Raw genomic sequence first — 144,179 nt, 5'->3', positions numbered from 1 at the left:
ACGTTAGTCGAGGAGCTCGCTGTTAACATGCACGCCAGGGTAAACTCCCGCTCTCTCCTCAGGATTCGAGGTAGACACGACTCTTAAACAGAGCCTATGTTGACCGGTGACTGCTTCCGCACTCCATCTCCTCCTGCCGCCAGACCCAGGCGCCGGAATGTCAACAGCGTGGGTCCTCGCAGTACACCAAGCGCCGACTGACTACTTGCGATGCTCCGTGCGCTGTCTTCCCCGTGTTACTGCCACCGACCGAGTCTCCGTCACTGCCCCCGGCCGAGGTTTACCTCGGTAGCCGTGGGCGTCTTAAATAGAGGGTGCTAGCCAACCAGGACTCCACGAAGCACGTAACTTCGACAGAGAAATTATCCTGACAAGAGCATCGCAGGAAGTCACAGCTCAGGCGTAAGTGTGACTTCAGTGCCGGATGATGCCGGTGCAACAGCTGTGTGTTGTGTAGCACGTATTACCGCCATATATATATTTGATATGTTTTACCGGTGTCACCTGGTGTGTCCAAGTAAATAATTTCGCCAGGTCCGATTGTTTGTTGATAAATATTTATCTTATTGACGATATAATTACTGATTGAAAATCACGTGGTTAAATTCGATAGTCAGTTCATAATGAGCTTGTCGGACGTGGTACAGCATCTAATCACACATATTCCCTTTGAAGGAGTCCCATAGCTGTTTTGAATTCGATGTTGTTGTCCATCCGGCCCAAAATAACGTCATATCTTTCCTTTTGATTGATTGTCACAGAGGAGTGGTTTTTTCTGAGCAATGTACTTAAGTAGTTTGCTGATGTTGTAGCTTTTCTCCTTTACAATTTCTAAATTCAGCTCACTGATAGCATCCTTTCGTGGTGGAGGAGGGGAGGATATTAGTGTTTAACGTCCCGTCGACAACGAGGTCATTAGAGACGGAGCGCAAGCTCGGGTGGGGGAAGGATGGGGAAGGAAATCGGCCGTGCCCTTTCAAAGGAACCATCCCGGCATTTGCCTGAAGCGATTTAGGGAAATCACGGAAAACCTAAATCAGGATGGCCGGAGACGGGATTGAACAGTCGTCCTCCCGAATGCGAGTCCAGTGTGCTAACCACTCCTTTCGTGGTGCTGGTAACCCAAGTTGTACAAAGGTCCGGTTGTTTATTGCTAAATATTTATCATATAGACGATTGAATGACTGATTGAAGATCAAGTTGTTGAAGTCGATAGTCAGTTCAGGATGAGCTTGTCGGACGTGGTAGTATCTCATCACTCATACTCTCTTTGTAGGAGTCCCATAGCTGTTTTGAATTCGATGGATTAAATGTTGTTAGAATTGTAGCAAATAAGTTACTTGTTCATCTGAGGATGTGAGTGAGGCTTCTTGGAGTGTTAATTCCCAGTGGTTTTCATTTTCCAGTAGTCCTAAGCTTTGGCATTTTCCTCTGTACGTCTAGTATAGGTAACCTCAAGAGTCCTGAGATCAGTGACCCTTCTTGGTCCCCGTAAAACATGTAGCAACATCCGAAGATAGAATAATTCGGCGTTGTTCGGATGAACATTGTATACTCGGCCTAGTACGCCAGTTTTCATGATTCCAGGTTTATATTCTAGTGCACTTCCTTGTTTCCGCGAATGGCTAAGTTTCGCACAGCTGGTAAAAATCTGTTAATGTTGTGTTCTGAGGAGGTTTGCTTGTAATTTTCTTGGCGGTGTCTTTTGTGAAGTAGACCTTGTGTCCAGTCTCCAAATGTACTGCTAGATCTTGCTCAGTTGGTTCGTGTGCGTGTATAGGAAAACCGAAAGTCCGTCACGCTGCTTCGTAACTGCTGATGTATCTTTCCGTTATATACTTGAGGATCTTATCGTTTCTGTTTGGCCATTCCTTGTCTTTGGCTATTTTAAATACTGCCGTGTCACTGCCTTACCGGCTCCCGTCAAGCCACCGAAGTTAATTGATGTCGAGCTGGGCTAGCACCTGGATGGGTGACCATCTGGTCAGTCGAGGGCTGTTGGGAAATGGGGTGCACTCAGACTTTGTGATGCAATCTGAGGAGCATCTTTATTGAACAGCAGCGGCTCCGTTCTCGTAAACTGACATACGGCCGGGAAAGCTGTGTGCTGACCACATACCCCTCCATATCCGCATTCAGCGACTCCTGTGGGCTGAGGGTGACACAGCGGCCGGTCGGTACCGTTGGCCTTTCATGTCCTGTTCGTGGGGACTTGAGTATGTCACCGCCTTTGTTCACATTCAGACGTATTTGATGGACTGCACTGGTTTGCAGTGTTCTACGTCTATGTGTGCTTGGAAAATTTTGGAAAGTAGTGTGCTATATGGTACTACCCGATATTTCCAGTTCGTCGCTGGCCCTTATTCGTATTCTGCTGTGAAGCCACCGTTTTTGGGTGATAGTCTTCTGTATTTGGGATATCCATAAACTTCGACGTGTATGTCGTGCAAGTACGGTTTCCGTTAATTCTTTATACATTTTCCATCACTCATATGTAGCGAATTAAGGTTTAATGGCTCGCATGGCCCGTGAATCATGTTTATCACTTCTATGCCGTACAGTTCCGGATGTTCTTGTAGACTGGGAAATTCAGCTTGGATGAAACTTCCTGGCAGATTAAAACTGTGTGCCGGACCGAGACTCGAACTCGGGACCTTTGCCTTTCGCGGGCAAGTGCTCTACCAACTGAGCTACCCAAGCACGACTCCTGCGCAGGAGAGCTTCTATAAAGTTTGGAAGGTAGGAGACGAGATACTGGCAGAAGTAAAGCTGTGGGGACGGGGCGTGAGTCGTGCTCAGTTGGTAGAGCACTTGCCCGCAAAAGGCAAAGGTCCCGAGTTCGAGTCTCGGTCCGATACACAGTTTTAATCTGCCAGGAAGTTTCATATCAGCGCACACTCCGCTGCCGAGTGAAAATCTCATTCTGGAATCAGCTTGGATGATTTTGTCGATATCCGTGGAATGAATTCTGTCCTGTAGCCATATGAGATTGTGTCATTGAAGCAGTCCTTGATTTTGCCAATCGATTGTGTACGTACAGCATTTAACTGTTACAAAGATGTGCTATTTTGCGATGACTTAAGTGAATTTCATTTGTTTTTGTCTGAAAACTCGGGTTATTGTGTAATGTCGATGGGGTCGATGTGGGGTCTTATCCGTATCTTAGTTGCTGTTTCATTTCTGGCCACGGCGAGTTGCCTGTGAATGTTATAAAGATATCAGATCATCCATATTTTCTTACGTAGGTCATGGCATCTTGAGCGTATTCGTCCACGTGTCTCAGACTTCCTATGTATGATGACGGTCGTTAATGTTCCCTTCACTTACGACTGCTTTTCGAAGGTGGATGTATTCTTCCGAACGTCGTTTCTTCTGATTTAGTCTGAAGTAAATTATCCATTCCGCTTCTATTTTTGGACGCCTATCTACCAGGAATTGTTAGAACAAAAGATGAGTGTAGTGTTGAGAACGTGATTGTAGGTTCCACTGTCTCTGACCATTAAGCGATAGACATATAACTCCTTCGGAGTGATTTTTTTTCGTTTCTACGCCTGTTTCAGGTTGGATCTGTTTCACATTAAAATGGTGTTTACATTGTCCACAATTACGATGGTGACTTTGTCTATCTGGGGTGGACTGAACTGACGTTAGTGTTCTCCACGTGGTCTTTTGTCGGCTATAGTTATAACTTTATAGTCATCAGAAATTATTCGGTCTAGTGCTGTTGTGAATATATGAATCAGGTGATTGTATTTGGGTAACATCTTCTGTACATCTAGGTCTACTATTCGTCTCAACCCACTGATAATTGTGCATCGTTCATCAATTTCTGTTTCTTCGTTTCCGATTAAATACACTTGTAGAAATTTATGGTCTTCGTTTGGTAGTGGTAGTAATGATCCCATGTTGTGACAAATTTGTCTTTGGATGGAAGAAACATAATTGATTTCATCTATGTTAGTGCTGATCGAAGTGACACCGAAAGAAGTCATTTGGAAACAAGCGGTGTACTTTTTATTTTTTGAAGGAACTGTTTTGATTCTGGAGTTTTCTCAGACATGTAATGTAAAAAATTCCTGCGGAGTGGTGGCAGTGGTGATAATCGAATTTTCTCATTCATGTAACAGCATCTTTGTGTTCCTCTACTTAATTTTTTTGCGTGTCAGAATTGGCTCATATTATCCATTTTTCCGATCACGATGCGTTTGTGTTTATTATATTCTTTGTCGGTTCGTTGTGGAATTCTTCATTTGTTAGGATATATTGTTTACTCGTCCACGTTCGCGCATCTCGTAAGGTGGTATTTTCACGGCTGGCATCCGTTCGCAGTCTTTTATCATAAGACTGTTCGCCATTCTTCGTTCTACAGTCCGTTTACTTTGCTTTCTTCGGTTTTTCTTCTTTTCATGAGCTCATCGTCGTTCGTTCGCTCTTCTCTTTGTTTCTGTCGTTTTGCCTCAGGACTGTCAAGACCTCCTCCTCTTTTATGTCTGGGCATTGTCTGAAACAATACACTTAGTTGACTTTTCACATTTTATTTGCGATTTATATTCAGTAACTGTATCACTTTCACAACTCAAACTGCACTATTCGTTTTTATTCACTCACAGCACTACTTTTTCGTTTCCTCCGTTCACCAGTGACAAGAAACTGACGTTCGAACCCACGACGGGTCTCGCTTTATATAGCCCTACCAATACGTAGCGCCACCAGTGGCAAATTGCAGAAAACACCGAAGAGGCTTAGAATTGTCCACAAAGTTACAGAACATTTCACAACATTCGACACTGGTCTGCAATGCTTCACACTGATCGCGGATGTTCCAAGATGCTCCCGAATATTCTAGATTCTTGCCGAATGTTCCAAACAATTCCCGAACATTCCAGAGCATCCAGGATCATAGTGGAACATCCCGGAACGTTCTAGAATTTTGTTGAGAGCTCTCGAAAACTCTTGAATGTTCTAGGAATTTATAGAGGACGAAATTTCCCGGCCTTTATACCTTCAAAAGCACGCCCTTTTGGTAAAAAAGGGAACATTCTTAATGGACAGATTACAGAGGACTAATACAGCGTATTACTCCCTTGACTGTACCGGGATTCGTTTCTGAATTTTAGCTGCACGCACATTGTACTCTTACTTATATAATCCATATTGATTTCACAGGAGTCTATATCTGCGTAATTACGTAATTTAACAGGGGTATCGCTTCTTGTCGTATTAAATGTGGATCAGATGAAATATTTCCGTTATCTGAACACCTAACCTAACCCATGTTAGAAAACTAAGAAGAAGCACATTTGTGTGGACTATGTATAAACATTTTCTGTATAATATACTGCCTATGAAGATATTGCAGATTGGTCAAACTATTTACTTATCAAATAAATTACTGCGGTTTTCATTCCCACTTTAATAAATTTCGTTTAATTATCTGCATTAGCGGCGCTGAACGTGGGAATTAATCCCTCAAAAAATGTTATTCCTGCAAGCAACAAATTTTTCAGCACTCAGGCCGTCACATCATAAACGTCGCTTAACGAAAGGCAAACAAAAGAAGGAAATATGTTTGCACTCAAATCGGCAACAACGACATGTAACTAAACACCGAGCCTGTTAGCGTTACTAAAAGAAATATTTTTATTCCATCACAGTACGAAATAAATCAGAAATAAATTTCCACAGGCTGCATGGCGTGTACTAAATGCCTGATGGAAAGGGCTGCAAAATATTTATTCGTCGCTCCTTGTTTTTGTTTCCTTGCTTGTGTATAAATATACACACAACTTGTAACGTATATGTAAAAAAATTCTACTTTATGTTTAATTTATCGCCGTTGTTAATACAAGGGAATTGAGGCTGACTCATCATATGTATGGTAGAATGTACTATGTTGATAGATTTTTCAACTTACTCCTTTAGGGTGTCTTTTAATCCAACTATAAGATATTTCCTTATTTCATACTTTTCAGTGGTGACATTCACTTTCTATGTGCTGCAGTCTTTATCTGAAAGTAAAAAAAAATTCTCCGAAAAATCAAAGTTTAAGCAAATGTGAAAACACTTTTCCATTTACTATATGTTACCTAGGAACAAACGTATTAATGAAACTTAAAGGTGTTGAAATCGAGATAATTTTGTAAATACTGTATTTCGTAGTCTTCCTGACATATTATTACTCCACTAGACACTAACAATAAGTGAAAGCAAATTAATCAGAAGTATTATGAAAAACAAGTAACAAGTTAAGCATATTTTCTAAGCTGTTGGTAACTAGCTATTGGTAACTACCACCAGTTTTTATTTTCGAGACAGATAAATTAGGGTTGTAGTAAAGTATGGCTACATATGTTAGTATAAACGTTTTAAAAAATGTATTGCATTTTACTTACCATAAAATTTCTACCCCAGGTTTAACACTATGCATCACTTTAATGTTAGAATCCCAAATAAGTACATATTTGGCGCAAAAAACCTCAAGTACGAGATCAACAAAATGACGGAAACGGCTTATGGGGGTCCCTAGTCCAGATTTCTTCATGTGATTCTAAACTCATTCACTAGACTGATTACCAACTAAAAAACATGGTGTTTTGCCAACTACAATATCCTCTAGGTACAACATTTTCCCCCTCATGCTTCTTGTAGAAGCTGAGAACACATACTTTTACTAGTATTTAAAATACGTTATTGTAAATACATGTAGTGAAAGTATCTATTTTACTGTCGGCTTAAGACATATTCAGAATTAGTTAGATGGTGCTGAATTAAGCAATGTCGGTAAGTAATCTTCAGGCAATGGTCAATGATTACTATCTGTGCCAAGGCGGAATAAAACCACCTAATAGTTAATCTCTGTTGGTCCATCATGGCCAGGGAACATCGGCTGTTTAAGTACTTGTCAATGTCAATAAAATTCACCATCAGCCGTGCACTTTAAAGTATCATTTAGTTTTTTTGTGAAGACAACCAATTTCGGAATTTAATTATGGTGTTTTAGGCCCCATACGCATCTATCCAAATAAACTAACTTGTCGTATAGCGCCATGAATCACTGGATATCTTGAATACAGTTGCTTCAGTCGAAGACGTGATAGCATGACTGGTGTAACGTACTTTTGTGGTGGCCACGAGCAAAATTTAGGGACCAACGTTTAGTAATTGAGTACCCTAACTTTAGTATAACTTATACGATGTGAGCAGCGTACGGCAGGAAACTTCTCTGGTGGCATGTATGTTACGTGTTCCATATAGGCTTCATGGTGACGACGTAGATTAACTTAAGGAATTCAGCTATCTAGGCAGTAAAATAACGGATTGAGGAAGGAGGACATCAAAATCAGACTACTGATGGCTAAAAGGAGATTTCTGGCCAAGCGAAGTCTGGTAGTATCAAACATAGACCCTAATTTCTGAGAATGTACGTTTTGAGTACAGCATTGTGTGGTAGTGATTCAAGGACTGTGGGAAAACCGGAACAGAAGAGAATCGCAGCATTTGAGATGTGGTGCTACAGACGAATGTTGAAAATTAGTTGGACTGATGAAGTAAGGAATGAGGAGGTTCTGCGCAAAATCGGAGTGGAAACATATATGTGGAAAACATTGATAAGGAGAGGCTTTTGTATGTCCATCCTTTTAGCAAGAGATATCTGGGACGATGGCCGTTTACTATTGTGACAAGTAAATAAAAAGACCTACAGCCGTCCTTACAATTTTCTTTTCTTTTGTCGTTACCAGTTTCAACGCTTAAGTGCGTCACCTTCAGGCTGTTTTTGATGCGATACAGGTTGATATGATCCCCATGCATACCACATCTGTTTTCAGTATTACTGGATACACAGACAATGTGTCAGCACTCCAACCATCAACTAGCAGTCACGAAGAAGCTTCGGGAGCTCAAACGGGAATACCTCGAGAGAAGGCGACATTCTATTCTGAGAACCCACATCTGAAGCTGCCTGCAGAACGATTTTCCTGCCACCAACATACGTTGGCGGAAGAACCACAGAGGTAAGATACGGGATATTAGGGTTCATACGGAGGCATATAGGTCGTCGTTTTTCCCTCGATCTATTTACGAGTAGAACAGGAGAGGAAACGACTAGTACTGGTGCAAGGTACCCTGCGCCATGTGCCATTGGTGGCTTGTGTAGTATCTACGTAAATTTAGATGTAATAACTAGAAACTTACATTATTGCCACCTGTTTCTTTATGTTCTTCACATTTGAGTACCATAGAGGGAGAAGCAGATCTCTCAAGGAGAAACTCGAAGCAATCAGTTCTTGGGTGGGGCGTCTCAAGGAACAGTGCCTCGAGTTTTGAAGATTCGTTCAGCAAGCGCTGTAAGTACAGAGTAAAAACAGTACATGACAGGATCGTGCCTACACTGTACACAGTCTCTTTAACGAAACAAGAGACTTTCCGCAAGGCGTCAAATAAAGCATAGGAGTATACATAAAGACATGGTTAATGAAACTCGTTTCACCGTCAAAAGGGCAATGGCTGAGGCTTTCAACGGCTGTAGTACCAAAATCTTATCTAAATACTAAACAAAACCCAAGAAAATTTGCGTCACGTATAAAGATGACCGTAGGCACCAAAGCTAGTGTCTAAACACTCATAGGTAAAGCGTGGTCTGAAATTGAGGGTATCAAGGCAGAAGTTCAAAGGAAATTTCAATGGTATTGCCCACAACTATATTTCTCAGGAATATAATATAGATTTATCAACATCATGACAACAGCTTAAACTGGTAAAACTGAACAACTTCTGTCACCCGATCGTCTCACTAATAGAACTGTGGGGTGACAGATACGCCACCGTTCCAGAGGCGCCGGTGTGGATTAAAAGTAACACCTCTCTGCTATAATGAGGTCGTGGTTGTACCCGCACTTCCGAAGCCGGAAAGACACGTACTGTGGCAGCTAAACCTTGGCCCCAAACTATATGGTGGTCATAACTGTGTACTGTCTTCCATGTGGCAAAAACTATTCGTCGTGTGTGTGGTACACTACATTATGTGTATATTTTCAAATCTAAGAAGTGTTTTTATATTTTTATCGTTTTGGAACACAAGCCCTTAACAGCGCAACATCTACGATACGGGAATTTCGGCAGCATCATCCCTCCCCCTCTCCGCTTAGGAAGTTTCGCCACAAGAAGAAAAAAGTAGCCTACAGTTTCTTTTAAACGCCAAGAATGCAATATATCCCTGAACAGATTCCTAAAGTAAAACCTGTCGTTTCGAAACCGGTAACGGCTCTACTCGTGTAGATAAATAGCGTTATTAACAGTGGATGGTTGCTGTTCCCTTATATTCTTTGTACACAGATATGGTCTCAAAATGGCACTCTCCAACAAAATGGCAGTAACTTTCGTTTTTTTAAATTTGTTATGCTCTTAAAGAGCTTTTCTGCTTATTATCTTCGAAGTGAGTATTACTCAAGAGTTAAGAGGCTGCAAGATTGATTTTACACTGTGTTGTAGTTTTTAATAAATATTGTAAATATTGCATCTCTATTATTCCTCTACCGCTATGTAAGATAACAGTAGCAGAATGCTTTGTGTACACTAATTTTTAATATATGCTTATAATAATATGCAGTACCTTCCAGCTCTCGCTCAAGATGATGATGATGATGATGTTTGGTTTGTGGGGCGCTCAACTGCATGGTTATCAGCGCCCGTACAATTACCCAATCTTTGCTCAGTCCAATTTCGCCACTTTCCTGGATGATGATGAAATGATGAGGACAACACAAACACCCAGTCATCTCGAGGCAGGTGAAAATCCCTGACCCCACCGGGAATCGAACCCGGGACCCCGTGCTCGGGAAGCGAGAACGCTACCGCGAGACCACGAGCGGCGGACTCTCACTCATGTTTCAATCAATGGACCCAATGATTTGCTGCAACCGTTTTCCAAGTGAACAGAAGTGACAGTTGGGGTTCCACAACGAAAGCGAGCACTTATACTGTCCTAAAACGGGGGATCTCTTATGGAGATGGCTGCTCCCACTTTTCATCGACTGTATCCACCGTTTTACTACCGGATAATTGTACGACACACTGACACGTATAAGTACAATTTTAGACTATCTGTTGTAAAATATAATTTTTTGCATGTCAGTATGCCAAGCTTATACGTGCTGTATCTTTGTTCCGTTTCTTTGTTGACTGCGTCTGAAAATAGATTTTAAGGACGAAATTGCTCAGTCGTGGAAGATGTAATAAAGTGAACACTTGTCAAAATCAGCTAAAGTGGAAAATTTCGAAACATCTTTTAATATCGAACCACATTCGCGACTGAGGCATGATTTTGACAGAATCGAAAATTTACTGACATGCAGGTTGCAGCATGTTTTCTTGAATGGACAGTCAACTACATACATTAGACCAACCTTTGGTGTCAAGAGGGGTGTGGGTCATATCACACATTGATTTAGTAGCAGATAGTATGAATCTTTTTCCTTTCAAAGGTGATGCGGTTATCTATAGGGATAGTATGTTCAGTGAAAAAGGCTCTAAAGCAGTCTATCAAAATATCAGTCAAGTGCATAGAACGGGGACTTGTATTTACGGACATGGGTCTGTCGCTGTCAGACGGGCCGAACTGCAAGTAGTGTGTAGGCTCAAGCCCATATAAGCTTGGCCGGTGAACATCTGGTAACGAGACTGGGACAAAAGAGATGACGGTCATAGGCTGTACAGGGATTTATTACGAAAGAAACATGCCATCGTTCATTTCCTACCTTGGCACGTCTCTTATCCAGCACATTTGTAGCATATTTCGCATGCTGCTAGCAGTGACTGCCACTGTAGGAAGTATGGACCTCCTGAACATCGAGATCTGCACTGTGAAGGTACTGATATAATAAAATTTATAAACGCTGTATAGCACGTAATCCATTTAGTTAACACACATACAACACAAAACTGCTAACCTGTTGGAACAATTGTGCGAGAGATGGAGACCTGAACTACCTGGTGTAACAAACCAACAATGGGATGCGCTGCCGAATAACATCGGGCTCGATAACACATTCCAGGACCACCTCCCTGAGCTGTTCCAGCAACGGGAAATATCTCAGTGCTAGTCTTTCCAATATTTTTTGTAAGTCTTTTTCTAAATTAATACTTTTATAGTTTTCCATTTTAAAATTTCATGTATTATCATTTCAAGAAGTGATCACCGCTTTGTCTCACACTAAAAATGCCAAAATATTTACACGGGGCTGCAACCTCCACGTGGTGCCCACGGCCTCAACAGCTTAATCAAATCTGCTTGCTTGGTGGGCGTCATGGGTGCTGGCCAGTGCTGTGTTAACAGTGGCACAGGTAACGGACGTCACATTCAGTCGCCAGAGGTCGTCCGGTAACATCGGCCGTCCTCTCGGTCACAACGTGTCGTGTCCGATCTCCTTCGTCAGTTTTTGCTTGAGTCAAGGAGATTAGGTTAGGTTAAAATTTTTTGTGTGCACGAAGTATATTTGTTTCTAACCCTCAAGAGCGAGGGGTGGGGAGGGGGGATACCACACCGCATATGTGCCTGAAGATGAGTGCTAAAATGCGGCATTAATTATTAAAAAGGTTGCGAATGCATGTGAATGAACTATATCTGTCTGAAAAAGAACGTACAGAATACTGTACACTCTGTCCCCAGTTACTGGAATTACCAGACAAATTTTAAGAATGTATACGACGAAGGGAGGAACGTTCTGTTACATACACCGATGATACGTAACGACCTTGAAAAGCAAGATTACATATATACTCCTGGTGAATTTACTTGATGTTATGCATACATAAATTAATTAACCTTCAATAACTGAAGTTCAGGGTGCGTGTGAAAGACAAAGTTTAGAAGAAGATACTCTGGGCATTTAAAGCGCTGAAAAGCGGAAAAACATCGCGTTTGCAAGTAATTCATGCAACAGAATCAAAACCCTGCTGACATAAAAACATCAGTAAGCAGTAAAACTAATTTGTAGACAGGTTGGTTCAAATGGCTTTGAGCACTACGCGACTTAACTTCTGAGGTCATCAGTCCCCTAGAACTTAGAACTAATTAAACCTAACTAACCTAAGGACATCACACACATCCATGTCCGAGGCAGGATTCGAACCTGCGACCATATCGGTCGCTCAGTTCGAGACTGTAGCGCCTAGAACCGCACGGCCACTCCGGCCGGCTGTAGACAGAGAATGTCTATCTACGACAACCCGAAAGAAAAGCCTCTACAGTAGCCTTAAGCAGAAGAGATCCTTGCGTTCTAATTAGAACAGATTCTTTGAGGTTAAATTTACGCTTCAACTTCCCAATACAGATTTCACCTACTTGTGGTTTGCAAGAAATCTACAGTTGCATTCCATAGATTCCGAACTGTGTTCAGATTATATCCTCAGGATGCCAAAAACTCCGACTAAAATTATCAGTTTCTCACAGTACATATTTCCTGAAGTGTCGGCCAATATGACTGAAGAAAAAATATATTTGAATTTCATCGATTGTCATCCAAAGTCTTTACGTTCGGACGATGAGATCTGCAGTGTTGTGACTTCTTAGTTTGCAATAAATCTACAGTTGCATTCCATAGATTCCGAACTGGACTTCGACTAAAATTATCAGTTTCTCACAGTACATATTTCGTGAAGTGTCGGCCAATATGACTGAAGAAAAAAATATTTGAGTTTCATCGATTGTCATCCAAAATCTTTTCGTTCGGACGATGAGATCTGCAGCGTTGTGACTTCTTAGGTTCATATCAGAAGTCAGCGGAAGCCACCTAGATCGGTCCCACTGTTAGTGAAGTCGAAGAATTAGTGGAACACTACGGACCGCTGAAAGCTTATTCGATGGTTAGCCCTAGTTGTCTAAATGCAGCCTTGAAAAAACAAAGTCCAGTTCTGTGGCGCAGGTTCCCACCGTACTCGCCTTGACGCTACCTTCCAGACCCAACGAGTTATCGATGGCCCATGTATCGCTGCGCAGGCTGAACTCGCCGAGCGGTCCGCTAGCCTAAACAGCCAGTGCCACCCCGTCATCTCGGCAGGAAATGATCCCCAGTGTGCACGCTGACTCACAGTGTCACTTAAAAACTCAACTCCGCCCGGACAGGTCACGAAGGCGCAAGGGCGCCGATCGGCCGCTGTGTCATTCTCAGCCCACAGGCGTCACTGGATGCCGATGTGAGGGACATGTGGTCAGCACACCGCTCTCTCGGCTTTATGTCTGCTTACGAGAACGGAGCTGCTACTTCTCCTCCTCAGTTTGCCTCACAAGGTCTGAGTGCATCCCACTTGCCTACAGCGCTCGGCAGACGGGATGGTCACCCACCCAACTGCTAGCCCAGCACGACAGCGCTTAACTTCGGGGCCGGCCGAAGTGGCCGAGCGGTTTAAGGCGCTACAGTCTGGAACCGCACGGCCGCCACGGTCGCAGGTTCGAATCCTGCATCGGGCATGGATGTGTGTGATGTCCTTAGCTTAGTTGGGTTTAAGTAGTTCTAAGTTCTAGGGGACTTATGACCACAGAAGTTGCGTCCCATAGTGCTCAGAGCCATTTGAACCATTTTTGCTTAACTGCGGTCATCTGACGGGGACCGGTGTTCCCATTGCGGCAGTTGTGGTTGGACTCGCTACGGGGCGCAAAGACGTGCTTGGGTGGACGAAAGAGGAAAACACGCGTGCTCGGCCAGCAGCGGCACGCCTGGCCTACCTCGTAAGACGGTCGCGAGTTGGTGGTGGACCTGCCTGATGTCAACTCCGGGCGCTGTTAGTCGCATTGCCTTGGTGCCTGTTTTTCCGGAGAGACCCATCCCTGTAGACCATCTCGAACAACGCACTCCATCGAAAGTTTAAGTGATTTTGGTGCCTTAGTTTCGTTGAACCATCTGCGTTCCACCGAGTGTACTTGTTGCTTGGTTACCCTAATGTACGCGTTGCTGAAGTAAGAGCAGCCGGCAAAGTGTGTGACCGCATGGAGACCAGCAGTTAATAATTCCTTTTAAAAGTCTGCTGGTTGCATTACTATTAGGAAGCTGATTGGCACGAAGGTGCGCGTGTGTTTTATTTTTTTGGCTTTTTGTGACAGTATCCAGGAGTTGATGTATTGTCTGTATGAGATTTTCAGTGTATTTTGATTGCCATCAAGTAGACGTCCCTTTTATATTGCTGTAAAATGTGGGTCACTTATATATGTGCATTTATTTGAAAGCACTCTCTCAGTTAGTAGTAAAGACTCGTATTTTTAAAGCTAGTCATTCATACGTAGTTCCTTAATATACGTGCATTTAGTTCAATGCACTCACTCAGTATTAGAGCAGTTGATTCTTCATTTATATTGTTATTTATTGATCTCCTATATTAATTGATATTTGGTTGCTGTTTGCCGTGTCTTCTATGGCCTGTTTGTGTTCCATTTTTCTGCGAGTTGGGGTGTGTGGGAGCGGCGCCACGTTTCGCTTCGGTGCACAGAAGCTGTGACGTGACGCCTAATGGGAAGTGACTCCCGGTGGGGCCCCGGCGTTTGGGTGTTGTTTTGGACGGCTGGTCTGCTGCTTCAGGCATTTTAAGGCACCTTTTGCCCAGGACAGCCTGGCGTCACTGTCCGTTTGGTAAACTTTTAACGTGTTTCATGTATATTTTTTTTAAAAATAAGATTTTTTAATTTGCTTGGTAATGAATTGTATGAATTGGTAACTTTAAATCACCTGTAGTTCATCTCTGGAAATTGGTAATTATAATTTGCTGCCTTGCTTTTGGTATTGTCTTAAAGATGGCCACGTGTTGATGTCTCTTAACTCCTTTATAAATACTGTTTTGAATAAATTGTTAATTTATTGTTTTGGCAGTTGTTGTGTTTAATTAGTGACATTATAGGGGCCTTGACCTTCCATGCTAAGTGTGCCCCTCATCCCGACTTCCTGAGTCACAGTTCCTTATGAGAAAGATGTGCTGGCCCAACGACTATTTTATTTGTCGTCTCTAAGTGAAGCATCTGGACCTAGCACAAGATGTCATTGTCTGGAAAACACATGGTTTCTCAGCAAGAGAAGTGACATAAGTCAAAAAACTTAAATTTTTGTTCGTGTCACTGAAAGGTATGTGAGAAGTACACCAATGTGAACGAAAAATGCCACACACCCGTTTCGCAATTTGTCCACTTCGAAGCAGTTGTTCCAGTATTGCTGTAGGTTACTTTAACATTCGCAAGGCAAGAACAGTGTCGCTTCAGCGTTATTAGTGGTAAGTGTGCATGGGTCGTTCAAGAAGAGTCTTCACTGTGAGTTCTGCCACTTTCAGTAAATAAATGTCGTGTGACTACGGCCTCCCGTCGGGTAGACCGTTCGCCTGGTGCAAGTCTTTCGATTTGACGCCACTTCGGCGACTTGCTCGTCGATGGAGATGAAATGATGACGATAAGGATAACGCAACACCCAGTCCCTGAGCAGAGAAAATCTCCGACCCAGCAGGGAATCGAACCTGGGCCCTTAGGATTGACATTCTCTCGCGTTGACGATTCAGATACCGTGTGCGGACACCACATTCAGTGTATAAGGTGAATGTAATTTTTAATGTCATTGATTGTTACAGTGTGTTGATACAGCGTATCCTACATTACAGTGTCTTTCAGATGTGCAAGACATGCATGCATGTCACTATTTTGACAGCTGTTGTGAATATTACAAAATTTTACAAAAAAAAGAGATTTCTGCTATAAAGAAAGCTCGTGTTGTATCCGATTTCTCGGCGACTAATATTGCACCTTTATAAAAGCCCATTAACGGCTTTGTTTCTTTGTAAACTGTGTTCTTCAAGTTCTGTCTAAATGTTATCAATTTTCATAGTTTATAAATTAGCATTTTCATATTTTTCTAATAAAACACTTTCAACTTGGTTCTCATTCTTTACTCTAACTGCAGTATCAATTTTGCCACATGGAATTTCGAATGTCGTATTATTTTACAATAAATAAAAGACTATATATTGCTGGAAAGTAACATGGCGAAAGTATTACATGAGAGGTTATAACAAAAATAAATGTTTTTATAAAAGCAAGAAATGTGACACAGCTCAAAGAACTAATTAATAATTTTCTGACTACAACTCACATTCGACGAGAACAGAACTACATTCCGTATTACAGTTGTATGGAATGTGTTGTCAAAAATACTTAATTTAAATTTAAAGGAAGCTTATATTATTTTAATATAAGTTTCATATAATTCTTTAAAACGATTTTTCTCAAGTACTACGTTTTTCAGTTGTGTCGCTGTTCTTTTAACGATGTTCGATAACTAGTTCTTGAGAGTGTCCAAATTAACTATCTGAAGAAAACAACTAAGAACCATCATAAATGTGCTCTTCGAGGTGTTGTGCTTCGAACGCACGCACGCACGCACACACACACACACACACACACACACACACACACACACAAATGAAACAGTCACTTAAATGAACAAATACTCAAGAAGTTACTGATGAAAAACGTACGTTTCCCTTTACGTCTCCAGTGCCGTGACTGTGTGAGCACACTGTAATTAATTATGCTGCTAAAATAATTGCTCGACGATGTGATGACACAGCCTACCGGAGATGGAAGTAGAACGTCAACCGAATTCGAGACGAAAAGACAGATCTGTAGCCAAAACTCGTATAGAGAACAGAACTTGTCGCTCTTCTCCTACGCGGCGATGTTTGAAGAGCATGACGAGGCAGCGGCACCTGCATCTAATGGAGGCGTGGCTTACTGCTTCTTGCTGACTGGATCCGGTGACGCTGCCCGGTGAGAATCTTATTAGTTACCAGATTCCAGATCAGTGACATGGGACTTTTTCTAGATGCTATGGCACCAGTAGGACAGAAATTGTTCTCTTGCAAAATAATGTCGGTGGAATACAAATGAGTAAGTAGTGCTCCTTCATTGAAGGGCAGGTTACGTTGCCTCTACCTGTCTTCAATTATCTTCTATCCATTCTTACATGATAATTGGAAGTTTTCGTGTTATAGGAAGGATGTGCACACGAATGGTGGCTCAACATTCACAACAATGACACGTTGTATGGAACTGTACTTTAACTCTTCTCGCACTGTCACTTTCCAACAACTATTCACAGTGTAGTGTGTGTGTGTGAATCCACAGTTAATCTAAAATCGAAATAAACGACTCGCCTGTTTAATTCTAATGCTTAATTATTTTCGCAGTTTTTACAAGTACACTACTGGCCATTAAACTTGCTACACCACGGAGATGACGTCCTACAAACGCGAAATTTAACCGACAAGAAAAAGATGCTGTGATACGCAAATGATCAGCTTTTCAGAGCATTCACACAAGGTTGGCGCCGGTGGCGACACCTACAGAGTCCTGACATGAGGAAAGCTTCCAACCGATTTCACTTACACAAACATCAGTTGACCGGCATTGCCTGGTGAAACGTTGTTCTGATAACTCGTGTAAGGAGGAGAAACGCGTATCTTCACGTTTCCGACTTTGAAAAAGGTAGGATTGTAGCCTATCCCGATTATGGTTTATCGTATCGCGACATTGCTGCTCGCGTTCGTCGATATCCAATGACTGTTTGAAGAATATGGAATCGGTGGGTTCAGGAGGGTAATACGGAACGCCTTGCTGGATCCCAACGGCCCCGTATCACTAGCAGTCGAGATGACAGGCATCTTATCCGCATGGCTGTAACGGATGTGCAGCCACGTCTCGATCCCTGAGTGAAAAGATGGGGACGTTTGCAAGACAACAACCATCTGCACGAACAGTTCGGCGACGTTTGTAGCAGCATGGACTGTCAGCTCGGAGACCATGGCTGCGGTTACCCTTGACGCTGCATTACAAATATGAGCGCCTGCGATGGTGTACTCAACGACGAACCTGGGTGTACGAATGGGAAAACGTCATTTTTTTCGGATGAATCCAGGTTCTGTTTACAGCATCATGATGGTCACATCCGTGTTTGGCGACATCGCGGTGAACGCATATTGGAAGCGTATATTCGTCATCGCCATACTGGCGTATGACCCGGCTTGATGGTATGAGGTGCCATTGGTTACACGTGTCGGTCACCTCTTGTTCGCACTGACGGCACTTTGAACAGTAGACGTTACATTTCAGATGTGCTACGGCTCGTGGATCTGCCCTTCATTCGATCCCTGTGAAACACTACATTTCAGCAGGATAATGCACGACCGCATGTTGCAGGTCTTGTACGGGCCTTTCTGGATATAGAAAAAGTTCGACTGCTGCCCTAGCCAGCACATTCTTCAGATCTCTCACCAACTGAAAACGTCTGGTCAATGGTGGCCGAGCAACTGGCTCGTCACAATACGCCAGTCACTACTCTTGATGAACTGTGGTATCGTGTTGAATCTGAATGGGCAGCTGTACCTGTACACGCCATCCAAGCTCTGTTTGACTCAATGCCCAGACGTATTAATGCCGTTATTACGGCGAGAGGTGGTAGTTCTGCGTGAAAACGTAATCACATTTCAGTAGAATATATTTGTCCAATGTATACCCGTTATCATCTGCATTTCTTCTTGTTGTAGCAAGTTTAATGGCCAGTAGTGTATATTCTCCCATCGGCATATAATGACTCGTTCGATACGGTAATTTTTAAGAGTAAACTCCCATTAATGATACTGTTTGGCTCACGTTTGATATGCTAGCCTTTGGCAGTATCCGTATATATCTTGCAATGATTGGATTTCTCTTTTCCGTTCATAATTCCGTAGAAGGTGCTCCTGACTACACATTTATGTACATCAGAAATGAAATATTAATTGCGTGTATTTTACTTACTCTGCTTCAGGACAGATACGTGACTCCTGCTCTCCACAGAATCACGTCTCACGTTTTGTAATTTTCCCGTTAGTGACGGAATTAACATTCGCCCACCTATGTTTTCTTGCACCAACCGTCGGCTTCTCTGTCGGCCCCATCGCGTGTTTCTCGTTCTGACTGTCAGTGCCGTTAACAAAGTTAACACCAAGTTCTCATGAATTCGAACGAAAGTATTGTCCGCCTTCGCTTGTGATTATCCGCCTCCGCAGCTCCCCAGTCCGCTTGCCTGGCTTGTATGCAGCTGACCGGACTTCGATATCCGGTACTGCGAGGTCTTTATCTTTGGAAGGAGAATGTGAACGGGGTGCATTTAGTGAGGCTAACTGAGTCGCTGCTTGAAAGAGAAGCAGAGGCTCCAAGATCACGAACGTCGACAACGGTCGAGACTGTGGTGCAGTGAACCCGCGCACCTCCATAGCACGTCCAGCGACGCCGTTGACAGATGATGTCATCGCGGGCGGTAGGTCACCAATGGCCCTTAAGAGCCACCGTACGGTGCTTTGCTTTAAGACTTTTCGTGATCACTTTTCGTGGGCCCACTGCGAGGTAAGTTTGAATTCGAACGTGAGTGTACCCAGTAACATGACCAAATTAGTACGCTCTGCGGCCAGGTTAACAGTTCTCATTGCCGAGTCATATATGCACCGCGAAGTAAATTATGAGATCAGACGTTCTTCTCATTCTAGAGATTGCTATCCGAAATACTCACGTATCAGAAAATCTACAAACCACATTTCGTCGCAAAGTAAAACCTAAATAATCAGTGCAATTCGGCAGTGTTGTGAAATGCAGAAAAATGAAAGTCTCAAATACTATTCTGCGTCCGGTTGGTGTCAAATTATTTTGGAGAAGAGAGTTAATTTTAGTCAGGAGCTTTGAGTGAGGGGTAGATCGAATCCCACACTGCTCTATCTGATTACGACTGAAACGTTTCCTGAAAGTTTTCGTGAAAGCAGAGATAATGTTTTACGTCCTGGAGCAAAAGGAAAAATAAAAAAGAAAGAAAAGACACAATTTTACAAACCATAAGAATAGATTATATCGTATTTTCTTTTAAACCGGTTGATCGGCATTTTCAAATTTTTAAGTATTATGATATATAAATAACAATTATTAAAATCATGTGAATAAGAATTCCAAATGACAAAAGGACAGCAAAAAAGGACAAAATAATAATGTTGGGCATTTCAAATATTTCTTTTGTTTACCTACGCATATTAAAAGTTGATTTCATATGTATATGGCGTAGGACTTCCTTGCGTTCTCAAAGGGAAGAAATACTCTTGATGATTGACGCGCATAATCTAGAATGGTAGCCAACAGGTCTTTACGTCCTTTTATAGATATCGTTATTAGAGATTCTCCGAATGAGGTTCCCACTTCTCGCACTCAGTTCTAGGTACTCTAACTCTAAAAATGAATTCCGCGGTATCCGAGAAGATACAACCCTTTAAGCTGGAAAGAGTAACGGGATGACCGACTGCATGACTGCGATTTGTACATTTCCGCGTTTTAGTACTGGGGAACAGAGAAAGCTAGGCCCCCATGAGTGGGACTGAAGTTTAGGAAAGCATTTGTATAGTGATGTAGGTCACCGTCCCACGCAATTCATCTTGTCACCATTCACCCTCGTGGGCCCTCGTTTGCAAGTAATCGACGAAAAAAATTTCGTAATTGAGTGACTGTTCTGGAGGTTTAAAACTAATAACAATAGTTGCTTGGATGAAGTATAAATCGGAACGTTTGCTATGAACCATTGTTGACGAAATAAACAGCAAGAAACTAATATTATAGACGGAAAGATGTTTTCAGCATCCAACACAAAAGCACTCACTACTGCTTATAACCTGAAACAACACTTGAAAAACGAAGAACATTTTCACCAATAAATGTGAAAGAGAGCCCTTCAATTTTAAATGTACTATTTCAACTCAGTGTAAAAGTTTTGTGATATCTGTTGCCGAATAAAATCATTAAAAGATGTGTAGTGGCTAGGATAAAAGTCTGACGTGTACATTGTCGTGGGACAAAACCCGGTCAGCTGCTCTAAATTTATTTTTCAAATCTTTATCGAAATGACTTTTATTCTTATTTTTATAAAGCTATCTCGTTTGAATGTATTTTTTTAAATTTGTAATCCTTTGTCACGTCATTGCAGTCACCATAATAAATTTTACGTTTGCTCTCTTTATTTATTCCTATCTTCCTTTTTTCATTTGAATATTTATGGTGTGGTTTTAATTACTTTTTTCTGTTGAGTGGGATTTAATTTCTTCCTTTTGATCATCTTATATCGTCGTCTGTGTTACTGCATTCATTATTTCCATTTTGGATTTTGCTTTAATATCTTTTTTTTTATAATCCCTAAATCCTTTTGTATCTTCGTATACGTTATTTTGTCCTTAGTGATACACGAACTTATGTTTTAATTGTTCGTCTGGCAGATACCAAACAGCGAATTTTACATCTTGCCTGCAGCAAAAGGAAAAACAATAAAAGAAAGAACACACAATTTTATAAACCATTAGAACAGATTACACCGTATTTTGTTTAAAAACCGGTTGATCTGCATTTTCAAATTTTTAATCTTATGACAGATAAATAAAAATGAATAAAATCAGTGCATAAGAATTCCATATGACAAAAAGACAGCAAAAAAGACAAAATAATAAAGTTAAGCATTCCAAATATTTATTTTGTTAACCCAAGCGTAACAAAACTTGATTTCATATGTTTATGGTGTAAGATATTATATTTAAAATGAAGAAACCTTCTAGAAATCACGCTATATTCGTTTCACTATAAGAAATACTTTATATGAAGCAGCATGCAGTTCATTATTATTGCCAAAATCACCAGAACTGGGTACATGTGCCCTCTAATTAGATTGAGTGTAGTACTTTCCAGCGGCCCAACCTTTCCGCTAGGAGGAGGAAAAGAAAAGTTGGAGGATCCATTTCGATAACACGAGCAGTTAGGGAAATAAGGGACCACTTAAACAGGTCCCCAAGAGCCTGAATAGGGCCTTATGCAACTGAGATGTAGCAAGTTCCAAGTAGGTTTGCGACTAGCGACTGATCCACTCCAACAGCCATGCACCCCATTAGTGCACAGCGCACTTTGAGACTGAGGCTTTTTTGTAGAGGTTTATTCCATCGTCGTGGTCTGGGCTGTCAAGACGAGGTTTCTGTTGCCTGTGACACACAACATTCTACCGCCGTGGCGCACAGTGGTCGATGAAGTGTGTCCAGAGCTTATGGTGACAAGAACAGCGGTTCTTACCAGTTTCCAGCTCAGGAACCTGGGGACGCCAAGCCAGTACCCAGCAAACGAATGCTGAGCCCCTGAGGTAAGTGAACGTGGAAAATAACTAGTTTTGATTTAAGGGTACAGTTAACCAATTCTGTTGGGAAGCCTGCAGGTACAATGGAATGATCACGGATGTTACATTCTCTAAGCAAAACTTTCTTTATAAAAAAAAAAAAAAAAGAAATGAAACTGAGCACTGATTGAGGTTCTACGAGATCTAAAAACAGAAGAAGACGTTAGCCTGATTTCTAATAGCTGTTCCGGTGGTCATTCTTTAACTGGAACAAGATACACAAAAGGTAAATATATCATCAACAACAAATTATGTTACCACTTTTCGCACGAGGAAGGGGGACCAAACAACTCAAAAAACTTCCTCCAATGGCTTCTCTACATGGAATAATGGAGATGACCAAGACGAGTATTACGACTGGTCTTTATAACACAAAATCATTATAGATTTTCATGAGCTTTATCACTAGCCAACGAAATTGTCTATCTTGATCGCTATGCATCTTTTTCTTTTTAACTACACTTTAACGCATTGCCGGCCGCGGTGGTCTAGCGGTTCTGGCGCTGCAGTCCGGAACCGCGGGACTGCTACGGTCGCAGGTTCGAATCCTGCCTCGGGCATGGGTGTCTGTGATGTCCTTAGGTTAGTTAGGTTTAAGTAGTTCTAAGTTCTAGGGGACTTATGACCTAAGATGTTGAGTCCCATATTGCTCAGAGCCATTTGAACCATTTAACGCATTTCAGCCGTAGACATCGGCAAAATCCGGTACAGCAGAAGAAACACAAGTAATTTTTTCCACAATAACTATAATAATACGTCGTATGGAAACAAAAATGAAGACATGCTTTATTTAAAAAACTTGATATATTGTACCAAGCAGTTCACACTTACTATTGTACCATGCGAAATGCTGTTCAGTGAACTCTGTGGCCGTTAAGGGGCATTAAACGCATCGAGACTTGTCAACGTTAAATTAGAATTGACGTGTAAAAAAAACATACAGGCATTTCATAAAAGTGAAAAAATAACAGTTGTTTACCTTTACCCAGAACATAAGTTTTTAAAGTGATATTGGTGAATAAAAGGTGTTCTGAAACTGAAAATACTGAATACGACATTCACTGTGAAAAGTTACACTACTGCGACTATCGGTTAATTTTAACTGAAAAATTTACAACTCTTATGGATGCAGGTAGGGAGGTTCATTAAAAGGAATAAATATGGATTCGAAAATTTTGAAACATGAAGTACGTGAGTAGATTACAATATTTTGAAACGGTTGGCGCGGAGCAACCAAGCCGCCCTTGATACTGTGATGGTTGATAGACCACAGCACTCATATAGGTGAATTACATTAGACTAGTCCGAGTTGCCCTATGGATCTCGTGGACCCCGGAATTAAGGGAAAAATTCATCCAAACTAAGTACGCATCCCACTTGGTTCGATATCATGAAAAATAGAGGGGTTTTTAAGATTGACTGATTTGAACAGAAGAATGAAAGGAGCCCTTCAACAGTTCATTATTAGATATAATTTTTTCAGTAAATGATGACGTGAATGTTCTGCGTCTTTTGATCTCCAGCGGGTATGCGCTTCCATTCCCCTTATGACACAGCGTACATTTAGGGGCTTCATCCCCAATACTAATCTATGGAGGCGTTTCTTAGAATCCCCAAGGCCAATCATTAGTCCTAGCATCAGTTTAATCTATCTCCTATGTAAGCTCAGCATGACAGAACATCACTTCGGCCTCATTAGCCTCCGATGTTTTTGTTTTTTGATCTTTGTCCAATAAACTGCATGCTGCTTCCTGATCCACTTACTTAGTTTTGTAATACCGGCGTCTTGGAAGTAGAGCCCTTCCACGAGCGTGCTAGCATGGTGACCATCACGAAAATATCTGCTGTCACTTCTGCAGTATGGTTAGTAATAAAATCTGCGAGTCACATAATGCGGGGCTGTGATGTTGACGATACGTCGGGGTATGATTACCCACTAATATGGGCTTCGTATTTAGTGATGGTTAGGAATGGTACCAGCCCATGATGTGGAATCGTCCCCCATGTCCTGGTATATTGCTACTAATTCCCGAGTGATCAGAGATTTACAGAAGCTTTACCCTGCTGCTTTCCCACATACCCACACGGCTTCATGGCATTCCACATCGTTCTTTGATGTCGCTGCAGATGTGCATGGAAATTTCAGCGCTTTTGGTTGTCTAAATGAATGCGATGTTCCTTGTAGGGCCTAGTCAGATTCTCTACCACACACGCTATGCTAACAGATATTTCCGCCTGAAATACAGTGGCCAGTTTCCCTAGACTAGGTTGTACATTATTTACTCTGACCCCAGCAACTTCGTCCATTTCCAGCACGTCCATTAACTATACTACGACTCCTGAAGGGTATCGTGGTTTATTCTGCTACAGAATTCTACCTAAAGTTGTTAACTTGAATAGTTTATTGAAGCAGCTGGAATTTCCCGAGCATTGTTAAAGTTAAAATCTTCACTATATTGGTGTGGGATTCTGGATATCGTAGAGCGATCCAGGGATTTCCAGTTTTTAACCTTTATGCTCCTGCGGCCGGCCGGAGTGGCCGATCGGTTCTAGGCGCTACAGTCTGGAACTGCGCGACTGCTACGGTAGCAGGTTCGAATCCTGCCTCGGGCATGGATGTGTGTGATGTCCTTAGGTTAGTTAGGTTTAAGTAGTTCTAAGTTCTAGGGGACTGATGACCTTAGAAGTTAAGTCCCATAGTGCTCAGAGCCATTTGAACCATTTATGCTCCTGCCGCGGCATTCATTGTGTCCCACGGTTGTAATGGGGCATTTCCAGTATAGCCTTCATCCTAACAACCGTAATTCCGTCTGTTGTGGGTAAGCAGACCAGCCTCTGCGCCTTTCCAAGCTCCTTAGCAGCCTCCTCTACTTCTACTTGATTTCACCATACCATAGTCACATAAATAATTATCACAGGCCTTATTTCAGTAGTATACCCAAAACACACACCTGGGACTTAAACCCCAGGTTTTACAGTTGGCTCTTCTAGCGAACATTAGACCTTACATCGCTTTGGAACATACATTCATTGTACGGGAGTTCCACGATATATTCGCATTCTAGGTTACATCTAGGTACAATACTGCCTCCTGTATTGAGTGTTTCATCGAGGAGCTTCAGACTCTAGTATACTTGTTGGATTTTGGTCTTCATAAATGGAATAACAACATTTTTTTGGCACTAACCCTTAGGTACTGTTTTCTGCACCAGTTTTTCACAAAGCCTAGTGAGCATTGTGCCATTGTTCTAACAGTCCTAGCAAACTTAAAATGCGATACTGTGACTAAGGCGTCTTCATATCCTTGGCAAAAGTAATCTCTAGTATTTAACTCTTGAACGAGTTTTCAAAGTGGGAAATTATAATAGCAGACGTCATTTCCTCAGCTATTTCCTCGAGGCTTTCCGGATTTCTTATCGAAATTCTCATTTTAGGTAAGCGTGAGATTTCACAATTCCTGTTTGAGTCCCAGTCTGTTTTCGTAGGACTCCTGTAGGCAATGGTCTCTTTAACACCCATTTGAATCTAAAATTTAATAGCATGAGGTCAGATAAGAATGGTTCAAACTCCACATGTCATTGTTTCATAAAACTATGCATTAAGGTGGACCTAAACCTCTGTCAGTTACTTATTTCCTTCCTCTTTTCCTCAAGTTAGGTTCGCTACACCTATTCAAGTTCTCTAAGTTGCACTCGAGTAGCTTTATGAGTATTCACTCACATCTTCTGTTGCTGTCCCCGCTTACCCATATCAACTGTTTGGCACTAGCATCACAACCATCCTACAATTGTTCATTCTGTGAGCAGCTGTTTACCAGCCAACTCTCTTCTTGAGTTACTGGCGCACTGTCCTCGTAAGGAAGGTAAGCTAAGACCAATATAATTTGCCTCAAGCTTACTTCCTTCCGCTGTTTCATACCTTAGATCGCTACGTTCCTCGAAGAAAAGTCAATGAAATTTCAGTCTTGATATAAATGCATGATCTGGAATTTCTTAGGCATGTAGCATGGATCTTTTGACCTCCAGTTCCTTCCAGCCGTGAAACACTTATTTAAACCGAATAGTCTACTGTATTATAAATCCAATCATGGACTAAAAATGTTTATTAATCACGTTATTAATTTCGGTCAACGACGACTATCTTCTGACCTAAAAATAATCATATAGAGGTAGCCTGACGTACAATATTTACTAATTACACAAAATCAGAATTCACTATAAGGAAATATAATAACATATCCATATCTGAGTAAATCCTTATAGTCATTGCATAATGTAGTGGTCCAGCACATTAATCAGCCCTAAAAAAATTATCAAGAAATTTCTGCCACAGGTTTCATTACGTCATACACATTGACATGGAAACGCAATATATAGCCATGCAGCGAAAAGTGACGTCCTGCATTCTGGCACGTTAGATGTCGCTGCTGCACTTAACTTCAATTACAATTTTCACTTTAATAAACGTAAAAAAATCTTTTCCGAGGAACTTAGCTGAAACAAATAGCAAACCGCAAACGGCTGTGCTTCTATTATATAACCATACGTAACGAGGAAGAAGAGTTTATTGATAATAACACTATTATACAGCAGTACTGTACAATGTAATCGATCAGAAAAACAAAATCTGTAGCTCGTTAATAAAGCAAAAAAAAAAAAAAAATCTCTCAAGCACACACCCTGCACCCATGCGATCCATCCGCTAAAAGTGATCTGAAAAATCGGCTTACAACCATATGCACAGAGAACAAGAATTGTCGTTGGGAATAACAAGCGCTCTTTGTCTTACATGAACTGTCCTTGTGATATAGTAAAACCTGTAGCTAAGGAGGATATATTCAAAACGAAAACTGTATGCATACCCTAAAGTTTTTGGAAACATTACTGATGCGAATTCTAAGCCCCAGTGCAATAGTCAAAAGCAGCATACTTTTAAGTAGTAGAGATAGCGGTGAATATTAGTGGACCATTTACTGGCCAAAACAAGGCAAGTATTTTAGATTTTGAGATGTGGGTAATAAATTAATTCTGTAAGTCATTAGAAGAAAGAAAAGCTATTGTTATAAAGGTGGATAAGGGTAGCCCAGCCGTGATAATATGCAGTGCAAAGAAATTTTTCTATGAGGATGATATAAAACTTTGCACAGTAAGATCCTACTAAGAAATTTTAGGAGAACTTGCGTAAGGAAATAAAAGTTCCCATTTCCTTTTTAACAAATTTTATAAAGTAAGAGCAAAACTGATGAAATACAAGCTTCCTCAATTACATTCTCACGTCCATAAAGCTTAAAATTTGACACAGTCTATTACGAACAACCTAACGTCACCCACACATAAATTTAACGGGATTATGAATAGGAAATACAAAACTGGGTTCACTTTCAAAAATACTAATGCGGTATTAAAATGGTACAGACCTAACCAACGGATTAAAGACGCACACGTTACTGATGTGGCAACTTCAACATGCTTAGCTATAAAAAATGTATACAGCAATGTTCCCATTACAGAAAGTATCGACATTAATAGATGTAATTTACTGAAGAATGGAATGATTAGCCCGCAGAATCAAATGAGCTGATAGATTTTTCGAATTGGCACTGTGTTACAGTTTTTTCTCGGGTTTTGTAACACGATATACCGGTAAAGAGATTGTCTAATTCTGAGAAGTTGTATAACTGGAATGATGGCAGGTACTTTCGTAGACTTCTGAACCAGATTCGTTGAAAAAATTTCGCAAATGAAAGGCAAAGTCATCTATTACAAACGGTATTTGAATGAGTGCCTAGTTTTGATAAAAGATGACAATAGGAACAACCGATGGTTAGAAAAGATTTTCGGAATTGATAGGTTGCATGCATTCGAAAATAGATTTCACCATAATACTAGGGAGGCTGTACTAATTATTTGAATCCCAGGAGCGGGCATAAATTCTTAATATACAAGAAGGCACATGTACTGGTGTGATCATATTGCATGTTCTTGCCGTCAACTGAAATATAAGGAGTCCTTTTTCATCTTGATAATTTATGGAGAACTTAGGTTTCTTTAAACAGTCGAGGAAATACGTGGCGAGATGAATACTTTAAAGCAAACAGCTATAGCCACGGGGCATACTGAGAAAGGCGTGCTGCAACCTCACCATGAAATTAAGGAAGAAGAACTGAGGAGAATTTCGTTACGGTCAGCTTCCCTTATGACATTTAGTGGTGAGGTTTCCAATTAATTGAAAATATCTTAAGAAGGTCGAATATCAGATGTGGCTTCCTATTAAATAATACAATGATTGAGAAATAGATGAAACTTAGGAAAGAAAAGAAAGTTTTCAGAGTCGGTAGTGTGGTTGCGGTCAATGCGACCATTACTGTACAGGACAGACGTGCAGAACAGTTGATGCGAATTTTAGCTTGAACTTGCGAGCAAAGAATGGATCTACACTTGTTACACATTTGTCTGAGGGTGAACACCATATAGTATGCGCATCCTGCACAGTGCTCCAAGGGTAGCACCCTCCATCGCCTGGGGAACTTAGAGGTATATAGATGTGAGAAACAGCAGCCTGACAAAGTGCTTAATGAACAGATAGGTTTGGCACCTAGCGCACATTTTGGTCTGTTCGACAGTTTTCTGTAAATACCCGTTCATTTATCTTTGGAGTACTTTCGAACAAAAAATGAATCTTAGAATGTAGTAGCCGCTCTGGTGGGTTTGCTCTTTTCTCTGTCTAGATAGTTTCTATATTTTATGCGTTCCTGTAACATGCACTAGATGAATGTCGCAGACTATTAAGCGTAATTTAACAGTGCCCTTTCCCTCCATCTGGCTTCCATGATTCATATACAGTTGGTATTCGTAGTGAATCTTGTCAGCTGTAGTTTTCGTATTTCCTGTGTGTAGGGTATTCTATATTTTACGGGACGCAAACGTTTTCTATTTCAGTATTTCTGCTTTTAACTTCTCCTTGTGCCATTTGGTGGCTGTTGCGCCTTATGTGGGCCTTTTGTTGTCACAGTTGGCCAGTATGAATATCTCAATAGGTTCTTACCTTTGACTTTATGCTTTATTGGTGTGTCGGTTATTTCTACTTATACTTTGCTGTTTAGATCTACTGACTACATAAGTATTGAAGCTTTGGCTGATTGTTGGTTGGGCATGGCTAATATCGGATATTTCTAGAGCCTCAGTTTACAGTTATTGAGTTCCATCTGCTGCTCATACGATGCATAGGACAGTATCAGTGGCTCTGTCCATTGGCTGTAATTTTTCCATTTCGTTGTAATCGAATACTTCTGTAAGCTTGCGTTGTATGCTCCCGATTGATGAGGTGGTTTAGGAGGGCACAGTCACGCTGCTAAAAAGTCTTTGCTCTACTTCACTAGCAAACTGCAGACCTGTTGCTTTATTACCGGCTCCACCGGAGCACTGTGCTGTCAACTTTGTGAGGTAGTTAGTTTGCTATTTATAATAAAATCTCCTCCATTATTAGAGTTTACTGGTACGAATAGAATAAATGGCATGTGTAACAAGTACGCTGATGATGTCCTATGACAATACTGTTTTTTGTTTTGTTGCATGTAAATGAGAGTCGGCTTATGCTCTCCTGTTTTCGTGGTGTGGATTGTGCGGGCAAAAATCTTTGTTCCTGTTTGTTGGTAAACTGCAGACCTCTTGTTTCATGAATCGAATGTATTGTACAGAGATAATATATATTAAGGCAAAGGTCCCGAGTTCGAGTCTCGGTCGGGCACACAGTTTTAATCTGCAAGGAAGTTTCATATCAGCGGACACTCCGCTGCAGAGTGAAAATCTCATTCTGGATAATATATATTTTTTGTAACAGATTATTATACGAAGAGCGTTCAGTAGGTAATGCAACACTTTTCTACTCAGCCGATTTCACTTGAAAAGATGCAGATTTCGTCGTGGGATATGGAATATTCCCACTTCAGGCCATACAGTTTCATGAAGTTTCGATACGAGGCGACGCTATACGTAGGCTTCCAAAGGGTACCTGTAATGGACGTGCGTTCCTAGCAGAGTGCTACTAATGAGTTTCGTTTGGCGCAAAACAAGAGCGTCGCAGTTATTAATAGGGACTTGCATTAGAACCTCTCAAAACGTATCACAATACTGTTTGGTTTTGCTACCTGGAGAGTTGCGAAGGACCATGGGACTAGAAGTGGGAGAGTTTCTGAACATACCGGAAAATGAAACGGACAAGTTTCTTGTAGGACAGAGCTCTATTTCCCATTTTAACGTGTGGGAAAAAGGAAAAGACCACTGTGTTTGAATCACACCATGCATACAAAATGCCGGCATCTAGGCAAATATGGTGCCCCAAAGACCATAAAGACAGGGATGAACGACGGCTATTGAAATGTGTATGGGCGAATAGACGCCCAGACGAACCATGGAGCTACCCGCAGTAACTTATCAACAACTACTCATCCAACGTTGCTATGTATGCACCTTCGCAGCACATGCTTGGTTCTTGCACGAGTGCTGACTGCTCTTCACTGGCGTTAAAGGCTGGAATTTTCAAGCCAATTCATAACTAGACGTCCTATCAGTGGCCTTTTACAGATGAATCTAGTCTGATGCTAGATCGGACAGATGTTCGTTGCCGTGTGTGGCGTAAAAGTCTAAAAGCAAGCACCCAGCGACCAGGCGGCTGAGGTCTCGTCATTATGGAAAGCGCAATGGATAAATATAAGTGAGCATTTATCCATGGGAACCATATCCTCTAACATATGAAGTTTGTCAGAACAGTGCATCTGTGTCACACTTTTGGCAGTACACGTTCGTGTTTCGAAGAGCAACAGTAGGATTTTACGGTGTTCTCATAACCAACAAACTCCTTAGATTAAAACTGTCGACAGTGGGAGGGAGACATCGATCGTGCTGTTGGCGCAATGGGTTCTCACCCGAGAAACCAAGCGCAGCTGCGAAAAAGGAAAGAAAGTTTAGTTTTTAATGAAACGTCGATTTATAGGTTATTACAGATGGAGCACAAACTCAGAATATTCCAGGTATGGGGAAGGAAATTGGCAGTGCCCTTTCAAGGGCAATATAAACCTGAATGCCCGGATGCGGATTAGAACCGTTGTTAACCCGAGTGGAAAAACTGTGAATAAACGTCTATGCCACCTCGCTCGGTCGCAGCGAACAATGGCACTTGAGACTGCATGGCTCTATATCCCTATCGGTACCTAACTGACCCTGCGCACCTAGCACTGCAAAAGGCGGTCGTTCAATCTTTTGACAGGTGGTCACATCACTGTGATTTCACTGTGAATAACAATTCCAACGGAATACGCAGCCAGAGGCAGTCAGTGCTGCCATAACAGTGAAGGAGGAAATGAAGCTTGGAAGGGTAAATAAAAGTTAGCTGGAATTCATCTTCTAGCACCCATGCAAGTAAACACACAAGTCACTTCGCTATGATAGACAGAAGAGCTGCAAACTTTTGTTTTAAAAATTTTTCACCGGATTAAATTTAACTGGGATCCGCTCTCAGTGCAGTGAACGAAAAAGATCTGCCATCGGTCTGCCTGGTCCTTCAGGATATAGTATTTACAGGCAGGTGTACTTAAATGAAGTACACCAAGTATGTGTACTACAAGAAGGCAGAAGTTGGAGTCCGATTGCTAAGAGCTTTGTGGCTAATAGACCTTAAGTCACTAAGCAAGGAACACACACTGAGTCTGAGACTGCGTACACAAGCGATGCGTGCTGTGCAGCCTTAAGGAACGATCTAGCATTACTCCTTATAGGATATCAAATTAAACACCTTTCAGCCGTCCAGTTCCTAACTTGTTTTAATTGGATCCCAGTTTCAGCGCTTTACTACGCCATCTTCAGGCCCCTGACCGCCGTGTAGGAAGATTCTACCACGGTTCTGATCGAAATACGGGGCAGTAATATTGGTAATAGTAGAGTTTTGCTACAGCGATCACTTTAACCATCACCTGCCAACCTGTGATTCCCCGTTCGTGCTGCTGCCAGTCTTCGACGAATGGTTCGGGATGATCTAGAACGTAGCAGGGAGCCAATTATTTGTTATCGAATGGGAGGTGCATATGTGAAATGTGTACGTGCACAATATGGTGAGCCCCACTTGTGGTGGTCAGAAGTATTCGAACAGAACATTGGCTAAAAAATGGTTCAAATGGCTCTGATCACTATGGGACTTAACATCTGAGATTATCAGTGCCCTACAACTTAGAACTACTTAAACCTAACTAACCTAAGGACATCACACACATCCCTGCCCGAGGCAGGATTCGAACATGCAACTGTAGCGATCGAGCGGTTCCAGACTGAAGGGCCTAAAACCGCTCGGCCAGGCCACACCGGCCGACTAGAACATTGACAACAAATATATCTGCCTTCACGTCCCCGTGCTGCCGAACGTCATTCCAGTGATCCATCCGAATTCGCTACAGATCTGAATATGGCAAAAACTGACTAGCCGACCAAATGAAGAACTCTCAAATTCTTTCAGGGGCCGATAACATTGTCTCACGTAAGTACGTGGCTTCTGCGTTCCATTCACGCCCCTTATGTGCCCTACGAGGCCTGGCGACCACACTAAACCATAATCATACGAAATTATTCTGGTAACCATTCTACTTGCACAGAGCATTACAACACTATTCATTTACAAACGCGCCGATGGTGTATGCGTAAGAAGCTGCAGCCACATTCGGCCATGTCTTTTGGTGCTTCACTTTTTTTTTGCAAGCACTGTCTTTGGTCTTTTTTTCAGGGGGTGGCGGGGGGTGGGGGGGAGGAGGCTGGGTCCTCTGGCAAGTTTGATGCCGCCCGCCACGAATTCCTGTCTTGTGCTAACCTCTTCATCTCAGAGTAGCATTTGGAGTCTCCGCCCTCAGTTATTTGGTAGATGTACTCCATTCTCTATCCTCCCCTACAGATTTTGTCCTTTACAGGTCCCTGTGGTACCATGGAAGTCATTCCCTCATGTCTTAACAGATGTTCTGTCATCCTGTCCCTTCTCCTTGTCAATGTTTTCCACATACTCTTTCCTCTCCGATTCTGCTCAAACCTCATCTTTCCTTACCTTATCAGTCCACCTAATTTTTAACATTCGTCTGAAGCACCACATCTCAAATCCGTCGATTCTCTTCTGTTCCGATTTTCCCACAGTCCATGTTTCACTACGATGCAAATGCTGTGGTCCAGACGTACATTCTCAGAAATTTCTTTCTCAAATTAAGGCTTATGTTTGATACTAGTAGACTTCTTTTGTCCATAAATGCCCTTTTTGCCAGAGCTAGTCTGCTTGATGTCCTCCTTGCTCCGTTCGTTATTGGTAATTTTGCTGCCTAGGTTGCCGATTTCCTTAACTTCATTTGCTTCGTGACCATCAATCCTGATGTTAAGTTTCTCGCTGTTCTCTTTACCGCTGCTTCTCATTACACTCGTCTTTCTTCGATTTACTCTCAATTCACATTCTGTACTCAATAGATTGTTCATTCCATTCAGCTTATCATGCAACTCTTCTTCACTTTCCCTCAGAATAGCATCGGATTATATATAGAATACTGTTAACACTTATCAGAAAGAGGAACTCAATATCAGAAGATCCAAGATAGATTCTAGAAGTACTGTGTTCCTGAATGTTTCAAATTCAGTTCGTCTGTTAGTATATCTTAATGTGTTTCGAATTCAGTTTCCCTGTAACTATGTGTGAACATGTAATTGATAATCTCACCGTTGTATCCCTTGATTATGGACGTTCTGTGTAAGCTCGTCCATAGTTATTTAAATGCTCTATAAAAATAATCTGATAATAATTTATCATTTATTATGTCTCATTAAACACTGGGAATATCAAATACATAAATTATATTAGTCTTCAGTGAAATCAACTCCGTTGTTTATTATGAATGATGTCTGCACTAACCAGAAATAGTATTGAACACTAGCACTTTAAAGAGTTTAGAAAACACTTACAGAAAATAGATGAGCCAGTGGTTTCCAACTTTCTGCTTTCTGTGAAGCTGATGGGAAAACTGATATTTTATCCTTTCTGGAAGATATTCATTTACTTAGTAATGTAAATTGCACCACTTCAACTTCAGTATATTCATTTAGATAATCAAGTACGTAAGTACAACACATATATGTTGTAATTTTTGAATACATTCTGTTTAGTTTGCGTTAATTCTGAAACACTATTCAATTGAGAGGAAGATTTCTTGTTTGGATTGTATAAGAGTTTATTCACATCGTTACTAAATTTATGGCTACTCACAAATTTCGGTAACGTTCTGAACTCTAAACACAGTATCAGGGATCCACTGGGTATGAACTAATTGCATTTTTTGTTCTATTTAAATGTTGTATCAATTGTTATTTCTTCCTGCCCGTGCCATACTATCACACAAGAGACGTTCAGTTATGCCTAAAACTCGGCGAGTGAATTTTGGGAGTTACTGTATATTTCACTAGATTGATAAAGAATTTAAGTCTATAGCTGAATCCGTGATCACCCCACACAATTGCTCATGAAATTCTTGTTCACATATCGAATGTCCTCCACTTTCTTTTGTGTTGAATTTCAGTAATCAGTAGTTTATAATATTTTAAAACCTCTTTTACGATTACTTGCTTCCTAAACTGCTGAACCGGCCTCTGTTTTCTTTAACGTATAAAAACAGTTAATGATGATGTGTTGCAAATGATGTAGACAATGCATGTTTTACAGAAATTTACATTTATTTTGTGTGAAACCGTGTGCAAATATGAGTCCACTTCACAAGTTGAGTTTTTTCGATGTGACTGCCACCCGATAAAAGCGAGTGAAAACCTCCTGTCATTTTTTTTACCTGCGTCGTGACTGGCGAAAATAATTTAGCAGCAGAGACATTCTTTCTGGAGCGAGTACACAGCCGATAGCTACAGAGATATAAACCAAAAAATCATTAACAATAACTCTACGTCGTAACGAAGAAACCGAACGGACCCTGTTTTGCTATAGCTTGGAGATTTATATTTTCATCTACAGCCAGAGTTAGACTATCGGCTAAACTGAAATCAACATACAGTTCCGTTGGGAAAAAAAAACAGCTGCTACATACGCAACGGACTTACCGTTAGCGCTAAACTATGCTACTGATATTCCAGGTTCGTTAATTTTTTGATTGTGAGAACACCATTGCCACAAGAAATTCTATATGGAAATAAAAGCCATCTGGTGACAAACAGTTGTTTCTTTTCCAATCTTCATTGCCTTTTGCAGATTGTTTACCATATTTATCGTTGAATGTTACACATGAACTCGCCAACTCTCGTGATGTCTAGCTTCTTATATTGCTGATGTCCGTCGCTACAAGGAATCTCCTGCCACGAATCTGCATGGCATAGCAGAAAACTTCATACAGACAGATCCATATAGGGGAAAGCATCTCTCTAAGTCACCTTTCTAATGCTTATAGAACAAAAAACCGCTTGACTTGCAAGTAATTTCTTAATTCATTGCAGGGCAGTTTTAGAAACATTAAAGTTTTATTTTTAGGTGTCACCAAATAACAGTGGGAACATTAATGCGTGGCGATAGGGCCAGTTAGTCATGGGGAATCACATCCTGTTCAAAACAATGCATTGGAGCGTAGGACCAGCTACCACAGTACCCAACTGGACAGTACGACATGGGCATTTTGTACATTTCTGATGGTCAACGTAACCTCACCTAGTCCAGAAGATTGCTTCTATTTGATTATAATCTCGCCATGCCTGAGAGAAGGACTGCTTAGGGAACCAACTTCATTGATTTTATTTCGTTTTATTTCATGGCCATAGCCTGTGTTATCCTTCATCTATAAACTATTTGTTATGTCTGAGATGTATGGATATGTGGGTAACTGGGAGTACGGATGCGACTGTAGAATCATTATTGCTTCCTTGATTTCCGTTGAAGAAGTATGAGAACGTCAACTGAGTTTTCAGCTTTCAAAGCTGGCTTGTGACAGGACAGCACAGCAGATGACATTCTTGCAACTCTCTTTTAAAAAGTTTGCCGTGTATCAGAGTCAGACCAACGCATGATCTGTGGAATATTCATCCAGATTCCTGTTCAAGATTTTGTTCGGTAAACTGGTAGGAGACGGAGTAACGGGCGCTGGTAGTTTCAGCTTCCACACAACTGGGCGAACCATTTGACGAAGCGGCATCGTTTTTCTTGACAATTTGTCGCCGGCAGCCCCCAGCTCAGTGGGGTTGCACCAGAGCACAGCGTCTGGGAAGGTTTAAAAGGATATTGGCAACTGTTAGTCGCTGTCTAACGATGTTCCGAGTAAGACGGGCTGCATTAGAGCGCCCTTTCAATAAAAAGCTTTGGTTGGGAATGCTGTTAGTCGTTTCGGTTCGTAATGTAGGGCGCCCAATCGGTAATTAATTTCAGATATCAAGACAATTACGAATGCTATCCAGAAAGTAACAGATGTTTTGAAATAAATATGGAAAATTATCATAACTTTAGCATACACATTTTAAAGATACTCTCTTCAGCTGGAACTCTACATAACTGCCATTCGAATCGAGGCACTTATCATAATGTGGCACGAATTTTTCAGTACCGTCCCTGCAGACACCTGTCGCCTGCGATTATACCAGCATGCAGTTCGGCGTCAGTATCAAAGCATTGTGTAAGGAACCATGTCGTCTTTGCTGGGAAGACGTGGTAGTCGCTCAGCGGCATATCTGGGTGGTATGCTGGATGATCAAACACCTCCCGTCCAAAACCTGTAGCCGGCCGCTGTGACCGAGCGGTTCTAGGCGCTTCGGTACTGAACCACGCGGCTGCTACGTCGCAGGTTACAATCCTGCCTCGGGCGTGGATGTGTGTGATGTCCTTAGGTTATTTACGTTTATCTGGAGGCGGTTTGAGTGTGTGAACGCCGGCCGCTGTGGCCGAGCGGTTCTAGACACTTCAGTCTGGAACCGTGCTGCGGCATGGATGTCTGTGATGTCCTTAGGTTAGTTAGGTTCAAGTAGTTCTAAGTTCTAGGAGACTGATGAACTCCGATGTTAAGTCCTATAGTGCTCAGAGCCATTTGGAAAAAATCCCACTTCATCACTACCTCGGAGATGCTGTGTCCCATCGCCCGTGCGCCGACTGTAACAACACGTTCAGACTCACTTAAACCTTGATAAAATACCATTTGCAACAGCGGCAACTGATCTAACAACTGTGTCAGACACTTGTTGCCTGTTAGCACAGTGGACTCGCATTCGGGAGGACGACGGTTCAATCCCGCGTCCAGCCATCCTGGTTTAGATTTTCCGTGAATTCCCTAAATCGCTCCAGCCAAATTCAGGGATGGTTCCTTTGAAAAGGCACGGCCGAATTCCTTCCCCATCCTTCCCTAATCCGATGAGACCATTGACCTCGCTGTTTGGTGTCTTCTCCCAAACAACCCAGTTGTTGCCTAATACAAGCGCTGCCGACCACAGCGCCGTATTCCACACATATCTCTGTGTTTGAATACGACTGCCTTTGGCGCTTCGGTTTATCAGAAAATAGGTAATCTGTATGTAATCTGGAATCTTTAACTTGTTGTAGTTTTTATGGAAAAAATGAAAGATAGTTCTTACTGACGGGATTCCATTATTTTTATTGGTACAAATTGATGATGAAACATGAACATCTTTTATCAATAAATGAACAATGTGTTTGACTGTTGCATTCGCTATGTAACTGAACTGGGTTACATTAATTTGAAATAATGCTCACGTTGAGCCTAACGCAAATGGGTAAATAATTGTTTTACCGATGTACAGTGTTTAGGCAGTTCATGCTCTGAAGCAGGTAAAACAAAGCTGACCGTGAGCCAAAAATGGGTTTTTCTAAATTTTATTTGGCAACACACCTTGACCTAAGATGTACAGGAAACCCTAGTCGTCTGAATGTGAAGAACACGTCTGTTTGATCTCATAATATCTGATTCCTTAGTTGGCATTTCTAATAATTTCCAGTGATAAATGTCTGGTGACAGATCAGGCTTCTGAAGATACTTTAGTTGTTTGTAACACAAATCTCTTTCGCCTGTAAATAAAGGAAGAAATGCATGTCATTTTCCCATAAACAAAAGAAGAATAGTTTTCCATATCGATGTCCAGCAGTCAACAAAATGAAATGGTTGTTGTTTTTATCGTGGTCTCCAGGCTAGAGACTGGTTTGATGCACCTCTCCATGCTACTCTATCCTGTGCAAGCTTCTTCATCTCCCAGTACCAACTGCAACCTACATCTTTCTGAATCTGTTTAGTGTATACATCTCTTGGTCTCCCTCTACAATTTTTACCCTCTACGCTGCCCTCCAATACTAAATTGGTGATCCCTTAATGCCTCAGAATATACACTGCCAACCGATCCCTTCTTCTAGTCAATTTGTGCCACAAATTTCTCTTCTATCCAATTCTGTTCAATACCTCCTCATTAATTATGTGATACACCCATCTAATCATCATCATTCTTCTGTAGCACCACATTTCTAAAGCTTCTATTCTCGTCTTGTCTAAACTATTTATCGTCCACGTTTCACTTCCATACATGGCTACACTCCATACAAATACTTTCAGAAACGACTTCCTGACACTTAAATCTATACTCGATGTTAACAAATTTCTCTTCTTCAGAAACGCTTTCCTTGCCATTGCCAGTATACATTTTATATCCTCTCTACTTCGACCATCATCAGTTATTTTGCTCCCGGAATAGCAAAACTCGTCTACTACTTTAAGCGTCTCATTTCCTGATCTAATTTCCGCAGCATCACTCGATTTAATTTGACTTCATTCCATTATCCTCGTTTTAGTTTTGTTGATGTTCGTCTTATATCTTCCTTTCAAGACACTGTTCATTCTGTATGGTATTCTATTCAAAATTCAGTTCCCTATTACTAATCACAGTCATTATCACAATTTGTTGTTACTAAGGAATGAGGCGGCGACATTACTATTGTAGTCGATTTAAGAGTAGAGGGTTGGAATGCTGCAGAGGCATCTAGCGCACAGATATCTACGTGTACCAAGTTTTTTGTTGAATGGTATAGCTGTTAACGTGCTGCAACATCTAGTGGTGAGTTATAGCAAACTAGATAACATCAAAACTTTCTACATGAAAAAAATTCATGTATGTGCCATCTTTCGTGGTCGGAGTCCATTAACCTCAAACAGATACACTAACATCCATTTTTAATGTACGATCCATGCTTACTATATTTTTTAAAACAGGTGTGCAACTGCGGTTAGTTATTTTCACGTACGGCGCTTCTAACACTGTTTTATACCGTAGGGCAACAACACGCCAAAAATACTTCGCCACAGTGGAAAAATAAAAATCATGCGGACAGCCGTCTGATGATGAACTTGCCAGTTCGAAACCGGTAACGGCGCTATTTACCTAAATAAATAGCAGTATTAATAGTGGCTGGTTGCTGTTTTCTTCTTTGTAAGAATTAACCTACTTTAACTGTACACATCCACGGTCTCACCATATCAGTTTTAGACAAAATAGCGGAATGAATGTTGAAACTGAAGTACTTTGCTTGTTCTCTCCCGGAGGACGTTGGGATATTAGTGTCGATTTTCGTGTACGCCACTCTTTGCGGTTGTTTGCAACATACAGACGCAGACACGGGGACGTGTTGCGGCAGTACAGACCCAGGCATCTACAGGGTGTCGCACAAAGCCTACAGGAGACCCACCTCTGCGAGGGCCGTAGGCGCCGCCGCTTTGATACACAATGGAGCCGCGTGTACAATGGCGGCCAACGGCGCGGCACGTTCCCGCTTGTAATTTCGGTGCGGGGTCGCCCCTTGCTGCGCTGGTAGCGCACCCACCTACCTGTTGTCCGTCGTGGCGTTTGAGGTAGCAGAGCTTTAGATGAGAGTTCACTGCCCGCGTGGCCGCCAATTTCCGTTTAGCACTGAAAAAAGATGGCAGGACAAACCGCCATAGACAGTGACTCTCCTTGAAACGTTTCATTTATCCATCATCTCAAATTTCGACAGAGTAATATCTTTCACAGCTAAAGACTCTTACTGTTTCTATCGTCATTTCGTGAAATTTATGTTTGTGATGTACACTACTGGCCATTAAAATTGCTACACCAAGAAGAAGCGCAGGCGATAAACGGGTATTCATTGGACAAAGATATTACACTAGAGCTGACACGTGATTCAGTTTTCACGCAATTTGGGTGCATACATCCTGAGAAATCAGTACCCAGAACAACCAGCTCTGGCCGTAATAACGGCCTTGATACGTCTGGTCATTGAGTCAAACTGAGCTTGGATGGCGTGTACAGGTACAGCTGCCCATGCAGCTTCAACACGATACCACGGTTCATCAACAGTTGTGATTGGTGTATTGTGATGAACCAGTTGCTCGGCCACCATTGACCAGACGTTTTCAATTAGTGAGAGATCTGGAGAATGTGGTGGCCAGGGCAGCACTCGAAAATTTTCTGTATCCAGAAAGGCTCGTACAGGACCTGCAACAAGCGGTCGTGCATTATCCTGCTGAAATGTAAGGTTTCACAGGGATCGAATGAAGGATACAGCCACGGTTCGTAACATTTGAAATGTAACGTCCACTGTTCCAAGCGCCGTCAATGTGAACAAGAGGTGACCGAGACGTGTAACCAATGGCACCTCATATCATCACGCCGGGTGATACACCAGTACGACGATGACGAATAAACGCTTCCAATGTGCGTTCACCGCGATGTCACCAAACACGGATGCGACCATAACGATGCTGTAAACAGAACCTGGATTCATCCCAAAAAATGACACTTTGCCATTCCTGCACCCAGGTTCGTCGTTGACTACACCATCGCAATCGCTCCTGTCTGTGATGCAGCGACAAGGGGAACCGCAGCAATGGTGTCCGAGCTGATAGTCCATGCTGCTGTAAACGTCGTCGAACTGTTCGTTGAGAGGTTATTGCACGATGCGTTACAGCCATACGGATAAGATGCCTGTCATCTCGACTGCTAGTGGTATGAGGCCGTTGGGATCCAGCACGGCCTTCCGTATTACCCTCCTGAAACCACCGATTATATATGCTGCTAACAATCATTGTATCTCGACCAACGCGAGCAGCAATGTCAAAAATGGCTCTGAGCACTATGCGACTTAACTTCTGAGGTCATCAGTCGCCTAGAACTTAGAACTAATTCAACCTAACTAACCTAAGGACATCACACACATCCATTCCCGAGGCCACATTCGAACCTGCGACCGTAGCGGTCACGCTGTTCCAGACTGAAGTGCCTAGAACCGCACGGCCACTCCGGCCGGCAGCAGCAATTTCGCTAACGACAAACCGCAATCGCGATAGGCTACAATCCGACCCTTATCGGAAACGTGATGGTACGCATTTCTCCTCCTTACACGAGTCATCACAACAACGTTTCACCAGGAACGCCGGTCAACTGATGTTTGTGATGAGAAATCGGTTGGAAACTTTCCTCATGTCAGCACGTTGTAGGTGTCGCCACCGGTGCCAACCTTCTGTGAATGCTCTGAAAAGCTAATCATTTGCATATGACAGCATCTTCTTACTGTCGGTTAAATTTAGTGTCTGTATCACGCCATCTTCGTGGTGTAGCAATTTTAATGGCCTCTAGTGTCTTTATTGCGTTTGGGAGCACTTTGAGCCTCATTGTAATATGGGCATGCAGAATGGATTATGTGCGTAATGGTGAAACGGTGCCTACGTGGTACGTGCTTGATAATGTACCGGCACTCTTTCACGTGTTTGTTCGGAATATGTAGCACGGAACTTTGAAAAGAGTGTCAGTCGCGGCTCGCCAATACCATGGCCTCCCAGATCCCCTGGGATTATATCCTTTGCACTTTTCTGTGAGTGGATTTTTAAAAGCTTTGGTGCTTTCTATCTTTCCTGACAGTATCAGTGAACGGCATTGTGGATGGCTGTCAATTCATTCAGAACTTGCCTTGTATATTTAAATGAGTGTAAGGGCCCTAATAACCTCACAATTTAGTACCCTTAATATCTAACCACACACACATAAACACACACAAACACATACACACATACCCTTCTTTGAACGAGTTTGGCCATCGATGGTGCGCAGAGACGTGCGTTTATGGCCTGCCATTGTGGACAAACACAGTACAAGTTGTATGCTTTTAATCCTCACGTACTTATCTGTCATTTGGATCCTGCGGAATGCTGTTCTAAGCTATTCATATAATCAATAGTAATACAGTATGTCTTCCCTGGGAACCACTGGGCTGCAATGTTTTTTACAATTGCGTAAAATGGAAAAACCCACGCCAGTTGCTTAATCCTCTGTGTTTTTTAGTGTACGCGACCAGTTTGGAACACTTGAAAGTTCCATCTTCTGGTGTAAAAAAATATGACCACAGTCATCTGAGGTCATTTCAAAAATATGTTTCAAATGGCTCTGAGCACTGTGGGACTTAACTTCTGAGGTCTCTGTCCCCTAGAAGTTAGAACTACTTAAACCTAACTAACTTAAGGACATCACACACACCCATGCCCGAGGCAGGATTCGAACCTGCGACCGTACCGGTCGCGCGGTTCCAGACTGAAGCGCCTAGAACCGCTCGGCCACAGGTCATTTCACCCCAGTGTTATGACTGAATTAATGGTTCCATGTCAAAAGGATAAAAGGACATAACTGGCACAAAATACTGTTTCCGTGTGCTCCACAACTGGAAAAACACGCAGGAAAATACTGGACGATTCCCGGTGCCGCAGCACATGGCGAACAGTTTTTATGAATTTTATAGTACTTTAATACTTTATATGTAGAACCTATGTTCCCATTATGACAATGGCGGTAAGAATGACGTCAGACAAGATGGTAGATTTTTAAGTTCGAGAAGGAGAGGATAAGACAAGAAGTTGAAACCGTGATACCAGACCTCGTGCTTCCTGGGCAAATGCGGTAGCCAGTACATCACTGTTATCGTTGCGGCTACCACACCTTCCTAGTAATGAGGAGACCATTGGTCCAACCTGAGCTGTAGGACAAATTTTAATTCAGTACTCCAACTTCTAACCTTGTCAAAGACAGAGTTCAGACTGTCCAGTAAAATTTTATTACACCAGATCAATAGATCACTATGGCTGAACTACAGGCGGGATTTCCACATTACGTACAAGACTGAGGTACTATTTCAATGCCAGGAAGCCCCGCCAATAACGATGTGAGGAGGGGAAAATGGGCTGCAGGTTTGAATTGAAGTTCAGGGAGGGCACTGGGCTTTTGTGGTCCACATATGGGTGGCAGTTGAAGTGCTACTGTTACGTAATGGCTGCCACAACTGCCTAATAAGCAGAAGACGTGGGTTCTGGTCTTGGCTGTGGGAAGGACTTTAAAGTGTTTCGGAACCTTTCGTGGACATAATAAAACTCTGTGGATTAAGCAACTGTTGGCGGTTTCTTCATTTCATAAACTGGACTTATATAGCTCCTGCCGCCCCTTAAGAAGAAATCTTTGTGTTTATGAGGATCACTGGCTTTCTTCATTGGCTTCCAAGCGGCCCTTTAGTTTCTATGTATAAACACCCTGTAAATTTCTTTTCGCACCTTGATGGTGGAATACTGTGTGAACCAGTATATACGGTATTGCTGTTAATTATTAACTTGAAACGACTATTTTCATAGTCTACTCGTCACAGAATCAAACTTCGTTATAAACACTGAGTGTCATCAACACTGAGGTGTGTCGCACAACTGTTGTATACACACACGATGGATGATGGTGTATTTATGGTGACAGGGGCGATGGTGAACTGTGATTAATTCTGCGGTCAATAGTCACTGAAAATGAAAGCCCCCCCCCCCCCCAGCTTAATAACAAAAACAGCCCATATTGCCACAAACTGGTACACAGCATCTATCATGTGATTGTAATAAATACCTAACCTCACCATGCACCATCTGATTAAGAGGCTGTAAAGGATCTAAAGCTAATGTATAGAAATAAATCAATATTTCTAAAGCTACTAATGGCAATTATTTGCATTTTTATTCAGTTAAGTTATACTTCACCTTTATCCTAGTTTCACAGACCCTTAGTGCTTGTGTGCGCAGTTCCTCTGGAGTGTAAAAGATTCCAGTAAGACGATACATATATCGTGGAATCATGAAATTTGTAACACACATAGTTCTTGGTCGTAAAAAATTATTTCTTGAAGCACAGAACATTATTCCTAGGAAACGTAATTAGTAAGGCAAAGCTGCCACCACCCCACATCGCACTGTTGCAAAATTATTTCAAGATGGCGGATCCAAGATGGCGGCGTTAGATATGACAGTGTTGCATTGACATCATGGCAGGAAGCTCAAATTTTGGGGGGAAAACAGGTCGATTGGGCTACCTCCACTAACCTAGCTCCCTACAACCTCCCACCGCTCCTCCACCAGAAAACGGCGGGAAGTTAAAATTTTTGTAGAAAAAGGGTCACTTGGGCTACCTCCACTAACCTACGAAAATGGTGGAAAAGTAGGTCACTAACGTAAATCGTCCGACCACCATGTCCTCCTTGGAATTGGTGACAAAAGGACTGTGCTGGACTAGGCTGCCAAACAGGATGGACATAAGTCATTATTTTGCACATAGTCTTCATTTAAACAGTTTGAGGCACTAGCTCCATCCAGTGTATTCACCTTGAGATCTGGAGTCCAACTGACCTAGTACACAGTACTGCCCCCAGAGGGCACTGTCACCCATTCCGTGACATAATCCCAGATGGTGGACTGGGGGAAATGTGGCGAAAAAGACTCAGCCTTTTTTGGGCTGCTGTAGAGGGGAAGGAGTGTACTTTATTTATTTTACAACAATTTATTTAGGGATGGCTTTCAAGTAGTTCATTTCTTACACTTATGCAAAACACTAACTCTGACATGCTTGAGGTCACACTACATAGCCTACAGACCTGCAAACTACTCGAAAATCACTGAAATAAAGCAGTACATTGTTGTGAACACACGAAAACAACTCGTAAATAGTCAAAATAATGGATGTAAAAAGCTCTGCAGACAAGCTCACTAATTTTAAATTGCTAAAATAGTACAGCACACAGCGTACTGACCTGCAAATTACTCGTAAATCACCGAAATAATGAAGTACACTGATGTACAGACACGCAAACAGCTTGTAAATTGCCGAAATAATGCACTGCACACCCTACAGAACTACAGACTAGTCGTACATCACCGAAATAATGCAGGTAAAAGGCTCTGCAGACACGTTTGATAATTGTACACTGTTGAAATAATGCATTGCACAGCCTACAGACCTGCAAACTGCCTGTAAATCACCGAAATAATGCAGTTAACAGATGTGCAGACACGAAAACAACTAATAAATTGTCAATATAATGCATGTAAAACACTATGCAAATGCCCTCACTAACTATGAACTGTCGGAATAATGCATTGCACAGCCTGCACACTTGTTCACAAAATAATTCAACAGACACGAAAAGAATTCGTAAATTGTCAAAAATTAATATGCGTGCAACACTATGCAAACACACTTAAAACTTAAACTGCCGAAGATAATGCAATGCACAAATACTCGATGCACATAAAAACACATTCGAACTATCATCAACCATAACATACAGCAAACTCTTCCCTATAGTTCCCCGAGGTAAGCAGACCAGGCGGCATGCTCACGCAGGTTTCACACGTGAGATGCCTCAGTGCCATGTGCACATATTAACCAGACCACCATGGCTGGGGCCTACCTGCCAGTCCAGTGCCTAGAGAGGTGTTTGTATAGCAGCTCACACTCACAGATGCAGCGAGAACGTTCTAACCATTATACTGATGTCACAGAAATCTGTTCCAATGCTTCTCAGAATAGGATTGGGTGCATTGTTCCTAGTGATCCTAACTGGACATGCAAGGTGCGTCTAGCTGTGCATGCGTTTACCGGCCCAGCATTGCTGACACATCACTGCGAAATTTTCATGTAGTGACTCGTCATCGCAGTCACATCTAAAAGGTTCTTAATGTCACACTGAAGCCACATTGTTATGTAAAAGTGAGAGAATTCTATCCTTCGTAAATTTGAAAGTGTCGCAGAAATTGTTAATGGTGGCTTTTGTAGTAGCTTTCTCAGTTAGTCTGCATGGAAATTTGTGTCCTAACAGAACCTGTTTACGAAAATAACCCAGAATAATGCCGATTGCATTCCTCCTGATGGTCCTAACGTGGCAGCCTGTCCATCACATGTTTACCTACCTGCAGATCGTTAACCCCTGCTGTTAACAAACATCTCCTAAAGGCAAACGTTTCCACCACTATGTAGAGCCTCCTATGTCGCAGCATAAAGAATGTCTTTGAATGAATGGAGCATTATGATTGGCTCTTACCGACTTTACCTGCCAAATTACCGATGCTGCTGGTGTGGAAGCATTGTGCAACTTTTTCTTTCTGCAGGCAAGATTTTCAGTAGCAAGACTATTTTGTACAGGTCGCCATACTGCACTGACAGTTAAACCTAGCAAAAGTGGTCTACAGATCGTCAAATACAGAAAGACTTCCACTGCTCTTCCACTGAGGACGGAAGTTTGAATATTAGAGCGTGAAACTAATCTCTCTTAATGACAATGTATCACCATGTACCATGTAAATTAAGTAAACATACGATCCGTATCCCGTCCCGTACAAAATCGCTCCTTTTGCATCATGCATATAGCAATTGACCGCCAGACACTCATACATGTACCACTAAGACAGACAGCATAAGCACATGCACCATATATGCTCCTGTCAGCACTAGATACTTCCCGCAAGATTGGGCGCTCATCCACCTCAGTCGATGGTAACAAGTCATCCACTGCCAGTGCATGACCAGAGTGCCCTCAGTGGACCGAAGTCACTCTCTGCAGTGTTGTACAAAGTCGGGCTCATTTTCCCTTGCCACAATGGCATTACTGTTTCTCGCTGCAGCCTGCTTCTTTGCGTGGTTTCTATATCCATTTCCAGACTCTGGGATTACAAGAACACTATTTTCACATGGTTTGCCCGATACTTCTCAATATCAAGCAGTCAGCAATTACGCTTGCATAGCAGTATCTCTCGCACAGCGTAATTCAGAAGATATAGACTCGAAACTATTTCTCTACAAACTCGAAACTTTAGTGAGGTGTAGTCTGCTGTAAACCACTGAGTAACTAGAAAGTTATACCGTCTACGAAGAACTTTATGTCAAACCCGAAAAAATTAAAAGACACTGATATTTCCATTCGCAAATACCGATGTCGGTGATGTAACTGATTCCTAATTCTTCTTATAATTTACGAAGTCAACTAAGGTGTTTCTCATGGTTCAAATGGCTCTGAGCACTATGGGACTTAATATCTTAGATCATCAGCCCCCTGGAACTTAGAACTACTTAAACCTAACTAACCTAAGGACATCACACACATTCATGCCCGAGGCAGGATTCGAAACTGCGACCGTAGCAGTCCCGCGGTTCCGGACTGCAGCGCTAGAACCGCACGGCCACCGCGGCCGGCTGTTTCTCTTGTCTAGAGAACCAGCCAACATATCTTCCACCTGTCTTTCACCTTTTAGATGTACACACCACAGTCAATGTCCCCTCAATTAAATAAAGGCGCAAAATGTGTACAAGCAGACTTGACAATTTACGTGGGAGGGAATAATGGTCCAGCGCAAAAACATGTATGTCTTGAATCTTTTCAAATTTACATGCAGCCGCGACAGCTATCCAACACATACTAAGTATTAGTTAGCTATTCGGCCGTCTAGAGGACGACATGTTAAGTCAGCTACATTCCTGTATCCCAACAAGACTCTCTATTTGGGCAGCTCATACCGTTCGCCGGAAACGTGAATAATTTCAACCAACAGGCCACCAGTGCAGACAAAATCATAATAGGAAACCAGTCACGTATATCTTGTATCACTGTACTTGCAATTAAATATAACGATTGCGGTCTCAATTGGATGACATTCGACAATGAGCAAAGTATCGGAAAAACACCCTGCTGACGGCTGTGGCTCTGGAAACAGAATTATATGTACCATTGTTATGACTTGACATATTTTCCCCTTTGCCATCACAGTATTTCATGTCAAATCCATACCTTCCTTACAACTGTACATAGTCATTTCCTTTGCACATGTCGGAACACACACATACCTTATGAGCCTGACACTCAAGGCGAACATATCACACATCCCCTACTACTAGGTTTAAAACTCTACCTATAACTGATTGCTGACGATACGAAATAATACTGACCGAAAATCAACGATGTGTGAAAATGTCTCATAAGTTTTTCTTGCAAGTGGTACCACTGTGTCTTAGAAAGAGAAACGTAATCGTCTTACAAACTGCCAGATGTAAAAAACATGACCGTATTACTATCACAAGCGGTCTTGGTTCTACAAGTGCACTATCCATGTTAAAACTATACCAGCTTTATAAATCAGGATATGGCATTACCTCCAAATGAATTGGTTTTTCCAGACAAATGCTGTGAGACTGAAGATAGACAATGATCGCCGGAGTGTATATTATCAGACCATCAGTCGATTTACAAGTCACCAAAGGTGCAACCTCATAATAAAACTACCCAGTTTAGAAACTTGCTACATGAGCTCGTGTTTGTGCCATTTGTTGCTTGACAACTTATCTTTGCGGTACTGCCATCTTCTTTCCTATTCGATTTACTGGCGTCACCAAGTTGTTTGCTTGCCTGCCCATGAGTGGCAGCAGTAGCGCTTATCGATAAGAGCACCGCCGTTCTATCTTTGGAGAGACAGCTAATACTTCCAGGTCGTCGTGTGTCAGGGAGTTCAGTCATGGATGGAACAGAAGTGAGGTCCGGACAGCCATGACTTGCCCGACCATTTTCGACGCACATGACTTGAGTGGGGATGACCTCGGTTGGTCGTTCGGTAGGACGTCTCATCAGACGACGTGTATTTGGTCGCCGACCGCTTTTGGGTTCTTGGTGTGTGTGTCGATTTGCGATTGGTCTTTGTTGTTCCACAGTCACTGGTTTTAGTTCAAAAATGGTTCAAATGGCTCTGAGCACTATGGGACTTAACTTCTGCGGTCATCAGTGCCATAGACCTTATAACTACTTAAACCTAACTAACCTAAGGACATTAAACACATCCATGCCCAAGGCAGGATTCGAACCTGTGACCGTAGCGGTCACGTGGTTCCAGACTGAAGCACCTAGAACCGCTCGGCTACTTCGGCCGGCCACTGGTTTTAGTATTGTTCGAGTTGTTTGGGGAATTGCTTTCGTGGAACTGTGTGTAGCTTGTGTGGTTTTGACTGAGCAGCTATTTTAACGCTGTCTGCATGCTGCATGCAGTCGGTCAGTTGGGACACAGCAGCGAGGAACGCAATGTCAGGCCGGCACCGCTGGTGGCGTGCACACGTGGTCGGATTGTAAGGCGCTTGCTGTGAGAGCTACAAAGTTCGTTGCCCACCGAACCTGGACACTGAAGTTGAGCGATCATTTAACCTGTTATGAAACCTCAACTGCTGTGACATCTCTTCGTTCATTGCTAGTTGTTTCTTCCTTGGGCGTTCCAGCTAGCAGCAACGTATGATGTCTTGGAGTCGGCGAAATTTTTCAGACGTCTTTCTGTATGTTCTTTAACTATTAAATTAGTTGTTACTTATCAGTGAAGTGCACCAGCGGTATTTTCTGCCTTGTGACCTTTAACACCCCAGTTACCTGCCCTGGTCATTAGCGTAGTTTTCTGGCAGTGTGTTTTTCCTCGCAGTGTTGATGCTGTCGGGCACAACGTGTAGTTCAACAGCCTTTTAGTTGTTTGTTCATACTTTTTCTTAGAGTGGTTATTCTGCCTTGGCTGCTTTTAGACACCAATTTGAAGATGTTTTGCTGCGGGTATCTTCGTAGCCGGCTGATACTTTCTATTGTCATGCCATTGGTCAGGCAGAAGGGAATTGATTAAATTGTTGGTTGGTCCTTTAGCCATCCCTGGGTTGGTTTGCCATCCGAATATTTAACCTTACTCTTGGCTGCCTGTCTCACCCCACCTTACGTTAGAGCTACCTCCTCAGGCTGACCCTCGAAACACTTCTGAGCACCAATGTTCTGTTGATTTTAGTTTGTCGTTTTCATTTTAGTTTGATGTACTACGCAAGGCCTTCAGCCGTCTATTAATTTACTTTGTTTTCATTTTAAATAGGGCCTTCTGCTTACTTAAACTAAACATTTGAAGACTGATTTGTTTTACTACTAAATCTTGAAAGTTTGTTCTATCTGAAATTCTTGTTATCCAGGCCCTAAGTCCGAGTTGTTGAATGTCTAGAGTGTGGCCTTCAGCTGAGCTTTAACGTGAAATGTTCTCAAGATAAGGCCTTCACCAATATTAAATTATAATTTTTAAAATTGATTTGCTTAAAATTAATTTCTTTTTAAAATTGCTCCATTTGAAATTCTTGTTATCGAGGCCCTAAGCGCTTAGTTGTTCAATGTCTTGTGTGTGGCCTTCAGCTATTTACGTGATACATTTTTTTAAAAATAAGCCCTTCAGCTGCGTGTATTCTTTAAAGCAATTTTTTATAACATGTGTTCAGGCTTTCTGCCGTTCTTGTTTTTGGTGTGGTTTTGGGCATGTAGCCCAAGAGGCATAACAGTTTTTCTTAACTAGGCCTTCAGCCATAATGTTTTAATATGATCCCTTTCAGGCAATGTGTAATTAAGTGGTTCTTAGGAAAATAAAAGTTTGTGTATTTTGTGCGACTAACAGTAACTGATTACGGCCTCCTCCACAACCATAAACCTGTTCTGCTCTGTCCTACGAAATCAGATTTAGATTGGTAGCAGAGCGTGGTTACAATTGTGATTTTGCCATTCCAGTTGCTGTTAGTTTGAGTTTTAATCAAAATATCCACGGGTATGCTGCCGGTCTATAGTGTCCAACGGGCACAATATTTCGGCGATCAAACATGTCGCCATCATCAGGTGAACTGACGGACTGAGCTCCTGTGAACGTACCGGCACGGAGATCCGTACGCTATGGCTGCTCAGAGGGAACTGGGTTCGGTCGCGGCGGCGGCCGATTTAAATACCCTCCGCCCGCGGCGCGCTCCCTCCGCCGTCCGCGCCCAGCGCCACGGTCGCGCGGTGGAACAGATTGCGACGGCGTCTGAGATGTCGTCGGTGTGATGGCTCTGTCCGCCGTGGTCGTCACAACTATACGTCTGCTCGATTTACTCTTGATTAACCCGATCGCTGGTTCCCAAGCCTTGCTAAGATTATAGCCACAGTCCCGGTTTATGAGGTCGTCATTGGTGCGAATTTCGATGGCCTCTCTAACAACGCTGTCGCAGTATATCGACGTCTGTACCAGAATACTCGTGCGGTCATACTCCAGATGGTATGGATAAACTCCTTGACTTCCTTACACATCTAAACTCCATACACCCCAACATCAAATTCACTATGGAGACTGAAACGGAGGGTAAATTACCTTTCCTTGACGTCTTGGTCAAGAGAAGGGCTGACGGCACCCTAGGTCATGGGGTGTATCGGAAGGCTACGCACACTGATCTGTATTTGCATGCAGACAGCTGCCACCACCCTTCACAGAGGAATGGGGTACTTAAAACTCTAGCACATAGGGCGCGCACTATCTCTGACGCAGAGAGTCTACCCCAGGAATTGGAACATCTGAGAACTGTATTTCGAAAAAATGGGTACTCAGAGTGGCAGATTCAACGTGCTCTCCGCCCAACCACTGCAGCACAACCTGTTGAGATGGATGAAGTCACGAGGGAGGAGGTAGGCACTGCATTTATTCCATACACAGGCGCACTCTCGGGGAAAATCGCCCGCATTCTGAAGAAACACCGGGTCGGAACTGTGTTTTGTCCTCCAAATAAAACTCGTGCACTGGTGGGGAGCGCCAAAGATGACCTCGGTTTCAGGAAGGCCGGCGTGTACCAGATTCCGTGTCAATGTGGCAAGTCGTATATTGGTCAGACGATGCGTACCGTCGAGGATCGATGCCGTGAACACCAGAGGCACACTCGACTGATGTATCCGAGCAAGTCGGCGGTCGCTGAACATTGTTTGTCGGAAAATCACGCCATGGAGTATGACCGCACGAGGATTCTGGTACAGACGTCGAGATACTGGGACAGCGTTGTTAGAGAGGCCATCGAAATTCGCACCAATGACGACCTCATAAACCGGGACTGTGGCTATAATCTTAGCAAGGCTTGGGAACCAGCGATCGGGTTAATCAAGAGTAAATCGAGCAGACGTATAGTTGTGACGACCACGGCGGACAGAGCCATCACACCGACGACATCTCAGACGCCGTCGCAATCTGTTCCACCGCGCGACCGTGGCGCTGGGCGCGGACGGCGGAGGGAGCGCGCCGCGGGCGGAGGGTATTTAAATCGGCCGCCGCCGCGACCGAACCCAGTTCCCTCTGAGCAGCCATAGCGTACGGATCTCCGTGCCGGTACGTTCACAGGAGCTCAGTCCGTCAGTTCACCTGATGATGGCGACATGTTTGATCGCTGAAATATTGTGCCCGTTGGACACTATAGACCGGCATAAGGCGCCAGCTTATTGAGGGCAGTGTTCCAGACTTAGTGGGCCATTTGTGTGCTACCGTTCTTCATCCTGTTGACGTCATGCTGGATGTGATGGGTGAGACAGAAGCAGCCATTGAGTTTTGTTTAAGGCTATTAGGGGCCTCGAGGACACCATTTGTGTTTTTGAAGGCACGCAGGGTGCGGGCTCATTACTGCACTCGTTCCAAGACGTCATCTCGTTGCCTTAAATTCAAGTAGCTCTTTTCGTGATCAACTTCGAACAGTTCTTTAAGTTGGTCATCTTCTGAGGCTTAGCTCGGTACCTTCTTCAGTGCAGGGATGTCGGTTTGCCTATCGGCATGTGTTTCCTCTGCATGGTTGGCTTTCAGCAGGTATCTCGCTTCTTTCCGTTGTTGAGCTAGCCATGGTACTTGAAGTGGTTACCTTGCAGGGATATCGAATACCAGTGGGCAGGTGTTCCCTCTGCATGGATGGGTCCGTGTGAGTGTCTCACTTGTGGATTTCTCAAGGCCATTGTCTTTTGCTTTCGTTAAGGAGCTGCCAGTCACGTTAATTTTGGCATGTCACCCTGGGTTGATGTTTGAGGGGGGGGGGGGGGGGGTTGAGCCGTGCGCTGTTCGTGTTCATGCCATTTATGGCTTGACATCTTGTCTTGCGCTACTGCCGTCTCGTTTCCTATTCGATTTACTGGCGTGACTGTGAGCGGGACCAGCAGCGCTTATTGATAACAGCACTGTCGTACTATCTTTGGAGCGACCGCTAGTATTTCCGGGTCGTCATGTGTCGAGGAGTTCAGTTGGGGACAGAGCAGCTGTGAGGTCTGGACCGCCATGACTCGCTCGACCGTTTGCGACACATATGACTTGAATGTGGACGACGTTGGTTGGTCATTCGGTTGGTCGTGTCATCGGACGACATGTATTTGGTCACCTACCGGTTCTGGGTCGTTCGTGTGTGTGTCGACTTGTGATATGTCTTGTTGTTCGACAGGCACTGGTTTTAGTATTGTTCGAGTTGTTTGTGGAATCTTTTTCGTGGAACTGTGTGCAGCTTGTGTGGTTTAGACTGAGCAGCTATTTTAATGCTGTCTGCATGCTGCGTACAGTCGGTCGGTTTGGACACAGGAGCGAGGATATCTTCGTGGAGCCAGGTCAGGCCGGGACCGCAAGCAGCGTGCATGTACGGTCGGATTGTGAGGCGCTAGCTGCGACAGCTACCAAGTTCGTTGCCCACCGAACCGGGACATTGCAGTTGAGTGATCAGTTAACCTAATATGAAACCTCAACTAGTGTGACATCTCTTCGTTCATTGCTATTTGTTGTCTCCTGGGCCGTTAATGCCCCAGTAACCAACCCTGGTCCTTAGCGCAGTTTTGAGGCATTGTGTTTTTCCTCGCCGTGTTAATGCTGTCCAGTACGGTGTGTACTTCAACAGCCATTTAGTTGTGTGGTCATATTTTTTTCTTAGAGTGGTTATTGTGCCTTGGCTGTTTTTAGACGCCAATTTTGAAGACATAGTGCTGCTGGTATCTTCGTCCTCGGCTGATACTTTTTATCATCGTGCCGTTGGCAGGACAGAGGGGAATTGGTTAGGTTGTTGGTCAGTCGTTCAGCCGTCACTGGGGTGGGTTGCCATTGGATTATTAAACTTTACTCTTGGCTGTCTGTCTCACCCCACCTTACGTTAGAGCTACCCTCTCAGGCCGACCCTCGCAACACTTCTGAAGACCACTGTTCTGTTGATTTTAGAGTGTGATTTTCATTTTAGTCGGATGTACTGTGATGCCTTCAGCCGTCTATTAATTTAGTATGTTTTAATTTTAAATAGGGCCTTCAGCCGACTTAAACTTAAAATTTTAAGACTGATTTGTTTAATAACTAAAATTTTGAAAGTTTGTTCTATCTGAAATTTTTGTTATCCAGGCCCTAATTTCTGAGTTGTTCAATGTTTGTTTGTGGCCTTCAGCCAAGAATTTATTATTTTTTTTATGTTTAATAAGGCCTTCAGCCACATGTATTCTTTAAAGGAATTTTTTTATAACTTGTGTTCAGGCCTTCAGCCGTTCTTGTTTTTGGTGTGGTTTGGGGCCTATAGAACAGAGATATCGCAAGTTTTCTTAACTAGGCATTCAGTCGTATTGCCTTTTAAGGCAATGTGTAAATGAGTGGTTCTTAGGGAAATGAAATTTGTGTCTTTTGTGCAGCTAACAGTAACTGATTATTGCAGCTTCCACTACATTAGCCTGATTCGCTCTGTCCTGCAGAACCAGATTTCAGTATGAAACTAGTATTTGCAACTCCCTCATTGCACCACTGATTATTTCTCAAATATTTGTAACACATTCTGTCTCGCTGCCACGTCAGAGGTTCGGTGATATAACTGGGTTATATGCGATGGTTTATTGACTAGGATCACAAATAGTAGATTGTGTGCTAATTGAGGTTCTAAGAAATGTGCATTAGCTTTTCAGATCTCTAGTGCTACACTTTAGAGTATAAATGATGTCTATTATTTGGAATCAAGTCTTGCCATTCAACCACATACCTGAGCTAGTGCGACAGGACCATGTTTGGACCATTTGGTGGAAATGGCAATAATTTGTCGTAGCTCCGCCAACAAGTAACAATATGTAAGGTCAGCACCAAACGAAGCCTGCTTCTGCAACACAAGATAGTATAAAAGACTGTACGGGAACTGGGAGAAGGTTGAGGATTTTGCTACTGTATTGTGATGTATCCCCAAATTACATTTGAGTATTGCAGTCTGAAGCAGATCCGCTTCACTCAGGGCCCATTCATGTCAATGACCCCAACATGCAATCATCATTATATTGTACCATCCAACAGGGAAAAATTACGAACTATAAAAGCTCAACTAACTTCATTGTCAGAGAACGCCACAAGATTATTGCTGCATCTCTCTCATCCCATATACAGAAAACAAATAACGTCTCCATGCATCGAGCACATTTTACGATTCTATTAAATATACAGGTATTGATCCATTGCACAGACTTAGTGTAAAGTTGCATCGCCTGTACTGTAGGAGGATGACTGTATCCCAGAAACTACACTCCTGGAAATTGAAATAAGAACACCGTGAATTCATTGTCCCAGGAAAGGGAAACTTTATTGACACATTCCTGGGGTCAGATACATCACATGATCACACTGACAGAACCACTGGCACATAGACACAGGCAACAGAGCATGCACAATGTCGGCACTAGTACAGTGTATATCCACCTTTCGCAGCAATGCAGGCTGCTATTCTCCCATGGAGACGATCGTAGAGATGCTGGATGTAGTCCTGTGGAACGGCTTGCCATGCCATTTCCACCTGGCGCCTCAGTTGGACCAGCGTTCGTGCTGGACGTGCAGACCGCGTGAGACAACGCTACATCCAGTCCCAAACATGCTCAATGGGGGACAGGTCCGGAGATCTTGCTGGCCAGGGTAGTTGACTTACACCTTCTAGAGCACGTTGGGTGGCACGGGATACATGCGGACGTGCATTGTCCTGTTGGAACAGCAAGTTCCCTTGCCGGTCTAGGAATGGTAGAACGATGGGTTCGATGACGGTTTGGATGTACCGTGCACTATTCAGTGTCCCCTCGACGATCACCAGTGGTGTACAGCCAGTGGAGAGGATCGCTCCCCAAACCATGATGCCGGGTGTTGGCCCTGTGTGCCTCGGTCGTATGCAATCCTGATTGTGGCGCTCACCTGCACGGCGCCAAACACGCATACGACCATCATTGGCACCAAGGCAGAAGCGACTCTCATCGCTGAAGACGACACGTCTCCATTCGTCCCTCCATTCACGCCTGTCGCGACACCACTGGAGGCGGGCTGCACGATGTTGGGGCGTGAGCGGAAGACGGCCTAACGGTGTGCGGAACCGTAGCCCAGCTTCATGGAGACGGTTGCGAATGGTCCTCGCCGATACCCCAGGAGCAACAGTGTCCCTAATTTGCTGGGAAGTGGTGATGCGATCCCCTACGGCACTGCGTAGGATCCTACTGTCTTGGCGTGCATCCGTGCGTCGCTGCGGTCCGGTCCCAGGTCGACGGGCACGTGCACCTTCCGCCGACCACTGGCGACAACATCGATGTACTGTGGAGACCTCACGCCCCACGTGTTGAGCAATTCGGCGGTACGTCCACCCGGCCTCCCGCATGCCCACTATACGCCCTCGCTCAAAGTCCGTCAACTGCACATACGGTTCACGTCCACGCTGTCGCGGCATGCTACCAGTGTTAAAGACTGCGATGGAGCTCCGTATGCCACGGCAAACTGGCTGACACTGACGGCGGCGGTGCACAAATGCTGCGCAGCTAGCGCCATTCGACAGCCAACACCGCGGTTCCTGGTGTGTCCGCTGTGCCGTGCGTGTGATCATTGCTTGTACAGCCCTCTCGCAGTGTCCGGAGCAAGTATGGTGGGTCTGACACACCGGTGTCAATGTGTTCTTTTTTCCATTTCCAGGAGTGTATATTAAAAGTCGCAAGAGACACTCCCTGATACCTGTGTCGTTGTCTGAAACATTGGTTTTTCGGTTGTAGCACACTGTGTACTCTGCCATACATTTTGTTTTCTTCTTCCACAACTTTGAGGCCTGTGTCAGGTTCTAAACTGACATGAACTCGTTGTGATCCACTGCTTCTCACAGAAAACAAGATGTCGCATGGTGTAAATCATGTTGCTACCATAACACCACACACACTCGATTATTTTAAATAAAAGGAACAACACAAGAAATTAATAAAAGGAACAACATAGGGGAAGTGGAAAAGTTTGGCACCGTTGTGGTGCGTTTCCAAACTGCTGTCCGAAGGTGACTGATGACCTCTACACTTAAACTCATCTGTCACAGTGACGGAAGGACTGATGGCTCTGCGTTCCATTTTGATTGATTCCTTATATTCCAGCCGTGTACACAATCACTGTTTCGGTGCAGGCCATCCGCAGGAGGTGTTGCCCCTCTACCAAAACTCTTTCTCCATCTCCAACAAGCGCTGTCAGTCAATCATTGTGTGGTAGCCAACAGTGTACCGTGGACAGATGGGATGGAAAAGACAGTGTGAATGTATGGTAATAATAAACATCACAGTTGATAGTGTAAACAATTTTAGCAGTTTTGCAGTAATTTCAACACCGACCAATGATACAATGACATGTTTCCAAATATCAGTATCATCGCTAAAGCGCCTCTTCTCTCCTTTGCGATTATCATTGCAAGATGTTGATAGATGACTATGCAATAGGTCCATTCATTGTTAATTCTCGAACATATACATCATGAAACTATATCAGACAGCAATCTACATATTTCTAACACCTAGAGCATAGTGCATAATTTACGATCTATCTCTATGCAGATGGGAGTCAGAGAACATTCTCGCCGTCTTAGAATAAAATTAGAGACTAAAAGACCCCCTTGCACTGTCTTTTACCAATCTGCCCTGCAGCAACGTTACCGATTTAATCTGCGACTGATCAGAAGTAGATCGCTGCATTCCAAGTCTCGTGAATGCATGAAGCTTGCTGAGAACTTGCCCATCCAAGTGCACCAGATTTCCCTAGATGCGCCCATGTTAATGAGGTTAGCACTCCTTATCGGTGTACAGTTTTGAAAGTATTGTGATGTAATAACAGACAGTTAAGAACAAGTGTGTGATTTTTATGCATGATGGAGCTCCAGACAGATGGAGTTCGAAGCATTTTACGCAAATCAACCATGCTATCAATTTTAAAATATTGTTTTAGTGTCTGGGATCAGTACTAGGCGGGTGTAGGTAAGAGAGAACATAAACACGCACACACACAGTCTAAGGCTACACGGTTCTGCACTTAAAACAGGCTATAATGTTAGATCGTTTCAGTTTCTGACCTATGAGTTGTGTGGAACGGAGCACTGTTAATATTCCAATGTAAGAAATATATTTCCAGTGCATGACATACATCCTTCTTGCAGGTTTCTCTATGATAAAGTATGGTAACAAACAATAAAATGAAAAAACTAATTACTTAAAACACCAGCTCGGTGTGATGTATGCGCAATATAACATTCCAGAGGTGTATAGCATCCACTGTTCACATCCGACCATGGTTCAGAAATTATACTATGCCCACATAAGTGCTATATAAAATGATCGTTAGTAACAGACAATACCTCCTACAAGGAAACAAATAAACGCATAGCAACAGCATGTGAAATTACACGTCATACCACCGGTAGCTCTGTAAACAGCACATCTCTCAAGCAGATGTATACACAGGGATTGCAGTGCCTCACAAAACCACCTATCACTAACTTAGAATCATCTTAGTTATGAAACTCAAATCTCGACTTTACAGCCAAGATGCGACAGGGGAATGGAGTACATCTCATTAATTTTCGCTAGTTTAGAGGAATGTATTGAAATAGGATGGTCACACTTTCATCACACATGAGATGGAAGTCGTCTGATGAACGTTAGGTTTGCTGTTAACCATCAGAAGTAGGCAGTGCTCTAAGTAATATACAGAACATGGGTTGTATAAGAGTCAAATGCGTGCTACATCATGTAACTGATGCATCCTGGCAGAACTGCGGAAAAATTGTCAAATGACCTGCAGCACAATCTCCTTCTCTATAGCTCACCATTAGTCTGCCATTAAATCATACCTCGTTACAGCTCCGTGTCAATCGATCATCCCATCCACTCTCTGTTATCCTTTAACGCAGATACATGTAAGTTTAGAGGGAGAGGGTTCTCTGTTTTCCTAAAAAGCGTCAACACAGTAATCAACTCGCGTGTATAACTGTTACCTCAATCGATTTACAGCAGAATTCTGCCTTAATGGAAAAAAGTTACTGTTTCCCTGGTTCCCTTCCCTTGACGTTTTCTCAGATTCGTCTTGCTGTCACATACTTGTTCCCATGTACAACAGTTGTTCTGCGCCAACCAGAAGACACGCAAGTATTTCCTCAATTTCCCAACATTTCAGTGTATTTTCCCTCAATTTATACACATTTTCCGTAATTTTTTTGGGATTCTATCGATTCTTCTATCCCTTCTACCCATGGGATCATGACATAACTTCTTGTTCGCTTTTCTAAAATTGCTACTAAATGTACTACAGCTGCCAACACCTAGCGCAAATGCGCTATTTTTCTGATTGGGAGGCATAGTATAGCACTGTACTCGATTGCATCCAGTCGCCTCCACACACTTATTCCACATTTGCAGTGCATCTGCTCTATGTCTGTGTATGTGAATGGGTCACATTGTACAGCAGTTCGGAGAGAGACTTCTATCTGCTGAGGGTGCTCTGCCCGCATCTCGTGGTCGTGCGGTAGCGTTCTCGCTTCCCACGCCCGGGTTCCCGGGTTCGATTCCCGGCGGGGTCAGGGATTTTCTCTGCCTCGTGATGGCTGGGTGTTGTGTGCTGTCCTTAGGTTAGTTAGGTTTAAGTAGTTCTAAGTTCTAGGGGACTTATGACCACAGCAGTTGAGTCCCATAGTGCTCGGAGCCATTTGAACCATTTGAGGGTGCTCTGGTCACGCCTCAGGAGTGGATCGCTTGATGCTGTGGGCTGTGGTGAATGACAACGGCACCTTGCGGAAAATATCTTGTGCTGTGGGGAGTAAATACGGTGCATGTGTGTGTGCTGTGCGTCTTTGCGGTATATATGTATGCATGATACGAAAGGGAAGGTTTTATATGACACAGGATACGAATTGTATGTCTACTACATTGACAGAGTACGTGGTGATATATTGTTGAGTTGGAGATTGGTTTCCTGCTCTCATATTCAAGCTTCATCCTCAGTGGCAGGCCAGTGTAACTGAGTAAGAGTCTTCCAGTATTAGACGATCTGTAGGCCACTTTTGCAGGGTTTAAATGTTAGCACAATATGGCAATCTGTACAAAACGGTTATGCCAAGAAAGTCTCGTCTGCTGAAAAAAAAAAGGCAGACAGTACTTCCACAACAGCAGCATCAGTAGTCTGGCGGGTAAATTCAGTAAGAACCATTCACAATCTTCCATTCATTCACAAGACTTTCTTCACGCTGGGATGTAGGAGCTTCGACATAGCGGTGAAAAATTTCCCTTTCACAGATGTTAGTTGAAAGCAGTACTTAACGATTTCCAGGAAGGGTAACACATAATGGACGGGGTGTATGTTAGGACCATCAGGAGAAACGCATTTGGCATTATTCTGCACTACTTCCGTAAACAATTACCCTTAGGACAAGAATTTCCATGCAGACAAGCCGTGACATCACGAAAGGTCCTACAAAAGCGACCATTAACTATATGTGCTACATTTTACAGTTTCCGAGAGGTAGACTTGGCTCTTATTTATGTCAGAATGTGACTTCAGTATAACACTGAGAACCTATTATATGTGCCTGCAGTGGTGAGTTATTATGCAAACAATTCACATAGATGCGTCAGCCACACTGGGCAGGTAAACGTGTGCAGAGCTAGATACAGCTCGCATGTCCCATTAGGGTCACTAGGAACAATGCACCCAATGCTGTTCTGGGAAGTGTGAGAGATTGAAGTGCACTCTGACTTCTGATAGGGTGTTCTGCTGCGCAATCGTCTTAGGCAAGTTGATCTTTATAACACGCATGCTACGCCTGGATACGATCTGACTTCATTTATATGATGTAATCGTTGGCAGTAGTTAGTGTTCTTGCTTAAGGAATAGCAGTAAGCTTTACCTGTATTCAAAGGAAGAGAGAGCCGATTTAAAAGACTACGGTAAAAGCGTTCGGCAGCTGAGGGCCGAGGAGAGTGGTTTTTCTGTGGAACCTGTGTGAAAACATTGCAGACTGCTCAGCTCCTCAGTCTAATTGTGCAGACACGTTGGATGGCGCCGGTCATTCGGCGGCCGCATCGAGGTAGGCTGACTAACGCTGACGAGTCGCCGCTGCCATGGGCAGAGCATTAATGACTGGCAATAAAGAAAAGGATGGGTCCTTGCTTTTAGGGAGTTTATGGCCGTTCTTTGGAAAGTTCGACATGGATGCAACTGGGGAGATAACAATCTTTTTACGGAGGGCCTTGGTTCTATCCAGGTAACTCTTTTAGCAAAAAAACAAAGCATAAACGCGTGGGAAAGAGCCTGCAAAGCCGAATCTTTTTTCCTTTTCTCCGAATTAATTTTTAAAGTCGCTGATTGGTCAAACCCATGTATGCAGAGTAAGGGGCGGTTTCCCTGCTTCGAGTGCCATGCTCCCACTCATGATTGGCTTGGGCTAAAGTGGGAGTAGTCTCAGCTGTAAATGTGCTAGGCTACCAGGCTGGCGAGGAAAGCTGAGAGAAAGAGGACACTCTTCTTCCGGTGCTTCGATAGTAAAGGACTGCATGTCCTTACTTAAACAGCGAGACTTGTGTCCTTTGTTTGTGTGCCACTTGGTCACCATCTGGACCGTCAGAGATATTGCTTCTAACATCATGCACGCAAAGGCTGATTCATGGGTGTACTTATCTGTATGTGTGACATATTCTGTCACACATACGTGTGCCACGGAGTCAAATTGGTTTGGCATAACAGCAAACGAGTCCACCTTCACCCTAGAACCCAGTGGGGTTTCAGAGGCTCATAGGGAAGGACCTGTGTTCCGAATTAGCCGAATGCAAGACCGCATACTTGTATTTTTTTGGACGCGCGCCATTAATAACAGACTGCTGCTGTCGATACCTCCAGTCGCCGAATGTACCATGGTGTGCCGTCCTGACCAGAAGGAGGGTAAAGTATTCGCTGCTATGGCGTAAGGCTCCCACATATGCTTTTCAGCACCCTGTTCTTTGGAGCCATATTTTTGTAAATGGAATCGTAGAGTACAAATGCTTTACAGTAACATAGTATTTGGGCCATACCACGGATTCACATGTATGAAGTCAGGTAAAGCGTATAGTTCTGGTTATTGTAGTGCCCCTCCCCCCCGCCCCCCCCCCCCTTGAACAATGGACATTGCCTTTGGTGGAAAGGTTGCATGCCTCAGCGAGACAGATAGCCATACCGTAGGTGCCACCATAATGGAGGGGTACCTGTTGAGAAGCCAGAAAAACGTGTGGTTCCTTAAGAGGGGCAGCAGTGGCAACAGTGTGACTGATGTGGCCTTGTAACACTAACCAAAACGGACTTGCTGTCCTGGCACTACGAATAGCTGAAAGTAAGAGGAAACTGCAGTCGTAATTTTTCCCTAGGGCATGCAGCTTTACCGTATGGTTAAATGATGATGGTGTTCTCTTGGGTAAAATATTCCAGAGGTAAAATAGTCCCCCATTCGAATCTCCAGGCGGGGACTACCCAGGAGGACAGAAGAAAGAAAACTGGCGTGTTACGGGTCGGAGCGTCGAATGACAGATCCCTAAATCGGGCAGGTAGGTTAGAAAATTTAAAAAGGGAAATTGATAGGTTCAAGTTAGATTCAGTGGGAATTAGTGAAGTTCGTTCTCAGGAGGAATAAGACTTCTGGTCAGGTGAATACAGGGTTATAAATACAAAATCAAATAGGGGCGATGCAGGAGTAGGTTTAATAATGAATAAAGAAAATAGGAGTGCGGGTAAGCTACTACAAACAGCACAGTGAACGCATTATTGTGGCCAAGAGAGGTACAAAGCCCACGCCTACCACTGTAGTACACGTTTATATGCCAACTAGCTCCGCAGATGACGAAGAGATTCATGAAATGTATGATGAGGTAAAAGAAATTATTCAAATAGTGAAGGGAGACGAAAATTTAATAGTCATTGGTGACTGGAATTCGGTAGTAGGAAACGGAAGAGAAGGAAACGTAGTAGATGAATATGGAGTGGGGGTAAGGAATGAAAGAGGAAGCCGACTGGTAGAATTTTGCACAGAGCATAACTTAATCATAGCTAAAACTTGGTTCAAGAATCATGAAAGAAGGTTGTATACATGGAAGAAGCCTAGAGATACTGGAAGGTTTCAGATAGAGTATATAATGGTAGGACAGAGCGTTAGGAACCAGGTTTTAAATTGTAAGACATTTCCAGCGGCAGATGTTACTCTGACCACTATAAATTGGTTACGAACTGTAGATTAAAATTGAAGAAACTGCAAAGAGGTGGGTATTTAAGGAGATGGGACTTGGATAAACTGACAGAACCACAGGTTGTTAATTTGAGAGATGAAATAGTGAAGGCAGCAGGGGATCAAGTAAGTAAAAAGACGAGGGCCAATAGAAATCGTTGGGTAACAGACGAGATATTGAATTTAATTGATGAAAAGAGAAAATACAAAAATGCAGTAAATTAAGCAGGCAAAAAGGAATACAAACGTCTCAGAAATGTGATATATAGGAAGTGCAAAATGGCTAAACAGGGATGACTAGGGGACAAATGTAAGGATGTAGAGACGCATATCAGCAGGGGTAAGATATATATTGCCTACAGGAAAATTAAAGATGTACTTGAGGACAATATTATGGAAATGGAAGAGAATGTAGATGAAGATGAAATGGGAGATATGATACTGCGTGATTGGTTAGAAAGAGCACTGAAAGACCTAAGTCGAAGCAAGGACTTGGGAGTAAACAACATTGCATTAGAGCTACTGATAGCTTTGGGACAGCCAGCCCTGACAAAACTCTACCATCTGGTGAGCATGATGTATGAGACAGGCGAAATGCCCTCAGACTACAAGAAGAATGTAATAATTCCAGTCCCAAAGAAATCAGCTGTTGACAGATGTGAAAATTACCAAACTATCAGTTTAATAAGTCACAGCTGCAAAATACTAACACGAATTCTTTACAGATGAATAAAAACTGGTAGAAGCCGACCTCGGGGAAGATCAGTTTGGATTCCGTAGAAATGTTGAAACACGTGGAGCAATAGTGACTCTACGACTTATCTTAGAAAATAGGTTAAGGAAAGGAAAACCTAAGTTTCCAGCATGTGTACACTTAGAGAAACCTTTTGACAATGTTTACTGGAATACTCTCTTTCAAATTCTGAAGATGGCGGGGGTAAAATACAGGGAGCGAAAGGCTATTTAAATTTGTACAAAACAAGATGGCAGTTATAACAGTCGAGAGGCATGAAATGGAAGCACTGTATATTGAGCAAGCAGTAAAGGAAACAAAAGAAAAATTCGGAGTAGGAATTAAAATCCATGGAGAAGAAACAAAAATTCTGAGGTTCGCCAATGTCACTGTAATTCTGTCAGAGACAGCAAAGGACCTGGAAGAGCAGCTGAACGGAATGGACAGTGTCTTGAAAGGAGGATATAAGATGAACATCAACAAAAGCAAAACGAGGATAATGGAATGTAGTCGAATTAAATTGGGTGATGCTGAGGGAATTAGATTAGGAAATGATAGGCTTAAAATAGTAAATGAATTTTGCTATTTGGGCAGCAAAATAACTGATGATGGTCGAAGTAGAGAGGATATAAAATGTAGACTGGCAATGGCGAGAAAAACGTTTCTGAAGAAGAGAATTTTGTTAACATCGAGTATTGATATAAATGTCTATAAATCGTTTCTGAAAGTATTTATGTGTTATGTAGCCATTTATGGAAGTGAAACATGGACAAGAAGAGAATAGAAGCTTTCGAAATGTGGAGCTACAGAATAATGCTGAAGACTAGATGCGTAGATCGCGTAACTAATGATTAGGGATTGAATAGAATTGGGGATAAGAGAAATTTGTGGCGCAACTTGACTAGGAGAAGTGATCGCTTCGTTTGTTAGGACATATTCTGAGGCATCAAGGGATCACCAATTTAGTGTTGGAGGGCTGTGTGGAGGATAAAAATCGTAGAGGGAGACTAAGAGATGAATACGCTAAACAGATTCAGAAGGATATATGTTGCAGTAGGTACTGGGAGATGAAGAAGCTTGCACAGGATAGAGTAGCATTGAGAGCTGCATCAAACCAGTCTCTCGACTGAAGACCACAACAACAACAACAGTGTAGTGCGTTGATCCCCGGCTGATCACTTTGTTCGCATATCATTGAAAGCATTTGTCCGATAAAAGATGTTTGTGGGCCATTTCCTTAGCAATTTTTTTGTGTTGTTATGTTTTGTATGAATGAATGTATTGTTAATTAGATCACATCTCCCCTAGGTGTTGTGATTAACATTACCATTGACATTTTTATTTGAGTCTTGATTTCAATCGAAAGTGAGAAACTTGCAAGCATTGGAACAGATTTCTATATCGTAGTGCAGATTTATTGATTCTGGCAGTAACACTGACAGATGTCGGCGCCGTGCTCAACATGCAGGCTGCCCGTTGCCGCCCAAACTCGAAACGATCCTCCCAGCTGACTGAATTTACTTCGACCAAAGTTAAAAGTTCACTTTTTTTATATGAAAGCGTCAAATACGGGCTTGCCACAGTAAAATTTTTAACTGATCTATACAGTTGTAATTTATTCACAACAATCCGTAACGCACACGACAGCCTCAAATTCGAATATAAAGGAGATTTTAGACGACAGGTATTTCTGCCACTCTCTTTGTCTATAATTACGATGTCTATTGCATTTGCTTGCCACAGTACTCTTAGTGACAATTTATCCGCTCGATAGTCCTTTTGTAAAAGGAACTAAGACACAAGCAATTATCTCCACACTCGAGAAGCGCACTTTGTTTATTCTGCTACGATGCACAGCATAATTACTAACTACTGCTAGCACCGGTTCTAGGAAGTTTTCATGAAGTTTTGAATTCGAGACCACTTACACTGGTCTATTCTTGGTTCGTCAAATTATTCCTGTCTTTCGGTACAGCACATCATATGCTCATATAACTTCCCTGCAGTACGAATTTTATGACTTTGACACCTGCCATCGCATAACTGAAACCACGTCCTGAGTTTTCAGAGGACTCCATCATCTCATGTGATAGCTACCACCTGCGGAACACAAACTTGAAATTAAGAAAGTTTCAACGTAAAAGCTGAGAAGCCGCAACGAAAATAACTTGTTATCGAATGAAGGTCTCGTTCATATGGAAGAAGTGTAACCACAAGTGAAATATAAGGTTCCTTAAATAACTTACACAGGCATTAACACAGAAAGTCAACTCTTTTTGACTTCGTCTACCGTAAACTTATGAAACTGCTAATTAATAATCTGTCTTTAATCGATACCGAGAAGGCAGTGTTTTTAATTTGTATTCTAGAAGGGGTGTATTCAGCTGTATAATCCTCAATACATTTATGAAAAGAGTGCCTCTCCCATTTACTTTAAGTAAAGTATTACTCGCTACTTATGTATCAGTTGGACATTCTGTAGCAATTTATAACTCAGTTGATGAGCAAGGGGCACAAACTGTTTGTATTAGATTTCCTTTACTTTTTTCGGATCATCGGTCACCCGAATGGTTTGATACAGCCCGTCAGCAATTCGCCTCCTGTGCCAACATTTTCATTTCACAGTAGGACGTGCTACCTACGTCATCAGTTATTTGCTGTATTTAATATAATCATCCCACTGATATCCTTCCACCATGAATTTTGATTTCACTCCGGTGAATTTCTTTTATTTCAATCATTGTTTCTTTGAGGTACAGAATCAACAATAGCGGCGAAAGACTACTTTTCGTCTTATTTCCTTTTTAATCCCAGAGCTTCGTTCTTGGTCATCCACTCCTATTATTCCCTCTTGGCTGTCGTACATATAGTATATGACCCGTCTCTCCCTACAGCTTACCACTATATTTCTCGACAAATCCGATGAACATGTCTTGATTTTTCTTCAGTCTTGCTTCCATTATTAATGGCTATATCAGCATTGCCTCTCTGGTGCCTAATCTGATCGTAATATAGCATAACTTCAATTTTATTTTCCACTCTTCTCTATATTATTCTTGTGAGCAACTGGGACATATCAGCTGCTAAGCCGATAGTGCGATAATTCACGCACCTGTCAGCCCTCGCAGTCTCCAGAATTGTGTGGATTATATTTTTCCGAAAGTCAGATGGCTGTCACTAGACCCATTTATTCTACACGCCAACGTGAATAGTCGTTTTGTTGCCACTTCCCCTAATGATTTTAGAAATTCTAATGTTGTCTATTCTTTCGGTCTTACTTGATTTCAAGTCCACCGAAGCACTTTTAAATTCTGATACTAATGGAGGATCACCTATCTCCTCTAAATCGACTCTTGTCGACAAATCTTCCCTCTCATAGAGGCTTTCAATGTACTGTTTCCACCTATTCGCTCTCTCCTCTGCATTTAACAGTGTTATTCCCGTTGCTCTCTTAATGCCACCACCCTTACTTTTAATTTCACCGATGGTTGTTTTGTCTTTCCTGTATGCTGAGTCTTCTGACAATCACTTCCTTTTCGATTTGTTCGCATTTTTCATGCAGCCATTTCGTCTTAGCTTCTCTGCACTTCCTGTTTACTTTACTCCTCAGCGACTTGCATTTATATATTCCTGAGCTTACAATAACATTTTTGTAATACCTACTTTCATCAAGCAAGTGAGCTATTTCTTCTGTTATTCATCGTTTTTTCGACGTTACCTTCTTTGTAACTATGATTTTCATTCCGACTTTGTTCTTTTGAGAGATGTCCATTCCTCTGCAACTGTACTGGCTACCCAGCTATTATTTATTGCTGTATCCATAGCCTTAGACAACTTCATCATATCTCGTCATCCCTTAGTACTTTCGTACCCCCTTCTTTGTGTTGACTCTTCCTGACTGATCTCTTGAACTTCAGCCTAACCTTCATCTCTACTACATTGTCATCTGAGTCTACAGCTGCTACTGGATTCGCCTTACAATCCAGTATCTGATTTCGGAATCTCTGTCTAACGATGATGTAATCTAACTGAAATCTGCCCGTATCACTCGGCTTTTTCCAAGTATACCAATTCCTGTTGTGATACCTGAACACAGTATTCGCTATTACTAGCTGAAATTTATTACATAACTCAACTAGTCCTTCTCATTCTTTGTCCCAAGCCCATATTCTGCCGGCCGGTGTGGCCGTGCGGTTCTAGGCGCTTCAGCCTGAAACCGCGTGACCGCTGCGGTCAGGTTCGAATCCTGCCTCGGGCATGGATGTGTGTGATGTCCTTAGGTTAGTTAGGTTTAAGTAGTTCTAAGTTCTAGGGGACTGATGACCACAGATGTTAAGTCCCATAGTGCTCAGAGCCATTTGAACCATTTGAACCCATATTCTCCTGTATCCTTTTCTTCTACTCTGTCCCTAACAACGGCATTCCAGTCCTCCATGACTATTAGGTTTTCGTCTCCCTATATGTGCTTTATTACTTCATATGCTTCCTCTATAACTTCATGTTGGCAAGCACACCTGAACTATCGTTGTCGGTGTTGGTTTGCTGTCGATTCTGATAAGACCAACCCTATCACTGAACTGTCACTGTAAGTCACTGTCTGCTCTACCTTCCTATTCATACGGACAATTTCCCACCCCTAGGGCAAGAGTGTGGCCTTAATCTCCGTCCTCTCCTCCGCCTCCATTTACAAGGCTGTTGGCAGATTGAGGGTGATTTCTTATGTCACAAATCTTCGTACGCCAATTGTGACTCTTAATCAAAATTTAAGCGGTGACAGGTTCGAAAACAGGACCGAATACGGATATTCGGGAATCCAGCCGTATGTTAGCGTCGATCTCGCACGATATTTCAACAGCGTGCCTCGCTGTCTTCTTGAGGTGCTACCTGATACTGGTCCTTCGGTCGATCGAGTGCAGTATTTATGCCTGGGAGGAGCTGGGCGTTCCCTAATCGGTCCGCGCCGAATCGAGTGTTCCGTCTGTGGTCCGCGCCCGCCAGACTCGGCTTCTACGGACCCATCCAGTCGCGGATGTTCCGACTGCCGTCGGCGCCCGTTTTGGCCATCCTCAACGGTTGTGGTTGTCATCTGAGGTGTGTCAGACCCGATCTGAGATGTTGGGTACTCTATCTCATGACTGTTAGCATGATTTCCACTTCTGTTTCGTGCTGGCCGCTCCCTAATCGTTCCGCGCCGCGTCGTGTGTTCCGTCTGAGGTCCGCGCCCGCCAGACGCGGCTACATTGTCCCTCTCTGGTCGCCGGTGTTCCCTCCGCCGTCCGCGCCCAGCCTGGCTGTCTTCTGAAGTCGAGTTCATGATCTGGGGTGTGTCAGATCTGGTCTCTAATGTCCGACACCTGGTCTCACGGCTGTTCTCTCGGTCTCCACTTCTATTTCTTGTAGAATCCCGGAGTGTCCGGCGTTGAGTTTTCACAATCTCAAGCGCCAGGCAGTGCTGATTTGGTATCCCGAGTTACGGTTGATTAGATTGTCTGTGACCTTAATCTCAATCACAATGGAAATGGAGAAGGATGGAGTACTTCCGTTCTTGGATGTTTTGGTGAAGAGAAAGGCAGATGGCACATCTGCCATACCTCTAACTCTTTGATTCTCTGTGGTTTAGATGTCTAATCTCAGAAATATATTTATTAAATTAAAACTACGACTGATGCTTATAAAACCTTAAAATGTTAAAGTCCCCTTTGCCTGTACTCGTCTGCTTCATAAATAATGACTGATTAGCCGGAGTTGTTTCGTTTCCAAGGTAGAAGAATATCTTCCTTTCGTCAAAGTGTTCACCACTTTACATACCGAGTTCATCGCTAATCCGATTTATGATGTTCCTCATTACTTTCGTCTTTCTCTGATTTATCTCAGAAGAATTCTATGCTTTTTACACTGTTCGTGTAATTTTCCCTTCTCTTTGATAATAACCGTATCGCCAGCGAAGCTTATCATTGATATCCTTTCACTCTGTATCTGCTTGCTTCTCCTGAACATCTTTTGCCCCTCTTTCTATCTTCAGTTTATTGCTTGAAGATTATAATTTGCCTTACGTCTTTAATAATCCGAGCATTTTTCTCTTGATATGCCATTCTTATTTTTCTTTCACGATTCTTACTTGTTTTGTCCTGATGTTAAGACGTTCTGCGTGTAATATTTGGAAATATCTGAGTGTAATCAGTTTGCAAAGAAAACAATGTACGGGTGGAGTCTTTAAACAAATGTGACACAAGGTCAGCTTCCCCATAAAAGGAAAGGTGCTTCGACATGTTTCTTGGTGAGCTAACGCTTAAAATGATATAATAAGCAAAAATCGCGATCGTAGTGAAAAATAAATTGAATAGTAAGAGTCCTGGAGGAAAATGTTTTCTTTGCTAAAGTACCGCAGGACTGCAGTCGCAAGTAAGCAGAAAGCAGTAGAAAATTGTTTACCCTTTCACTGAAATCGCTTGTACATTTTTCATTTAATTATTATATGGTGCAAAGGCTATTTCACTCAAATATGAAATTTTTACCCCATACAGAATCGGATTTCTTCTCATTATTTCGTTCGAATGAATGGAAAGACATTACTTGAGTTTAGGTTTATTAGTAAAAGTCGATATAATGTTTTCTCACGATTGTCTTTATCAATTTGTTTCGAGGGTGTGTAAGTACTTCATTGAAACGCACAAATAATGACGCTGTTCTGCTCCATTATTGGACTATAGCATAAAATGATTACGTTCTATATGAATAGGGTTCAGGTGCTGGGTTAATAAACTGTGTCCTTGGATTATTCACTGTTTTAATGTGCTGGTTACAAAAACTTTGGTTCAACTAAATAAGAAACTTTGGATGAGCTTGTGTGTAATCCGCAGTTCCTACAGTCTTGAAGCAACCTTCAAAGGACTCTCGAATAAAATGTTTGCACATGAAGTTCCATGTTTTTAGACTCAGACGAGATATCTGTGGGAAGGAAATCGACGTTCGCAACAGTGGGATGAGAGCGGCAAACATCGTGTAGCAAATTTGAACTGTGCCCATCAAGTAAACCCATGATATCATTATGCCCCACTCCTCACTTAAGCCCACACCCAACCTCCCCTTCTTCTTTCCCAATTTTCAAATTCTTCTTTATCGTGCAATTAGCTATCGACGATTTATGAAGTTGGTACTGATTTTTTGAATACGCTATCGATCATATGTATCGAGCCGAAAAGTATCTTCTGCTGATTCAAGACACCCATTCCTACTTGCATAGAGAGCGAAAGGACGAGTCATTCTTCTGGGTACCAAGGAGCGTCGGCGTTCAGGGTAATGAGGCAGCAGATTCAGCAAGTAAGGGTGCCGGCAAGCTACAATTTCTGAATGTGTTGCCCCTGTCCATACAACTACATCGCTACTGAGACACAGCCCCATGCGTCTGTGGTAAGAGGACTGGTTGGGGCTGAGAAACTCAAACCAAAGTCACGACCGTGACGTTCCTCCTTCCCGGGACTGCAGCAGGCGCAAGTACTTTCAATGCGCATTTGGCCAGGACACTGTCCTCTGACGCACGGATTCCTCCTGGGCAGGAAGCGCCACTAGTGTTCTGTGCTCGTGGTGTTCAGGTACCTGTTCTTGAAGTAACAATGGCTAGCTGTGGATGTACTGCATGTTGTTTTTAGACCACTATTTTCATAAATTATGCATCCACTTCTGTCTTCTGAATTGCCCATTACCTGTATTTCGGTGCAGGGTGGCGGCCAGTGGCAATACGCACCTATTTTTTATAGACAAGTTTGTAAAAGAAGGCTTTCCCTCTTGCCGACCTTCCCGATTACTTACCAACCGCCGGCCATTGTGGCCGAGCGGTTCTAGGCGCTTCAGTCTGGAACCGCGCAACTCCTACGGTCGCAGGTTCGAATCCTGCCTCGGGCATGGATGAGTGTGATGTCCTTAGGTTAGTTAGGTTTAAGTAGTTCTAAGGTCTAGGGAACTGATGACCTCAGATATTAAGTCCCATAGTTCTCAGAGCCATTTGAACCATTTGAACGAAGGGTTGTTGACTGTAACACTGGTTATACGTTGTTGTAGTAATTCAAAACAGGAACACATGGCCAGTGTCGAACTGCATTTATTTTCATCTCAGTAATTATGAACAAATTATAGACCAATTAATTAACAGAGCGTGTCATCTACCCTAAGCTGGTTATTACACGTCACGATACGCACGTGAAACTATAACTAATAGAGTGCTGAAGACCACTCGCTGCCAGCCACCCAAAACGCTCAGGAAATATTCCACACTAATACCCACAGTGGTAGGTGTAGACATGAACCGACCAGGTTCAGGCTGTACGCCTCCTACGGTGTACACAGCATATAAAGTCGAACCGACAGTACGAAAAACGACTGTCGAAATAGCACACGAAAACTGTACGTTGCTAGGAACTCAGCAGTAATAATACACGAAGCAAGACTGCAATACCATAAGTGTGTTCCATATCTGCTGTCTTAACATAGGTTAATGTGCTGCTATCTCGAATCATCATGCTTTACGGACTATTTATCACAATATCCGTTATTTGTGAAACGCTTGTTTAAAGAAAATGTCGAAAGCTGTAGCAAGAGCAGATGCACACGATAGTGAATGACATTGCGTGTGAAGGTACGCAAACAGAGACTCACTATTGATTGACAAACTGTTCGCATACACGCAAGGCTACCAACATTTGTTATCGAGTTAAACTTTAGGTTGAACAAATGATGCGTCAAAATAGCTGACAGTGAAGATACGAATGAAATTAATGTTTTGGAGTGTTGTGTTTGCAGTGGTCGGACTAACCCCCTATAAATGGAGGCGGACGCGATTTTTCACGTCGTCCTACCAGCAGTGATGGCAGACTGGCTATTAATCTCTGTACTTTAAACAGAGGACAGCGGGCAGACCAACGTCTGTTTGCTGAGACTGCCTTCGATAGGACTAAAATATACTGAAATTAATGAATGAACGTCGAGTACGAATAGTATACCACGACAACTCATAATATTCTTGTGTAACCTTGATAGTCAGTTTCTTTTCTGTTTTGGTGTTTACACCGATGCACCTATGTTATTTCAATTTAATTAGCAGGTGGACATTAAACCATATTTTGGATATTGTTAAGCGTGGTGTAATGAATTCGTGTCACTGTAACAAACCGCAACCCGACTTACTATGGTAATTTAACCGAAAGGATTATTATGGTACTACTATAATGACATGAATATTGATGAAGTGTTATAAAAGCGAGATGAAACGCTCAAACCTGTATAAGTATTTTAAATCGAAATTATTGGGTGACTAATAACTTTTGAAATGTATTATGTCTTAATCAATTAAAAAATTTCGTTTTCAAAGCTACACTGATCAAGATGACTTATTGATCCATCGGAAGTTGAGCTGCATTGCGCTGTTCACACTGCACTAAATCGAAATGTTTAGTTATAGAATTATCATTATGATTTGAACCTGTGACACAATACGATTCATCTTGTGGAACACACCTTTCTCCCAGTAGATAGTTCTAGGTATTCCTGCTACGCCATCGTGTTGATAAAGGGAGTATGGGGCTTGTTATAACAGTTTTTCAATAATTTTCGTACAAGAGGGATTGAGAAGTATTTTAGTGTAGAATACCTTCTAATGCAGCACCGTTATTATAGACTTGCTGTATATTTGCTCAGTTCTCCGGAATACCACTGGCTTGACGTTATTTCCAGTTGTGGCCATTGTAATAATTTACCTCACAATCTTGCATATTGTACCGTGTATGTGGTAAGTTGTTGGAGTTGATATAGTCTGATAAGCAATAATAAAATATTACACTTTTGTACTACTTATTGTGGTTTTTCACTTATGTGGAATTTGTTATATGTATTATAGAAAAGTATATTTTTTCTACAAATTACTGGTAATTCGACGTATTCAGGAGAGTGTAGTCTGATACACTAACTTGAGTTTCACCATGAGAACTGAAGTTCTTGCAGGTGTAAAACCACTGGCTCCCATGTAAGAGTAACAATTTGTCCCATACATGATTATTCCATATTGGTTTACGGTTGAACATAAGTTTCCAGCTATAGAGAAATGTCACTAAATGTTAGGGCTTTCACACTGTTCAGCTCCTGGACTCTTATAGAGAACTGCATTAAAAATATTCGGTGAAGAAAGAACTATGAATAGGTAGATGAACAACGTTTCCTCTCGCAGCACTCGAATCCTCTACTCGAAGCAAAGTGGGTTTCTACCAGCGGTTATTTCAAAATCTGCATGTGACATGTTGGCCTCTCTAATAACTATCCCCAGTCTTCCATATTTCCTTCCTAACTTTCTAATGCGCCTTTCATATGTCAAAAATATCAATAGCTGTTCACCAGCTTCAAATTGTCTTCGAAGAAGACATTTATTTTCTGATCATGGAATTTTATTCCAAAAAGGGCACAAACTTAGGAAATATTAGAGAAGGCCCATAGATTGTGCATTCTGTTGTCAGTTTTTAAACTTTGATATGAAGGACTGCCTTAGATATCTACAAACTTAGAAAGAAAGGTAAGAACTTTCAAGTAGAATGAACTTTATAGTATTCATGGAATATGGGTTAATGACATACTAAGATTTTCATCGCAGAAAACGTGGAGGAATTCTGGTCTATTGAAAGCAAATTACAAAAGTCTGATTAAATGTTTCAGATGGCTCTGAGCACAATGGGACTTAACAGCTGAGGTCATCAGTCCCCTAGAACTTAGAACTACTTAAACCTAACTAACCAAAGGACATCACACACATTCATGCCCAGGGCAGGATTCGAACCTGCGCCTTAGCGGTCTCGCGGCTCCAGACTGTAGCGCCAAGAACCGCTGAGCCACTCCGGCCGGCAAAGTCTGATTCAACAAGGATAATATGAAAATGAAGTTAATATGAAAAGAGAGATGTATCTTCAAAGAAAGAAATCTATTTCTGTATGTTTTGCATATATGTTGACTTCTGTATCTCCAGCTAAAGTACAAAATTGTATCTGGGAGACCGAAGAATGGCTTAAAACAAACTAGCAGCTTTTGAAACGTTGCTTGAAAAGAGGTATATTGGAAAAATGTTACTAAATATATGAATCGTTTAACGGGGGCTGCCAAGAGAAGTTAGGGGAAATGTGTAAAATACCATAAAAATTAGCATATAATAAATGTCAAATACTTTTGGTTTTGCAAGATGAAAAATCTCATACTAGTGTTTGAGCGAATAACTTCTGTAGGACGTCTACAGTCATTGTGTATAATGCTATGAGGTCAAAAGGCATTATGGTCCAAGATTACACTTTTGACCATTGGGTTGCCTATATGCAAGGGAAGGACAAAAACATGTCATCAAGCTGGAGCCCTCTCTCAAACATATTCATGCTGTCATTAATGTTTGTTTTCTGTACATCAAGGGCCAGAAACGGTGAAGCGTTATCTCATGAGCTTTCGTCAGGAATATTTCTAGCGAGATTTTATGTTCTTCGTATAGCTTTCTGAGCAGTACGTGGTTGAAAAAAAAATCTATTTTTGACTATTGGGGCAGCCAAAATAAATGCTAGATAATACTTTAGTTGTCTTTATTTCCTATTTTAATGTTTTGGGAGACCATTTCCACAGCAGAATCAGTAACCTACTTTTGTATTGGTATCTTCTCAAATATTTATAAGTGTGATGTAAAATAGTTTAAGTTACTGTACATTGGAGTTTTGCGCTCTTAGGTCACATATGACAAGGAAAAGGTGTTGAACTTCGGTGGTACTGTTGTCACTGAATGAGGACAGCATCATTTATTACAAATGTTGTCCAAAAAACGATGGATATGAAAATAGAACATTGATCACATAATTAGAAATTTGTAATTAATGGTTTCCTCCACTATTTAGAGGACGTAATTGTAATGCGTCATGATCTACACCAAAAAATATAGTTTGTGTTATTAACTGGGAAGTGAAAATTTTTATTATTTTGTTTAATTTTAGGCCTAGATGAGTCTATATCCACTGGGGCAGATAGGGTTTACCCCTATCTACAAGGTAAACATGACTGGAGTAGCAACTGAGGAAGAATGGCTGCCGATATTGTTATTTCTGCCTGTCAGACATCTTAGTCACCTACAATACACCCAAGAACAATACGTCAGCGAACTACAGGAATCACAGGAGAAGGAATCAGATGACATTTAATAAAACTACAATCATCTTGACATGTTGAATAATCTGGATCCCTGTCGGATATACGAGTCGTTCCGATACAAACCACACCCTATGGGGAGAAAGGGAAAGTTTTAGTTTTAACGAATCAAAATTTACGAAGTAAATAAGTATTTTTTTTATTTTTGCGTAATCATTTTCCACGCAGAAATGAGAACATGGATTTTCTTGAATTACAGCGCCTACTACCAAGAATCAAAACAAATGCTTAACACAAAATGTACGTAGTTTTTCGTGTAGAATCTGATTCTGCAATAAATAATTGGGGTTCCCATTTGAAATTTTAAAGTTGCCTCCCGCTCCATCCCCAGGGGGCTGGGGTGGTGGGCTAATTTTACCAACTGCAGATGTCCCCCTCGAAAATAATCAACTTAGGATTCTACACATTTTTTCGTGTGAAGCTTATTTTTCGAGTTATTCTGGTTTGTTGACTTAAAATTGACAAAATTTTTCAAATGGCTCTGAGCACTATGCGACTTAACTTCTGAGGTCATCAGTCGCCTAGAACTTAGAACTAATTATACCTAACTAACATAAGGACATCACACACATCCATGCCCGAGGCAGGATTCGAACCTGCGACCATAGCGGTCGCTCGGTTCCAGACTGTAGCGCCTAGAACCGCACGACCACTCCGGCCGGCTAAAATTTACACCCTGTATACTAAGACATATCTGTAACACACAATGCAGACTGTCATCGGAAAAAATCATTGCACAACTTAACTACAAAACGACACACCACCACTCATTATCGTCCTGAAACTGGTAGTCGACCTCTGAAGCCCTGTTTATGAAGATCTCCCAGGGTGTGACGCTTTCAAATAGTCTTATAGGCCCTCTCAAGATCAAAGAAGACACCTAGGAGGTGCTGCCTGCGTAGAAAGGATTGTTGTATTTCCGCCTCCAGCAGCATGAGTTTGTAAAGGATTGAAGAATAATTGCAGAATCTCTCTGGAAGCTACTCAGTAGTTCTACGACTCAAAACAGACAGCGGCTGGCCATGCACTCTAGTGCGTTCCCCATGGCACTAGTTAGGACCCCGATACAGTAATTACTAGGCAACATGCGGTCCTTCCCTGATTTCAGGAGGGTTACTAGAACAGCCTCCCTCCATGAGTCGGGAAAGTCTCCAGTCACTGTGGTCCCATCTCGGTAGCTGTTTCTTGCCAAAACATGGCCATTCTTACCTTGAGAACGACGCTTCCCTTGTCTAGGAGCCTTGGAATCATTGATTTTCTCCTCTCGAGATATGCAAAGTAGTTTCCCCCCAACGTGGGAACCCCAGTGCTGTTTCTGGGTTGGTTATCACACCAACAGAACAATCAAGAAGGGAGATTTAATGGGTAGAAGATAGTTTGACTGACTTGTTAGAGGTGCTTTCGTTTGGTTAATTCGACTCCTGTACCCAGGCTTGGTGGAAAGTGGGGTCTTCGTCTTCTGGTCTAATATGTTGGAGAACTATACGTCCTTCCCTAGTGGGTAAGATTTGTGATCTGCGTCTTGTGGTAGACTAAGAGCCTGTTTCCAACTGTACCGACGTACCGACAGTGGAATTCCTTATCGCATCGGATTATCATGTGTCACGTGGGTAAACTCATTAGTCCTGAGTCGTTCACCTGACCTTTTGACAGTTCCAGCATCCACCATCTTGCTTACGAGTCATATTGGTTTGACCAGACGAGCGAATGGGTGCACCTGACTCTGAAATCAACCGAGACTTCAGGGCTCCGATAGGGAAGTTTCCCCAGTTCAGACGACGAGAACTCCAGATCGCGTGGTCTGCATATTTTCGCTGTCGCGTCGAGACATTGCAGTTGCCGTAGCGACCGCTCCTCGCCCGCAGCGCGCCATTTTCTGCTGTCACCTGAACCAATGTGAAAGGTTAACTACTGCTGCACTGGTATACAGATGTTAAATGATGTTCACAGCTCCTTTTTCTCAGGTGAACCATAGTTCGTGGTGCAGTTTATCGTATTTGTTTCCATTTGAATACATTTTAGCCTCACAGTGGATTCATGTAAACCAAGTCAGGGATTATTTCGGAGGAAAATGTGTATAGCTTTCACAGCAATATATGTTTGCCTATCAAACGCCATTTCTTAACTCAATTTGGTTTGTCATTTTCTGTGTAAGATTTGTCAGCTGGTTCTCCAGAAAATAGTAGTTACTAAATGTTTAATAAAAGATATTAATTTGTAAACTTCAATATGAAACTCTTTTCGTTCATACTCCCTGTACTACTCACATGTTTTTATTTTATAGTTCTGTCTCTTTTCCTCTTTGCCTTGTTGCTTCTCAATTTTCTTAATTTCATTAATGAGGCTTTCCTGTCTTTGGTGTCCTTCCTGTCGTGTCGTTTCCTCTCAGTACTTATTCTGTTTTACCATCTAGTGCAGTATCTTCTCTGCTTCTTGAATTAATTGAACGATCAATTCTAATGGCATACTTCCAGTAACATACCCTCGACTCAGTAGGTCTATGATGTCTTGCCCGCGAATTAGGAATGTAACTTTCCTTGACTGTGCCTCTTTCTGCATTTACAGAACCTACATGATGACCTGCCGCCTCAGCCAACAAGTTAGAATATGCTATTATTATTACTTAATTTGTTTATTAATTTGACTTCGGAAGGAGATTACATGCATAGGGCAACAAAAGTGCCATGACTATATTCTATAGTTCATTCAGAACTATCATTTGAGTAGCAAATGATTTGAAGGTACTGTCAAGATAATACTATTCTTTATTGAAGACGATAACATTTAGTTTCACAGTCACGCACACACACACACACACACACACACACACACACACACACACACACACATATATATATATATATATATATATATATATATATATATATATATATATATATATATATATATATATGCCTTGAGGTGCGTGATGCGTTGGAATCGGAAATTTGCCGAAGTAGCAGTCGATCTGAATACTTACAAGAAGAAAAGCGCGTTTGTACACTGAGAAAGACTGCATATATATATATATATATATATATATATATATATATATATATATATATATATATATATATATATCCCCATGAACCATGGACCTTGCCGTTGGTGGGGAGGCTTGCGTGCATCACCGATACAGATAGCCGTACCGTAGGTACAACCACAACGGAGGGGTATCTGTTGAGAGGCCAGACAAACGTGTGGTTCCTGAAGAGGGGCAGCAGCCTTTTCAGTAGTTGCAGGGGCAACAGTCTGGATGATTGACTCATCTGGCCTTGTAACAATAACCAAAACGGCCTTGCTGTGCTGGTACTGCGAACGGCTGAAAGCAAGGGGAAACTACAGCCGTAATTTTTCCCGATGGCTTGCAGCTTTACTGTATGATTAAATGATGATGGCGTCATCTTGGGTAATATATTCCGGAGGTAAAATAGTCCCCCATTCGGATCTCCGGGAGGGGACTACTCAAGAGGATGTCGTTATCAGGAGAAAGAAAACTGGCGTCCTACGGATCGGAGCGTGGAATGTCAAATCCCTTAATCGGGCAGGTAGGTTAGAAAATTTAAGAAGGGAAATGGATAGGTTAAAGTTACATATAGTGGGAATTATTGAAGTTCGGTGGCAGGAGGAACAAGACTTCTGGTCAGGTGACTACTGGGTTATAAACACAAAATCAAATAGGGGTAATGCAGGATAATAGGATAATAGGAATGCTGGTAAGCTACTACAAACAGCACAGCGAACGCATTGTTGTGGCCAAGATAGATACGAAGCCCACACCTACTACAGTAGTACGAGTTTATATGCCAACTAGCTCTGCAGATGCCGAAGAAATTGAAGAAATGTATGATAAAATAAAAGAAATTTTTCAGATAGTGAAGGGAGACGAAAATTTAATAGTCACTGGTGACTGGAATTCGAGTGTAGGAAAAAGGAGAGAAGGAAATGTAGTAGGTGAATATGGATTGGGGCTAAGAAATGAAACCGGAAGCCGACTGGTAGAATTTTGCACAGAGCACAACATAAACATAACTAACACTTGGTTTAAGAATCATGAAAGCAGGTTGTATACATGGAAGAACCCTGGAGATACTAAAAGGTATCAGATAGATTATATAATGGTAAGACAGAGATTTAGGAACCAGGTTTTAAATTGTAAGACTTTTCCAGGGGCAGATGTGGACTCTGATCGCAATCTATTGGTTATGACCTGTAGATTAAAACTAAAGAAACTGCGAAAGGTGGGAATTTAAGGAGATGGGACCGAGATAAACTGAAAGAACCAGAGGTTGTACAGAGTTTCAGGGAGAGCATAAGGGAACAATTGACAGGAATGGGGGAAATAAATACAGTAGAAGAAGAATGGGTAGCTTTGAGGGATGAAGTAGTGAAGGCAGCAGAGGATCAAGTAGGGAAATAGACGAGGGCTAGTAGAAATCCTTGGGTAATAGAAGAAATATTGAATTTAATTGATGAAAGGAGAAAGTATAAAAACGCAATAAATGAAGCATGCAAAAAGGAATACAAACGTCTCAAAAATGAGATCGACAGGAAGTGCAAAATGGCTAAGCAGGGATGGCTAGAGGACAAATGTAAGGATGTAGAGGCTTATCTCACTAGGGGTAAGATAGATATTGCCTAAAGGAAAATTAAAGAGACCTTCGGAGATAAGAGAACCACTTGTATAAACATCAAGAGCGCAGATGGAAAACCAGTTCTAAGAAAAGAAGGGAAAGTAGAAAGGTGGAAGGAGTATATAGAGGGTCTATACAAGGGCGATGTACTTGAGGACAATATTATGGAAATGGGAGAGGATGTAGATGAAGATGAAAATGGAAGATACGATGCTGCGTGAAGAGTTTGACAGAGCACTGAAAGACCTGAGTCGGAACAAGGCCCCCGGAGTAGACAACATTACATTGGAACTACTGACGGCCTTGGGAGAGCCAGTCCTGACAAAACTCTACCATCTGGTGAGCAAGATGTATGAAACAGGCGAAATACCCTCAGACTTCAAGAAGAATATAATAATTCCAATCCCAAAGAAATCAAGTGTTGACAGGTGTGAAAATTACCGAACAATCATTTTAATAAGCCACAGCTGCAAGACACTAACACGAATTCTTTACAGACGAATGGAAAAACTAGTAGAAGCCGACCTCGGGGAAGATCAGTTTGGATTCCGTAGAAACACTGGAACACGTGAGGCAATACTGACCTTACGACTTATCTTAGAAGAAAGATTAAGGAAAGGCAAACCTACGTTTCTAGCATTTGTAAACTTAGAGAAAGCTTTTAACAATGTTGACTGGAATACTCTCTTTCAAATTCTAAAGGTGGCTGGGGTAAAATACAGGGAGCGAAAGGCTATTTACAATTTGTACAGAAACCAGATGGCAGTTATAAGAGTCGAGGGACTTGAAAGGGAAGCAGTGGTTTGGAAGGGACTAAGACAGGGTTGTAGCCTCTTCCCCATGTTATTCAATCTATATATTGAGCAAGCAGTAAAGGAAACAAAAGAAAAATTAGGAGTAGGTATTAAAATCCATGGAGAAGAAATAACAACTCTGAGGTTTGTCGATGACATTGTAATTCTGTCAGAGACAGCAAAGGACTTGGAAGAGTAGTTGAATGGAATGGACAGTGTCTTGAAAGGAGGATATAAGATGAACATCAACAAATGCAAAACGAGGATAATGGAATGTAGTCGAATTAAGTCGGGTGATGCTGAGGGAATTTGATTAGGAAATTAGACACTTAAAGTAGTAAAGGAGTTTTGCTATTTGGGGAGAAAAATGACTAATGATGGTCGAAGTAGAGAGGATATAAAATGTAGACTGGCAATGGCAAGGAAAGCGTTTCTGAAGAAGAGAAATTTGTTAGCATGGAGTATAGATTTAAGTGTCAGGAAGTCATTTCTGAAAGTATTTGTATGGAGTGTAGTCATGTATGGAAGTGAAACGTGACGATAAATAGTTTAGACAAGAAGAGGATAGAAGCTTTCGAAATGTGGTGCTACAGAAGAATGCTGAAGATTAGATGGATAGACCACATAACTAATGAGGAAGTATTGAATAGGATTGGGGAGAAGAGAAGTTTGTGGCACAACTTGACCAGAAGAAGGGATCGGTTGTTAGGACATGTTCTGAGGCATCAAGGGATCACCAATTTAGTATTGGAGGGCAGCGTGGAGAGAAAAAATCGTAGAGGAAGACCAAGAGCTGAATACACTAAGCAGATTCAGAGGGATGTAAGTTGCAGTAGGTACTGGGAGATGAAGCAGCTTGCACAGGATAGAGTAGCATGGAGAGCTGCATCAAACCAGTCTCAGGACTGAAGACCACAACAACATATATATATATATATATATATATATATATATATATGATTAAATTGAGATATGACTTGCAATTGACAACCCAGCCTGGATCATGGCACGTTTATGAGATAGCTAGCGCGTTAGCTTGTGGAAAAGGAGCTTTCCTTTCTTTTCTTTTTTTTTCCAAAGTGAGACTATGGTGCTCTAAGAACATTTAGACGCGGGTTCGCGGTATGCATTGTAACTCAGCAGTCTGCAGTATGTTGTAGCTATTTCATTTCACTGTATGTACTGTTTGTGCTTTTCTTTTGATTTCTCATTGTGTCTTGTCAGCGACTTCTGCGTCACTTGTTTTCTGAAGTTGCGTCGTTACTAACAGCGTTGTGCAAGCCTTTTGTAAGAAACTTCAGTACGGCACTATGTACGATATTTTAGAGTAGGTTTTGTTTCATGGGTTTAAGCGTAAATGGGTGCATTAGTTAAAAGAAGATCAGAGTAGCCTTGAGGTGCGTGATGCGTTGGAATCGGAAATTTGCCGAAGTAGCAGTCGATCTGAATACTTACAAGAAGAAAAGCGCGTTTGTACACTGAGAAAGACTGCATTCTGATGTTGTCGAAAATAGAACACGAGCCGGTAATTGATGCAGAACATGACATAACGCTGGAAGAAAATAATTTTAATCTGTCTCCAAAAAGGGTGCTAATGTCAGATGAAGAATACCTCGATAAAGTGGGTTCATTCACCCAGGACATTAAAGTGGAAACGATGTCGAAGCGGCATGTCATGTATGTTCTTAAATACGGAATTAGGTACTGTCAGGGAAAGTAACATTTAGATTTCTCGGGCAAGGCGTCATAGAACGGTTGAGTCACGTGCGTCTAGATCATTGTATGTTAGTGTTACCACAAGCGTCAAGAAGGCGTAACTCCTCCCACACAGTAAATCTTTCAACAACCGAGCACTTTGGCGGAGACCCTTATAGCAAAGTGTGAGCATTAAAATCACCTAAAAGTACGACAAAAGAAGTATTTATTTCCAGATGGGTATGGGGTAATGTCAACAGCAGCAGAAAACGATATAGAAGGTGTCCGATTTGTTGTGAATAGGAACGCAGGACAGAGAGTGAGTTTCCGTGAACCGTTCAATACGTGGACAACAAACCAATATGGTCAACGATAGTTCAGGTATACGTGCCGACATCCCAAGCTGAATATGAAGAGATGGAGAAAGTATATGAGGATATTGAATGGGGAATTCAGTACATAAAGAGAGATGAAAATCTAGTCGCCATGGAGGATTAGAACACGATTGTAGGGAATGGAGTAGAAGAAAGGGTTACTAGAGAATATGGCCTTGGTACCAGGAATGAAAGAGGAGAAAGACTTGCTGAATTCTGCAACACATTTCACCCAGTAATAGCAAATACCTTCTACAAGAGTCACCAGAGGAGGAAGTATACTTTGAAAAAGTCGGGAGGTACGGGAGGATTTCACTTACAATACAGCATGGCCAGGCAGAGATTCCGAAATCAGCTTCAGGATTGGAAAGGGTACCGAGGAGAAAATATAGACTCAGATTACAATTTAATGCTGGTGAGATGTAATCTGAAGTTTAAGAGACTAGTCAGTACGAATTAAAACAAAAAGAAGAGGAATACAGAAGTACTAAGAAATGAAGAGGCTATAGATACCCCGATAAAGAATAATTTACTAGGCAGTACAGTTGAAGAGGAATGCACATCTCTAGAACGGACAGTCATAGAAGTTGGAAAGAAAAATTTGGTTACGAAAAAGATAACTGAGAAGAAACATTGGATAATAGAAGAAATTCTACAGTGTGATCGATGAAAGACGGTAAAAAAAAAATCGTCCAGGGAGATACAGAAATACGTGTCACTTATGAGTAAAATAAATAGGAAGTTCAGGGAAGTCGGGGGAAATGGGTGGATGAAAAGTGAAGAATTTGAAATGTAAATGATTGTTGGAAGGACGGACTCATACAAGAGCATTGGGCGAAATTAAATTCAAGTGTGGTAACATTAAGATTCCAATGGAGATTGCCGCGTGGAGTGACCGCGTGGTTTGAGGCATCTTGTCACGGATTGCGCCATCTCTCCCGCCGGAGATTCGAGTCCACCCATGAGTACGGGTGTGTGTGTTGTTCTTAGCATAAGTTAGTTTGTTTGTAAGTCTAGGGTCCGATGACCTCAGCAGTTTCGTCACTTAGGAATTCACACAAACACGTCCAATTGAGATTACATTGTTAAATGCAGTGGGGAAAGAGGAGGGGTGGAAAGTGTACACTGAAGGGCTCTATAGGAGAGAACACTTAGCTGATGTGACTGAAGGAGAAACAGCAGTCCATATAGAAGAGAAAGTGTCCCTAGTATTAGAATGGTAATTTAAAAGAGGATGTGAGATAAAACAATGCTGAAGGGATACATACCATTCTATCGGAAGTTCTAGAATCAGGTGTGGAAGTGGAACAGCGAGAACATTAGGATTGATGGTCAAGAGGCAAATGAAATTAAGGTTTCCTTCTATTGCGGCAGCAAAATAACCCACGACGGATGGAGAGAGGAGGACATCAAAAGCAGACTAGTACGGGCTAGAAGGGCATTCCTATCCAAGAGAAGTCTACTAGTGTCAAATATAGACCTTAATTTGAGGAAGAGATTTCTGAGAACGTACGTTTGATGCACAACACTCTATGGTAGTGAAACATGAGCTGTGGAAAACCGGAAGAGCATGGAACCTCTGAGACTTATTGCTAGGTAGGAACGTTGAAAATTAGGTGGCCTGACAAGAGTAAAGAATGAGGAGGTTCTGTATAGACTCGTGAGAAACACTGAGAAGAAACAGGGACAGGATGATAGGATATCTGTTAAGACATCAGGGAATAACTTCAACGATACCAGAGAGAGCTGCAGAAAATAAAACTGTAGAGGAAGACAGTGATTGGAATACATCCAGCAAACATTTGACGACGTAGTTTTCAAGAGCTTCTCTGAGATAAAGAGGTTGCACAGGAGAAGAATTCGTGACGGGCCGCATGAAACAATAAAGAATACTGGTGACTCAAATCATAAAAGAAACAAAAAACAAGTATAAATGGTGGAGGGAGTTGTGAAATCAGGTCACCGAGAGCCACTGTATTCAGTGTTTCAGTGGGCGACAGATACACACTACAGATGTTAGCAGCGAAAGAATATGCACCGTGACAGCTATTGCCTGGGTAGCTGTTCCGAGGGAGACAGAAGTGAAATGATAAGTGTAATTCACGTAGATAGCGACTCCACCTTTAGCCCTATCTCCACTTACCAATGAGGGCTGTATCCCCTGAGCAAAGCGGTATCACTATGCTGAGAATGCGTTTCCTGTACACACAGCATGGGGATCCCTCCTGTGCCAATAGTTTCAGGTCCTCCACACGTGTTCTGTATCCATTCAAGTTCCATTGAAACACGCCATTTATCTGAAACCTTTATGTTTGCGCATTGCCCCCTGCGTGTAGGAGAATCCACTTCAGAAGGTGGAGACATAAGTGGAATCAAGGGTTCATCGAAGCATAGTTCAAAGTGAATAGCTGAGTCGTCATCCTCTAACTTTTCCTGGCTCTGACGAACCACCTGCTTCGATTCTCCTTCATGACAGTGTCCTTAACGATAGTCTTCTCCATCAGATACTACGAAACCGAGGTAGTCTGCGTTAACCCAGTGTGCAGCACTTGCCCTGCCAAAGTAGCACCAGCAGCAGGATAGGATGCAGTGCTTACTGTGGGAGTTTGCCTGGAGACAGCAACAATTCCATCTGAACCATGGCTGCTACAGGTGACCTTGCGAGAGCATTTCTAGGTATCAAGCTCCATAGATGATGTCTAGGTGGAAACACTCACAGTCGCAGGTTTCTTCATGAGTACAGTTGCAAATGAAGTGGAAAAATATGTGGGTCGAATGGATCTGTACACATTTTTTGCCTCAGCATAAGATGCGCGCTTAGTCACCTTTAAAGCGTGGATTTTATTTCCTTTGTAGAGTTCCATACACTCTCTGCTCCAAGCTGGGTGTCTCTCTGAATCTGAACAACGCAAATGTCAGCGGAGATACACGTAATCCATTAGGGCAGTGGCTCCCAATAGGTGGTCAGCGGACCCCCAGGTGTCCGCAAGCTATGCCAGAGGAGTCCGAAAGGTGTTATTAGAATAAAAAATATATCAAATGTATTTCGTATGATAACAGATTTTTTTTTTGTTTTGGCCGCTTTCTGCATGAGCAGAGCTTTAGCGAACGCTAACTTCTGCGTCTAATGTCTTCCTAGAGCCAACTGACAGTAGTACTTTCTAGCACAAAACTAGAATTAGATAGAGGCAAATAGTTGATAACTATGATGGCTAAATTGAAAAAGTTTTAACTCAATATTTTTTCATTAATGAAAATGTCAATATTTTTTCTAAGTACCAAAAATAGAAAACGTATAAAAAGACTCTTAATCAGGCTTTTTAGGTACTTAATACTGTGATATGACAAGGTACCTATCATGCCCGATGAAGGGGTCCTCCAGAAAATTTTGTTGGGAACCCCCACACTAGGGTGTGCAGCCACACCACACCACACGTAGCTCGTCCATTAGACCTAGAGTGGTGTGCCCGAATTTCTATCGCTTGAAGCCCATCATAGAGCAGTCTTAAAAATCCAGCTTTAACATGATCTTCAAAATCTGGCAAATCAAACGTCGATATCAATGAGTCTGATATTTCCAGTTTTTTATCCACATGACGCATTACATGTTTCATCTCAATGAGGCCTTCGTCAGCCCATTCCACATTTAAGTCTGAAGTGTCTGTATGCATGATATCACTAGTCACACAAACATTTGGACTTCAAAAGGTTGTTAACTTGCTGTGACATTACTTTTTCGGCCAACAATGTGCCATTACTCAACATTGTAACAGATCTATGGGTTCTAGCCAAACCATCAAGACAGTTTAGGATGAAAAGAGCGACTGCTACTCAAACACATAATTATCCATCCTTCTCACAAGAAACATTTTGAAACGCCCGGCGCGGCCTGTTACAATACAACTCCTGAACTTTAGTGGAAGATTGCTCAGGTGGACTATCCTCCCGTGCTCGTTTCTAAAGATTAGATTCATTACTACCCAACGCCCACCTCAACCGTTGAGAGTAAGTGCGTGAGAAGTCGTGGATACCATAGTGACCCAACGAGCAGTAGTCGGCTCAGATAGAGCCCCGATTGCCTGAGTAAGTCTTATACAACTGAGGTGGGGCAAATTCCCAAGATGGTGCCCACTAACTTCACGTTAACAGCTCAACAGCCATGCATTTCATCGACGTGGAGCACATCTCAAGACTGAGTGGTTCTTGGGGGTTCCTCAAAGACGTCTTTACCATCCTCGAATCCAGGCAGTCAAGACAAGATCCCTGTTCCCTGTGACACACAACGTTCCACCGCTGTTCCGCACTGTGGTCACTGAAGCCTGCCCAGATGACTGGGGGTACTTACCGTTCATAAGCTCAGGATCATTAGAGTCGCGATGCCCGTACCCGGGAAATGAATGCTGAGCCCCTGAGGGCATTTCTGATCACCCAGGATAAGAACTATGCACTATGTGCAAACACATGGTACAAACGAAATGGACCAATAAAATGTTTTCTCTATCATTAATGTGATTTACATTTTAGCCACTTCAAAGTGTCTATCCTTTGCCCACATAACACTTCGCACTCTGGAAGTAAATTTTTTAGTGCTTTTGCTGATACTGCAGTCCAACATTTCTGTAAATTGTTCCATAGGTCTTCAACATCAAATGACTTCAATTTTCGAACCTTACTTTAAGTTCATCCCGTAAGAGTTGAGTAGGATTTAAGTTTCGTGACTAACTTTGTCAAGTTACATTCTTCATTTCCCCAAATTTCTCTTTCCTAGTAGCACACCTTCTTCACAATATAGAAACTTGTTTTGGATCATTGTCCTGCTGCGGTAAATCCTATGACCAATAAGTTTCTTCACAGATGGAACTGCATTATTGTTCATTATCTTATGATATGATTCATTAGTGTTTTATCAATACTCACTATGTTCATGATTTTATCAGACTCAAAACTTCCCGAAACCACGCTCGACCCTAAATTATGCTTCACCGCTGGCGCCACGTATGTTCTTCTTGAAGTCTAGGAACAAACATTCAAAGATTTCTTCGAATTTCTTCACACATAGGATTGTTCGTGAATAATACTTTGGACCATTGCTGCACCCTGTCCTATTTTTATTTTGCTGTAATAATTGCAATCTTTTCACGTTATTTTGATTGTGCCATAAAGGCTTTTTGCTGCTCTTCTCCTCTGTAAACCTGGTTCACCAAGACAGTGTTGAATTGTTGAGACAGATATTGAAGCTGCTTGTATACTATTTACTCCCTCGCGAATTTCAGGTGCAGTACAAGTCCTCTAACGTTAGTTGCATACACGAATGAACTGATCTTCCCTACATCGTGTTACTCGGGTCTTCAAGATAGAGAAGCACTAGCATTGGCACCAGTGTGCTTGAACCGATGCAATTTATACACTACTGCAGACAGTGCTACACTGAATTTGCTGCTGTTGTTCTACAAGGACAGTCTTCCTGATGAAGAACTACAACTACGGTGTGTTTTTCAATTACTGTCTCCTGTCCCAGTCCCATCACGAGGTAATATTATGTGAACCAGGCCAGGTATACAAATATACTGCTAGACAACGCACACAGTATACTGTAAAATAGTGCAGCGAATGCCACCCAGACAGCTGAAGGAATGTAGTCTATTCGAATACAAGTGTTGCAGATAAACTATCAGTCAAATACACAAGAGTGTTGCGCAGCCCTTGGTAGTTTTTATTTGTTTAGTATCAAGACGGGGATGTTGCACCGAACCCTCACCATTTGTCACTATTAGTTCAGTCCCAACTTTTTATTAGTGACAAACTGTGGAAAAATCTCATCAAATTCTTACTTTAACGGTTAAAAAATGACTGTTGATTTGCACCCGAGAGATCTTATATTTTGTTTGTTGTTTCAGTTAATATCGTTTCGTTAAACAGGTCGGATTTGAGTTCCTATTTTTAGTAACAACAAGTCACATTCTGCGCACTTGATCGCTGTGCCCTCTTCTTTGTCTCTCCTACCGTTAGCTCGAACTATGGCGGCGTGAAACCTTGTCCTCGCCTTCATTAATCGACACACCGCCACCATTAACATCTAGCAAATAAAGATATCAACTTTGCCGTATTACGATTTATCCGTGTATGCCCTACTTTTATTGTTTCAAGCGTAATAAAGGCGATCGACCATTTACTGCAATGCAACTAGTAGATATAGGTATTCGATCCTCAGCTGCGTCCATTGCGGCATACAAATCATTGTGTTAATCTTAACACCGCCTACCGTTGGTAACGTTTTGATGTAGTGATTAATTATCCAATCCACTGTCAAAGATTCCAGATTAGGAGAGCTTAGTTTGTGACGAACTTGTACTATCATACTGTAAAAAATATTGTTACTAAACACTCTCTTGTTCTGCTTGCGGTCGCCAAACACTAATCGTGATATTTTAATTTGTTTCGATTTTGTATTAAATTCCGGATGGTTGCTGGATTGTAATTCTAGTTAATGTTAATTGTTCTTTTTAATGTAGAAGCTAGCATTCTGATTCATTCATATACTGTGAAGCAGCCATCTTTAATTTTTAAGTATCACTTTATGGAAGTCAATTTTCTTTAGCAAGAATTTAGCTTTCGGTAAAACGTTGAAGTTAATATACCAAAGTCTTAACGTCAAAAAGAATTGCATCACAAAGCGTACAATGCAGTTAATGAAAACTGGCTTTCTCTCTGCGACAATAACCAAAATCACATCAGCAGAGTCAGTTAGCTGTATTCTAAGAATACACTTTGGTTTAAAATAAACTGTCGTCGTTCTGAAATTGCCTTGGAACTGCTAGTTTAGATTGATATTAAAGTTCTCTTTAATAATTACTTACATATAATTCACCAAACCTCACATAACAGAAAATTGTAGTCAAGTCCGGTAAACATCTTGTCTTTAAGAAAATTAATTGGAGAGTCTTGCCGTGTCGTGTAGTGACATTCGTTATCGCGTGCGTCGTTTAGATGAGCGGTGGACAAGCCACGATTGGACTGCTTTTTCACGTCTCCGGTATGTTAATTTCTTAGCGACTAGTATGACGCCATTTAGAGCCATTGTTCCTTTGGGAGCCATTGCTCTAAAACTTCGCAGCGTCACTAGCATGAAAATTCTTGCGTCCACATTTTACAAATTTCTGATATGACTTAATAGCCTGCAAGTTGACACCCGACCACTTTATAGTTGTTCTATTCCAATTTACAGCACAAAATTATTTTTTACATCACCAGCCATAGACAAGACGGCAACTCAAGTCAAAGCCCTACTGTCTTCCGTAGTCTCGTTATTATGGCTTTTCAAGTAGCTATTTTATAAGCCTTGGGAGTTATGCAATAAAATACATTCACAAATATAATTATTACACTCTTTCTCAATAATAACTAACACATACACGGAAACTCGTTTTTACCTAAGATACAAATCAGTCTGCTTACAGTTTACGTATAGACATGAATCGAAATTTGTCGATCGATCACATCATATAGAAGACACTTATGAAAAAAATTAATATTATTATATTTTGTTGTAAAGTATATTTGCTCCGTTAGAATACGATAAAATATTCAAAATTAAATTCATGTTTTAACGACGAATCCATAATTGCGATAGGTGACCTAAAACGTTTACCTGTTGTGTACCTACGCTGTCAAGTGCTAATCTAGACATACGATTGGAATTGTAGTACTATTTAACACAGTTTCAATGTGTGAATTTTAGTTACACCCCTGAGTAAGGCAATTTGCACTAAAAATTATAGAAATAAGTTTATGTTTATGGTGAAATGTTGCGCCCGGGATTCTGGACCACCTGATTGCCTTGAAACAGAACCTAACTCTAATTTTACAAAGACCATAAGGAAGTCCTGCACCTCTGGAGAATGCGGACACAACTCAGATGGATTTAGTCGCTCATAATTAGCCCGCAAACAATGTTATCTAGTGTTCTCATTGACGGTGTCCTCTCGCAGCAACGATCGAACACACGCTCGCGTCATGTGGCAAATAGCGGTCCCATTAGCGGGGCAACCTAGCCTCCTGCGTGGATGCCCACTCAATAATTCCCTCCCCCATTTTGCATCCTCGTTTGATTTCTTCTCCCCATTTGTCTTTATATCTGTATAGAAAATAGCTGCAAAACAGATTAATTATCAATGCAATGCAATGTGTCTCTCGTTCCATTCGCTAACGGTACAGGCTGTTGAGTTGAAGGTCACTTTTGTACGCTTTTCTTGAATAATTCGAAAACTACGACATCTAGAGAAAACGCAGCGTAGTACAAAATGTAATTACATTAAATTTCCTTCAGAGAGGTCCTGTTAATTTTTTCTGTAAGATTAATAGTTTTTGCCGAGCTAGCGATAGAATATAAAAAACCTGTATGTGGTATTTGGAGGCGTTGCAGGCTGCATAAAAGCCAGCAGCAGGGGCTTCTTAATCACCGTTTATTGCATGTGTTAACGCCTAATTATGAACGAATCGTGGTTGAAATGCACTCCACTTTGTAAAATGAAACATAAAATAAATAAAAGCGACTGGGAGCAACTCCCAAATCAAACAGTATTTTACGAAACAAGAATCGATCGTAGGAAAAATGGCGCAGCAACAGCTGTACAAACATGCTTTTATGTCCAAACTGAAGAAATGCCAAATCTGAGTTGATAACTAGTACTTTGATGATTGTATTTACCCAACACGCATCATCTTTTCTATATAGAACCGCAACATTTCAAAGCACAGCGTGATTAATACGAACCAACAAGATACCAATGGATGTTACTAGAACAGAGCAGTACAATTCAACTATTGAGAGATGTTCACTACACGTACCACCACTGTGAATGAGTCTGTAGGTCAAAAACAGCTCACACAAAGAGCCATAAATATAAGAGAAATTAAGTAAGACAGTCATAATCGCTAGCGAGTTGTTGCTTTTGATATGACAATTCATATTTTGTTGTCTGGGTTTAGGAGAAGCGATCTGTTCTATAGACGGGAGGGAGAGGGGGGGAGGGGGTACAAAATGTGAACTGCAATGTTTCTACATCTACATCTACATTTATACTCCGCAAGCCACCCAACGGTGTGTTCCAGTCGCGTGTGGTTCGCGGGAAGAACGACTGCCGGAAAGCCTCCGTGCGCGCTCTAGTCTCTTTAATTTTACATTCGTGATCTCCTCGGGAGGTATTATTAGGGGGAAGCAACATATTTAATACCTCATCCAGAAACGCACCCTCTCGAAACATGGACAGCAAGCTACACCGCGATGCAGAGCGCCTCTTTTGCAGAGTCTGCCACTTGAGTTTGCTAAACATCTCCATAACGCTATCACGCTTACCAAATGACCATGTGACGAAACACTCCGCTCTTCTTTGGATCTTCTGTATCTCCTCAGTCAACCCGACCTGGTACGGATCCCACAATGACGAGCAATACTCAAGTTTAGGTCGCACGAGTGTTTTGTAAGCCACCTCCTTTGTTGATGGACTACATTTTGTAAGGACTCTCCCAATGAATCTCAACCTGGCACCTGTCTTACCAACAATTAATTTTATATGATCATTCCACTTCAAATCGTTCCGTACGCATACTCCTAGATATTTTACATAAGTAACTGCTACCAGGGTTTGTTCTGCTATCATATAATCGTACAATAAAGGATCCGTCTTTCTATGTATTCGCAATACATTACATTTGTTTCCTCCTCACGTAATGCAATTCAAACATGGTTCAAATGGCTCTGAGCAGTATTGGACTGAACATTTGAGGTCATCAGTCCAATAGAACTTAGAACTAGTTAAACCTAACTAACCTAAGGACACCACACACATCCATGCCTTAGGCAGAATTCGAACCTGCGACCTTAGCAGTCGCGCGGTTCCGGACCGAAGCGCCTTGAACCGCTCGGCCACCGCGGCCAGCTTTATGCAATTCCATGCTGCCATAAAAAGCTGTATTCTTCGGCATAACTCAAGGGGTCCTGCAATTCGTTATTATCAGAAGTGGTGATCAATATGGATCACTACAATGTTGATAATTTTGTTACAGTTCCCTACAAAACAAAATCTTTATCGAGTGTTCACGGAAGGAGCGATATAGGCGAGGAAGTGCTGTGTAAACTGTGCCACTCCATCTGCGAGCCGTGGAAAGGGGATGTAAATATTGGTGTTACGTGCTGCTCCCGCAAGGCGCGCTCGATGGCCCACTAAGGACGAGTGCGTGGCCCCGCGGGCGTGCCGCCCTGCTCTGCGCTGCATATTTCCCGTGGGAAAACTGAGAGTAGAGCCAACGCAAGCTGTTGGAACAGCAGGCGCCCGCCGGGCACCTCCTGCACACTCCGCTACCCGTTACGCGTTACTTACTGCAAGCAGAGCGGCGCCTGTGCTGTATGCTAGCAGCAAAACGCGATGACATATGCCCAGCGTTCAAGTCAATCTGCAAGGGAACTGTTGACTGACGCTGAAATAACATATACGCCGTGCTTCCGTCAAGTGCACTACTCGCCATTCAAACTGCTACACCACGAAGATGACCTGCTACAGACGCGAAATTTAACCGACAGGAAGAAGATGCTGTGATATGCAAATGATTAGCTTTTCAGAGCATTCACACAAGGTTGGCGCCGGTGGCGACTCTTACAACGTGCTGATGGCGTGAATATATGGGGTGCCATTGGTTACACGTCTCGGTCACCTTTGTTCGCATGACGGCACTTTGAAAAGTGGAGGTTCCATTTCAGATGTGTTACGACCCGTGGCTCTACCCTTCATTCGATCCCTGCGAAACCCTACATTTCAGCACGATAATGCTCGACCGCACGTTGCAGGTCGTGTACGGGCCTTTCTTGATACAGAAAATGTTCGACTGCTGCCCTGGCCAGAACATTCTCCAGATCTCTCACCAACTGAAAACGTCTGATCAATGGTGGCCGAGCAACTGGCTCGTCACAATACACCAATCACTACTCTTGATGAACTGTGGTATCGTGTTGAAGCTGCATGGGCAGCTGTATCTGAACACGCCATCGAAGCTCTGTTTGACTCAATGCCCAGGCGTATGAAGGCCGTTATTACGGCCAGAGGTGGTTGTTCTGGGTACTGATTTCTCAGGATCTATGCACCCAAATTGCGGAACATGTAATCACATGTCAGTTCTAGTAAAATATATTTGTCCAATGAATACCCGTTTATCATCTGCATTTCTTCTTGGTGTAGCAATTTTAATGGCCGGTAGTGTATTATCAGCTACTATATCACTTCACTCAAGGATGAAACAGGAGGTCTCACTTCCTAACGAAACACTTGTGACGACGCCCCCAGTGTCTTTTTCTTAATTAATCATATCTCATAGGAAGGCCATTCGGCCACCCCTTAAATTAGCCATAACAACAATACTACGTTACGGGACAAACACACATTCATATGATGATGAAGTATTTTTTTATGTGGAGCAGGAAAATATTATTAAGTGGTACGGTGCCAGGACATGAAAAGCTCAATTTCTACCAAAAATGTTTTTATCTTAGTTTTTTCCAGAAACAATAGCGTATAACATAGAATTTCTCAAAGGTAAGCATCTGAGGATTTAATATGAGTACAAATAATAAAACTTGGAAGAGGATAAAATTTTAAAGGGAAAGAAAGCCTTCAGATAGCTAATTGAATTAGCAAATGGATTTTATCAGCTTAAAACTCTGCAGAAATTAAAATTCGGTACATAGAACTTCTTAAAAAACAAATCTTAACATTTAATAAGAGAACAATATTTAATAAGCAATGAAGACCTCCAATGACTTTATTTCTGCATGTTCTCAGATTTTGACACAAGTCCAACGGAGCGTTAGTAATAGTAATAACAATTAGTCAGGGTGGCAAGTGATGCAGAACTAAAACCGAGAGAAACACAATTTTAAAAAATGAAATAAAATGATCGTATATCGCTAATGGCTGGGACTTCTCGCCTGGGGAAGTTCGGCTGCCGAGTTGCAGCTCTTTTCAATTGACGCCACACTTGGCGACTTGCGCGTCGATGATGATGAAATGATGCTTGTAACAACACCCAGCCCCCGAGCAGAGAAAGTTTCCGACATGGCCGGGAATCGACCCCGGGCCCACTGCGTGGTAGTCATACGTGTTGACCACTCAGCTAAGAGGGCAGACATTTTAACAAAATTACATTTCTAAAAAGCGATTTACGCAGTAATACTACAAAAACAGCGTGGTAGAAGCATACAAAAGTTCCCCTAACTGAGGTGATAAATTAAAACATTAAACACTGTTTTCAACAGTTGTCAGCCAACACAGAGAGAGATGGTACACAAGTAAAATAGTAACCATGAAATAAATAGGTAAATATTCCGTGTCAATTGTCGGGTGAGATCTAAACCAAGTTTAACATAGAGTTCTACCGAATACTTTTCTGTGATCGTCCTGGAGTAACAGATTCGTAGCCTTCAAAGTCGTCTGTCGAATGTAATCCGCTTACGATAACTACCTTCTCAAGGTGCTCAACTTTGTTAACAGCCATACTTGGATTGCGCGAGCGTACCATTAATAGGAATGCATTAAGACTAACTTGCTACCTCGGCCAAAACATACAGTACCACGCCTAGCTAATCACCTGTGATAATGCTAGAAATCGCTCCAGGATACGACTGCCGAGCCAAGCTCGAGCGCTCCGCTTAAATTGCCCCTGTGGGCGTTCTCAGCAGTTAATAAAAATATATTCGCACATACGTTGATTCCGTGCATTGGTACGGATCAGTTATCACTGTGACAACACTGGCAGGCAGTCATAACCAACGATCAGCAGAATATGTCAGGAAGAAGCCAAATGGGTTTCGGGTTGGGTTGTTTTGGAGGAGGAAACCAGACAGCGAGGACATCGGTCTCATCGGATTAGAGAAGGATGGGGAAGGAAATCGGCCGTGCCCTTTAAAAGGACCCACCCTGGCATTTCCCTTGAGGGATTTAGGGAAATCACGGAAAATTAAATCATGATGGCCGGATGCGGGATTGAACCGTCGTCCTCCCGAATGCGAGTCCAGTGTGCTAAACCACTGCGCCACCACTCTCGGTCCAAATGAGTTTTCATTTAAATACAGAGTGACCCGAATTTCTCCGACCAATTATCGAAGATTTCTAAGTATTATCGTGTATAACCCTGATGTTTGGTGGGGTTAATGAGTAGTAGCAACTTGCTTTATTTTTCCTCCAATTTATCTTTGCATCTACACTCCTGGAAATTGAAATAAGAACACTGTGAATTCATTTTCCCAGGAAGGGGAAACTTTATTGACACATTCCTGGGGTCAGATACATCACATGATCACACTGACAGAACCACAGGCACATAGACACAGGCAACTGAGCATGCACAATGTCGGCACTAGTACAGTGTATATCCACCTTTCGCAGCAATGCAGGCTGCTATTCTCCCATGGAGACGATCGTAGAGATGCTGGATGTAGTCCTGTGGAACGGCATGCCATGCCATTTCCACCTGGCGCCTCAGTTGGACCAGCGTTCGTGCTCGACATACAGACCGCGTGAGACGACGCTTCATCCAGTCCCAAACATGCTCAATGGGGGACAGATCCGGAGATCTTGCTGGCCAGGGTAGTTCACTTACACCTTCTAGAGCACGTTGGGTTTTACGGGATACATGCGGACGTGCATTGTCCTGTTGGAACAGCAAGTTCCCTTGCCGGTCTAGGAATGGTAGAACGATGGGTTCGATGACGGTTTGGATGTACCGTGCACTATTCAGTGTCCCCTCGACGATCACCAGTGGTGTACGGCCAGTGTAGGAGATCGTTCCCCACACCATGATGCCGGGTGTTGGCCCTGTGTGCCTCGGTCGTATGCAGTCCTGATTGTGGCGCTCACCTGCACGGCGCCAAACACGCATACGACCATCATTGGCACCAAGGCAGAAGCGACTCTCATCGCTGAAGACGACACGTCTCCATTCGTCCCTCCATTCACGCCTGTCGCGACACCACTGGAGGCGGGCTGCACGATGTTGGGGCGTGAGCGGAAGACGGCCTAACGGTGTGCGGGACCGTAGCCCAGCTTCATGGAGACGGTTGCGAATGGTCCTCGCCGATACCCCAGGAGCAACAGTGTCCCTAATTTGCTGGGTAGTGGCGGTGCGGTCCCCTACGGCACTGCGTAGGATCCTATGGTCTTGGCGTGCATCCGTGCGTCGCTGCGGTCCGGTCCCAGGTCGACGGGCACGTGCACCTTCCGCCGACCATTGGCGACAACATCGATGTACTGTGGAGACCTCACGCCCCACGTGTTGAGCAATTCGGCGGTACGTCCACCCGGCCTCCCGCATGCCCACTATACGCCCTCGCTCAAAGTCCGTCAACTGCACATACGGTTCACGTCCACGCTGTCGCGGCATGCTACCAGTGTTAAAGACTGCGATGGAGCTCCGTATGCCACGGCAAACTGGCTGACACTGACGGCGGCGGTGCACAAATGCTGCGCAGCTAGCGCCATTCGACGGCCAACACCGCGGTTCCTGGTGTGTCCGCTGTGCCGTGCGTGTGATCATTGCTTGTACAGCCCTCTCGCAGTGTCCGGAGCAAGTATGGTGGGTCTGACACACCGGTGTCAATGTGTTCTTTTTTCCATTTCCAGGAGTGTATATTGCACTGTAAATAGATGCTAGCAGTGCAGATCTTTGCCATATACATGCATCTCTTGTTTGGAAAGGAATCTGTTCCATTAACTCACTGTACTTGCTGTTGACGAAAGTAATGCCCACGTTACTCTTCGCCATCGTCCTTGCATCCAGTACTTCCTGGTTGAGTCTTGGATTTATTCATCCGGCAGTGTTACTTGTACATTAAATATGGCATTCAGCAGTACGGATAGATTTACCTAACGAACAAGTTGGCCTAAATGCAACAAGCGCAAGCAGTGGGGCAGAGGTAGACTGCCGCAATGCTAAGCTGTTTCTGTAGTTACGGAAACCACATCGTAACACCGTTGTGTGTGTAAACACACGCAGACTCTCAGCAGTTTCATCTATTGAACACATTTTCACAGTTGCGTAGATACTTTCACAGAAACAAAGTTAATCGATGTACGAAACAGAAGCAATAAAATTTATTTGTTAAAATATAACGACCCACGGGTATCATACACCAAAGTTCTCATAAAATATTTGCAAATTTAGTCGACGGTGATCGGATTCACCTTGTACATCTCCTGTGCTGACTACAAAAATCCAGCTATTATCTTTATGAAACGAAAAATATAATAATAATATAGAATAAAGCCTTTCGTGTTCCCACTTCACGTGACCTTCGACTCATTGTGGTTATTTGCATATTCAAGCAGCTTATTAGATTCTCCCGAGAGAAACCTTGGACAGTTACTAAAAATCGAACGTGGTAAACAGCGAAACACGCTAGCTGCTTTGTATCGCGAGCGCTTACGTTAAACCATACGTTCTGTTTACGGGCGTCATGTAACTCTAATAAGCTTTATTTGTTGTTCTTGTCACTCAGGAACACATTAACACCAATAAAACGTAGTTCCAACAATTATGTTACATCCTGCTAACGTGGATGGCAATGTTTTGAATAACCTGTGATATGCTGCAGCCTTAATATTATGACATTACTAGAGATAATCCAGCAGGAAAATCTTAAACCATTCAATATTCAAAGAAGAGAAAACTGACCTAAATTGGTAATAAGTATGACAAATATTTGTTTCAATTACTCAGAAATCCTTTCGTTGGGTAAACATCGTAATTTTCCTGGTAGATATGACTAACTACATCTAGATCTACATGGATACTCAGCAGACTACATTTGAGTGTCTGTCAGAGGGTTCATCAAAGCACCTTCACAGTTCTCTATTATTCCAGTCTCGTATAGCACACTGAAAGAACGAACACATATATCTTTCCGTGCTAGCTCTTATTTCCCTTATTTTATCATGGTGATTGTTTCTCCTGATGTAGGTCGGCGTCAACAAAATATATTCGCATTCGGAGAAGAAAGTTGGTGATTGGTATTTCGTGAGAAGATTGCTTTGCAACGAAAAAACCCTTTGTTTCAATGATGTCCATCCCAAATCCTGTATCAAATGGTTCAAATGGCTCTGAGCACTATGGGGCTTAACTGCTGTGGTCATCAGTCCCCTAGAACTTAGAACTGCTTAAACCTAACTAACCTAAGGACATCACACACATCCATGCTCGAGGCACGATTCGAACCTGCGACCGTAGCGGTCATGCGGTTCCAGACTGTAGCGCCTAGAACCGCTCGGCCACACCGGCCGGCGATCGTGTATCACTTCAGTGACAGTCTCTCCCCTATTTGGCGATAATACAAAACGTGCTGGCCTTGACATATGTTTTTCCGTGGGGTCCGCCCTTAGAAAAACACAGTTTTGTTTGTTGTCCCAGACATGTCTGCGACAAAAAAAAATTGTGTTTTGCTAAAGGCGGAACCCACCCAAAAACGTATGTTATGGTTAAAGCAAACTCAGACAAAAGAGCTTCAACGTCAAGATGACGTGCTGCCCTTCTTTGAACTTTTTCGATTTACTCCATCAGTCCTATCTGGTAAGGATCCCACACCGCGCAGTATTATTCTAAAAGGGGTAAGACGAGCGTAGTGTGGGCTATCTCCTTAGTAGATCTGCTACATTTTCTAATTGTCCTACCAATAAAACACAGTCATTGGTTTGCCTTTCCCACAACATTTTCTGTGTGTTCCTTCCAATTTAAGTTGTTTGTAACTGAATTTTCTAAGTATTTAATTCATTTACGGAGTTTAGATTTGACTGATTTATCATGTAGCCGAAGTTTAAAGAATTCCTTTTAGCAATCATGTGGATAACCTCACACTTTTCGTTATTTAGAGTAAATTGCCAATTTTCGCACCATACAGATCTCTTTTCTAAAGCGTTTTGCAGTTTGTTTTGATCTTCTGATGACTTTAGTAGTCGATAAAGACAGCGTCACCTGCAAAAAACCCCAGACGGCTGCTTAGATTATCCCCCAAATCGTCTATATAGAGAAGGAACGGCAAAGGGTCTGTAACACTACCTTGGGCAGCGCCAGAACTCACTCTTCTCTTACGCGAAGGCTTTCCGTCAGTTACTAGAAACTATGACCTCTCTAGCAGGAAATCACGATCCAGACACATAACTGAGACGATATTCCAGAAGCACACAATTTCACCAAACAGGCGCTTGTTTGGTACAGTATCAAAAGCCTTCCGAAAATCCATAAGTACGGAATCTATTTGAAATACCTTATCAAAGAAATACGGAATAAATTTTAAATCCCTTGTCGATGAGATATGTATCGCAATGAATATATAAGCCTTAGTTAATAGACAGATATGGAGTATTCTGTAAAGGCGGAAATGCTACCACAGTGCATCCGACGGAGAGTGAGTCTCTGTGAACGTTGCTCGTAAGCAATCGGATCTGGACTCAATGGCTATTGCACTGAGACCATCCCAAACATAGGTATATTTAGAAATCTGTGAAGTTTTTCACCTGGCTACTATAGAAAGCAAATGCTAGGCGATGATTTAGTGAATAAGACTGCTATGAAAAAGGTAAAAAGCACGAAATACACACTAAGACAAAAATGAAAAGACGCAGAACGAAGAAATTATTCGAACGGGACGGAAATCGGTAGTTGTGAAATATATCCACTGACAAAGAACTGATTAAAATTTCTGAAAATTTGGATGATTTATTCAAGAGAGCTTCACAAATTAAGCAAGCAGTTCTGTCCAAATGACGCGTTAGACAGTCAAAATCAGGCTGGTTGTAGGGCCCTCACCATAATTGTCCAAACGTTCTCAATTGAGAAGATGATTGGCCAAAGTAGGACGTGGAAGACAAGCCGTAGAAACTCAAGCTGAGTGCAGGCGGGCATTATCTTGCTGAAATTTAAGGCCAGAATGCTTTGGTATGAAAGGAAACAATGGAGCGTAAGGCATCGTCGACGTAACTCTGATGACACCCAAGGTGGTCCTGCTATTAAAAGCAATGGCACCCTAGACTATTATTTCTGATAGTCGGGCCGTTCTTGCAACGACTGTATCTTCAGTTGGCTGAGCATTCCTGCTACGCTTTTTCCGTTACTAAATTCACCTGTAACGAAACGTGCTGCTCTTCTTTGGATCGTATCTATTTCCCCTGCCAGTCCTATCTCAATGTCCACGTTCCATACTGACAAGCAATATTCAACTATTGGTCAAAAGAATGTTTTGTAGGCTATTTCTTTGGAGATGGACTGTATTTCCTGAGGTTTCTACCAATGAATCTTAGTATGGCAACTCCTTTAATCGCTCCCATTCAGATCACTCCATATGCATATTTCTGGATACTTTATGAAAGTAGCTGCTTCCAGTTATAGTTCGCAGTTTTATTATTATACAATGTCTGACTATGGTAATTGCACCTATGTTGACTATGAAATAGTCGAAATCTAGATTTTTCTTCCGCGAATGACGGATTTTGCAACTGATTGCTGTCCATTAAACAAGGATCTAAGGGATTCCAACTTAGATGTGATCGAGGGACTTTCTGTGTGTGCATCCGTAACACAATACATTTGTTTATGTTGCGGGTTAATTGCCAGTCCCTGCACCAAGCGTCGATCCAATGCAGGTGGTTTTGCATTTCGCTACAATTTTTCAGTTGTCGCGAATTTTCTGTATACAACGATGTCATCCACGAAAAGCCTCGTGGAACGTCCAACGTAGAGTGTCACGCATTGTTATTAATAGCCGTAACCTTCAACGTGATTTTAAAGGCTGTTTGGAGGTTAAAGTGATTTTTTTTAAATGAACACGCTAATATTTGATTCAAAATTTGAAAAGAGCCCCCAATTTCCCGTATAAAATGATATATCATTGAAGATCATGGCTAGCTCAGTGGATGTCAAATAAGCAAATGTATTTTCAATTCTAGTAGGGTGTAACTTAGAATGCAGGAAGGATATATCGAACTACAATGTTAGATACAATTAGGAAGAGGCATCCCGAGCAATTAGAGGCGAGGTGACTCATTCAACGACTCATAAATCAATGTTCTAAATTTATTCGTGTTTGTTCTGTCTGGCAAATGCCACAATAATATTTACATGCTCTGGTGTACCTATTTTTGCCGATAAACACATTTAAAACTTGAAGTTCAAATCTCTGATCTTTTCGATCCGACGTTATAAATAAGGGTTTCCATGGAACATTACTAAACCTTCCAATGACCTTCGATAATTGCCTTTAAAATCACGGTTACTGGCAATGATACGAAATCCTTTATGCCCCTTCCAATCTACATCGAACATTGCATTTTCTGCATCCCTCCTGTTTTGCAAGTTAGTCCCTACTGGAACTAAAAACATATTTTACTGAATATTGCCATGACCTCGAACACTATATCATTTTATACGTAAAATTTCCCTCTCTTTTTAAATCTTGAACCAAATATTAGGGTTCCCATAAAAAAATAAAAAGGACGCTAACCTCCAGATCACATTTAAGGTCACGCCCACTAGTAGCAATGAGTGAAGCTCGTAGCCATCTACAACTTTTATTTACAACATTTTGCTCTATATCACATCTCTATCCTCGCTTTTTCCCCATTATGGATTAAAATGGTCCACCCTGTATATGTAGAGTGTAAAGTAGTGGTCCTTTAAGAAACCGTGGAGCATGCAAAATATTACTTTTATGTCTGTAGACTTCTCTATGTTCTCCGTTAAGAATGACACGCCATGTTCAATTTTCTGGAAACTTCAATACGGTCACGTATTTTGTCTGGTATGCTATACGCTTGTATGTTGTTCACTAGGGGGCTGTGCGGAACTGCGTCGAACGTGTATCGGAATTCGTTTTCTCTGTCTAGTGGATGAACAGAGCTAGCTGTGTTCCACACGATCGCTGTTTCAGGAACCCATAATTGTTCCACAGATGAGATTGTCACTCGACATAAATGTTATAATATGCGATCATAAAACATGTTTCAGAATTGTACAACAGATATAGGCGTGTAGTTTCGCGCTGTTGTTGACTATTTTTTCGATGAAATACAGAATATTTAGACAGACCAGCGTGAACATTATGACTATCTACATAATTGCCAGTAGGACGACATCTGTCACGGATATAGTGGCGACGCATCCAGGCATGGAAGTATGGTTTATTATTAACTACGTTACTTTTAGACGTAACTCTTCTAATGAACAAATGCTCATAACTTTTAAGGTATGCATTTTAGAGCACAGATTTAGTGGGCTTTTTTTCTTGTTTTGGTCCACACTGCCACTTCCCAAAATATGGAAAGCAAACAGCTTGTAGTAGAAGAGATTTGTTTCACAGAATCTAAGATGAAAAGTTGCCCGTAGCTCTTAAGGTATGCATTTTCGACCCTATGTTTACTAAGACTTTTTTGCTTCTAGTATCCTGTACTTTCAACTGTATGCGTTTACGCGATTAATTCTGATACACGTGTGTGTATGTGTATGTTATATGAGGGTAGTTCTGTGATAATATTAAACTGTCAGGGACGATGGAGAAATGTAAATATATCAATTTGACATAAAGGACCATGGACCGGAAACGACCTAGTCGAAAGTTGTATGAGAAAATCGTTCAGACCGTTGTAGCCCTTCTCCTGCTACCTTTTTCCTTTCATATTTTGGGAGGAAGTACTATCGAACAAAACTAGAAAAAATTGTGTAGTAAGCGTGGACGCTCAAATGCATACCTTAAGACCTATGAGCACCTACTTTGTAGAAGAGACGTGTTACATGATAGGGAAGATGATCACGTGATCTTACCTGTTAAGGTGTGCACTTTATAGCCCATGTGTACTAGCCTTTTTTGTTATTTGGTCCTTACGGACAACTCCCTAAATATGAAAGCAAAGATCATGCAGTAGAAGAAAGTCACTGTCAGTGTATTCAGTAAGATTTTCGCATATAACTTTTCCTGTAGTATAATATTCTAGGCCTGTTCCTAATTGATTCTACAGGCACGCATGGGAATCAAATACATATACAGTAGTCCGTCACGGCGATGCCACCAGAATTGTTAATGTAATTGGAAGCGGACATCTGTTGTACACTTGATATGACAGGGCCTTGCCGCACTACAGATCGTTGAAAATCACGACGCGTGTAGAATCCCGGTCTCCCCGCGCCCATATGTCGGGCCGTAACAGCCGTGGAGAGGCGCTGCGCTTCTGCGCTCAGCCATCGCTCAGCGCTGATGGGGGCCGTCAGCGCTGCTGCCGCCGCCGCCGCCGCCGCCGCCCCCGGGGTGGGACAAGTGCGCATCAAAGGCCGCGCACCGGCAGGGCTGCCAACCGCGCGAGGCGTCCTCGCGCCGTGATGTACGGCCGCAATCACTCGCCTGATTTATCGGATACTACTCACAGCCGGCTAAAGCTTCGCCCCAGAAAAAAAAGTGCACACGAGCAAAGGAAAAGGAAGGCTGGAAAGAAAAGTGCCGCTTGCAGTTATTTATCGCGAACAGATTCTCCCTTTCTCTGCTGTTTCTTGTCGAGAAATTAGATAACTAGTTAGTTGTTTCGGACGCAAGACAAAAGTAATGCTCCTATTCCGTCGATACACCTGTCATCCGCGAATCGTGTTGATTAAAATGGCTCTGAGCACTATGGGACTTAACAGCTGAGGTCATCAGTCCCCTAGAACTTAGTTAGAACTACTTAAACCTAACTAACATAAGGACATCACACACATCCATGCCCGAGGCAGGATTAGGACCTGCGACCGTGGCGGTCGCGCGGTTCAAGACTGAAGTGCATAGAACCACTCGGCCACAACGGCCGGTGCAAATCATGTGATACCATTGTTAACAGTATGGTAGAATATCAATAGAGGTCACTTCTGGAAAGAGTTAAGATTCGCTTTTATGCAGCAACTAATGAAGTATTATACCTATTAACATTTAATTATTTCTGTAAAGAGAAATTTTTGCATTTTAATGCCTTATGCGCTACATTAATCAGTGAAATGGTCCTATTTCCAACCTGTCTCTCAATCTTTCATTACCCTTCCACTTTCTGATGATATGCCTGATAGTATGCCTGATTGCTTATACTCCATACCTTTAATGTATGCCTGAATGCGGCGTACAGTAACTGGCCATAACACCTAATCACAATTTATTTGCCTCTCTGTCTATAAGAAGTAAAGCATTGTAGATAATCGCGCTATTGTAAATGGTTCGTGCACAAGTAGCATGTAATGACACAGACGAAGACTCCAACATGGAATTTATCTCGAACTGACACGGATTTGCCTTGATTCAGTCTAACCAGAATAATTTAATACTACCCAGATACTTCTGGAATATCCACTCGATTTAAGGCCGGCCGTGGTGGCCGAGCGGCTCTAGGCGCTACAGTCTGGAACCGTGGGACCGCTACGGTGGCAGGTTCGAATCCTGCCTCGGGCATGGATGTGTGTGATGTCCTTAGGTTAGTTAGGTTTAAGTAGTTCTAAGTTCTAGGCGACTAATGACCTCAGAAGTTAAGTCCCATAGTGCTCAGAGCCATTGTCCTTGTCCACTCGATTTAAGCCTTGAGCGTGGATCAGCGATGTAGATACACCAACGCATGAACACAAAACAGATAACAAATATATACAGGGAGTTTCTCCTAAGAGTTGTGAGGCGCATTTTCTGTGGTGTTTAGGAGGACATTCGCGATTTCGTTTTTGGAATATGTAATCGTCAGCCCAGACAAATGATCGTCGTCACGTCTTTCATGCGATGCCCTTCAACAACGGTAGCCGTCGGTTAGTTCCCCACTAAAAACAAAATGATTTTTAAAGCGGTATTTGTTTGCTATTTGACAGTGCAGTCCTGGATGAGTCTATTGCGACGTTAGCGTTATCGACCTATATTATCATTCACAGTTAATCAGGAGGAATATTCAGCCCTCCAGAAGCAACTGTGTAGCGCTGCTGCATGCCGGTAACGGACAGCATGAGGCTGGAGGCATGCGAGTCACTGCTGAAGTAGTGGTTACTCTTCGCCTTTTGACGTCCTTGTTAGTAGATAAAAAAAAATGGTTGGAATGGCTCAGAGCACTATGGGACTTAACTGCTGAGGTCATCAGTCCCCTAGAACTTAGAACTACCTAAACCTAAGTAACCTAAGGACATCACAAACATCCATGCCCGAGGCAGGATTCGAACCTGAGACCGTCGCGCGATTCCAGACTGTAGCGCCTAGAACCGCTCGGCCACTCCGGCCGTCTAATAGATAAAACCAGTATTGCATTACATTGATGTGGGGCCATTCCAAAGAATGGACACCGCTTTAAAAATGATTTCGATTCTAAGGGAAACAAACTAACACTTTCCATTGACGCTGAAACATGTGAAGAGAAGTATTTGCTTTGGGCAACTACTTCTACACATCACAAAAAGGAAATTGAACATCTGAGTATCTGCCGAAACAGCAAGGAAACTGCGCCTGAGACTCTTATGAGAGGGACGCTATGTACATGTGTGTATGTCAGTGCAACCCATGCTGATATTTCTCTTGCTGACTGAGGACGGCGAGGACTGTGTACTGAACAACGTTAAATGAATGTGTACGTCTTTTGCAGACTAATACTTGTAGCCCCATATTTTCGGATCGGTTAATACCTACAAGTATATATGGCAATAGCAAGCCATCAGTGCTTATTTTCCATTTGTCAGCAGGTCAGGTGTTGAAGAGTGGGGCAGCGGACGCGTAACGGAAAGCGTATACTGACACGCATAGCCTACTTAGTGGTGCAGTACGACCTTGCAGAAAATATCGGCCCATAAACATTGTAAAGCTTTTGTGAGGAGACTTAGACGCTAAGGAGAAAACAGCCCAGTTCATCTGTTCATTTCAGGACATTCAATTATTTATTAAAAAGGAACGGTTGCTAAAATATTAGTTGTTTATCAAAGTGTACAGTGTCACATAATTTTTGTTACTGGAGCATAAATAGAGAAGTCTGGTAGAAATTTGTAGAATCACTTCCGTATAATATCTTAGACTCAAAAGAAACTGTAACATGAAAAATATATTATGCTACTTGTGATATACAGGATGTTACAAAAAGGTGCGGCCAAACTTTCAGGAAACATTCTTCACACACAAATGAAGAAAAGATGTTATGTGGACATGAGTCCGGAAACGCTTAATTTCCATGTTAGAGCTCATTTTAGTTTCGTCAGTATGTACTGTACTTCCTCGATTCACCGCCATGATTTCATACGGGATACTCAACCTGTGCTGCTAGAACATGTGCCTTTACAAGTACGACACAACATGTGGTTCATGCACGATGGAGCTCCTGCACATTTCAGTCCAAGTGTTCGTACGCTTCTCAACAACAAATTCGGTGACCGATGGATTGGTAGAGGCGGACCAATTCCCTGGCCTCCACGCTCTCCTGACCTCAACCCTCTTGACTTTCATTTATGGGGGCATTTGAAAGCTCTTATCTACGCAACCCCGGTACCAAATGTAGAGACTCTTCGTGCTCGTATTGTCGACGGCTGTGATACAATACGCCATTCTCCAGGGCTGCATCAGCGCATCAGGGATTCCATGCGACGGAGGGTGGATGCATGTATCCTCACTAAAGGAGGACATTTTGAATATTTCCTGTAACAAAGTGTTTGAAGTCACGCTGGTACGTTCTGTTGCTGTGTGTTCCCATTCGATGATTAATGTGATTTGAAGAGAAGTAATAAAATGAGCTCTAACATGGAAAGTAAGCGTTTCCGGAGACATGTCCACATAACATATTTTCTTTCTTTGTGTGTGAGGAATGCTTCCTGAAAGTTTGGCCGTACCTTTTTGTAACACCCTGTATAGCATAGTATGGTATAATTAGCTGGGTGAATATATTATATAAGAATATTGTATATGTATGTTAGTATATTATACAAGAATCTTCAGGGTGATTATAACTGAAGTAAAACTTTCAAAACACTGTAGAAATAACACCACTGGTCAGAACACATTCAAATTGCAACAGAATGTTATTGTAGAGGGGGGAAAATATATGTCAGAAAAAGAAAAATTGTGTGAAAATTGATCAATAGCTGGCGCTGTGAGAGTGAGAATACGTAAATGAAAACACCTGTCATGTGCACGATCCATTCAAGTTGCTATAAACACTCCGGGCACATGGCTTTCCCTCCTTCCGCGTCTGCAATGTTCGGCATGACTATCACAATCCAGGATCGTGCTCTACTTGCAAACTTGTATTAGGAGAATAATGACTGCGTACACGTAGTTCTGCAGAAGTTCTGGATATTGAAAAATTTGAAAAAAGGCGTTGGTCCTATGAATGCCCTGGGTCTAGAGAAAATTGTTCGGAAATTCGAAAAGACGGTATCTTTTCGTGTGCAACCTGGTGGAAGGAGGAAACAAATTGACTCGACGTCAGTGGAAGCAGTGGCCACAGCAGTTCAGGAGGAGACGTGTGGTGGTGTGCAATCGTGTAGTGCACGAAGAACAGCCCGAATATTGCACATACCCGTGAACACGGTACGTAAAATCCTAGGAAACATCCTAATTTGCTGAATGAGATTTTCACTCTGCAGCGGAGTGTGCGCTGATATGAAACTTCTTGGCAGATTAAAACTGTGTGCCAGACCGAGACTATAACTCGGGACCTTTGCTTTTCGTGGGCAAGTACTCTACCATCTGAGCTACCGAAGCACGACTCACGCCCGGTACTCACAGCTTTACTTCTGCCAGTACCTCGTCTCCTACCTTCCAAACTTTACAGAAGCTCTCCTGCGAACTTCTTTGCCCGAGTTCCAGTCTCGGTCCGGCATATAGTTATAATCTGCCAGTAAGTTTCATATCAGCGCACACTCCACTGCAGAGTGAAAATCTCATTCTAATATCTCAGTTGTTTGACGAGTATGTAGTCTATAACCCCCTTCGGTTTTCTTTGGCCCTTCTATCTTTTTGATGATTTTAGTTTCTTCCTTTAATAAGTTTTCTAGGTTTTCTTTTATGTGGCTGACAGGGTTTCACTGGCATACAGGACTTCAGGTTTTAATACTGTATTATAGTGCCTAATTTTAGCGTTTTAAACAAGCATTTTTTACTGCGTTTCTTGAACATTGGTGTGACCTGTGCCACTTTCCAGTCTTTGGGTACGGATCTTACGTCGAGCGAACGGTTGTATATTAAGCTGATGCATCAGCACACTCTGAAAGAAACCTAACTGGCATACAGTGTGGGCCAATTGACTTGCTTTATTAAGTGATTTAAGTAGCTTTACTACTCCGAGGATATTTACTTCTACGTTACTCATGTTCGCAGCTCTTCTTGATTCAAATTCTGGAATGTTTACTTCGTCTCCTTTTGTGAAGCCATTTCGGAGGGGTGTATTTAGTATCTCTGCTTGGGCAGAATTGTCTTCGATAGTATCTCCATTGCTATCGAGCAGAGAAGGCATTGACTGCTTCTTGCCGCTAACATACTTCACGTACGACCAGAATCTCTTTGGATTTTCTGCCAGATTTCAAGAGAAAAGTTTCGTTGTGGAAACTGTTTTAAGCATCTCGCATTGAAGTCAGCGCTATATTTCGAGCTTCTGTAAAAGATTGCCAGTCTTGGGGATTTGGCGTTTGTTTAAATTTGGCATGTTTGTTTCGTTGTTTCTGCAACAATGTTCTGAGCCGTTATGTGTACTAAGAAGGATCATTTCCGTCATTTGATAATTAAATGCTATAAATCTCTCAATTTCTGACAACATTTCTTTGAATTCAAGCCCATCTGATCTAAACTTATTAATTGGGATGGAGTGGAGGTTGCCTCTCAGGAAGGCGTCAAGCGAATTTTTATTCGCTTTTTTTTAATTGGTTTATTTTTGGAGGATTTGGGGATTACAATACTCAGCCTCGCTACGATAAGCCTGTGTTCACTAATCCCTGTATCGGTTTTGATTTTCGTTATTAACTCAGGATTATTTGCTGCTAAGAGGTCAAGTGTGTTTTCACAACAGTATAATATTCGCGTTGGCTCATGAACTAATTGCTCGAAATAATTTTCAGAGAACGCGTTTAGCACAATTCGATAATTGTGTGTGATTAGACCCTGTTGGATGAAGCATAGCTTCTTGATTCTTTTTCCTTTTATTCCACACTGCTCTCATTTTTTCTGCATGAGCTCTGTTCCTTTCCTCTGTCCATTTTTTTCCTGCATTCTTTTGAGCTTCTTTGTCTGACCTAACTTCCCATCTGTCAACTGTCCGTAATTAAACATGTTTTTTCGCCAACATATAGAGAGTATATTAAAGTCACCACCAAATGCAATCGTATTATTCAGGTACGTGTTTGAAATCAAACTTAAATTTCCTTAGAACCTTTTAGCAACTGTATCATCTGAATTGGGAGTTCGGTAAAAGGATCCTATTACTGTTTTTTGCGGTTGCCAAAAATGACCTTTGCCCTTACTAACTCACAGGCAGTATCTACTTCATTTTCGCGACAAGATAAACTACTTATAACAACAACAAACACTCCACAGCCAACCGTGTTCAGCATTTAATTCGGTTCGCCGTTAGGTCTTCGCAAAACTTTCTGCTGACTTTTTCTCCGGCTTCAGCAAGCTTGCAGTGCCTATAACGATTTGAGCACCAGTGCTTTCCATTAGTGCTTGGAGCTCTGGTCCTTTCCCAACACAAGTTCAACAATTTACAACTGTTATACTGATTGTTCCTGTATCTACATTCTTCTTGAGTTCGGCCTACACCCTTTTTGGATGAAGTCCTTCTTGTGTTTTCCCGAGATCCTTTAACGTAAAGAACCACCCATTCCACGCTACACAGCTCTGCCACCCTTGTAGCCGTCTCCTGACCTATTCAGCGTCACCCAAAACCCAATCACCTTTTGGCGCAAGTCGAGGAATCTGCAGCCTACACGGTTGCTGAACGGTCTGAGCCTCTGATTCAGGCCCTCCACTCGGCTCTGTACCAGAAGTCCGCAATCGGTCCTATCGACTATGCCGCTAATGGTCAGCTCTGCTTTCATCTTGTAAACAAGACTGATAGCCTTTAACATTTCTGTTAGCCACTTGAAACCAGAGAGAATCTTTTCTGACTCAAATTGACACACATCTTTTGTACCACCTGAGGTTGGTTGCACCCTGCACTCTTCATGGCATCCTGGAGGATCCGTTCCACGTCGGCAATGACTCCACCCAGAATGCACACGGAGTGCTCATTGGTTTTCTTTCCCTTCATTGCAGTCATGTCCCTCAGTATTCCACAACGCGCCTAACGTTGAAGCTCCCAGCTATCAAACATCAGACTCTTTCTGATTGTCCGGATCTTGCTGGCTGAGAGGTTTCCTCTGAAACAGGACAGGCGACAGCATTTGGCTCAGCGACAGTGCCAGCCGCAGACAGCACGTGGAACCTGTTTGTGAGACAAATCGGGGAGGCCTTATGTGCAGCCACCTGGGAAATCTTTCGCCGCCTGCTTCGCCCCGGGGCGACCTCCCACTCGAGCACAGGGGAGGGGTCAGCCTCAGTGCGAGCAGTAACTGGGTTGGCCACCGGTGAGGACCGATCGGAGGGCTCGGGCGTGATGGACGTCCGTTGGATCCCCAAGACCGACCCACAACAGTGGTGCCCATCCACTGCAGCCTCAAGCTGAGTAACCGAAGCCATCACAGCCTGAACCTGAGAGCGAAGTGTCACCAACTCGGCTCGCTTCCGCACACAACAATCGCAGTCCTTGTCCATACTAAATACCGTAGAAAACTAAAGCATGCGGATAAAGGGACTATCGGCACGTGCTGTGTAACTCTACTGTAGAGCCTGACGAAAACGCGGGAACTGTGTCTAATAAACAAGATTAATACCCAGATATTCAAAAACCTAACTACAGAAGCACCCTTGTGAAACTAAATAATTCGCCCCTGATTACAAACTTGTAATATGTCACAAAAGCAATTTACTTTCAGACGCAAACGAAAACCCGAGAACTTTGGCTATTAGATATTAAATTAACACGAAAAAATTCAAGAGACTAAACTATTAAAGTATGCAGATGATATTATAAAAATCGCTCCTTGTTAGAAACTTGTAAAAGTTACAGTATAGGTTACTTCCGTGTTGCAGCTTTTCTCTCGGCCGGCTACTACTTGCCTGTCTGAATGGCGACTAATGCCAATTAGCGGCGTCCAGACTGGTTCCTCTCAGAGTATGCCGATACTATAGCTCCATATTTAGCAGTTATACAGGGTGAAAAGTATTTAAACCGACAAACTCTGGGAGGTTGTAGGAGACATCAATACAAATATTTTTCCCTAAAGTCATTTTTTCCTATGAGGAGTATTTAAACCAGTAGAGGAAGATTTCTCTGGCGGCAAATTAATTAAACCAACAAACACTTACCATTTTTTTATAACCAAGAGACAACAACTAGGTAGCAGATACGGCCCAATTAAACAGTTCCCAACAACACCGACCCACACATTAACGAAGAACCGCACATGATGAGCGCTAGTAACTGCGGCATGTGGGTTAATCCTCACTCCAAACATGCGAATTGAGCATGTTGAAGACTCCATCACCCCCGAACGTTGCTTCATCGGTAATCAACATAGAGGATGGGGATGTAGGATGCATTTCACAGTGTTCCAGATACCACTGCTAAAACTGTGCTCTGGGTGGATAATCAACCGGTTCCAGGTTGTGGACACGCTGTAAGTGAAATGAACGTAACAATTGCTCTTGGAGGACTGTTCTTACATTAGTCTGCTTCGTGCAATTGCACGAGTGCTGATTGAAGGATCCCACTCCACATGCTGCAAGACAGCTTCCTCAACTTGCAGCGTTCTTACCGTGCGACGGCGTCCTTGTCCAGGTAATCTGCGAAATGACCCGGTCTCATGCAGACGTTGGTACAGAGCAGCAAAGGTCGTATGATGCGGGATACGGCGATTGTTGTTGATAAACCCGCTGTGCAGCTCGTCCGTTGTGGTGGTTCAAATGGCTCTGAGCACTATGGGACTTAACATCTATGGTCATCAGTCCCCTAGAACTTAGAACTACTTAAACCTAACTAACCTAAGGACAGCACACAACACCCAGCCATCACGAGGTAGAGAAAATCCCTGACCCCGCCGGGAATCGAACCCGGGAACCCGGGCGTGGGAAGCGAGAACGCTACCGCACGACCACGAGATGCGGGCTCGTCCGTTGTGGTGCGCTACGTAGTACGCACCAACCATATCAGTGTACTCATTCCAGGTGTATCGCTACATTAGTAAACAGAGACAATGCACTAATACACTGGTGGACTGCAGTTGCCTACAACTGAAGAGCGTAATACGCCCTCTAACATCTGAAGATCGTAATGCGGCCTCTAACAACTGAAGAGCGTAATACGGCCTCCACCGGTTTAAATAATCCACATAGGAAAGAATGACATTAGGGAAAAATATTTGTTTTGATGTCCCCTACAACCTCCCAGAGTTTGTCGGTTTAAATACTTTTCACCCTGTATACAGCCGCTCGCGCACGCAAATATCCGGACCTAAAGACTGGAAATCTGCTCAAGTCACACCAATACCCAAAAAGGGAAGTAGAAGTAATCCGCCTAATTGCAGGCCCATATCACTAACGTCGATTTGTGCTAGGGTTTTGGAGCATATACTGTGTTGGAACAATATGAAGTGCCTCGAAGGAAACGATTTTTTGACACATAGTCAGGACGGATCCAGAAAATATCTTTCCTGCGAAACACAACTAGCTCTTCATACTCATGAAGTAATGAGTGCTATCGACAGGTTATATCAAATTGATTCCATACTTTTTGATTTTCAAAAGGCTTTCGACACCATTCCTCACAAGCTTCATCTAACCAAACTGCCTGCCTATGGAATATCGCCTCAGTTGTCCGACTGGATTCGTGATTTCCTGTCAGAAAGGTCACAGTTCGTAGTAGTAAACGGAAAGTCATTGAGTATACTAAAAGTAAGTTTCAAAAGTACCTGTTATAGGCCCTCTGGTGTTCCTGATCTATATTAGCGACATAGAAGACAATCTGAGTAGCCCTCTTAGATTGTTTACCGATGATACTGCCATTTACCGTCTTGCAAAGTCATCAGATGACCAAAGCGAATTGCTAAATGATTTAGATACGATATCTGTCTGGTGCGAAATATGGTAATTGACCCTGAATAAAGAAAAGTGTGAAGTTATTTGCATGAGTACTACAAGCAATCCGTTAAATTTCGATTACGCGATAAGTCACACAAATCTGAAGGCTCTAAATTAAACTAAAATCTCAGGGATTACATTTACAAATAACGTAAACTGCAACAATCACATAGTGTTATGATTAGAGCAAACCAAAGACTGAGATTCATTGGCAGAACTCTTAAAAGGTGCAACAGGTCTCCAAAAGAGACTGCTTACACTACTCTTGTCCGCCTTATTCTGGAGTCCTGCTGCTTGGTGCGGGATTCTCATCACGGATGACATCAAAAAATTTCAAAGTAGGGTATTATCGCGATATAAGGGAGATAGTGCAAGAGACATGATAAGTGAATTTTAGTGGCAGTCATTAAAACAAAGGCGTTTTTCGTTGCGACGGGATCCTCTTATGAAATTTCAGTCACCTGTTTTCTCCTCCGATTGCGAAAACTTTGTGTTGGTGCCCACATACATAGGGAGAAATTATCATCACGATAAAATAAGAGACATCAGTGCTCGCACAGAAAAATTCAAGTGCTTGTTTTTCCCTCGCGCCGTTTAAGAGTGGAACTATAGAGAGACAGCTTGACGCTGGTTCATTGAACCCTCTGCCAGGCATTTTATTGTGAATAGCAGAGTAATAGCTGTCGTATTACCAAACCAGTAGTAAAACTCAACGTCACATTTAGTGTGAAGAGAAAAGTGTCACAATGTACATAAGAAACTTAGTACGTTCCATGGAACGATTAACCCTTAACTCACTATGTGTGGTCTGTGCGATCCTGCGAGAATTTTCAAACCCGCTCTCAAAGGTAATTTACATCGAAGTAATTTTATAGTTCACCTAACCTCGTTAAATCGCTGATTCTATAACGATTTACTGTCGGTTTGCATTATCGCCTTCTTTGTTTGTTGCTGACACGTGTTGTTCTGGGGTCTCCTAGATCACGTCTCGTGAACTACGTATCCGTTTTCTTAGTATACCACGAAATGAGTTCCCAGAAATTTGTCACTTTTATCGTTCCTAAGTTTGATGAAGTTATTGGTCAGTGAATAAAGGAACATATCAGTGATGTATATCAAGAAATAGGCTAAGAGGTTGACGACTTTTCAATAACAATTTTGCTACCGATAGAGAGTCTCTTTCAGAGGAATAATTTCAGGAGAGTGTTGTTGGACACCTTCCTGCTTCTTCAATAAAATACTTAAAGTTATAATTAAAATCAGACATGTTCTGAGTGTAGACCCCAGCAGCAGATGTCAGTTTTGGCAGACTTCCTTTTTGTCCACTGTTAATGTGCAAATTACAACCCTGGGATTTCGTTTAATGTGAAAATTCACCTGCCCGCAAAGGTACTATAATTTTTCAGAGTTTAAGATTTAGTTCTCCAACAGTTTGTTTATATGTAATATTTAAAAAATCGCACGATAGTACGTGATTCTACGTGACAAAAAGTAAAATACGATAGACTTTATTTAATTCAATACAGTCAACGTGGAGTATTTAAACAACACTGATATTATTATAAAATAAATGTTATCTAACTTAAATGAAAAATTTCAAATGATTTATCCGCTATATCTTAATTTCAACGTTGGGGTCCCAGATACCACAAGTCGTGTACGTTACACAACAGGCCCCTCGCGAGCTAAGGGTTACTACGTTCCATGCAATCATATTAAGACATCAATATCACCTTAAATGGCGCAAGGTGTAATTTGACATTCGTAAAAGAGTCTGTTACTGACTTCTGAATAGAACATGGAACCACTCGTTTAAATATAAAACTGTTTCGTCCTGATCCCCCCTCCATACCCATTAAATAATGCCCCCTCACATCACAGACATATCAGGTGGGCCTTCGGTACAACCAAGTACACTCCCCATGCGTTATGGATATCCGAGATCGATAATTGAGAAAATGAATCAAAAAACTGGTGAAGTGGAGGAAAAACATGGAAGGAAATCATTCTGAACCCAGTTGAAAACAAGAGCAAGTCATACAAGATTCCATATCAAGGTCAAATGTGAGAGACGACTGGAAAGAAAACAATGTTTACTTTCTATTGCAGTTTAGATGTTTAAAAATTATTGTGACTTTGGGTGTCCGGTCATGATATCCCTTTTTTCGGTATTTTCTAGGTCCCTTTTATCCTTTTAACGCGAACTTTTCATTCGAGAACAACACTGGGGTGAGGATGACCTCGGCAGGTTAAGTATTTTTATTTATAAGTAACGTCCACTTCTCACTTTTTACATTTCGTTTGATTCGTTTTAGAATATTTAGCCACTAAGTACTTTATCTGACCTCTCAGACACGAGCATCCCTTCCATTGTCATGTAACACAATATTTTGATTATTATATTTAATGCCCGATGACGGAATTTTAAGTATTCCGAAACCCGTCGTGAATGCAATGAAATATTGTTCATCAAGCAACTGTTGTGCGGTTTCCTCATTTTATAAAATGTTAACAATCAACGCAGAATGTTTCTACGTTATTGTCGGCAGTAGGTTTAGAATGATTTTTAACACAACCCTTCTGTAGATGATACCATATGCAAAAGGGATACTAATGTGGCACGAAACTTAAGTTACTGGATTGTAACTTAAGTATAACGACATAATTAACAGACCAAGTCAAATACTTGCTTCAATTTAGCCTCAGAGAAAAACATTGAATCACACAGAATTTTGCTTTGGTAGTTACCAGATTAATTAATAATTACTATTAAACAGTTATCGATGACAGATATGCAATTACAGGCACTCGTACCATTACCAAGGAAAAACACCATCACACTCAAAGCTACACTCCTGGAAATGGAAAAAAGAACACATTGACACCGGTGTGTCAGACCCACCATACTTGCTCCGGACACTGCGAGAGGGCTGTACAAGCAATGATCACACGCACGGCACAGCGGACACACCAGGAACCGCGGTGTTGGCCGTCGAATGGCGCTAGCTGCGCAGCATTTGTGCACCGCCGCCGTCAGTGTCAGCCAGTTTGCCGTGGCATACGGAGCTCCATCGCAGTCTTTAACACTGGTAGCATGCCGCGACAGCGTGGACGTGAACCGTATGTGCAGTTGACGGACTTTGAGCGAGGGCGTATAGTGGGCCTGCGGGAGGCCGGGTGGACGTACCGCCGAATTGCTCAACACGTGGGGCGTGAGGTCTCCACAGTACATCGATGTTGTCGCCAGTGGTCGGCGGAAGGTGCACGTGCCCGTCGACCTGGGACCAGACCGCAGCGACGCACGGATGCACGCTAAGACCGTAGGATCCTACGCAGTGCCGTAGGGGACTGCACCGCCACTACCCAGCAAATTAGGGACACTGTTGCTCCTGGGGTATCGGCGAGGACCATTCGCAACCGTCTCCATGAAGCTGGGCTACGGTCCCGCGCACCGTTAGGCCGTCTTCCACTCACGCCCCAACATCGTGCAGCCCGCCTCCAGTGGTGTCGCGACAGGCGTGAATGGAGGGACGAATGGAGACGTGTCGTCTTCAGCGATGCGAGTCGCTTCTGCCTTGGTGCCAATGATGGTCGTATGCGTGTTTGGCGCCGTGCAGGTGAGCGCCACGATCAGGACTGCATACGACCGAGGCACACAGGGCCAACACCCGGCATCATGGTGTGGGGAGCGATCTCCTACACTGGCCGTACACCACTGGTGATCGTCGAGGGGACACTGTATAGTGCACGGTACATCCAAACCGTCATCGAACCCATCGTTCTACCATTCCTAGACCGGCAAGGGAACTTGCTGTTCCAACAGGACAATGCACGTCCGCATGTATCCCGTGCCACCCAACGTGCTCTAGAAGGTGTAAGTCAACTACTCTGGCCAGCAAGATCTCCGGATCTGTCCCCCATTGAGCATGTTTGGGACTGGATGAAGCGTCGTCTCACGCGGTCTGCACGTCCAGCACGAACGCTGGTCCAACTGAGGCGCCAGGTGGAAATGGCATGGCAAGCCGTTCCACAGGACTACATCCAGCATCTCTACGATCGTCTCCACGGGAGAATAGCAGCCTGCATTGCAGCGAAAGGTGTATATACACTGTACTAGTGCCGACTTTGTGCATGCTCAGTTGCCTGTGTCTATGTGCCTGTGGTTCTGTCAGTGTGATCATGTGATGTATCTGACCCCAGGAATGTGTCAATAAAGTTTCCCCTTCCTGGGACAATGAATTCACGGTGTTCTTATTTCAATTTCCAGGAGTGTACATTATATCACAATATGTAAATAATTCATTCACTCAGCACCATGTTCTCATAATTCCATAAGGAAGTAGAAGCTTCAGAAGAGTAGAATCAATCATGGGCAACTTTGACGTGGATCACAGACACGTGACACTTCATTAACAATCCGGCCGTGGTGGCCAAGCGGTTAAAGACGCTACAGTCTGGAACCGCGCGACCGCTACGGTCGCAGGTTCGAATTCTGCCTCGGGCATGGATGTGTGTGATGTCCTTGGGTTAGTTAGGTTTAAGTAGTCCTAAGTTCTAGGGGACTGATGACCTTAGAAGTTAAGTCCCATAGTGCTCAGAGCCATTTGAACCACTTTTTTTTTCATTAACAGAAAGCAACATCTACAGTGCTTAATTTTACCCATACAAAAGCTGTTTGTCTTTACTGTACGTGGCGTCACTCTAAATGAAATAAAATTTGAGCAGTCAGTTCCGCGTCGTGGATCGGCGCACTTTTGTATTAATAACATCTTTATTAATTATATTATGCCTGATTAATCATTACCTAGCAGGAGACCTAAATAAATCTGTACCTGCCTGCTCCATGGAAGTCCACCTGCCGTTCTAGAGTCTGAAGATGATCCTTAAGGATTGAAACCGATCACTCCGATTAAATGAAATTTGCGATCAAGACTGTTTTTTAATTATCATCTAAATGAAATGTTTGTCTGAACTGTTTGCCATTAACGTTCTATTAACTTTATTACTGACCACACGTTCCAGTCTGCTATTTCCTCGATCATGGGGGGCTCTTCACCAGTAGCGGAGGTTTTGATGGCCAAATAAAAACTTATCTATTTAGGGGAATAGCGGTGTGCAACAAACCGCAGGCAGACAGATTCCGTAATTAAATTAGATATATCGCCAGAACAAGACACCTGAAATAAGAGGTAGCGAGTTACATGCTATAAAAGATCGAGCCATTCACGGTTAATGGAATGACATGTCAGCAAAAGGTTTTCAGTAGGTCAAGACGAAACAAAAAATTAAAAAAGAAATCAGGGAACACAGGGATGAGAAGTGAACAACTCGTCCTGCTCCGTTTAAAGACAGTGCTGGCAGAAAGTCACGAACAAGCTCGAGAATTTTAAATCAAAGGATAATAACAGCCACGAAGTCTGCGTTGGAACAAAATTCCTGACAGACATAATACGACCAGCTTAACGCGTCAACAAGGATACGGACGCGATGCTCATCGATTACGAACCAAACATTTGCGTCGTTTGTATAATCGCTACCAAAGTATCACGAGCGTATTATGCAAAAGCAGCAGCGCTAAATCAAATTGCTCGGCTAACGACTGCTACCAAGAAACGGAAGCAAACTCACAGATACTGAAAATTATGGCAGTACACGCCCTACTGCTGTCACGACAGTATCACGATGTGACTCGGTCTATAACTGCAGCGAAATGGGCTTCTGACGAAGGCTGTCTCCACTTTTGTTAATTCGGGTGCCCATCCGTAGTAGGCTCCACCTGCAGGAAGAAGTACCCGCAGCCATTCTGATTGGGGCGTGGCGGATACAATCCGTTTTGGCCACTGACGACGCGACCTCCCAATTCTGGAGTTCAAAATGTTCAACTGTGTATGATATCTTATGGGACTTAACTACTAAGGTCATCAGTCCCTAAGCTTACACGCTACTTAACCTAAATTATCCTAAGGACAAACACACACAACCATGCCCGAGGGAGGACTCGAACCTCCGCCGGAACAAGCCGCACAGTCCATGACTGCAGCGCCTAAGACCGCTCGGCTAATCCCGACGGCAATTCTGGAGTTAGGGGGGACTTTACATCCTTACGCGCTGTAGTAGCCGTGATTAAAAACTTTTAACGAACGGCTCGGAACATGCACTGAATTCCGCCATATTCTCCATAATTAACAATAATTAATCTGTGGCCCTCAAAATTTCTCCGCCCACGTCGGTAGTTCCCTATTCAGGCTGGCCACCGGCCGTCTCAGATTGCCGGGGAAAATTCATGTAACACCATTTATCCATTAGTCAATTTCATTGACCATTGAATTAATTACTAGATCAACCCTTTGACTGATGTCATTTGATTCGTAATTTCGCATCCTGTCTACATCAGCAATCTGAAGCGTAAATCTTAACTAATTAGCAACTCTCTGTTTCTCATAGTACTGGACAGGACTACAGTAGCGGCTTCTCTGTGTCTCATGAATGTCAGGGAAAAGTCTCCAAGTTACAAGATTTGTGTCAGCTAAGTTTATCCAGGTGAATAAGAAATTAGTTACTTGTCGGGAATTAACTGCTGCTGGCTGAGTTACATTACATAGCTGTTGTTCATATCCTAATTGTCGCTTAGCTTCACCTGACTACACAGGTGTATACAAAGAAAGCACTTACATCTGTAAACCCATAATTACAGTACTCTACTAGTAATGGACGCAGCTAATTCTCTCATACACATTAGTTTTCAGTTCTGGAGTCTAAATATTGTTGATTGAGTAGCTTATGAATATAGTTTTTGATTTGCTGTTGATTTGTAGGTATTCCCTGTTTCATGCCTTATGTTTGTTAGTTGATGTTGAATACCTTTGCGCTAGACTACGTTACTGACTTCTGAACCCTGTCGTATCTTTCAGTGTGACTGTGTACACTACAGGTGAGCTGGAACTCCATTATGATAGTCACTAAAAGAAGCTATTACGGTTCAAATGTACTAGGAAGGAAGTGAAGAATTTTCAACATTTATAAAAGATCACTGGAATATACGTGGACCTCTGTTTTACACAACACTTTTAGTGCTCCTTCCTGCTAAAATAATAGGTGCACTGCCCCTGATGATAGCTCCATAACATAACAGAGAGTGGAAATATGACAGATACGTCAAAACCTTCCCTTATGTTACAGGGTACAAATTAGCCGGCAAATAATTTTGAACTGAGTTTCTTAACTAGTTTGCCTTTTCAGTGACTATTTTATACTGTTTCCCAGCTACACACTAATGAGTTTAGTGTGTGACCACTATCTTATGCCTACGGTACAATTGAGGTGTATCTTCTTTTTTCAAATTACGTAATATGAATCACTGTGATATTAACGCTTCAAAAGGGCGAACCGATATTAGTGTAGTCAACCTATTATGTGAGCTGTGTCTGGTATGATTGTGGTGAAACCAACCATTATTATACCTGTGTTGTCAACAAACAGTCTTTGCTCCCTTCTTTAAAGTTAATGAAAGATCAAGTATGTGCCCTGTACTAAATTTTGGGGGTGGGGGAGGGGGAGGGAAGGTGCTCAGGCTAGTTTTATTTCTCTGACACTGTCAATGGAATTGTTTGTGAACGTCCTCGTATTTCTGAGATTTTCCCATTAGTTGACTCAATCAACGGTTTCGACCTCCATTGTCTATCTTCAGATAGTATTAGTTACGAGCCGCATTTGGTGAGCAAACCCTTCACTGTCTGGCAACGCGTGCAATTAAATAAGAAAAAACGGAAACAGTAAAGATGAAAAACAGATCAGTTAGCTCACAGCGTGAAAGATCCTGGCAAATGAAACCTGTATGCAGGACCGAGGCTCCATCTCGGGACCTTAGCCTTTCGCGGCCAACCCCTCTAACGACTTTTTTTTTAAATCACATTTTATTAGTTATTGTTCGTTGGATTTGTTCTGGGCGAACGTCCCATGACACCTGTTCAAGGTCATCGATCATCCATTCGCTCAGTTTTTTTTTTATTACAGAGAGCATCTACCCCTCAGACCGAGCACGCTGAGCTACCATGCCGCCGACTGAGTTACTCTAACACGACTCACGAACCACTCTCACGGCTGCAAATGTCCAGTACCTCATCTCCTACCTTCCAACCTGCACACCTTTCCTGCGAACCTACAGTTAAAAATTTGGGAGGTATGAGATAAGGTACAGGCAGAATTCAAGTTGTGAGGAAAGGTGCTGAGTCGTGCTTGGGTAGCTCAGGCGGTAAAGCACATGCTCGTCTAAGGCAGAGGTCCCAAGTTCGACTCTCGGTCCGACACACAGTTTTAATGTGCCAGAAAGCTTCACATCAGTGTGTGCACACCGATGCAGAGTCCAAATTCATTCTTTAGATCTCAACGTGTTCTTAAAGTCACCTTACGAGGTCCAAACTCGGGTGGAGAGTGTCGGATAGTCAGTGACGGATACAGGGGTAAACCGTTGGGTAAAACAGTAGCAGGAATATATTGTATCACTGATAATTGGTTAGTTCGTAACTAATTTGGTAACAATGTGCTGCAGTAGGGTGTACACGAACCATTATCCACCTGTTACATTGCACACTAAATGTCTGTTGTCCTGCTGTACGAATTTTCCTCTACCGCAATAACTGCAATTAGCATTGCGGCTTGATAGCCCATTATTAATTGCTTACAAACGTAACTTTAACAAGAGTAACAATAACTTGACGTATTTACTTCATTTAGGAAATATGAGAAATGAAAAAAAGTTGTTTCATGTGTGTGTTGTGTTGTGCGCATGGAAAACATCTACACTCCTGGAAATGGAAAAAAGAACACATTGACACCGGTGTGTCAGACCCACCATACTTGCTCCGGACACTGCGAGAGGGCTGTACAAGCAATGATCACACGCACGGCACAGCGGACACACCAGGAACCGCGGTGTTGGCCGTCGAATGGCGCTAGCTGCGCAGCATTTGTGCACCGCCGCCGTCAGTGTCAGCCAGTTTGCCGTGGCATACGGAGCTCCATCGCAGTCTTTAACACTGGTAGCATGCCGCGACAGCGTGGACGTGAACCGTATGTGCAGTTGACGGACTTTGAGCGAGGGCGTATAGTGGGCATGCGGGAGGCCGGGTGGACGTACCGCCGAATTGCTCAACACATGGGGCGTGAGGTCTCCACAGTACATCGATGTTGTCGCCAGTGGTCGGCGGAAGGGGCACGTGCCCGTCGACCTGGGACCGGACCGCAGCGACGCACGGATACACGCCAAGACCGTAGGATCCTACGCAGTGCCGTAGGGGACCGCACCGCCACTTCCCAGCAAATTAGGGACACTGTTGCTCCTGGGGTATAGGCGAGGACCATTCGCAACCGTCTCCATGAAGCTGGGCTACGGTCCCGCACACCGTTAGGCCGTCTTCCGCTCACGCCCCAACATCGTGCAGCCCGCCTCCAGAGGTGTCGCGACAGGCGTGAATGGAGGGACGAATGGAGACGTGTCGTCTTCAGCGATGAGAGTCGCTTCTGCCTTGGTGCCAATAATGGTCGTTTGCGTGTTTGGCGCCGTGCAGGTGAGCGCCACAATCAGGACTGCATACGACCGAGGCACACAGGGCCAACACCCGGCATCATGGTGTGGGGAGCGATCTCCTACACTGGCCGTACACCACTGGTGATCGTCGAGGGGACACTGAATAGTGCACGGTACATCCAAACCGTCATCGAACCCATCGTTCTACCATTCCTAGACCGGCAAGGGAACTTGCTGTTCCAACAGGACAATGCACGTCCGCATGTATCCCGTGCCACCCAACGTGCTCTAGAAGGTGTAAGTCAACTATCCTGGCCAGCAAGATCTCCGGATCTGGCCCCCATTGAGCATGTTTGGGACTGTGTGAAGCGTCGTCTCACGCGGTCTGCACGTCCAGCACGAACGCTGGTCCAACTGAGTCGCCAGGTGGAAATGGCATGGCAAGCCGTTCCACAGGACTACATCCAGCATCTCTACGATCGTCTCCATGGGAGAATAGCAGCCTGCATTGCTGCGAAAGGTGGATATACACTGTACTAGTGCCGACATTGTGCATGCTCTGTTGCCTGTGTCTATGTGCCTGTGGTTCTGTCAGTGTGATCATGTGATGTATCTGACCCCAGGAATGTGTCAATAAAGTTTCCCCTTCCTGGGACAATGAATTCACGGTGTTCTTATTTCAATTTCCAGGAGTGTATAAGCATGCATTCCTGTGCACTTCATAGTCTTCCAACTATCATCTTCAAGTGGAGGAGTTTAGAAATTTTTTTCGGAACATGCTCTACATGGGATTGCTCTACATTGGATTTTGGATTCTCCGAATCAAATATGAGACAAGTGGTTCTGCCTGTCACGGGTTTCGAAATCCCGTTACCGATGGATCGCAAAGATCTCTGGAAGTAGCGCTGCCGTTTGCTAGGGGTGGTCGGTGTGGGGCTCTTTCCTCACGTGGCGTGAAGTAGAGCGGATCTCGCGAGCAACATTGGCCACTTCTAGCAGTTGTGGTGATTGGCGTATTCGTTCTTGGATTACTGAGGAGTTAAGTGTTGTGCGAAGAGGTTAATGTGCCATGTTCCCTTCGAGCTGTCCTGTGGAACCGGGAGGAGCAACATGCTATTGGGTATTCTCAAGGAAATGGAAGAGATCTTCAATTATCAGACGGGTTGGCAATTCGTATCTGATTTGTCGAAGTACCGACGACCTTCGGTGATATTCCACATGCTGGATCAGCGTTGTTTATTGTTCCAAATACCGACCAACCGATTTCGAACTGGTTTGGCGCTGAGTCTAGTGAGCAGACATCTTTCTGGTCAGTTATTGCATTGCCTCCTGGGAGATTTTGGAGTTTGTGCAGTCTGATTGAAATCCGGCACTGTTCTTTCCTATCAGTGACCGAATGAGTCTCTTAGTGAGATTTTTGATGGTTTTTAAACCTCATTCGACAATAAATGAGTCTTGCTTGCATATTGTGTGGTATCTTTTGACTCGTTTGCCTCAGCGCGCCACGAATTCTGAAACTTCCCCTTCGTGGGTAAAGAATGACTATGCTGGAAAAACTCTTATGTTATTTAATTTTCAATCAGCCGACCACCAGCTTAACGTTCTCAGACAGTTCTCTCTTTGCCGGCCGCGGTGGTCTATCGGTTCTGGTGCTGCAGTCCGGTACCGCGGGACTGCTACGGTCGCAGGTTCGAATCCTGCCTCGGGCATGGGTGTGTGTGTTGTCCTTAGGATAGTTAGGTTTAAGTAGTTCTAACTTCTAGGGGACTTCTGACCTAAGATGTTGAGTCCCATAGTGCTCAGAGCCATATGAACCATTTTGAACAGTTCTCTCTTTACTTATTCTGATCATCACTAAACTGACACACAATATTTTTAACGCAACGCAATCTGACTTTCAATAATCCCTAAAAAAGAATGGATCTGACTAACAATAACCTATACCTTTCATGAATCACTTACCTCAGAAAAATCTTCGTTACTCGAACTAATGCAATACAGCGAGCGCCAATACTGTGAGCTAAATAAAAGATTCTAACTACTAAAGGCACTAACTACTGATGGGCATAGTTAGTAAATGAAAGATTTTGATAGAGAATAAACAATGTATTAACTCATTAGTGTTCAAAATTCATTATATATATATATATATATATATATATATATATATATATATATATATATATATATATATATATATATATCAGTTCATGACATCCAGTCTTACTAATTTCCCTTTTCTGATGGACAAACGTCCAGATCGTCCGCTCATAGTAACCTCCCAAAACTCTGGAATCTATCCCCCTACATCCACCACTGCTGGCAGCTCACCTCCAACTGCCCAACGCTACACAAACGAATATTCCAACAATGAGTCCAACACAAACGAATATTCCAACAATGAGTCCAACCAACCACAGAATGCACACAGCACAGTCAGCAATTTTCATGTACACTACGTGGCGTTACCAACATAAAAACCTAAATAGCCTACTTACAATTCCTCTCCTTTGTCAACTTCACGATATTAAGTAACTGCCCAACGCTACACAAACGAATATTCCAACAATGAGTCCAACACAAACGAATATTCCAACAATGAGTCCAACCAACCACAGAATGCACACAGCACAGTCAGCAATTTTCATGCACACTACGTGGCGTTACCAACATAAAAACCTAAATATCCTACTTAGAATTCCTCTCCTTTGTCAACTTCACGATATTAAGTAACAGTAGCACCCTACATCAACTAATTGTTTGATGTATTCCAATCTCTGTCATCTTCTACAGTATTTCCCCTCTGCAGCTTCCTATTGTAAAGAATTTCCCAAGCAGTGTTCGCCGGAAGTGAATTTTTAAAAAAAATGTGTTTCGATTTCTGTATTATTAGTTATGATTTAAAATTTAAGTAATCAATGTATAAAACATGTTTTCTCATTTTTCAAATTTTATTAATTTTATTTTGCTTCAGAATAAACAGTGTGTTATATCAGAGTAGGAGGACGCACGAAGTTTTCGAAGTTTTCCGTCAGATGAAAAATTAGGGTTCAAAATGGCTCTGAGCACTACGGGACTTAACGTCTATGGTCATCAGTCCCATAGAACTTAGAACTACTTAAACCTAACTAACCTAAGGACATCACACACATCCATGCCCGAGGCAGGATTGGAACCTGCGACCGTAGCAGTCGCGCGGCTCCGGACGCAGCGCCTAGAACCGCTAGACCACCGCGGCCGGCCGAAAAAATTAGGGAACCGCTGCTCTAGTACCATGTCCTATAATCCTCTCCCTCCTTTTGGCACTGCTGTCCTATATTCTTACTACATGATTCTCTGGGGGAGTCTCCGCGTTTACTATCTTATAGGTCATCCTAATTTTCAACATTTTCCTGTAGAACCGCATTTTCTATTTATGAGATCCCTGCCCGCCGTGTTTCGTGAAGTTTCTTAATCTTGTTGGCTGTATTTCTTAAATTGGTTTTTACGGCATGTACGTTCACGTATCGAACTTAATGAGTAGGTCTGTTGATCACTGTCTGATTTGTGTTGACTACCATCAACTGGTAGAAAGGAACATTGTGCATTCGATATCGAGGTTGTCTGCTTTGTTCAGTGGCTATCGTGATTTACTAACAGCAAAATTCCACCGTTGTTCTAATGCTGCCAGTGGAAAATAAACATTAGTGCGCTGATAATTAACAAGCTGTTGTTGTACGGCCGCGCAGAGTGGCCGCGTGGTTTTAGACGCCATGTTACGGATTGCGCGGCCCCTCCCGCCGGAAGTTCGAGTCCTCCCTCGGGCATGGGTGTGTGTGTGTGTGTTGTTCTTAGCATAAGTTAGTTTAATTTAGTTTAAGTAGTGTGTAAGTCTAGGGACCTATGAACTTTTTTTGTTGCTGTATGTTTTCAGGTAGATTTAAAACGTAAGGTAACCCAAGTTCCTTTTTAGGTCTATTTACTGATAGCTCTTAGTGATGTCCCAAGATAGACGGCTACTGTTTTAGTTATAAGTGAATTAATCCTTATTAAAACAGAAAAGTAGTTGAGCCCTCTGGGTTAAGAGACATCTTCAGTGTACATTGGTGAGCGGCCACTGAGTGTTGAATAATGTGTGTCATTGTTGTGGTCTTTAGTCCGAAGACTGATTTGATGCCGCTCTCTATGCTACTCTATCCTCCGTCAGCCTCTCCATCTCCGAGTAACTACTACAACCAACCTACATTCTTCTGAAGCTGCTTACTGTATTCACCTCTTGGACCCCCTCTATTTTATTCCAGTCTCTCCCCCACCTCCTCTTTCCCACCAGTACTGCCCCGCGGGATAGCCGCGTGGTCTAGGCGTCTTGCACGGTCGGCGCGGCTACCCCCGTCGGAGGTTCGAGTATTCCCTTTGCCATGAGTGTATGCGTTGTCCTTAGCGTAAGATAGTTTAAGCTAGATTAAGTAGTGTGTAAGATTAGGGATCGAGGACCTCAGCAGTTTGGTCGCATAAGACCTTACCACAAATTTCCAATTCCCTCCAGTACTAAACTGTCAGTCCCTTGATATCTCAAAATGTGTCCTATCAATCGATCACTTCTTTTGGTCAAGTTGTGCCACAATTGTCTTGTCTCCCGAAATTCTGTTCCGTATCTCCTCATTAGTTACATGACTGACCCACCTAATCATTAACATTCTTCTGTAGGACCACATTTCTAAAGCTTGGATTTTCTTTTTGTCTAAACAAATAATGTATAACAACCACAATTACTAATAGGTTACGTAGTAAAATCTGTGTGATGTATATAGCTGCTGTGGATGTACTTTTTTAATCGTAATAGCGCTGTTGCCTTCACCTTTAATACTCATTGAGACCATAATTTTATTTTCTTAGAGTCTTCGATTAATGATGATTATTGGATGTACTTTTGCCGAAGTCCTTAATGTGGTACCATGTTTCGATACCACCCCTCGGGCGGCGCAAAGCTGGTAACGGAATTGCAAGTTTCCGTTACACGCCCATAACGATCGCGCGGTATCTGGCAGACGGAGTGGTGCGTGCCCTCTGCGCCACGCCTCCAGCGGCTAAGGACTACAAGCGCGTTCTGCCGCCGCACTTTAGGATGGCCGGCTACGGAAACTCAGCCCACTTGCAGACTCTGCTCTATGACGTCATCGCTCGCACTTAGTACAGCGAGCCCCTTGTTCACATTGTGACAGCTGGACTCATTTTTTGGTACATTAAATATAATGGTTCTTTGAAAAAAATACATTTTAAGGAAATCTTTTGCCTGTTGTCCGCAGCTCGGGGTCTCGCGGTAGCGTTCTCGCTTCCAGAGCATCGGGTCCCGGGTTCGATTCCCGGTGGTGTCAGCGATTTTCACCTGGCTCGAGATGACTGGGTGTTGTTGTGTCGTCCTCATCATGATCATTAATCCCCTTTACGTTCGGAGGAAAAAACAATGGCAAACCGCCTCCGCTAGGACCTTGCCTATTACGGCGGTGTGGGTCTCCCGCATCGTCTCCTACGCTCTGTCAAGGAGTATCGGACATCATCATCATCAGTCTGTTCTGTAAACTTCCCTGCAAATTATTTCTGCTCCTGTCTAGCTTTCTTACGACGATAGTCGCCGCATCATTCTGTAGCTCACTTGTCCTTACCATTGTGTATGAAGTCGTAACGCCGGCAGGAGGGGCCGAGCGGTTCTAGGCGCTACAGTCTGGAACCACGCGACCGCTGTGGTCGCAGGTTCGAATCCTGCTTCGGGCATGGATGTGTGTGATGTTCTTAGGTTAGTTAGGTTTAAGTAGTTCTAAGTTCTAGGGGACTGATGACCTCAGATGTTAAGTCCCATAGTGCTCAGAGCCATTTGAACCATTTGAAGTCGTACACAACATTTAATCATTAAATAATTGGATGTTTCTATTTTCTGTGTGTTTCAAATATTGTCAGCCATTGCTGCTGTTAAGTGCAGTCAGAACGGAAGTGTTCATTAATATCCATTAGTTAGTCAGACCACTATTCCGACTGAGAGCCCTTCCGCTTTCTGCTTGATTCCGGTCTCCAGCAATCTTAGTCTCGCGCCGTCGTTGCTACCAACACGCCGCTGGACGACTGGCTTCAAGTTCTAACGTCTCGAGCCTGGTTTACCCTCAAGACGCTCGAAATTCGAAACTCTGTACAGATTCAGATCGTTGAATATAGTGCGCTTTAAATATGAAATTCAAGAAAACCTTATCGTTTCAATGCAACCGACTTTTAGTCTCAAAACCAAGCGCTCCACACCCCAATCACATCCTCTGGCACAAATATACTTGTCGTGTTTCGGACGATCGATGACTGCAAAATCTGTAATGAATCTTCGAAATTTCTTCGGTCTACGAATCAATAGGAACTCATGTTCGAAAACTGCAGATAAAGATTAACCCAGTGGTGTATGTACAGTGCTCTGTGAATGTGCCTAACGGAATATTCAAATGTGTGTGAATTCCTGAGGGACCAAATTGCTGAGGTTCGCAAACTGGTTCAAATGACACTGAGCACTATGGGACTTAACATCTGAGGTCATCAGTCCCCTAGAACTTAGAACTACTGAGACCTAAATAACCCAAGGACATCACACACATCCATGCCCGAGGCAGGATTCGAACCTGCGGCCGTAGCGGTAGCGCGGTTCCAGACTGACGCGCCTAGAACCGCTTGGCCACACCGGCCGGCAAACTGCTGGGGTCATCGGTCCCTAGACTTACACACTACTTAAACTAACTTATGCTAAGAACAGCACACGCACCCATGCTCGTGGGAGGACTCGGACCTCCGGCGGGAGGGGCTGTGCAATCCGTGACATGGAAAGTGAGACATTAACTAACTGCGTGATTTCGTGGAAATGACAAATGGGAACTGTCCTTGTATGCAGAGAAAATGTCTTTATGAATTCATCTTCTCAAAAGCTCTTCACTGCTTCCTCGCTACGTACAGAACATGTCGAGTGCTAGCAGCGCCCTTCGCAGAACTGGACCGAGCATCACAGCGAAACCCTCAGCCAACTGCAGCCTCACTGTCTACCCTCATACGGCAGCCAGACCTGCCTCTTGCTGTTAATTACGCCAGCCTGTTTGGTGCAGACTGTCTGCAGAGCAGTTCCGCTAATATTTACTCGCGCTGCTAATTACTACCACCATTAAATTCCCCCCCATCTCCAAAAAACAAATATCCTGTCTGGTTTTTCGCTATCTTCACACATCATTTATATACCTCAGCAGTCTTATGGCGTTGTTTGGCAGGTCCTCATCAGTTACGAATAAAACAGTGCTTTAAACTACATAAACGAGAGCAGTTTAAATACAGGTTCGAAGTTTCTCTCTGTTGAAATAATGCTCCGCATTTCCGTAAATAATTTCGGTTACCTACTGTACAGTGCAATAGAATGCGTATGGCAACTTATTCGTCAGATGGGAGTCAGGGGTTATGAAACCCTCATATATAACCAGAAAACACCTTGGCTACAGCATTTCGCACCAGCTGATTTGACTCGGTCTTTATTGTGAGCACCTCTTCAGAATCATGTACAGATCCGCATGTTCCATGTCTCATTACTGCGACATCTCGATGTAGATCGAGTCAGTTTTATATTCATAGTACACTTTCTCAGTGAAATGTCTGGGATCGTGCTGAACATTTACGTGACAGTAAATGAATGTCAATGTAGTGTGGATTATATTCCTTATTTTGGAACGTATGCTGTGTTTTACTATTATGAGTTACCTCAACGCGAATGATCTGCTGACACACAGTCAGCATGGTTCAAGAAAATATTATCCTTATGAAACACGACTAGTTCTTTATTTTCACGGAGCAATGAGTTACACTATGTGATCGAAAGTATCCGGACACGTGGCTGAAAATTACTCACAAACCCGTGGCGCCCTCCATCGGTAATGCTGGAATTCAATATGGTGTTGGAACACCCTTAGCCTTGATGACAGTTTCCTCTCTCGCAGGCATACGTTCAATCAGGTGCTGGAAGGTTTCTTGTGGAATGGCAGTCAATTCCTCACGGAGTGCTGCATTGAGGATAGGTATCGATGTCGGTCGGTGAGTCCTGGCACGAAATCGGCGTTCCAAAACATCCCAAAGGTCTTCTATAGGATTCATGTCAGGGCTCTGTGCAGGCCAGTCCATTACAGGGCTGCTATTGTCGTGTATCCACTCCACCGCAGGCCGTGCATTGTGTACAGGTGCTCGATCGTGTGGAAAGATTCTATCGCCATCCTCGAATTGCTCTACAACACTGGCAGGGAAGAAGATGCATAAAACATCAATGTAGCCCTGTGCTGTGATAGCGCCACGCAAAACAACGAGGGGTGCAAGCCCCGTCCATGAAAAACACGACAACAACATAACGATCTGCGAATTTTACTGTTGGTACTACACTCGCTGTCAGATGACGTTCACCGGGCATTAACCATACCCACACCCTGCCAACATATCACCACACTGTGTACCGTCACTCAACACAACTTTTTCCACGGTTTAATTGTCCAATGTTTACGGTCCCTGCACCAAGCGAGGCGTCGCTTGGCATTTACCGGCGTGATGTGTGGCTTACGAGCAGCCGCTCGTCCGTGAAATCGAAGTTCTCTCACCTCCCGCCTAACTGTCACAGTACTTGCAGTGGATCCTGATGCAGTCTGGAATTCCTGTGTGATGGTTTTTGGATAGATGTCTGTCTATCACACATCACGACCGTCTTCAGCTGTCGGCGGTCTCTATCAGTCAACAGGTGAGGCGGACCAGTACTCTTTTGTGTTGTACGTGTCCCTTTACGTTTACACTTCACTATCGCATCAGAGACAGTGTACGTAGGGATGTTTAGGACTGTGGGAATCTCACTACAGACGCATGGCAGAAGTGACACCCAATCACCTGACCACGTTCGAAGTCCGTGAGTTCCGCGGACCGCCCTATTGTGCTCTCTCACGATGTCTAATGACTACTGAGGTCGCTGATAGGGAGTATCTGGCAACAGGTGGCAGCAGAATGCACCTAATACGAAAAAGTATGCTCTTGGGGGTGTTTGGATACTTTTGAACACGTAGTGTATATTGAATGGGGATCTCAAATTGAGTCGATATTTATAGATTTACAAAAGTTTTTTATTCGGTATCTCACATGCGGCTTGTAAACAAGATGCATCCCTACGGAGTTACGTCTCAGTTAAGTTATTAGATTCGTGATTTCCTGTCGGGTAGGTCACTGTTCGTGGTAACTGATGGAATGTCATCGAGTAAAACGGAAGCGATATCTGGCGTTCCCCAGAGGAGTGTTACAGGCTTCCCACTGCAGTTAGCCTGTATAAAGGAGCCATTTTATACTGTTTTGCTGAGGATGATGTCATTTACCATCTAATGTCATCGGAAGCTTGAAAAAGGATCTGGTATAGCTACCTGTATGATGCGAAAACTGGCAATTGACCCTAAATTATGAAAAGTGTGAGGTCATCCACGTGAGTGGTAATAGAAATCCTTTAGATTTTGGTTCATGATAAATCACAAAAATATAGGTTGTCACTTCAAATATATGTCTAGGAATTACAATCAAGAACACTTAAACTGGAACGATCACACAGATAGTGTTCTAGGGAAGGCAAACCAAAGACTACGTTTGATTGACAGAATAATTAGAAGATACAACTGTCTACTAAACAGACTGCCTAAACTAACCTTGTCCGTCCTTTACTAGAATACTGCTGTGCACTGTGGAATCCTTATCAGATTGGACTGCCGGAAGACATAGAAAAAGTTCAAAGAAAGGGATCTCGTTCTGTATTATAGAGAAGTAAGGGACAGAGTATCACGGATTAGATACGCGAGTTGGCGAGGCAGTCATTAAAACAATCTTTTTCACGTAATTCCTCCAAATGCGAGAATATTTTGCTAACGGCGACCTACATAGTAGGAAATGATCACAATAATAAAAGAAGAAAAATCAGAGCTCGTACGGAGAAATTTAAAAGTTTATTTTTCCTGCGCGCTGTTGGAGGGTGGAACGGTAGAGACATAGCGTGATAGTGGTTCGTTGAATACTCCTCCACGCACATAAGTATGACTTATACTTGCAGAGTTGTCATGTAGACGTAGATGTTGATGTAAGCCACTTTGTACCCCAAGAACCACTGTGTAATCAATATAGAGAAAAACTATTGAAGAACATCAGTGTGTCGGAAGCTTTTAATAACACAGTAGTTTCAATCTCTAATTGTGTAGTGATTATTTCATAATCACTTGGGACGGGATGCAAGGGATGATCCGGGCAAACTGAAAGTGAAACTGAAAGTGTGATGGATGATGTAGTTAATGGACCATTAGGCACAGTGATGCCGACGAGAGCATCTTATGCCAATGTCATCATGACTTCCTTCTAGAGCGAGTATCGCCTCCACTGGAAATGTCAACAACCGCAGAAAGAGCACGGGAGAGCACATGATCAATGATAATGCGTTGGAATGAAATTAAACCTTTTAATTTCTCGTAATAATTTTGTGTACGGCGCTCGTTTATGTAAACGCGTATTATGGAAATCATAGAGATATTCAGTGGTATCGTTGATATCGTTCAGTTGTGCAAATGACATTTCAAAAAAATAATGTACTCGTTGGTACAAACACAGCATGTAGGATCTTCGTTGCGTGTGAGGAAAGTTTTCACAAAACTAGTAATATGCATAGTGGCCTCGGGCTTGCGTGGGTGAAGTTCTGTTTAATTTGTTTTCTCGTCCCAAGTAATCTCTGAAATTCATTGCGGATAATATAACACACCTAAACTTCGTTACGACCGTCATGCCTGTTGTTGGAACTGCGACGCACTACGGTTGCCATGAGCTTTTCGTGGAACGGAAGTCAGTTAATATCACTCGTATATATTTTGTTTTTCTTTTTGAAAAAGTAAGAGAAATCCACATCGTATGCGGTATCATACTCTAAGGGCATATTCTATGGCCAGTTTAAACTGAAATTCGCGGAAATTCTTTGCGCAGACGGATTCTAATATTCGTATTTTGCGGAGAGGATATGCGGTACAATAGCGGCCATAGCGACGTAAGCCACAAATTTTGATGCTGTGGTGTGCAATCAGAATGTTGCCCGTCAGTGGTAAGTCTTTTCTTCAACTACCCTCAGTTATTGCCCAATGTTAAAAGGACTGAGAATTAATTCCTGGAATCGTTTCTCTCACTTTATTCGACTCAATACTAGCGAGCAACGCGTTAACTGCACAGAGACGCCTCTTAACCATGAATCGAGACTGTAATAATTATGGCAAGCGTGGACGTGGACCCTAGGTCGTATGATCATCCACTTAGTGGACACTATGACAATCACTCTAAAGGAAGTAAAATGAAAACTTACTACCACCTAGGCAGCAAACGGACGTTTTCACAATTGCACGCAGAGTTGCTGATCAACCAGTAAATAAACAGGAAACAAATGAGGAACTTATGAGCGTGTTACTTGGACGCACTTCGCAATATACTCGCTACAAACATGCGATGTTCGTGGTCTGTGCTAGAAGATGTCAATTACAAGACACAATGTGATTTGTGAAATCAATTGCAACATCTCCCTGGATGAGATGGAAGTATAACACTTATCAAAAAAGTGGGACACGTTGAACTGGAAGAAGCAACTTTACAAGCTGTGATAGTATGTGATGTTATTTTAGAGATTAAAAAATCGCGGCAATTTTACAATAAACTTGGGTGTATGAACCCACTTATCAGCGTGACTTTGCACTCCCTCTGAGGAACATGAATGCACTGATATGGCTAAGAAGGATCTCATTAGGCCTTGTATATTCTTCTGAGGGAAGCTGACCCTCAACTATTATCTTTTATACTTGGCACTGTGGCAGAGTAGCCATTCAAACTGATCTCACGCGTTTACTATCAGGGACAGATCTGTCGATGTTGTTGGGCACGGCAGTACCTGAACATAACGCAGACAACTCAGCGAGAGACGTGCCGTGTCTGTACGAGCATTGTCGTGTTGAAAAATCGCAACAGGGCACCTCGTATGACGTGTAACAAATGGGGAGGCCGGATGTTCATGATTTATCGTAACGTGGTCAGAGTACCCTCAGTCACTACAAGCTGTGACCTGAAGTAATACCCGATGCACCATCATGCCAAGGGCAACGTCCTGTACTTCTACAAAATAAGGAAGAATGGACCTCTTTGACCTCTCACCAGGTCGCTGCCGTACTCCCAATGGTGGAATAAAATGTAATTCGGAACGGATGTTCATCACTGAACGCAATGTGACGCCTTTCATCAGCAGTAGATACTTCCCAGTCACATCACCACTCGAGATGCAGCCTTTCTGTTTGTGGCTATAACGACAGACTACGCTTCGGATTGAAAATTCAGTACTCTTTCCGCTTCTAGTCACCGACCAATGGTACAGAGTGTCACAGGATGTTGCTAGGAGACTATTACCTGTTCTCAGATAGCAAGCGAAGATGCGAACGACGTGTGATTTGTTTGGTGCACAGCCTATTTCTGCGTCAGTACCCCACAGGCCACCTGGCGGGAGGGTGGGACTTGCACGAATGGCGGGTGGGAAAAATGATTGTCGGTAACCATCCGTGTTATTTATAATTTCTCGAATTTCTTCGTTGTGGTCATTTCCAGACACGTGTTTGGGAAAAAGCGAAATGTTGTCCGACTCTTCCTGGAACGTACTCTCCCAAGAATTTAGTTGTTAACCTCTCCACGATGCACAAAGCCGCTGATGTAGCATCTACCACTGGAGTTGGTTTGCCATCCCTCTAAGGCGCTCTGAACGCCCCCGCGGAGAATCTCGGCTCTTTTTGTTGGATCTTCTTTACCTATTCTATTAGTCCCAAACTGATGAACAGTACTCAAGAATCGAACAAGCACTCTGAAAGCAACTTTTGTAATGGATGAACTAAATCTCCATAAGATTTTTGCTATGAATTTCAGTTTAGCATCTGCTTTTCCTAGTAAATGTTGTAAGTGGCCATTCTACATTGCCAATCCCGGCATCATTCATCAGTCCTCTGTAGGCCCTTCCACGATTCGTCACTATCTTTGGCATTACTAGCTTCTTATGGTCAACAGCAATATCTGCGGAAATCTGAGCTTCCGTCGCATTCTACTACATGACTTATACTCATTGTAAACAATAATGCTCCTATCACCGAGCGTTTCTAGGCGCTTCAGTCCGCAACCGCGCTGCTGCTACGGTCGCAGGTTCGAATCCTGCCTCGGGCATGGATGTGTGTGATGTCCTTAGGTTAGTTAGGTTTAAGTAGTTCTAAGTTCTAGGTGACTCATGACCTCAGATGTTAAGTCCCATAGTGCTCAGAGCCATTTGAACCATTTTTTTTTTGTTAATTAGTATAGTCTCGGAGGTGGTTGAGTGAAGTGATGCCTGTAGTACGTAAGAACTATGTATTTTTGCTGGGAATGGCCTTCAGAAAATGGAAAAGCAGACAGTAGAAGAACGCTATTGAAGTGGAGATTGGGACTTTTCGAGTGGAGGGCTCAAGGGAGTGATTCTAAACACTTGGATGCTCATTCTGGAAGAAAGCTGATATTAGATTCTGGATGGTGAACAGTCGTTATGAGACTTTTACTTTTGAGGGCACTTTTATGTGAGTGCTGGAAAGAGACAGGCCTGCCTGCGGTAATGGGTTGTATTCGATCATCGAACTGTCTGACTGTGGGCTACCCATTATTCACTATTGTTATATACTATTATTTATTCTAAGAGCATCAGAGACATTTATATGTTATTTTATTTAGACTTCATTCTGTTTGTGTTTCTAAACAACAATAAGTATGTTCTTGCAATGTAAAATTATTTGATATGAACCGAGTAGATAATGCAAATTCATTGTACTAACTTCTGTATTCACATAATAAGTAGCTACATAACGGATAATGCCCCAACTTTAATCCAAAATAAATATATTCAGAACTTCTATTGCTCTTGTAACGCTTGTGATTGTTTGGTAGTAGTGAGCAAAGCCACCATAGATTTAGAATACAATGCATCTCTCTGACTGCAAATAGAACCACCAAATCAAACCTACAATTTATGATTAAAAATGAGAAAGTCAGCAAAATTTATCACTTTGTATCAACTATGATTTCTGTTTCCACCTATCACAAAGAAAACCGATCTAAAAGCACATAAAGAGTTGAAAATCACTTTCATCAGGCATCTACTTTCTGATGCACATTACAAAATAGCAAGAAGCTTTATCAAAACTAGACATGGTTGTCTCACTGGGAATTCCGCGATCGTTCATTAAATAAAATATGGCGTTTCAGTCTTCGATCGCTATTATTTATTTTCAATTACCGGTTTCGGGCTAGCTGCCCATCTTCAGATCATGTGTTGTAGTTACAGAGTAAGTTGTCCGTACAGAACACACAGTTCACTGTCATAAGTTACTTATGACAGTGAACTGTGTGTTCTGTACGGACAAGTTACTCTGTAACTACAACACATGATCTGAAGATGGGCAACTACTGAAAAGGCTGTTGCCCCTCTTCAGGAACCACACGTTTGTCTGGCCTCTTAACAGATACCCCTCCATCGTGATTGCACCTACGGTACGGCTATCTGTATCGCTGAGGCACGCAAGTTTCCCCACCAACGGCGAGGTCCATGGTTCATGGGGGGGGGGGGGGGCTGTGTATGTTAGTTAAGCTGAATGTTCGATAGGTGAAAACGAGAGTAAAATATTTCATTCTGATATATAGTTACGTTGGGTTCTCATCAAAATTAACAATAATTCCTTTATTTAGTAGTTGTACATTTTTTTGATTTCGTGGCTCATGATGTGTAATTTATAATTTAGTTACCGGCTTCAAATGAGTTTTAAACGTGAGGAAGCTTTCACAAAAGTAGGGATTTATAGTAAATTTTCTTTGTAATGCGGTGTTGTTCGACCTACCACAGCACATGATTGTAGCGAACATTGAACATCAGTATCATCTGAGATAAAGTTGAATTACTCCCTATATTAAGTGTTTAGCTGAGCTCAGAGTCACGTAGAATAATTTTTAAGAAATTTTATTTGCTTTCAGAGGTAGTTCTGTTTGTGGAGCGAGGACTTGTAAATTTCACAACAACTGTAGCAGACATGGTTCTTTGTTCACTAACAAGCTTCTTGCTAAAATAAAATATGGCGTTTCAGTCTTCGATCGCTATTCTTTATTTTCAATTACCGGTTTCGGGCTAGCTGCCCATCTTCAGATCATGTGTTGTAGTTACAGAGTAACTTGTCCGTACAGAACACACAGTTCACTGTCATAAGTTACTGATTTAGGAATCAGGTTCTAAATTTTAAGACATTTCCAGGGTCAGATGTGGACTCTGACCACAATCTATTGGTTATGAACTATAGATTAAAACTGAAGAAATTGAAAAAAGTTGGAAATTTAAGGGGCTCCGGAACGCCCTATACTTGCAATGTTAAAATAACGCTTATAAATTACATCTTTCCTCACAAAGTATTTGAGGTAGGAAGTTGAACTTTTTACAGATTATTTAATGGAATATGCGCTACAACTTAACACAGGGATTTTACAAAATTTTCCTTCAGTTATTAAAGATGATTTTTTTTTCAATTGTAATGAAAATTCACAACATTTTTTGCAATTTTTTTATTTATATATTCAAAAATATACAGTTTTTTGGAAAAAGGCTGTGTTAAATTATGCAGAAGGTACTGTGTAACATTTACTGAAAGTTTGAAACAAATATGTTTGGAAGATCCTTAGAAAACATGTAATTAGTATGAGAAAATAAAAGTTTTGGGAATCGAGCGACAAAGATTGGATTAACTTTTTAGTGCATTCCAGGTCCATAGGATGGATTATCTTCATCCTCTGCAAACTCCTCCTCCAGCTTCCTCTTGTTCCTCCTCCTGTTTACTCTTGCTTGTATTTCTAGACTCTTTACAGCCCTGTCTGCAGCCCGAAGGCGTTCCTTGTCTAAAGCAAGCATCGCTCGTACCATGTTAGAACCTATCTTCATTCCCATTTCTAAATACCTTTGGCTTTCCAACATTTCTCCTTTTCTTAAAAGCCTTCAGAGGATTTCTAATTACTTTTACTCATTATTATACTTCAACAAAACAGAGACTCAAGAAACAGAATTAATTACGAATATTTTCGAGATAACGACAGAGTAAATAAACATGAAACAATCGACAATCACACCAGCGATATATATATTCAACCATCACAGGTTAGCCACAACACATACTTTATCTCACATCACTAAAATGTACCTGATGAACACGGACGTTAATAATAACACCATTTGACAGCAGTTTAACAGCGCCACAGTGGGTCACGCCCATGTAGAACACATTTCAAAAAAAATTTAAAAATAGTTGTAGTCTTCGGAATTGAATAAATTATATATCTATTAAAAGGTAATAGTCTGCAGATTCAGAAAACGCAAAAAAGTAAAAATTGAACTTTTCATGATTTTGAGCGTTTTCGGAGCCCCTTAAGGAAATGGGACCTGGATAAACTGACTGAACCAGAGGTTGTACAGAATTTCAGGGAGAGCATAAGGGAACAATTGACAGGAATGGGGGAAAGAAATACAGTAGAAGAAGAATGGGTAGATCTGAGGGATGAAGTAGTGAAGGCAGCAGAGGCTCAAGTACGTAAAAAGACTAGGACTAGTAGAAATCCTTGGGTAACAGAAGAAATATTGAATTTAATTGATGAAAGGAGAAAATATAAAAATGCAGTAAATGAAGCAGGCAAAAAGGAATACAAACGTCTCAAAAATGAGATCGACACGAAGTGCAAAATTGCTAAGCAGGCATGGCTAGAGGACAAATGAAAGGATGTAGAGGCTTATCTCACTAGGGATAAGCCTACAGGAAAATTAAAGAGACCTTTGGAGCACTGAAGGACCTGAGTCGAAACAAGGCCCCGGGAGTAGACAACATTCCATTAGAACTACTGACGGCCTTGGGAGAGCCAGTCGTGACAAAACTCTACCATTTGGTGAGTAAGATGTACGAGACAGGCGAAATACTCTCAGACTTCAAGAATAATATAATAATTCCAATCCCAAAGAAAGTAGGTGTTGACAGATGTGAAAATTACCGAACTATCAGTTTGATAAGTCACAACTTCAAAATACTAACGCGAATTCTTTACAGACGACAGTTCTCCGCCCGTTGCAATGGATGGCGCTGCAACCAACGCTGGATAAAGCGCGCAAACAAAATCTATAAATATAGAGGCCGCCACCTCAGTACGCGCCTGTGTCACCGTGACTTCATCCAGCCAATGAGAAGCCGTCCACTTCTTATAAAAGCGGAAGCCTCACCGGTCCACGGCAGTCACTTTTACCCCTGATGAAGATGACGGAGGTAGTCATCCAAATTTGACGCCGCAAGTAAACCGAGAACTTTTTATGCATTAACCAACATAAATCTCTGTCGTCGTCATCCATTAAAGATATTAGAGTAGAACCCTTTTTATTGAATTAGGCGTTTAACTTTTGTTTTGTATTTCTGTGTATTTTATTAACTCGTAATTCTAGTCAATGCATAGACCATTTGACTGTAGCTGCTACAAGTTCAGCAGACAAGTGTAACAGAAACAATAAAACCAAAGTTAAACAAAATTAAATCGGATGTACGAGCGTTGCAGCTATGGCAGGGTTGCTGGCCGGACTGGATGTCAGAAATGTGTACCAGACTATATAAGAAAGTGGTGAAGAGTTCCATCGCTATAACATTGTACTGATTTCTTAACTTTGTTGTCAGGAACAGAAAGCTGCAAGGAGAAAATACGCTAAGACTACTGGGCTATAGGAGCAGAACGTTGTCAAACGCGATTAAATAGAGGTCGAAATTAGTATAAAAGCGTGGATACCTGTAGGAAAATTAGCTTTGTCGGTTGAAGTAGTAATACACAGTGTACGTGCAACAGTAACAGATCGTGTATACCAATAAATGCAGTGAAAAGCCGTCGTATATAATGTCATTGGTACAGTATTTAATAAGACATCAATGATTCATGGGGTAGAGGGTGGAAATCAGTGAAAAGGCAGTCGGGTCTGTGCTGTGTTAGTGTGTGCATGTGCCTTTACTGCAGATAACAAACACACACTATTAGTGACTGTGCATATTTTGTATATAAGCCACGATTGTTACAATGCCACGCGAAAAACAATAATCATGTCATGGAAAAGGAAAAAAAAATCGTTGAATGCGGGGAAATGGAAGTCTCCATTCGTCAAATGGTCAAGTTCAAATGTGTGTTAATTTCTAAGGGACCCAACTGCTGAGGTCATCGGTCCCTAGACTTACACACCATTTAAACTAACTTATGCTAAGAACAACCACACACACCCATGCCCAAGGGTGGGCTCGAACCTCTGGCGAGAGAGGCCACAGCTAACGGCCGTCTATTCGTCAAATCGCCAAGAACCTGAACCGTTCAAATACAATGACTGATAACTTCGTTAGATTGGGCGCACGATACTGACTGAACGGAAAATATTGGCCACATAGAAAATTATCTGACGCATCGAAACGGTTACTATTCCACAAAGCGAGGATCACAAACCGTTATTCTTCCTAACCTGTTGCTGACTTATAGTTGCCAGTAACTACGTGGCGTGTATGACAAATTTTGTCACATGAAATACATCTTGCATTCAGGGAGCGAATGCAGAACTCCGTTCTAACACCAAAACATAAACAGGCTATACGCTGTTCAACATAAGAATAAACCTGATGTACACATTATTTGAATCTCACTGCATTTCGTTTCACCTGAAGCGGAAGCACAGCTATGACCATTACGGTCAAGTACGATCATAACGATACATTTTATGCTGTGTTACACGCACATACACTGAGCGATAATGCGGGACAATAGCTTTACCGGATCGTTAAACTTGGTCAGCACTGACCAGCCAGCGATCCAACTAACCTGAAATAATGTGAGCAGCTGTAGATCAGACGGGAGAGACGGGAAAAGAGACTATACAGCTTCGAATGTCATTTAACTT

This window comes from Schistocerca cancellata, chromosome 1, assembly GCF_023864275.1.
Source record: "Schistocerca cancellata isolate TAMUIC-IGC-003103 chromosome 1, iqSchCanc2.1, whole genome shotgun sequence".
NCBI classification, from domain to species: domain Eukaryota; kingdom Metazoa; phylum Arthropoda; class Insecta; order Orthoptera; family Acrididae; genus Schistocerca; species Schistocerca cancellata.
Note: the sequence above shows the minus strand (reverse complement) of the source record.